This window comes from Hemibagrus wyckioides, linkage group LG01, assembly GCF_019097595.1.
Source record: "Hemibagrus wyckioides isolate EC202008001 linkage group LG01, SWU_Hwy_1.0, whole genome shotgun sequence".
NCBI classification, from domain to species: Eukaryota; Metazoa; Chordata; class Actinopteri; order Siluriformes; family Bagridae; genus Hemibagrus; species Hemibagrus wyckioides.
Window position 1 is genome coordinate 2,503,452 of NC_080710.1, and position 144,179 is coordinate 2,647,630.

The following is a 144,179-nucleotide window of genomic DNA, read 5'->3' on the forward strand; positions in this document are numbered from 1 at the left end:
TTTCAATTGAATGTTATTGTAATGTTCAAAGAGACCGTGTTTGAGTGCGCTGAGAGGAGGTAAAGGAATTGCGGGAGAACAAATGCACAGAACCCAATGCTGTATTCTGTTTATTCCGTACAACAATAAACTCTCCAGATCAGCAACAAACCCTGTTCCCAGTTCATTGAGGATAACACAACACAGATTGTAACAGCGCTCCAAGTTAAACCGGTTACACAGGCATGAGAATTGCGATGACCTTCTGTGTTTTAATTACAGCATGAAATACAAGCCTGGCTGAGACAATGTGACAGCTGATTGTTTGTCCAGACTTCCACTTCCAGTCACCGATTATAGCCAAGAGCAGGAACCTGAAATGGTTGCAGTACTGTCTCCTGAGTTTGCAGCTGTTACTATAGAGAAGCTTAAGTCTGCGTGCGATGCCTGTCCTGTTCTTCAACAGGTTAAGGCTTGCATCGAAAAGGGGTGGCCTTTTAGTGCTAAACGCTCAGCTATTGCTCCTTATCACCATCTTCAAAATGAGTCTGTACAGGATGGGTACGTAATTAGGGGCACACATCGAGTGATCATTCCAGAAACATTGCAATCAAAGTTCATATAACTGGCTCATGCTACTCATCAAGGAATGCTGCACACAGAGCAGAGACTGAGAGACTTGTATTGGTGGCCTGGCGTGGACTGTCAAGTGGAAAATGCCATCAAATCCTGTGCCACCTGCCTCCAAAAAAACTGCTACTACACACGTAGCTCCACTCTGTCTTGTGCCTACTCCAACGACTGGCTGGCAAAAAACTGGCTATTGATGTAGTTGGGCCTTTGAATAATGCTCCTCAAGAATGTTGCTTTGCGATAACACTCATTGATTACTACTGTAAGTGGCCAGAGATTGCGTTCGCAACTGATGTTACTTCTGCGACTGTTATAAAGTTCCTAACTGCTGCATTCAGTCGTGAGGGAAATCCACTTGAACTTGTGACTGACAATGGCTCACAATTCATTTCAGCTGAGTTTGAGACATTTCTTGCAAACAGAAATATTAAACACTACCGTAGCTCTCTCTATTACCCCCCAAGCGAACAGTGAGATCGAACGTTTTAATAGAGTGTTCAAAGACTGTTTACAGACTGCTAGCATTGAAGGTAAAGAGTGGAAAACAGAATTTTGGAGACAGAATATGCTTATAACAACATAAAATGTAAACAGTGTGCAAAGATGTAGTAAAATAACAGAACAATGTTACCTACCGTATTGTCGCTTTTTTCTGAGAAGGCAAAGAAATCCTGTCAGCAACAACCACGTAAAGCATCACACAACGTCCTCGGAGTTACACTGTTTTGCCAGTGCTGTGTGTAGTCTGGTTCGAACCGAACCGGTTATGTGCTGTGCTTCTCAGTGCCGCATGCACTCAGGTGGAGCGAGAGGTTTACTGCACACATCATGTTCACTTTCTTTGGAGAAAACAACAATTTGGGTCACTCAAATACAAATGAGAAGACATGTTTATGTGTGTAACGTTCAGAAAAAAGGATTAAGATTATAAAGACAATAGCTATCCAACATAGGATGCTGCAATGTAAAACTGAAAAACCCAAATTATTAAATTTACTTATCAGGAACAAAAACAAAGTAAATTAAAGCAAGTACAAGAGAATGTAGAAACATGAAATGCCATTTTTACTTAAAAAATAGTTTATTGATTTTCTGGTGATCAACTAATCAATTAATCAAAAATTGTAACTCCTGTATTAACAAAACTTGTAAGTGTAATTTATATGATTGACAAAATTTTAATGGGTCATTAAGACTTATTTTTATACATTTTTGTTCATTTTAGCAAAATATTGTTTATATCCTGAAATAAAAATGGACTTGCTATAAATTCAACTTAGAGAAATTAAGTGAATGCAACTAACAGGAATTATCAATTTACCGATACTGAAAATGTTCCAAAAATTTAAAGACACTCAAAACAACTGAGTGAACACCTTAACAATTAATTTTGAGTTAGGTTAATTTCAACTGAATTAGTGACTCCAAATTTTCTCAAAGATTAAGTTATGATAACTAACTTCCTTTACTAGGATCAACTGTTAGGTTTTACAGTAAAGGAAGTTGGGTGTGATCGGCATAGCAGTGGTATGAGAACCCATGTGAGGATATAACTTTGCTAAGAGAGTGAATATAGAGGGAGCAAAGGAGAGGACCAAGTACTGAGCCTTATGGGACACCATTGGAGTGTCTGTGGACTTCAATGGCTAGCAGTGGGAGAGTCTTTTAGATCATTTTCACACATATTAAGTATACATACACTATATTGCCAAAAGTTTTGGGACGTCTGCCTTTACATGCAGATGAACTTTAATGACATCCCAATCTGTAGAGTTTAATATGGAGTTGGTCCACCCTTTGCAGCTATAACATCTTCAATGCTTCTGGGAAGGCTTTCCATAAGGGTTAGGAGTGTGTTTATGGGAATTTTTGACCATTCCTCTAGAAGTGCATTCATGAGGTCAGGCATTGATGTTGGAAAAGAAAGCCTGGCTCACAGACATAATTTATCCCAAATGTGTTCTGTCGAGTTGAGGTCAGGACTCTGTGTAGGCCAGTCAGGTTCCTCAACATCAAACTTGCTCATCCATGAGGAACTCTTGCTCCTTTCACTTGAACCAAGGGGACAAGCCCAATCTCTGAAAAACAACCCCACACATCTCCAAACATTTGGTACAATGCAATCAGGCAAGTACCGTTCTCCTGGCAACCGCCAAACCCAAACTCGTCCATTGGATTGCCAGACAGAGACACATGATTGGTCACTCCAGAGAACATATCTCCACTGCTCTTGAGTCCATTGGTGGCATGCTTTACACTACTGCATCCAACACTTTTCATTGCACGTGGTGATGTAAGGCTTGGATGCAGCTGCTCACCCATGAAAACCCATTCCAGGAAGTTCTCTATGCCCTGTTCTTGAGATAATCTGAAGGCCACATGAAGTTTGGAGGTTTGTATCTATTAACTCTGCAGAAAGTTAGCAACTGCTGTGCACTGTGCTCCTCAGCATGCACTGACCCTGCTCTGTGATATTATGTTGCCTACCACTTTGTGCTTGAGTTGCACTTTCTCGTAATACCACTATGAGTTGACCATGCAATTTTTAGTGGTGAGGAAATTTAACGGATTTGGATCACTGGATCCCTGAAGGTGTTTTGTTATCTGGCACCAAGATATTAGCAGCAGATCCTTTAAGTCCTGTAAGTTGTGAGGTGAGATCTCCTTGGATCGGACTTGTTTATCCAGCACATCCCACGGATGCTCCATTGGATTGAGATCTGGGGAATTTGGAAGTCAACACCTCAAACTTGTTGTGGTCATCAAACCATTCCTGAACCATTTTTGCTTTGTGGCACAATGAATTGTCCTGCTGAGGGAGGCCATTAGGGAATACTGTTTCCATGAAAGGGTTTACTTGGTCTGCAACAATGCTTATGTAGGTGGTACATGTCAAAGCAACATCCACATGGATGACAGGATCCAATATTTCCCAGCAGAACATTGCCCAAAGCATGTCCGCCGACTTGCCTTCTTCCCATTGTGCATCCTGGTGCCATGTGTTCCCCAGGTTAAGCACCTGGCCATCCACGTGATGTAAAAGAAAATGTGATTTATCAGACCAGGCCTTCCATTGCTCTATTGTCCAGTTCTGATGCTCATGTGCCCATTGTCTGTTACAGTGGGGCACAGAGGGCACCCTGACTGGTCTGCGACTATATGCAGCAAACTGCGAGGCCCTGTGTATTCTGACACCTTTCTATCAGAACCAGCATTAATTTCTTCAGCAATTTGAGCAACAAACAGACATAGCTCATCTGTTGGATTGAACCACACAGGTCAGCCTTCATTCCCCACGTGCATCAATGAGCATTGGATGTCCATGGCCGGTTCACCACTGTTCCTTCCTTGGACCACTTTTGATAGATCCTGCCCATTGCAGACCGGGAACATCCCATAAGAGCTGCAGTTTTGGAGATGCTCTGATCCAGTGATCTAGCCATCACAATTTGGCCCTTCTGAAACTCAAATCCTTACGCTTGCCCATTTTTCCTGCTCCTTACACATCAACTTTGAGGACAAAATGTTCACTTGCTGCCTAATAAATCCCACCCACTAACAGGTGCGATGATGAGTGCTAGTCAGTGCTAGTCACTTCACCTGTCAGCGCTCAGAATGTTACGGTGTATGTACAGCACTCACCACAAATATTGGCACCCCTGGTTAAGATGTGTTCTTATGCTTCTAATAAATTCATTTTGTATTGCAGAAGAACATTCTCACACTGCAAATTGTAGAAAAATCTCACCTTTAACTCAAGTGAATTTAAAAAAATACAAAAAAACATTCCATGACTAAAAAATAATTGTTTTAAATAATAATTTTAAATAATAATTTTTTTTTTTTTTTTAAATCACCTGTTCCACAATTATTGGCACCCCTAACAATTCCTATAAAATAAATGTTATTGATGCATTGTAAAATGTAATTTTACTATGTTTTTTAGAGTTGATCAGAGTATCCAGAAATTTTTAATTAATAATTCATGACTTCCTGTTTCCCTGGGGTATAAATATGATGTGACAGAGGCCTATTACTCTTATCCACTCTTCAACATGGGAAAGACAAGAGTTTAAGTAAGGCAGATGTGTGTCAACCTTCACAATTCAGGCAATGGCTACAAAAAATAGCCACTCACCTAAATTTGCCCATATCTACAGTCAGAGGAATCATTAAGAAGTGTAACCCTTAGGAGTCTGCAGGTGTTTTGGGGCCCTGAAGAAGTTCTGACATGTCCTGACATTTGTGTATTTTTCAGTTACTTATAAACATATAAATGGCTAAAGTCTGATTACACTGTATTCAGCACAAACTGGGCTACAATAATATGTGAGCAGCATGTATGTACAAGTTTTTATATTGGAGAAAATGAGTTATGCGCGATTATTGAAAACAATAAAAAAAAAAATAAGTCATTGAAATAAGACCACAAAACACATTCATAACATTTGTGTACAAGCCTTTTGTCACCTGGATCTTGTAGCCTGGAGTTTTTTCTTCAAAATGATGTGACAATCATCCTGCTCACTTATTCACAGAAAACAATACATTCATTTAAATTTTCTAAGACACTTTTTGTTTAGAAAGGCCATATGAGAGGAGGTGTGAATGATCATGAATAATGCTGTAATTCACACCAGAGAAGACAAAGACCCGCATAATGAGCTGCATAATTACCCCTTTCAGTCAGGTATGTGACTGAGGAAAGTGTTACAAGAAAATAATTTGAGGACAAAAACATATTTCTTTGTTTGTAGTTTATTTAGAATAACTCAAGATTCACTTGCAAGAATCCCAGGAACAGTTCATGTTAAATAAAAAGTGTAAAAACAGACATTCAGTGTAAAATGGTGCAAACAAAAACAGTGTAGGATATATATACTGTATATATTAAAAAACTGTCCAAAAACATACATGCAGGGTAAAACTACAACAGAAACAGTGCAAAATAAATACTGAAAAAATAGACATTCAGGGTAAAACAGTGCAAGATAAAAAACTGTGCAAAAACATACATGCAGGGTAAAACTGCAACAGCAAGCTGGTGTCCGGGGGCGTGGTCTTGTATGTAGATTAGCCAGACTGTTTTCCCTGTGAATAGCGTGTGGGCGTGTCCTGCCTCAGGTAATTATCAGATAATGAAGTGCGACAGAAATTCTGTGCCTCTCCTTGGTTTCACACGGATTACATAAACTGAGAATGTTTATTTTCAGCTTTCTATAGATATATTTCTCATGTCTGTGTGTGCAGTATTCGCGAAGTTTCAGTTAATTTTAGTGACACGTTTCAAAAATATTTTCACAGAGACTGAGACGACTGAAAGCGCACCCTGTTTATTTTCTTTATTTTACAAAAGCACAATGTTTTGTGAATATTGTGAGGGTACATAAATAAAAGTAGACCCTTTACAGATTCAAATGATGTACTACACTTGTGTGTATGATCAAAAATGACGGAGCAGGCCTTGGTCACACTACAAGACTTTAACCGTCGGCAGATCGCTTTGCTGTTCAGACTACGCGACGCTTCGTAAATGATCCACAAGAGGGGGCCGCACACCAAATGATCTGACAACGACTCTTGTCACCCCAAACCACGTTTTGTCACGAAAACACATGCGACAGGTGGATCCGGAAATGACACGGAACTTTCGGTAGAGGTTTGTTTTGAAAATGGACGTCGGCAGGAGTCTCAATCTAAATAAATGTTAATTCATTAAAATAAATGTTGTGTCCACACTATTTTTGAAGCCATGTTGCTGCTGCTGCTTTTCTTCCGGTGACCTCAACCTGTTGACTTGCTCTCTCATTGGCTGGAGGTCATAGCTACAATTGACACCACGTGATGTCGAGTCGGCCGACCGTCCCAGATATTTAACATGTCAGATATCTGGACCGATCTGTTGGTGAGCTCGTTAATTTGCATATCGGGCTTAAATCAGGCTTAAAATCCTGTAGTGTGAACTAGTCTTAAGGCTTGCCCACGGGAGCACCACTCCTCTCCGATTCACATGCTCAAAGAGCTCTGGTTGTAGGAGACTCCATCTTAAGGGATGTGAAATTAGCTAGCATTTAGGGGCAAATTCCAGCAGCAAATTCAAATTTTATTTGTCACATACATAATGGTACACAGTATGATATGCAGTGACATGCTTACACAACTGTTTTGACCCTTGAAAAAGGAAAAGGAATATTTATTTTTATATTTAAAAAAGGAATATTTTTTTTTATATTTTATCCTTGTCTTTTGCTCTGTCCTTATAAGGACAGAACAAAAGACAAGGATAAAATATAAAAATACGAAATATAAAATATAAGAATACAATTTATACTTAAAATATGAAATATAAAAAATAAAAACAAGTTCACAGTATGTAAAAAATAAAATAGAATAAAAATAGAATAAAATATAAATAAAGTAAGCTATGGAATATATGTATGTAGAATATGTATATAAAATAGAATTTGTATATAGGAAGTGTAAAATACCACAACTCTGTTATGCAAAATTATATAAAGTGAATAGTGTGTAGTGCAATAGTGTCCAAGGTGCAGACAGCAGCAGTACAAAATTTTGCAAAATTATATAAAGTGAAGTGTGTAGTGTGCAATAGTGTCCAAGGTGTCCACGGTGCAGACAGCAGCAGTACGGGGTGGTCATGAAGTGGAATAAAGTGATGAGAACAATGGTATTGTCCATCTTTAAAGTGCAGATGTGCTTAAGTCCTCTTTGTATGTAAACAGGAGCAGACTGTGTGTTTGTATTGTGTGCACAATCTTGAAATGTGCAGATGTACATTTCTGTGTTTATTGTGTGCCACAGTCCTGTAATGTGCAAATGTCTGGTGTGGTTGGTTGGAGTTCCAACACACGTGTGTAGGAGCATAGTAGGTCTAATCAGTTGAGTCCTATGTGAGGTTCTGATTGAGAGACCGTATAGCCTGCGGGAAGAAGCTTCTCCTCAGTCTCTCAGTGCACAGGTTAGGTGTATTCCAGGAGCCAGGGCGCCGGACACTGCAGGTAATCTCAAGGTCCTAGGCAAGTACAGGTTCTCGAAGATAGTCTTCCATGTAGGAGCTAATAATATACCCCTTCATCAGTCTGAGGTTACTAAGAATAATATTGTAGAGCTGTGTAAATTAGCGAAGGCGATGTCTGATGCTGTAGTATGCTCTGGGTATTATGCGCAGTATTTCAGTTAGCATGGAAGGAAAGCCTTCTGAGATACAAAACTTCTCTTAGTACTGCTAGATCAGTGTATCTCTCTGCCTAAGTGAAGATAAAAATAATCCTAAATTTTTATTTAGTACTGTAGCAAAACTAACTAGGAGTAAATCCACTGTAGAAAAGAGCACACCATCTATATGTAGCAGCAATGACTTCATGAATTTTTTCAGTGAAAAAATTGACAATATCAGACAAAAAATTCAGACTGTTAATTCTGAAAACCAAATTATTTGATAGATAATTCTTTAGTTAATATAACTATTTCTGATCAGAGCTTAGAATGCTTAACTACACTTCAAGAGCCTGATCTACTTTTACTAATTTCCTCTTCAAAACTTTCAACTTGCATTCTAGATCCTTTACCCACGTCTTTCCTTAAACAGATATTACCAGTAGCTACCGAACCCCTTCTAAAAATCATTAATTCATAATTAATCCCTTAGCACTGGCTATGTGCGTAAATCTTTTAAGCTAGCAGTTATCAAACCCTTGATTAAAAAACGGACCTCGACCCCTGTCAGCTGTCTAACTATAGACCGATATCAAACCTGCCCTTTATCTCCAAGATCCTAGAAAAGGCAGTGGCACAGCAGTTATGTTCATACATACATAGAAATAACATTTATGAAATGTATCAGTCAGGATTCAGGCCTCATCAAAGCACAGAGACAGCACTGCTTAAAATGGTAAATGGCCTGTTACTGGCTTCTGATCAGGGTTGTGTCTCCTTACTGGTGTTACTCGATCTTAGTGCAGCTTTTGACACCATTGACCACACTGTTCTACTTGATAGGCTAGAACATGTTGTTGGTGTTAAAGGAACAGCCTTCTCCTGGCTCAGGTCTTATTTGACTGAGCGTTATCAGTTTGTAGATCTAGATGGTGACTTCTCTATGCATACCAAGGTTATGTTTGGTGTTCCACAAGGTTCTGTCTTAGGCCCACTGCTCTTCTCCCTATATATGCTACCCCTTGGTGCAATTATTCGTAAACATGGTATTAGCTTCCACTGTTATGCCGACAACACACAGCTATATGCTTCAGTTAAGTCAGATGAGAGACACCAGCTTATTAAGATAGAAGAATGTGTAAAGGACATTAGACATTGGATGGTCACTAACTTTCTCCTGCTTAACTCGGACAAGACAGAGGTGCTAGTACTAGGACCACAGGAAGTTAGAAGTAAGCTTTCTGATTACAAAGTAACTGTGGATGGTCTTTCGGTTTCATCTTGTCCAGCAGTAAAAGATCTTTGCGTGATTACTGACTCTGGTCTTTCATTTGTAGCTCATGTAGATAATATCACTCGGGTAGCCTTCTTCCATCTCAGAAATATTGCCAAGATAACAAATATGAGGTCACTTCATGATGCAGAGAAACTAGTTCATGCTTTTGTTACCTCTAGGTTGGATTATTGTAATGTCTTACTGTCTGGATGTTCCAGTAGGAGCATGAACAAGCTCCAGTTAGTCCAGAATGCAGCAGATAGAGCCCTAACTAGAACCAGAAGATATGAACACATCACTCCTATTTTAGTCACACTACATTGGCTCCCAGTCAAAATTTCACATTGATTATAAAATACTGTTACTGACCTATAAAGCACTAAATGGTCTCACGCCGCAGTACCTGAGTGAACTTTTAGTCTTTTATGATCTGCCACTCCTACTTCGATCACAAGGTGCAGGTTATTAGGTAGTACCTCAAGTAGCAAAGGCTACAGCAGGGGGCAGAGCTTTTTCTTTCAAAGACCCACAGTTACTCACAGCCTTCCAATTAGTGTTCAGATGTTTGGATGCTGTCTCCTTACCCCCCTTGCAAGTCACTCAGGTTTGCTGACTGTGAAGTGGTTGGACGCTTTATGTCCCAGGAAGCCTTCATGTCTGTCACCTTCTGGCTCTCCCTTTTAGTTATGCTGTCATAGCTAGTCTTGCCAGAGTCCCTGCCTGCACTTTACACATAATCTGCATTGTCCTCAAACAGCACATGATCAGAAGCATACTTAATATCTTTCTTTTTCTCTCACTGTTTTTCTCTGTTGAGCTATACACCCCATTCCTGAGCTCCCAGTATTTGCCAGTTTCCAGTGTGACCACTGCCCTACCCCTGGTTGGAGTCTCATGGTTTGGTGGTGCTCACTGATGCTGTGGATGGATCTGTGTGGACCAGGAGACAGCCATGGACGGAGCCACTTGGGGACTTTCACACCGTCACAGATCTGCCATTTCATCTGTCAGCTTGTGACAGCAAAGAATTAGTGTCTATAATGAACTCAGAAACTACACTGACCTAATAGATCCTCATGGGCCATTGATTGCTGTTGTAGAAAGGATGTTTATCAGTTACAGTTACATTATTTACTGTTTACTGTAACCCAAATGAGGATGGGTTCCCTTCTGAGCCTGGTTCCTCTCAAGGTTCTTCCTCATATCATCACAGGGAGTTTTTCCTTGCCACCATCACCACAGGCTTGCTCATTGGGGATAAAATAGTTTAATAATTTAATTTAATAATTTATTTTTATTTCTAGTTATTTAGTTATTTTCTATTTTCATTTTTCCCCATCCCCTTTCTCCATTTGTCTTCTTTTGTAAAGCTCCTTTGAGACAATGTTCATTGTAAAAGGCACTATACAAAATAAATTGAATTGAATTGAGTTGAACTGAATCATGAACTCTTTGAAACCACAGGACATTTTAAATCAAAACCTGATGGCCTCTGTCAATAAGCTGAAGATGGGTTGTCACTGGGTCTTTCAGCAGGATAATGACCCAAAACATGTGGGAAGATCTACACAAAAAGGGTTTAGCAGACACAAAATCAAGCTCCTCTCATGGCCATCTCAGCCCCCAGACCTCAACACAATTGAAAACCTGTGGGGTGAGCTAAAGAGGAGAATGCATAAGAGAGGACCCAAGAGTCTGAATGATCTAGAAAGATTGTGCAAAGAGGAATGATCAAAGATCCCTCTCTCTGTATTCTCCAATATTTTGAAATGTTATAGGATGACATTAAGTGCTGTCTTGTTGGCAAAAGGGGGTTGTATGAATTATTAACATCAGGGGTGCCAATAATTGTATAAAAAATATTTCTTAATGTGGGATATTTTTTTCCAATGAATAATTGTACTTCAATTAGTAATCCTAGGATGGATTTTCTCTTTTTTTGCATTGTGGTTCTATATTGTTTTAAAAAATGAATTTATTAGAAGCCTAAGAACACATCTTAACCAGGGGTGCTAATAATTCTGGTATATACATATGTTTATATGCCTATATATATATAAAAATAATATTTATATTCATGTTTATATATACGCTTATCACCTGACACTTCCTTGCCTGGAGCAGAGGGAAGTCCGTGTCCAAATGAAGATGTGTAACGTCTGGGACCCCCGCCCTATGCGGGGCTCGACCCCAGACGCCCGTGGTGTGTGTGCGCACGCCAGCACACGGTGTAATGAGACCCATGCGCAGGATTCAGCGAAGCACTGCTTTTATTACATTTAAGACGCGACATAGGGAAACAAACGTAACACTAGACATGGCGTGGTTAACAAAACAAAACAAAACCTAGACCTAGACCTTAGCTTGGACATGGAACCTAGCAAACAAAACCCCAACAGAAACCACAGTACAGATAACAATCATGGACAAGGACACAAACACAAGGATCCCTATTTATAGGGGTAAACATTAGGGCTAATGGGATACAGGTGACACAATCAGGATAGGAACAATAGGAAGGGCGTAACAAAAGACACACAAAGAAGCAAGCTTCCAAGGTTCACCTGCCAGCGCCCTCTCTGGGCCTGGCAGGGAACTGTCCAGCTGTTCCTGACAAGATGTCTCTGTGGTTTTGACTGGGTCTCTGGAACACAGCATTGTCCTCACACACAGGAAGATAAGTTGGGTGTCATCAGCATAGCAGTGGTATGAAAACCCATGTGAGGTATAGAGGGAGAAATGGAGAGGACCAAGAACTAAGCCTTGAGAGTCTGCGTAGAGCAGATGTCAATCCCTTCCATGTTACTTGATATGAGCATCCATCCAGGCAGGAAGCAAACCATTCCCATGCTGCTCCACAAATTTTAAGACTCTTGAGGGTGGAAAAGAGAGTGCTGTGGTTTACTGTGTCAAATGCTTCAGAAAGAAAATAGAAAATAGAATAGCAATAGCCTTTATTTGTCACATATACATTACAGCACAGTGAAATTCTTTATAATTAAAACATATAATCTTATCTTATAAAACATTGTTCTGTTTCATGAAAACACAGAACAACAGGTCATGAGTGGTAATACAACCAAAAAAAATATAAAGGCAAAAGGGAATACATATATAGGTGTGTTAGGCATGGGTCAGGTAGGGTTTTACTATTGTTTTATTGAAACTTGAATCAAGGAACTCTCCTTATGTGTCTGCGTGTGGGGGTCAGGATGAGCGTTTCCATACGCTTTGGGTGTGTGTGTGTGTGTGTGTGTGTGGTTGTGGGTGTGTGTGTGTGTGTGTGTGTGCGTCTTCAGTCAGAACTTTGGTCATCCACCAGTCAAGGCATTGATTTGGTTTAGATTAGGGGATTCTTGTTGACTTTCAACGGCAGTAAAACTGCTAGGCGCAGGGTGATTTGCCTGTTAAGGTCACAAGTTGATGGGGAGTTCCAGGGGTGTGAGGCTGGGCTATCAGTACTGATGGTCTGCAGAACTCCAACATTCATGGAGACAGGATTCCTCCTTTGTCTCCAGTCTCGTTGGGGGGGGTCATTGGTTATCCAGAGCCATCAGACATCCCGGAGCCTGGCTCCCATGATTTACAGCATGTCGGTTGAGGTATAATGAAACGACTATAGGTAGTGATAGCTCAGTTGTGAGCTGTGTAATAGTTAATTGAGTTTTTGAGAAGGATGCAACAGACCCCATGAGCAGGTGAGCCGACCTGGAGACGCTACACATGTTTCAGCTTGATTTATTTTGTTTCTGTGTTCTGGATGTTGCTTTTCTTTTTCTTTGGACATTAACATGGATTTATTTGCTATGGATATCAGACCAGCTTTGAACTTTGCTCTTCTGCACAAATAACAAACTGAATTGTATTTTATTTTTTCCCTGTTTTTAAAACTTGTACTGGTCCTGGTGCCTGAGACATTTATTGTTTCTACGTTTGTAGCACTCCATAATCTGATCTTAAAACTCAGGAAAGCCAAAATTCACTGCATAATAAGATGATACAGATAAATCAGGTAATTAAAAAATAAAATATATAATACTAATAATAACAATAGGGTGAGGAAATATACTTCCTTAACCTTTTAAGTTTGCAATACTCTTTCTCTCTCTTTGGATGGATTTGACACATTTTGTGATTTCCCAGGAATGTTTCAGGGTTGTTCTCTTACAAGTTAGTCAGTTAGTGAGTTATAATCCAAAATGAAATACTATAAATAAATGCAAAACTTAGGGGGAAAGCATGAAAAAGGAGAAAACGTGAAAAGAAAATATAGAGCAAGCCACTTCCTGTCCTCTATTTTCAGCCCATTGCTCTCACCTTCACAGATTTCCTCCAGTGTTGCATCTTTGTTATGGTTTTAGAATGTATTGTTGCAGTTTTGTTTTTGTATTTATTGTTTTTAGATTTGTATGACTGCATTTTTGTGTTTTTGCAGTTTTTAATTTGAATTTGTTGCGTTTGTGTATGGTTGCATTTTTCTTCAAGTTTTTTTTTTTTTTTTTTTTGCATTTTTGTTGCACAGTCACATTTCTGTATTTGCCATTACATTTTTGTAGCCAATCAAAAATAAATCAGATTCCTGATGAAAGTCTACGCTTCAGTGTGAGGCAGCATACAGATGACCCTCACCACTGCTGTGTCTGTGTGCAGTTTCCACTCTCACTGTAAGTGCTAATCACAGTAAAATAATGAATATTGTCGAAGACATTGCTACTGTTTTTTTTTCATCTTACTGAATGTTATGCAAGATGCTGGTTCTCATGCTGCTGTTCAATGTGATGGGTGAAACAGGGCTAAAAAGGGAACCCGTGTTTGCTGTTCTTACCTGGTGGATTTAAAAGGCAGGGCACACAGGTATCATTTACTGTATATTTTTATTGTCTGAACTCCTCTGATATACAAACAGGGATATGATTTGAAGTGAAGGCTTTAGAATTGTTCTTAAACCTTTCTGTTGTGTGTAAATAACAATCACCTTAACATTATTTTTTTTTCTAAATGTTTTTCATCGTGTCCATAATCCAGTTCAGGTAATTCTCCACTTTGGTATAATAACCTTTATCATCATCATTCCCACATTCTGGAGGACCTCACGACACAATCCCCTTGAGGCGGTAAGGGATTTGGGAAGGCCTTTGGTAAGGGCTTCCATAAAGTATTCGGTAAGGGTCCCCCAACTAGATACTTCTTGTATTGTGCTGCTCTGTGTGCTTTATGTATCTTTGGAGGATTACAAGCATCCTGTATGAGATGGCGTCAGAACTGAAATATTCTACTTTTTCACCCGTTTTTTTCACTATCCTGTCGTGATTGTTGTGAGCTGCGTCTTCATCTGAAAACGGACCTTTCGGTAGTTTTGAAGGCTGCATATGATTTCTTCTAAATTCAAATGCTAGCCGTAAACAGCTGGGGACTGGGATTCACACCCATTATGAGCGAAACCATAGAAGTGTTTCTTCTCCAGTACTGTTGAATCTGGATTCCCGTTGGTCAGAAGGCATTGATTGTTGCTTGTTCTAACCTGTTAGCATTTCTGAAGTAACAGCTGGGACATATACAGGGGATAGTCAACAAACTCCAGTGTCTTGGTAACATTTCAAGCTGTCTTTTCTTTTGTCTCACTTACTGTAAAACATAGCATATGGTGTTCTTTTGAATAAACAAATAATAGAACTGTCTGTGTTCTGTTGAATCAAATAGCCAACTGTTGGAATTTTTCCTGTGACAGTTTCATTTCACTCTCTATACTCACATCAGATAAATTGTATCCAGCCACACAGCTCACGCTGACCGACTCGCCCACACTGTACACATCTTTCTTGGGAAGCATAATGGGGTTGGCCGTCACTTGTCTAGAACATTCTGTACCTGCAAGATATAATTAATCACCAGCTGCAAGATAAGACAAATCACCAGCTGACTAGACGTCCAGCAGTGAGAGTAAACTGACCAGCTGGACATGCTACACATTTAAAGTGAATGAATTTGATTTGAAATGTCTTAGTGGGCATCTTAACCTGAGAGAAAGAAAGAGGAAACATTCGCTAGGATAGACGACAGAACTAAATTCTCAAGTGAGTGAAGATCAACTACATCACATTGTTTCACAATTAGTCATGACTTCATGAGAAATTAAATTTTTTTTAGCTGCTGCAACATTCTGACCAGATGCCTGTTAATGCCTTAAACTACTTTATCCATTTGTTTTGAATTATTCTGTAACATTCTGTTTATTATCACTACTTGCCACGTCCCAATTATTTTTCTTGCTACCCTTTTTTGGGACATTTTCCTTTTTTTTTTAATTTGTTTCCTATATACCTTTTTTCTTGTTTTTTTTTTAAACATAATTCATTTAGTTAATTTAATTGTCCTTAATAGTGTTTTAATATTCCTTTAGTTTATCCTTTCTGTGTTTCAAAATGTAAAAATGTTCTTAAATACTATTTTAGTACCTTCATATTTTTTTCCATTTAATATTTCCTCCTTTTTATGAATATTTTCTTACTGTATAATTTTTTTTAAACTTTTTTTAGGTTAATCTGTTAAACCAGTGACATGCACTTTTACAAAGTCGATGCATTTTCCATCTCTGCTTTCCATGTCAAACATGATGAATCTTAGCCTTAGTTGAAACCCACAGAGAGACGGAATAAGCATCTGGCGTTCTCGAAGTATGGCCCAGGAGTTCCAGGAAACGTTAGAAGTCCCATGCCATGACGTTGCACTGTGCAATCGACTGAAAGAAAAGAGAAATTAGGGCAGGCTTAAAACCCTTCAGTGTGAGGACTGAGACGGAGACAATGATGAAGCAGGTGGACATTGTGACTGCTGTGGCTTCTGCTGGTTTTTATTCTGGAAGGTTTTTGGAACATCTTGGTTTCATATTTATGGAAACATAAGAGAGCAATACAAATGAATTAATTGTCAGCTAAGCTCTCAAGTAAGTGAAGATCAGGGACTTCACATTACAAGGAGAGCCTTTAGTCATCATTTCACAAATACAGTCATTACTTCATACGATTTTTTTCAATGAATGCAACATACTGAACAGATCAGATCAGCTTGTTTTTAACTTCAGCTAACAGAAGAGTGTTTTGTAATCAAGTGCTCTACAGTGAACTGTATGTAACCATTTAAAATGAGTCGTTTGTGTGTTGGGTTATGTATTTCAAGAACAGATGTGTACAAAAAATAAAAATGAGAAGGAAAGAAGTGGAATAGAATGATGAGAAAGGTAAAGAAATTAGAAGGAAACAGAACTTTACTGCATGTGCATCTCCATACCGTGACATTCATGTTGGTCTTCACCAAGGTAATATCCTGGTTTGCAGCTGCAGCTGTATCCTCCTTTCTAATTAAGACAGAAATGTGAACATGTAGCAGCGTATGTGGAACCCGTACGCCAGAGGGAGCCCTAGTCTTAGTTTTAACATTGTGTGCTTATTTCCGGTGTTTCTAGGCTATTTAAACAGCATGCTGTCTTCGTTCTACGCGAAGTATCGTTTCCTCTTTAGAGTGCGTACCAAGCCTTTATTCTTTGTATTACAATTGCTCTGTGTATGATCCTTGCCATCCCTAGTTGACTATGAGTACTGGTTTTCGGTTTTGGTTTTCCCAGTGTGTTTGATTTTCCGGTTCTGATGTATTGCCTGTCCATTTTGTTACGTCTTTTGCCTGCTGTTTTCTAATAAAGATCTGCATTATGGATTCTGATCCTGCTGCCTCGAGTGCATCCTTACCGGATACTTTGCCGAACGAGAATCCAGCAGGTCTTCAGGCCATCATCGTCCGTATGGGACATATGATCCGTGAGTATCAGGATCAAGTGGCTGAGCTCCAACAGCGACCTCCCACAGTCGTCGCGACTCCCGTGTCGCCACAGCACTACGAACTACCCCGGTTTGTGCTGCCCGAAAAGTTCAATGGACCTGCCGACTGCTGCTGAGGCTTTCTTCGCCAATGCGACAACTTCTTCACGCAACAGCCAGAGGTCTACAGCAACGAAACCACCCGGTGAGCATTCCTGCTCTCACTTCTAACGGGAAAAGCTTTGGACTGGGCTTCTGCTGTTTGGGACTCAGATCCCCAAGTCAAGACTTCGGCGGATTATTTCGCCAACCTGCTCAAAGAAGTCTTCGAGTACCCGGCTGGGGGTAAGGACATTTCTGTTCAGTTATTGGAATTACGCCAGGGCTCGGACACTGCGGCGGATTTTGCTATTAAGTTCCTCACTCTCGCAGCGCAGTCGGGTTGGAATGAGCCCGTGCTCATCGTGGTATTTTGTGAAGGGCTCAATCATGACCTGAAAATGGAGATGGCATGCCGCGAGACGAACGTTGCGCTATCCCAGTACATCACTACGGCAATCCGTCTCGATAATCTCCGCCACCAGCATCAACCCTCAGCTGCGTCGCAACGTTTCAGACCTCGCTGCATGATGGAATATCCCGCGCACAGAGAAGACACTGTGGAGCCTGTGCAGATGGGACGATCCCGCGTCATGGAGGAGGAGCGCGAACGCCGTTCTCAGCTGCAGTTATGCTTCTACTGTGGAAAGCCGGGTCATCGTGTGTTTCACTGCCCCGAGAAGCCTACCACATCTCAGGTAGAAGCCATTAAGCTGGCATCCAAAGTTTCACTCCCTGCCTTTTTTTCCCATAATGACTCTCGCTTTTCTGTCATAGCGCTAATCGACTCTGGGTCTGCGCACAATATTCCCACCATCCCATGCATACCACCTTTACGAGTGACCACCATTAATGATCAACCTATTGGGGAGGGCCTTTTGACCGCACACCACCCCTGGACTTCCAGATTGGATTATTTCATCATGAAAAATTGAGCTTCTTCATTATCTCGTCACCTTCCAATCCGGTCGTCCTAGGCCTCCCCTGGCTCCAGCTTCATGATCCCAATATTTCTTGGAAGGAGGGGAAGTTAAGACAATGGTCGCTTTTTGCCTTAAGAACTGTTTTAAAGAATGTGTCACCCGCCCATGTTTTTCCACGTCCATAGAGAGCCCAGATTCACCATTCCAAGTTACTCTTCCCGACGAATACCATGAATTCCAAGAAGTTTTCAGCAAGGAGAAAGCTACTAAGCTACCCCCACATCAAACCTGGGACTGTGCTATTGAGCTTCTTCCCAACACAACTCCCCCTAAGAATCGTGTCTACCCCCTGTCACTCCCCGAAAAGCGGGCTATGGAGGAGTATATTAGAGAGGCTCTCGCAGCTGGATTTATCCGCCCGTCCACTCCACCAGCCGGCACCGGATTTTTCTTCCTGGAGAAGAAGGATGGGGGCCTTAATGCTATAACAGTCCCATATCCATATCCACTTCCTCTTGTTCCTGCCGGCCTTGAGAATTTACAGGGGACAGGATTTTCACTAAATTGGACTTATGCAATGCTTACAACCTCATCCGGATTCGAAAAGGCGATGAGTGGAAAACAGCCTTCCATCCTACGCATGGGCATTATGAGTACCTAGTCATGCCATATGGACTCACCAACACCCCCGCAGTTTTCCAGTGATTGATCAGTGAGGTTTTCAGAGACATGCTTAACCGGTTCGTCATAGCATACATTGATGATATTCTGATTTACTCTCCCAATCGTTCACATGTTTCTCACGTCCATGCTGTTCTCCAATGCCTTGCTAAATACAATTTGTATGCCAAGCTTGAAAAGTGTGAATACCATGGTCCCTCCATCACCTTCTTAGGGTATGTCATTTCCCATCATGGAGTGGAAATGGATCAAAGCAAAGTCTCAGCTATTATGTCCTGGCCAGAACCGGTCACTATCAAAGAATTGCAACGTTTTCTAGGATTTGCCAACTTTTACAGACACTTTATTCGGAATTACAGTTCCATAGCCAACCCCTTAACGTCCCTGCCGAAGGGTAAGCCCAAGAAACTCAAGTGGACTGAACAAGCTCAAAAGGCATTTAGAAAACTCAAAGCGAGTTTCTCCACTGCCCCTATTCTCTGTCACCCTAATCCTGAGCTGCCATTTGTATTAGAGGTGGATGCTTCAAACTGTGGCATAGGGGCAGTCCTTTCTCAGCGTCAACCAGAGACTGGGAAACTACATCCATGTGCCTTTTTTTCCCGAAAACTCACGCTGGCCAAAACAAATTATGATGTGGGTAACCGGGAATTACTCTCTATAAAGGCTACACTGGAGGAGTGGAGACATTGGCTGGAGGGGGCCCAGCACCCGTTCCTGGTACTAACAGACCATAGTAACTTGGCTTACCTTCGTGAAGCGAAACGTCTGAACCCTCATCCAGCCAGGTGGGCTCTCTTCTTCACCAGGTTCAAGTTTTCTGTCTCTTTTCATCCCAGATCTAAAAATGGCAAAGCTGATGCATTATCACGTATCCATGAGACTTTCGATCCACCACAATGTCCTGAACCCATCCTCCTGTCATGTGTCCAGATCGCTCCTATACAGTGGAGCTTAATGAAAGAGATAGAACAGGCTCATGCTACAGAAGCTCCTCCCTCAACCTGTCCGCCAAGTAGAGTGTATGTTCCTTCAAGCCTCCGACAGAGGGTGTTACACTGGACACACAAGAGTCCGAGTTCTGGACACCCAGGCATCCACAGAACTATCCAGGTCGTTTGTCAGAGATTCTGGTGGCCATCACTTAATCGTGATGTAGAGGAATATGTTCGCTCATGTTCTGCCTGCGCACAATCCAGGATGAGTCGTCAGCTGCCCGAAGGTCTAGTAGAGCCTCTACCGATACCCCGTCGACCCTGGTCACATATCTCTATGGATTTTCTGATGGACCTCCCAGTGACACAAGGTTTTACCACAATCCTGGTAATCATCGACCGGTTTTCTAAGGCCTGTAAGTTGATTCACCTCAAAGGTTTACCCACAGCCATGGAGACTGCCCAAGCTGTCTTTAATCATGTTTTCCATAATTATGGCCTTCCTGAAGACATAGTCTCAGATCGTGGTACTCAGTTTACTTCCCGAGTGTGGTCTGCTTTTTGTACACAACTAGGGATAAATGTCAGCCTTAGTTCAGGTTACCATCCCCAGTCAAATGGACAAGCTGAATGACTTAATCAAGAGCTGGGGAGATTTTTGAGGACATATTGTCACCAAGAACAGCACCGATGGAGTGAGTTCCTTCCCTGGGCCAAATATGCCCAGAACTCGTTGCGCCATTCCTCCACCGGCTTAACACCATTCCAATGTGTCCTGGGTTATCAACACCCGCTGGGTTCCCTGGTCAGGAGAACCCTCGGAGGTACCCGCCGTCGACTACTGGTCGAGGCGTAGCCAAGCTGTATGGGAACGGGCTCATGTGTGTCTCCAGAGAGCTATTCGACGTCAAGAACTACAAGCCAACCGTCACAGACGTCCCAATCCAGCCCACCAAGTGAGACAAAAGATGTGGCTCTCCACTCGTAACCTGAGACTATAACTTCCCTGCCAAAAGCTCAGCCCCAAGTACATCGGCCCATTTTGGATTATTCGTCAGGTAAACCCAGTGTCCTTCTGTCTCGAACTACCCGCATCATATCTCATCTCCCCCACTTTCCATGTATCTCTGCTCAAACCCTTCCACGAACCACAATCATCTAGCTCTGCTGCCAGTGCGCCACCCCCTCCGCTAGGCTCCCTCATCTATCGGGTGCAATCCATCCTCAACTCCCATCGGCAAGGTGGCCACCTCCAGTACCTGGTGGATTGGGAAGGATATGGCCCTGAGGAGCGCTGTTGGGTCAATGCTCAGGACATTCTTGATCCCTCGCTCATGGAGGAGTTTCACCTCAGATTCCCAAACCGGCCAGCTCCTCGCCCAAGGGGACACCCACAGCGTAGAACACCTGGAGGTGTTCCTAAAGGGGGGGGGTTCTGTAGCAGCATATGTGGAACCCATACCCCAGAGGGAGCCCTCACCTGAGTTTTAACATTGTGTGCTTATTATTCTTTTACCCTGTGTTGTGTAAAACAGTTTGAAGCCTGTGTGTGTCTCTGTGGTGGAGTTATCGGACCAGAAGTTGACGGAGAGGCAGCTACCAGTGGACGAGCGGAGTGATGGATTGACAGACTGCAGCTCCTCCAGCGTCTTTCTGCTCCACAACTTCACCAACTGAGAGCCACTCTCAGAAATCTGAGCGAGTGAAACAAAAATGTTTTTTCTTGTTATTAAAACAAGATTATTAAAACTAACAAAAAACAAGTATGAAAAAAATAATGAGAAGGAAAACAACAATGCAGGAAACAGACCATGCTGTGAAAAGGACAAAGTGAGTTACTTCCTGTTGTCTACCTTCAGAAAATCATTCTCACAGTTGAAACTTTACTGCAGATCCACGTGTAGCAGCATGCGAACAAGGACATGACCAGATGGAGCGCAGCGTATCCACGTTACAGACTCTTTGGGGCCGTATCCATGTGGATAACCGGGAGAATGGATCAGTCTGACCTGAGCAGACTGACCCATGCTCATCAACATCATACACACACTAACTGAGATACTGACACACACACAAACACACACACAGACGCATCAGATGAACAGACACCATGTTCACAGTGTTTTCTAACATCCAGAACACACTATTTAATTTAACATGTTTTTTTGCTGTCATTATTAAATAAACTCCACAGCTTGTGATTCCACTTACCAGAAACCCAGCATGGTGAAGCTATCTGTGTCTGCCTGTGTATGCTGCTGCTGCCAAGTTCCTTTATTTGTTTAATTATACCCCCCAAAACACACACACACAGGTTTGTAATGTCATCACTGTGGACTGAGAGTCACACTGAACACGTGACATGATCCTCAGCTCATCTTTAGCTCAATAAATGGAAAAAAATCAAGAATAAAATTTACAACAAAATAAACACAAAAAAGAACCAAAAGCTTTTTATCATGATTGGACAGTTATCTCCAACTTGTGTACTAGCATATAAAACTCATTAATCTTAAGATTCTGTTGACCATGTGACAAATATCTACTTTTACATTTACGTTTCTGGCATTTGGCAGGTGTTCTTATCCAGAGCGACATACAAAAGTGCTTTGAATTTTCTATCACTGAATACATTAACACTGGTTCAGTAGGTCACAGACACAGAACACCATACCTGAGAGATGGTGGGACCAGTCAAGCAGTGCTAGTAGATCTGAGGGAAAGCAGTGCAGTGCGAGGAGAAATAAGAACATTGAGGTAAGATGGTGCTGGTCCATTCTTGGCTTTGTAGGCAAGCGTCAGTGTTTTAAATTTGGTGTGTGCAGCTACCAGGAGCCAGTGGAGGGAACAAAGCAGTGGTGTGGTGTGGTGTGGCAGGTTGAACACAAGTTGTGCAGCTGCATTTTGGATCATTTGGAGTGGATGAATTATGTTCAGAGGTAGACCTGCCAGTAGAGTTGCAGTAGTCCAGTCTTGAAATGACCAGAGACTGACCAAGCATCTGAGTAGCCCGTGTGGATAGAGACAGTTGCAGTAGTCCAGTCTCGGAATGACCGAATCTTTCTGATGTTGCACCGAAGAAACCGACATGAGCTTGTAACATTACTGACATAAGAGGAAAAGGACATTTGATTGTCCATGGTTACCCCAAGGTTGCGAGCAATGGCCAAAGGGGAGATCATTGAGATGCAAGATCATTGAGATCCATTGAGATCCTGGGCTGGGGATGAATCACCTGGGAAGACCAGTAGTTCAGTTTGGCTGGGATTCAGTTTCAGCTGATGAGCTGTCATCCATGATGAAATGACTGCCAGACACACTGAGATCTGAGCAGAAGCCGTGATAAGGAGAAGATAAATTGGGTGTCATCAGCATAGCAGTAGTATGAGAACCCATGTGAGAATATAAATTTGCCAAGAGAGAGAGTATAGAGTGAAAAAAGGAGAGGAACATGTACTGAGCCTTGTGGGACACCACTGGAGAACCTGTGGACATTAGCGGATACCAGTGGGAGAGTTTTTTAGATAATTTTCACACATATACCATATATCATGTTTCAAGATGGCGGCATAGCAGCAGTAGCACGCAGCGGCCATTCCGGAACCAAAATGGTGCTTTCTTTTTGTTTTAGTGCGAATTTCAAGGTGCATGGACACCAAAGACAATGGTTTTCATGTATACGACCGCCGGACGATATTACGGTACAGATATCATGCAGTTACTAATTTGCATGATGATGTATTCTGCAAACTTTGCGACCTCGGCTTGCTGTGAAGACCAGGCCTTCAGTCCTCGGTGTCTCCTGATGCTGGTGGCCGGGAGAGAGGACATTGAAAGCGGTGTTCGAGGAAGCGGAAGCGCGGAAAATGGGCGGGTGTCCATGCTAGGCTAACTACAAACCCTAGCCAGCCGGCACTCCCCTCCAACATCTTGTCCAACGTCTGCTCAATGGACAATAAACTGGACTACATCCGACTCCAGGAAACTACACGGCGTGAGTACAGAGACTGCTGCGTCTTTGTTTTCACAGAGACATGGCTCAGTGACAGAGTTCCGGATGCCGCCATTCAGCTAGTCAGGCTAACCGTGTTTCATGCCGACAGGAATGCAGCTCTGTGCGCTAAGACTAGTGGCGTGTGTTTACATCAACACAGAATGGTGTAAGGACTCTAATTAATTATGTCTAATTACTGCTCATCGCTAGTGGAGTTTGTGACTGTCAGATGCAGACCTTTTTATTTATCCTGGGAATTCACTACTGCTTTCATTTTCGGAGTGTACATTCCACCCAGCTCTAATGCTAAGGAGGCTCTGTGTGACCTGTATGAAGCTATTAGCGAGCTGCAGAATGCTCACCCCGATGGACTGTTCATCATCGCTGGAGATTTCAATCATGCAAATCTCAAAACAGTGCCCCCTAAATTCCATCGACGTGGACTTTGCGGAGACTCCTGGCACATGTGGCAGGGCATTCAGGCGATCACCAACTACAGGACAACTTCACCTGCCTGTGACAGTGATGCCTCCCTTCCAGACGCGCTGAATGACTTCTACGCTCGGTTTGAGGCACAAAACAACACAACAGCGAGGAAGTCCATCCCTCCTCCTAACGACCTTGTGCTCTGTCTCACCACGGCTGATGTGAAGAGAACTCTATGCAGAGTTAACCCACGGAAGTCTGCTGGACCAGACATTCCTGGCAGAGTGCTCAGGGAGTGTGCAGAGTAGCTAGCAGATGTCTTTACTGACATCTTCAACATCTCGCTGAGAAGCTCCATCATCCTAACGTGCCTCAAGACAACAACCATCGTCCCTGTGCCTAAGAAGTCTACAGTTTCTTGCCTCAATGACTATCGTCCCATCGCCCTCACACCAATCGGGATGAAATGCTTCGAGAGGCTCGTCATGAGGCACATCAAGTCACTGCTACCACCCTCACTGGACCCCTTGCAGTTTGTGTATCATCCTAACCGCTCCACAGACGACACCATCACCACAACTCTCCATCTGGCCCTCACACACCTGGACTGTAAGGACTCCTACGTTCGAATGCTGTTCATAGATTTCAGTTCAGCATTCAACACAATCATCCCTCAGCAACTGATTGAGAAGCTGAGCCTCCTGGGCCTGAACACCTCTCTCTGGATCCTGGATTTCCTGACTGGGAGACCTCAGTCAGTCCGGATCGAGAACAGCATCTCCAGCACCACCACTCCGAGCACTGGAGCTCCTCAGGGCTGTGTGCTCAGTCCATTGCTGTTCACTCTGCTGACTCACGACTGTGCAGCAATGCACAGCTCTAACCACATCATCAAGTTCACCGATGACATGACTGTGGTGGGTCTCATCATTAAGAACGATGAGTCAGCATACAGAGAGGAGGTGCAACATCTAACAGCCTGGTGCAAAGCCAATAACCTCTCCCTGAACATCGACAAGACTAAAGAGATGGTTGTTGACTTCAGGAGAGCACAGAGTGACCATTCTTTGCTGTTCATCGACGGATCCTCAGTGAAGATCGTCAAGAGCACCAAATTCCTTGGTCTTCATCTGGCGGAGAACTTCACCTGGTAATTCAATACCAGCTCCATCACCAAGAAAGCCCAGCAGCGCCTCTACTTCCTGAGGAGGCTGAGGAAAGCCCATCTCCCTTCCCCCATCCTGACTGTGTTCTTCAGAGGGACCATCAAGAGCATCCTGAGCAGCTGCATCACTGCCTGGTTTGGGAACTGCACCGTCTCAGACTGCAAGACCCTTCAGCGGATAGTGAGGACAGCTGAGAAGATCATCGGAGTCTCTCTTCCCTCTACAGACATTTACACCGCACGCTGCATCTGCAAAGCTAACAGCATTGTGGATGACCCCACACACCCCTCACACACACTATTCACCCTCCTGCCATCTGGAAAGAGGTACCAGAGCATTCAGGCCCTCACAACCAGATTGTGTAAGAGTTTCTTTCCATCAGGCTCCTCAACACCCAGGACTGAACTGTTCAACACTCTCTCTCTCTCACACACACACTCTGGACTGAACAACTCTCTGTCTCTCACACACACATATACACACACACTCTCTCTCTCACCTGTGTACACACATAATTTATATTGTTCATTACTTATTGCACTACCTCAACCTGTCATCTGCTGCTATAGTTATGGTATATGTGGTTGGAATGACAATAAAGCTTCTTGAATCTTGAATATACACTACCAGTCAAAAGTTTGGACACACCTATTTCTTTCTACATTGTAAAACAATGCTGAAGGCAGCCGAAATACACAATAATGTCCTTTGAACAGTTGATATTGAGATATGTCTGCTACTGATGCTCTGTAAAGTCTTCATAATGGCTCTAATCTGAGGTGCTGTTAATTGGTGATTTCTGAGGCTGGTAACTCTAAATGAACTTCTCCTCTGCAGCAGAGGTAAGTTTTCATCTTGCTTTACTGGGATGGCCTTCATGTGAGCCAGTTTCATCATGGTGCTTGATGGGTTTTGCAAATGCACTTGACAATACTGTTCTTGCAAGAACTATTCCAGAACACCTGACCTTTGTGTCTTAAAATAACAACTGACCGTTGTTTTTTGTCATTACATATGGATTACTTAAGTCCATGTGTGTTATTTCATAGTTTTGAAATCTCCAGTATTGTTCTAGAATGTATAAAATAAATCCCTAAACAAAAAACATTGAATTAAAAGGTGTGTCCAAACTTTTGACTGGTAGTGTATACGTACACTATATTGCCAAAAGTTTTGGGACATCTGCCTTTACATGCAGATGAACTTTAATGACATCCCATTTTTAATCTGTAGGGTTTAATATGGAGTTGACCTGCCCTTTGCCGTTTCAGCTCTTCTGGGAAGGCTTTCCACAAGGTTAAGGAGTGTGTTTATGGGAAAGTTGGCAACTTGTGTGTGCTGTACTCCTGAGCATGCGCTTACCCTGCTCTGTGATTATACGTCGACTAACACTTCGTGGCTGAGTTGCTGTTGTTTCTAATTGCTTCCACTTACACCACTTACAGTTGACCATGGAATTTTTAGTAGTGAGGAAATTTAACAAATGGATCACAAGATCCCTGAAGGTGTGCTGTGTTATCTGGCACCAAGATGTTAGAAGCAGATCCTTTAAGTCCTGTAAGTTGCAAGGTGAGGTCCATGGATTGGACTTGTTTGTCCAGCACATCCCACAAATGCTCAATTGGTTTGAGATCTGGGGAATTTGGAGGCCAAGTCAACACCTCAATCTCATTGTTGTGCTCATCAAACCATTCCTGAACCATTTTTGCTTTGTGGCACTGCACATTATCCTGCTGAAAGAGGCCACAGCCATCAGGGAATACTGTTTCCATGAAAGGGTGTACATGATCTGCAACAATGCTTAGGTGGGCGGTACATGTCAAGGTAGCATCCACATGGATGGCAGGACCCAATGTTTCCCAGCAGAACATTGCCTAAAGCATGTCTTTGCCTCTGCTGCCTTGCCTTCTTCCCGTTGTGTATCCTGGTGCTATGTGTTCCCCAGTTAAGCATCCTGCCATCCACATGATGTAAAAGAAAATGTGATTCATCAGACGAGGCCTTCCATTGCTCTGTTGTCCAGTTCTGATGCTCATGTGCCCATTGTCTGTTTCAGCGGTGCACAGAGGTGAGCCTGGGCACTCTGACTGATCTGCAGCTATGCTGCCCCATAAGCAGCAAACTGCGATGCCCTGTGTATTCTGACACCTTTCTATCCGAATCAGCATTATCTTCTTCAGCAATTTGCGCAACAGACGCTCGTCTGTTGGATTGGACCACACCAGTCAGCCTTCACTCCCCACATGCACTGGCTGCCCATGACCCTCTCACCGGTTCAATACTGTTCCTTCCTTGGACCACTTTTGATGAATACTGACCACTGCAGACTGGGAACACCCCACAAGCGCTGAAGTTTTGGAGATGCTTTGATCCAGACACTTCTGGTCTTCGACACTTCCTCACCTGGAGCAGAGGGAAGTCCATATCCAAATGAAGGTGTCTTTGTGGATGATGACTGGGTCTCAGCAAACACAGCATCATTCTCATACACACGGAGAAGATAGGTTGGGTGTCATCGGCATAGTAGTGGTATGAAACCCATGTGAGGTATAGAGGGAGAAATGGAGTGGCCTATGTACTGAGCCTTGAGAGCTGTTGGGAGCAGATGTTAATTCCCTGCAAGTACAGTAGGTGGGAAGCAAATCATTCCCATGCTGTGCCATGATTTCCAAGACTCCTGAGGGTGGACAAGAGAGTCTTGTGCTTTGCTTTGTCAAATGCTGCAGAAAGGTCGAGAAGGATGTGGACAGATGACTACTTGATCTAGCAGCATGTAGTTTCTCAGTGACAGTCGAAAGGGTAGTCTCTGTGGAATGTGCTGTTTTGAAGCCAGACTGGTTGAGGTCTTGGAGATTATTCTGCAACAGACAGTCACACAGCTGATTATAAACAATGCGTTCAAGAATTTTAGAAAGAATCAAGAAAAGTGATAGCAGTCTGTAGTTGCTCATGTCTGAGGGATCCAGAGAAGGTTTCTTCAGTATGGGGATAACCCTTGCTTTGATAGTCATGCAGCTGATCAGATGTCCTGGATCCATTGATGACTGTGGTGATGAAGGGCAGGAGGTCAGGTGAGATGGTCTGAAGCATAGTGGAAGGGATTGGATCCAGTGGGCAGGTGGTAGGATTGCGAGACTAGACGATTTGCAAAACCTCTTCTGCTGCTACGGTTGAGAGATGCTTCAATGAAGGAGTAGCGGAGTTGTTACTGTGTAATGTCGATGAAGTTGGGGCAAAAGTAAAAGTCTGGCAGAACTTTTCAATCTTCTTGGTGTAAAAAGTGGCAAAAACTTCAGTGGTCAGGGAGGATGGAGGAGATGGAGCCAGAGGGTTGATTAATGAAGAGAGGATGATGAAGAGCTTTCAGGGATCTTGTGCAGAAGCTTTGAGCTTTTGTTTGTAGAAGAAAGTCTTGGCAGAAGTCATGTCCGAAGAGAATTTGGACAGGAGCGTATGGTAAGAGAGATTTGCATTAAGTTGAGATTTCTTCCACTTCCTTTCTGCTGATCATAGTTCTCTCTGATTGTTGTGCAGCACATCTGACAAGTCTTCCTGTGTTTAGTGGACAGATGCCAGAGAAGGTCCATGGTTGAGGAAAGAGAGGAGAGAAAAGTGTCTGTAACTGAGTCCAGGGGTAGGGAGGAAAAGGAGTCATGGTCAGTAAGAGATGAAAGAGTGCAGGAAGCTACAGAGGAAGGGAAGATGGTGAAGGTTTCGGTGGGTGAGAGAGAGATGCTGGGAGTTATGTTTAGGTAGGAGAGGGAGAATGATAGTGAAGGATACCAAGTGATTATCAGAGATGTGAAGTGGGGTAGCAGTCATATCTGTAGCTGGGGAAGGACAAGTAAAGACCAGGACTTTTTCCCCCTTGTGTGTGGGATGGCAGCTGTTGAATGACAAAGAGAATGAATCCAGAAGGTCAGAAGACTGAAGCTGGTCGGATGGGAGATTGATACTGTATATCCAAGGACTTTCAGGGGGTGCTGTCAGAGGGGAAGACACTGAGGAGTGTGTCCGTTTTTCAAATTTCCTGCCATGTTTCCGAATTTGCTGCTGTTTCCAAATTTGAATTTGCTGTGGTGTATTTGAATTACAATATTTTTAAACCTATGTTTTTGCTGTCTGTTTGAAGACTTGTTGACTTCCTGTTTCCTGAATTATTTGTGATGTTTTTAGTTGTTGCTACTGTTGTGTTTCTAAACTTAATGCCATGTTTCCATCAGTGTTTCTGAGATTTCTGTTTTTTTGGTGAATTTACTGTTGGGATTTTGGTCTGCTGATGTGTTTTTCACTTAAGGGCCATGGAGTATGTAAGACAAAGGAGGCTCTTACATGCAGCCTAGTGAAAGTTTCAGAAAAACAGTAATTATTAATGGCTGGAAGTTAAACACTGGAGATTTAAACCTTCTTTAAGTGTCTTATTTTATCTTCTTCTTCTTCTTTCGGCTTTTCCCTTCAGCCTTGATGTGCAATTTTATATGTAAAAGTGACAGTGCAAATGGTATTACTTGTTCAAATACCAAAGTAATTGTGTAAAGAGCAGCATGAAAGTGACAACGAAATGGAGTCTGTAATGGCAAGATATGCAATAGTGAGAGTAACTGAGTAGACCCTGAATCTAACAGATGAGAGAGTTATACATGTAACACCGTGATGTATATAGCAGACGAGCCTTAGTCTAGAACTCCCAGTCCCCATTACCATGTCCCTATAGAGAGGTGTTGAAGAGCCGAATGGCTCTGGGAACAAAGGATTTCCTAAGTCTGTCCGTTGAGCAGCTTTGCGACAGAAGTCTTCCACTGAACACACTCCTCTGTTTGCAGAAAACTATGTGCAGTGAGTGGTCAGAGTTGGCCATGATGGACAGCATTTTGTTCAGAGTCCTCCTCTCCACCACTTCCTTGAGAGAGTTTGTTTAGTTTCTAAAGAATTGCACCTTAAGTATAGTTTAGCTCTATGATTGTCCGCTTCACCTGTACTTTGTTTTTTTGTTGTTAGCTATATTTGGTTGAAGTGACAATAAAACTTTGATTTTGACTTTGAAAAGAAAATGAAATGCCATATGTAATAAATTAATTAAATGAAATTGGGGCAACAAAAGTTGAGTAAATTCTGTTCTAAAATTAAAATCAACTGCAAAATAAATACAGTTTAAATACAATAAAAGAAAAACTTAAAAATAGAATGTTTACTAACATAAAACATTTGATCAACTATAAATAAAATATAATAAACTAAAAAAATACTTTAAATATGCATTTTTATATACTTAAAATCAGTGTAAAAATCAACATGTATAAGACTTCTGGTCTTAGATGCAAATGGAGTAGACATGTCTAACTTCTTGTCCCTGTACAAGTCTCTTTTATTTACAGTTAACAATCTTCAACCAGTTTAAAACTTTCCAAGGTATTTGGTAAATACATTTAACATATAAAAAAAAAGTAGGAAATGGCATCTAAAGTAGTCAAACAAGTGAAAAAAGACACTGCTGCTAAAGATGATGAACCAGCCACTCACGGTGGGGTTAGCATGTCAGCCTTGACAAGTTTATTGGAAGAGCACAGGGCAGTTATCTACACTGAACTTAAAACCACTTTAACATCTGTAGGGACAAAAACAAGACCATGGTCCACGAACATCTGTGGAATCTAATGCAGACCTCGTCAGCGAGAGAATTCAATTGTTGGAATCGGTATGTGCCGAGCTAACTGAGCTTTACATTCTGGGATTTAAGCCATCTCTTCTTTTCCCCGCAAGGTTGAGGATTACGACCAAGGAAGGTGAACAGAAGATAACTGCATCGGTGGATGACGCTAAGACTTTCTTAACAGCTCATTGTAAGGACTCTTAGACGTGGCATCTTGGTAGATGTGACCGGTGGATTTCTATGAGATGTGTACTTTTTTTCATACTGTTTATATTACAAGATGACCCGTTGCATATTATTGGTGTAACACCGGACTCTTTTTGGCCCTTCGAAGTGTTAAGGTCTATTTACTTTTCACTTGTATAGTTTTGAGTCAAGCGGACATTTCTACGCTCTTATTGACTTGATCTGATCTGTCCCATTGAGGAAGATATGTTATACAGTACATTCTTTATCTTATGTATTTTTGCTCCTTCTTCGATGTTATAATTATTATTATAATAGTTTTTGAATACAGTTTTTGTTAATCTCAGGGAAGGTTCTTGTTTCTCTTTGTATTCACATCTATTATGGTTTTCCCTATGATTATTTTATCGCTAAAATGCATACAGTGAATTATGTACTGTTATACCATAGATCTGCTCACATGTCAAACCTACTACTGGGCATTTCATATTTCATGCTGAGGATATTATACCTTACGGGGCTGAGAGTATCTAAGGTAAGGAGAAATAAGGAAGTGGGTAATGTATTTAGCTGTTGTTTTGGGGGGTTTGGAGTACTTGCTCAATTCCAACAGTCTTTTTGCAAGAAACCCATTTATGTGGTGTAGACCAATGCCGCCTCAACCGTGGGTGGGACGGGCAGATCTTCCCCATTTCAGGCAAAGGCAAGAGGTGTAGCTATCTTGATTGATAAGAATCTACCCTTTGCGCCAAAGGTCAGGTGTTCTGGAATAGTTCTTGCAAGAACAGTATTGTCAAGTGCATTTGCAAAACCTATCAAGCACCATGATGAAACTGGCTCACATGAAGACCATCCCAGTAAAGCAAGACCAAAACTGACCTCTGCTGCAGAGGAGAAGTTCATTTAGAGTGACCAGCCTCAGAAATCACCAATTAACAGCACCTCAGATTAGAGGCGTTATGAAGGCTTTACAGAGCGTCAGTAGCAGACATATCTCAATATCAACTGTTCAAAGGACATTATTGTGGATTTCGGCCGCCTTCAGCATTGTTTTACAATGTAGAAAGAAATAAACATCAGGAATGACCATGGAATTAGAAGGTGTGTCCAAACTTTTGACTGGTAGTGTATATGAGCTCTGTGCACTACTTTGAAATGAGAGAGTGCTGAGCACACATAGACGATGAATGAACCTGCCTAAGAATATAGTTCTAAGTGTCATCCTAAAGTGATCCGTCAAGGTCCTCCTCCCAAGCTCTTTTAATGTTATCTATGGAGGAAGATGCCTGATTATTCATTAAATTGTAAATAATGAAAATTGAGCCCTTAACTAGTATATCACATGAAAGGTAACTATCCAAAGGATTTTCAGGAGGCATCCGAAAAATTCAGGAAAATCCGATAAAAGTCACAACATAATCTCTTACTTGCAAGACTCTAAAGAAATCAGATTTAATAAGACCAAAATGAGACCTTTACTTTACTTGCTACTTTAATCCATGTGTTCTGGACATGTCCAAAATTATTTGGAGTTGCTCCAAAGGAGAAATGTCTGTCAGTATCAATGCACAAAATCCTTGCCTTATCTTCTCTGTTGGCACGTAGAGCCATTCTATTAAAATGGAAGGATCCCCTCCCACCCAAACATATTCAATGGATCAGGGAAATGACGTCTTGTCTCTACCTTGCAAAGATTAGGTGCTCATTTAGAGGCTGGGGAAAAACTTTTTTAAGATGTGGTGCCCTTTCATTGATTTTCTTGGTTGTTTCAGATAATTATTATTGCCCCCCCCCTTTTTTTCTTTAATTAATTAATTTAATTTTATTTATTTGTTTTAATTTATTATATATTTAAATATTTTTAACCCATGTAATTCTTAGCGTATTTAATGGACACCATGAGCGCTACTCTAGGGTTTTGTTGGTGAGGGTTGGGGTTATTATATGTTTTGCATATGTATACTGAAAACTCAATAGAAATATTCAAACCAAAATCAACATTTATAAAAATGTATTTAACATTTAAACAGCCCTTAGTTTATTAATGGTCTGATAAATTAGTAAAAAGAGAAGGAAGTTTAGATTTAAAGTAAAATTGCAGTTTGAAGGCTGAAGGTTGTCCTGATTGTCTAGACAGATTTGTCCTCTAGAGGGAGACAGTGGTCCATATTTAGCCCCATACTAAAGAAAAAAAGTGGTGTGAAGGTTCCAGCAGCATTATTGTGTTCTCCTGCATTTAAAAAAATTATATTAAACAATTTTCTGAAAAAGTAATGGATTTAGATCGACTTTCTGTGGTATAAAAAGAATAAAACATAGCTGTGATAGGAAAGAGATAAATGTTGGGGTGCTAATATCTCTGCTTCCTGATGTAAATAAACAACAGAATGAATTTTATTCCATCACAAGGCAGATGTTGTTTCTCTGCTGCAGTGAAGTCGAGCTGTAACTAATGAAAACGTCACAAATATAGTAATGTAGCGCTCAGGCGTGTTTCAGCTTGATTTATTTTGTTTCTGTGTTCTGGATGTTGCTTTTCTTTTTCTTTGGACATTATCATGGATTTATTTGCTATGGATATCAGACCAGCTTTGAACTTTGCTCTTCTGCACAAATAACAAACTGAATTGTATTTTATTTTTTCCCCGTTTTTAAAACTTGTACTGGTCCTGGTGCCTGAGACATTTATTGTTTCTACGTTTGTAGCACTCCATAATCTGATCTTAAAACTCAGGAAAGCCAAAATTCACTGCATAATAAGATGATACAGATAAATCAGGTAATTAAAAAATAAAATATATAATACTAATAATAACAATAGGGTGAGGAAATATACTTCCTTAACCTTTTAAGTTTGCAATACTCTTTCTCTCTCTCTTTGGATGGATTTGACACATTTTGTGATTTCCCAGGAATGTTTCAGGATTGTTCTCTTACAGGTTAGTGAGTTAGTGAGTTATAATCCAAAATGAAATACTATAAATCAATGCACAAAAGGAGGAAAAAAGAGAAAACGTGAAAAGAAAATATAGAGCAAGCCACTTCCTGTCCTCTGTCTTCAGCCCATTACTCTCTCCATCACAGATTTCCTCCAGTGTTGCATCTTTGTTATGGTTTTAGAATGTATTGTTGCAGTTTTATTTTCTTATTTATTGTTTTTAGATTTGTATGACTGCATTTTTGTGTTGTTGCAGATTTGATTTTTGTAGCCAATCAAAAATAAACCAGATAAACCAGTGCAGTTTCCACTCTCACTGTAAGTGCTAATCACAGTAAAATAATGAATATTGTGTATCTTACAGAATGTTACCCAAGATGCCGTTTCTTGTGCTGCTGTTCCACGTGATGGGTGAAACAGGGCTAAAAAGGGAACCCGTGTTTGCTGTTCTAACCTGGTGGAAATAAAAAGGCAGGGCACAGAGGTATCGTTTATATTTTTATTGTCTGAACTCCTCTGATATACAAACAGGGATATGATTTGAAGTGAATTGTTCTTAAACCTTTCTGTCGTGTGTAAATAACAATCACCTTAACATATTTTTTTTTCTAATTGTTTTTCATCGTGTCCATAATCCAGTTCAGGTAATTCTCCACTTTGGTATAATAACCTTTATCATGGTCATCATTCCCATGTTCTGGAGGACCCCACGACACAATCCCCATGAGGCGGTAAGGGATTTGGTAAAACCTTTGGTAAAACCTTTGGTAAGGGCTTTGGTAATGGTCCCACAACATGGGAATGAAGAGCGGACCCCCGCCATCTCTTGTACAGCTGTACCTGTCTTTTGCTGTTTTACCAGCACAGAACATGTTCTCAGTGACCGTCAGGTTTGTGTCAAAGCAGACACCTGGATATTCCATCACGAGACAATGGTACAGAAATTGAATGTCCCATTTTCCTGTCACACCAAACCCCGAGACTGTACCCTTCATATTCTCCAATACTGGTCCATTAGTTTTTTCCTCTGGAAGGCACACTGGCAAGAGGTAACTACTGAGAGGAACCCGGGAAGACATCTTCACCAAGGCAATGTCATTATCATAGGTTCCTATTGTATAATTAGGGTGAATTATGATCTTCTCTGTTTCCATTTCGACCATGTTTTCATCTTCAATGTCGATCATCCCTCCTATGAAAGTCAGCGATGTCTGATTTTGCACAACGTGAGCAGCCGTGACAGCCCATTGGTCATTAATTAGAGACGCGGCTCCCAATCGAGCTTGTTTGACCAGGAGATGCCAGGGAATTTGCCCCAGTTTGGCTTTTTGTCCATGAAAACCCAACCCGTAAATAAAGCTTCTAGTTATGCCACACTCTAAAAAAGAAAAAAAAAATTCTAAATTGGAGAGCTTTTGATGGTGTACTGTACAAAATGTGGTAAAAACTGTGCATGCATAAATTTTTCAACTTTTACCACAATGGTGTCAGTTTAATGTAGATGTTGTCTCTTTCTCTGACTTGAACATCAACATAACTGCAAGCATTGCAAAATCTGCTCATGATTTTGAAGCAGATTTAAATGTTTAACTCTTTCTGATTTATTATTAAATGTTGGGTCATTTTGCAAATAAATTGTCCATTCCTTTACTATGAGGAAAAATGTATTTTTTCTTCCATGACAAAAAGACTGATTCACGTTAAACAAATCACTGGATACTTGAGTCTTTATACCTGGGACACACTGCGATGATGATTCTGCAAGAACCTCTCCATTGTCAGCCACCCATTCTCCAGTAGCTTCACAGGTGAAGTTGGCTGAAAATAGAGAAAAGGTGAAGAAAGGAATGAAGAGAATATGGCTCACAAGCTCTGATTATTTACATGATTGTAATTAATGCTACAATAGAAAGGATTTGCATTCCAGCAGACTGCAGTCATGATCTTCCATTATTCAGGTTTTATCTGAGTGGGTGTTTTATCAAAACTTTTAGTTGTGCTTGTCCCACAGCGCTGTTAGATTCAGGGTTCTGATTGGTCAAGAGGCTTTGCCCTGTTACACAGTTACAATGTTTAGTTTTGTTCCTTGTTTTAAACACAGATGTGGATTTGCTTTGGACATTAGAGCAGCATCTGCCTTTTGAGCTTTGCTCTCGTACCAAGATAGCGTTTCAGATTTTTGATTTTGACATTTTGGACTGCTCCTGGTCCTAGAGGCACACACAGATTTACCTTTTCCTTCCAGTTTGTAGAACTCTCGACACTTTATACTGATGTTGTGCTTGTATGTAGTCTCTGGGTCTTCTTCTGTCAGCTCCATCAGGTCTGGAAGTTCAGGAATTCCGCAATTCACCACTGAGATCAAACAGATACAGAAATGATGATACCAGTATTCTAATTTCGGGTGATTATATGTCCAGGAAACAGATTATTATTGGAGTTTTTCTCACATTGACAGCTGGATTTGGGACTCCACTCCCCGTTTAATTGACATCTGGACACAAATGTATCAGTGCCCTGTGTGCAGAAAAGAAGGAAGAAATTAGGGTAAATCTGGTTAAACTATCTACTCCTCCCCCTTTGACAGCTAGCAACTGTGATTTCTTTAAAATAAAAAGATTCTATTCAACGTCACTGAATCTCAGAGACTCTTCCCACACTCCACAATCGACACATGACTTCTTGTATTGTGCTGCTCTGTGTGCTTTATGTATCTCTGGAGGATTACAAGCATCCTGTATGAGATGGCATCAGAACTGAAATATTCTACTTTTTCACCCGTTCTTTTCACTATGCTGTCGTGATTGTTGTGAGCTATGTCTTCATCTGAAAACGGACCTTTCGGTAGTTTTGAAGGCTGCATGAGATTTCTTCTAAATTCAAATGCTAGCCGTAAACAGCTGGAGACTGGGATTCACACCCATGATGAGCGAAACCATAGACGTGTTTGTTCTCCACTGTTGAATTCTGGATTCCAGTTGGTTATAAGGCATTGATTGTTGCTTGTTCTAACCTGTTAGCATTTCTGAAGTAACAGCTGGGACATATACAAGGGATAGTCAACAAACTCCAGTGTCTCGGTAACATTTACTGTAAAACATAGCATATGGTGTTCTTTTTAACAAACAAATAATAGAACTGTCTGTATTTTGAATCAAGCAGCCAACTGTTGGAGTGTTTCCCCTAACAATTTTATTTCACTCTCTATACTCACATCAGATAAAGCATATCCGGTCACACAGCTCACACTAACCGACTCGCCCACACTATACCAATCTTTCTTGGGAAGCATAATGGAGTTGGCCGTCACTTGTGTAGGACATTCTGTACCTGCAAGATATAATTAATCACCAGCTGTAAGATAAGACAAATCACCAGTTGACTAGACGTCCAGCAGTGAGAGTAAACTAACCAGTGGACATGCTACACGTTTAAAGTGTCAGTAAACAATCCAGTTATTAAAGTGTTGTTGAAATCCTGCCTTTAGGTTTGTACTCGAGAATGAAGCCCTGATTCGTTCCCTCCAGGTTCGAGTGGAAGATGACTTCAGCATGCCGGGAATTGGTCAGGATGTTGGCAGGTTTGTCTTTGCCACAAAATGGCCCGAATGTCTTAGTGGGCGTCTTAACCTGAGGGAAAGAAAGAAGAAACCTTTGCTAGGAGAGACGACAGAACTAAATGCTCAAGTGGGTGAAGATCAACTATATCACACTGTTTCACAATTAGTCATGACTTCATAAGAAATTTTAATTTTTTTAGCTGCTGCAACAGCTGTTAATGATGCCTGTTAATGCCTTAAACTACTTTATCCATTTGTTTTGAATTATTCTGTAACATTCTGTTTATTATGCCACTTCCTAATAATTTTTCTTGCTACCCTTTTTTGGGACATATTCCTTATTTATTTTTTGTTTAATTTGTTTTCTTACTGTTTATAATTTTTTAAAAACTTTTAGGTCAGATTTAGGTTAATCTGTTAAACACTTGCATATGGGTCATATGACCTTCCAGTGACACATACTTTTACAAAGTCCACGCATTTTCCATCCCTGCTTTCCACGTCAAATACGATGAATCTTAGCCTTAGTTGAAAACCTTTGTCCACAGAGAGACGGAATGAGCATCTGGTGTTCTCGAAGTATGGCCCGGGAGTTCCAGCAGATGTTAGAAGTCCCATGCCATGATGTTGCTCTGTGCAATCAACTGAAAGAAAAGAGAAATTAGGGCAGGCTTAAAACCCTTCAATGTGAGGACTGGGATGGAGACAATGATGAAGCAGGTGGACATGGTAACTGCTGTGGCTTCTGCTGGTTTTTACTCTGGAAAGTTTTTGGAACATATTGGTTTCATATTTTTGGAAAAATAAGAGAGTGATTCAAATTGAATTAAGTGTCAACTAAGCTCGCAAGTAAGTGAAGATCAGGGACTTCACATTACAAGGAGAGCCTTTAGTCATCATTTCACAAATACAGTCAGTACTTCATACGATATTTTTAAACTAGTGCAACATACTGAACAGATCAGATCAGCTTGTTTTTAACTTCAGCTAACAGAAGAGTGTTTTGTAATCAAGTGCTCTACAGCAAACTGTATGTAACCATTTAAAATGAGTCGTTTGTGTGTTGTTATGTATTTTAAGAACAGATGTGTATAAAAACTAAAAATGAGAAGGAAAGAAGTGGAATAGAATGATGAGAAACGTAAAGAAATTAGAAGGAAACTGAACTTTACTGCGTGTGCATCTCCATACCGTGACATTCATGTTGGTCTTCACCAAGGTAGTATCCTGGTTTGCAGCTGCAGCTGTATCCTCCTTTGTAATTAAGACAGAAATGTGAACACTTCACAGTGTTCTCCACACATTCGTCAACATCTGGGGGCAGAAGTCAAAGGTCAGCACTCAACGCCAGCATTCAGACCTGTGGTGTTCTTAGGAAAACAGAAGATATTTTATAAATCCTGAGTCTTATTCTTTTACCCTGTGCTGTGTAAAACAGTTTGAAGCCTGTGTGAGTCTCTGTGGTGGAGTTATCAGACTGGAAGGTGATGGAGAGGCAGCTACCGGTGGATGAGCGGAACGTGTGATTGACAGACTGCAGCTCCTCCAATGTCTTTCTGCCGCACAACTTCACCAACTGAGAGCCACTGTGAAACAAGAATTTTTTAAAACTAACAAAAAACAAGTATGAAAAAAATAATGAGAAGGAAAACACCAATGCAGGAAACAGACCATGCTGTGAAGAGGACAAAGTGAGTTACTTCCTGTCATCTACCTTCAGAAAATCATTCTCACAGTTGAAACTTTCCTCCAGGTCCAGGTGCAGCAGCATGAGAATGAGGACATGACCAGATGGAGCACAGTGTATCCATGTTACAGACTCTTTGGGGCCGTAACCGTGTGGATAACCGGGAGAATGGATCAGTCCGACCTGAGCAGTCTGACCCACGCTCACCAACATCATACACACACTGACTGAGATACTGACACACACACAAACACACACACAGACGCATCAGATGAACAGACACCATGTTCACAGTGTTTTCCAACATCCAGAACACACTATTCGTGATTCCTCCAAAGAGGCTCACTGATGCCTCGCTGACACCTCGCAGACAAAATCCAGATATCTGGCATGTTAAATATTTGGGACGGTCGACCGACTCGACATCACGTGGTGTCAATTGTAGCTACGACCTCCAGCCAATGAGAGAGCAAGTCAACAGGTTGAGGTCACCAGAAGAAAAGCAGCAGCAGCAACATGGTTTCAAAAATAGTGTGGACACAACATTTATTTTAATAAATTAACAATTATTTAGAGCGAGACTCCTGCTGACGTCCATTTTCAAAACAAAACTCTACCGAAAGTCTTGCGTCATTTCCAGATACACCTGTTGCGTGTGTTTTCATGACAAAACGTGGTTTGGGGACGGCATTGAGGCGTTGAGTGACGAGTTGTTGTCAGATCGTGTGGTGTGCGACCCCCTCTTGTGGATCATTTACAAAGCGTCGCGTAGTGTGAACACCACAAGGACAAAAAGACATACAGTGAAGTCATGTAGTCTGAACAGCAAAGCGATCTGCCGACGGTTAAAGTCTTGTAGTGTGACCAGGCCTTAAATCGGGCTTAAAATCCTGTAGTGTGAACTAGGCTTTAGTAATCCTGAAGACCTTGATTAGCTTGTTCAGGTGTGTTTGATTAGGGTTGGAGCTGAATCTGCAGGATTGAGTCAAACATACCTGAACAAGCTAATCAAGGTCTTCAGGATTACTAAGGCTACAGTTTTTTTTTTCAGGACTGTGGCTCTCTAGGACCGAACTTGCCTACCCCTGGGTTAGTCTCTGTGGAATGTGCTGTGTTGAAGCCAGACTGGTTGGGTTTTGGAGGTTATTCTGCAATAGATAGTTACAGAGCTGATTATAAACAATGCGTTCAAGAATTTTAGAAAGAATCAAGAAAAGTGATAGCAGTCTGTAGTTGCTCATGTCTGAGGGATCCAGAGAAGGTTTCTTCAGTATGGGGATAACCCTTGCTTTGATAGTCATGCAGCTGATCAGATGTCCTGGATCCATTGATGACTGTGGTGATGAAGGGCAGGAGGTTAGGCGTGATGGTCTGGAGCATAGTGGAAGGGATTGGATCCAGATGGAAGGTGGTAGGATTGCAAGACTGGACGATTTGCAAAACCTCTTCTGCTGCTACGGTTGAGAGATGCTTCAATGAAGGAGTAGTGGAGTTGTTACTGTGTAATGTCGATGAAGTTGGGGCAAAAGTGAAGGTCTGGCAGAACTTTTCAATCTTCTTGGTGTAAAAAGTGGCAAAAACTTGGTCAGTGAGGATGGTGCAGATGAAGCCGGGGGGTTCAGTAATGAAGAGAAGATGATGTAGAGCTTTCAGGGATCTTGTGCAGAAACTTTGAGCTTTTGTTTGTAGAAGAAAGTCTTGGCAGAAGTCATGTCCGAAGAGTATTTGGACAGGAGCATATGGTAAGAGAGATTTGCGTCGAGTTGAGATTTCTTCCACTTCCTTTCTGCTGATCATAGTTCTCTCCGATTGCTGTGCAGCACATCTGATAAGTCTTCCTGTGTTTAGTGGACAGATGCCAGAGAAGGTCCATGGTTGAGGAAAGAGAGGAGAGAAAAGTGTCTGTAGCTGAGTCCAGGGGTAGGGAGGAAAAGGAGTCATGGTCAGTAAGAAATGAAAGAGTGCAGGAAGCTACAGAGGAAGGGAAGATGGTGAAGGTTTCGGTGGGTGCAAGAGAAATGCAGGGAGTTATGTTTAGGTACGAGAGGAAGAATGATAGTGAAGGATACCAAGTGATTATCAGAGATGTGAAGTGGGGTAGCAGTCATATCTGTAGCTGGGGAAGGACAAAGACCAGATCCAGGACATTTCCCCCCTTATGTGTGGGATGGCAGCTGTTGAATGACAAAGAGAATGAATCCAGAAAGTCAGAAGACTGAAGCTGGTCGGATGGGAGATTGAAATATCCAAGGACTTTCAGGGGGTGCTGTCAGAGGGGAAGACACTGAGGAGTGTGTCTGTTTTTCGAATTTGCTGCTGTGTTTCCGTATTTGCTGCTGTTTCCAAATTTGAATTTGCTGTGATGTATTTGAATTAGAATATTTTTAAACCTATGTTTTTGCTACATGTGTTTTAATTTGAGTTCACGTTTCCTAATTTGTGTTCATGTTTGCATTCTAGCAGCCTTGTCTGTTGGGTTTTACTGTCATGTACTGTACTGTTTCCTGAATTATCTGTGATGTTTTTGGTATTTGCCTTATGTTTTTAGTTGTTGCTACTGTTGTATTTCTGAACTTAATGCCATGTTTCTATCAGTGTCTCTGAGATTTCTGTTTTTTTGCTGAATTTACTGTTGGGACTTTGGTCTGCTGATGTGTTTTGCACTGAAGGGCCATGGAGTATGTAAGACAAAGGAGGCTCTCACATGCAGCCTAGTGAAGGTTAACAATAACAGAAAAACAATAATTATTGATGGTAGGAAGTTAAACACTGGAGATTTCAACCTTCTTTTAGTGTCTCATTTTATCTTCTTCTTCTTCTTCTTTTGGGTTTTCCCTTCAGGGGTCGCCACATTGAATCATCTCTCTCCACCTATCCCTATCTTCTGCATCCTCAACACTTGCACCCAGTAGCTTCATATCCTCATTTATTACATCCATATACCAAGTATCTCATTTTATATTTTAACAAATTGCCCTGGTATTTCACAGCTCACAACCGAACCTGAGTGAAACAATCCTGTCCTTGCTTCTCACCACATGAGCGAACATGTCGATTTACATCCAACTTGTTTTATTATTTTTGTCTTGAAATCCATGTTTGCATTCACTATGTCCTAATAGACATTTTCTCTTATTACTGCTTAATATCTGGAATGAATGACTGCTGTGTTTTTTTTTTTATGGAGATGTGGCTCACCGACAGAGTTCTGGACGATGCCCCTCAGCTAGCTGGGCTAACTGCATTTCATGCCAACAGAAATGCAGCTCTGTGCGGTAAGACTCGCAGTGGTAGTGTGTTTTCATCAACACAGAATGGTGCAAGAACTCTGTGCTAGTGTCTAATTACTGTTCATCGCTAGTGGAGTTAGATGCAGGCCATTTTATTTACCATGGGAATTCACCCCCGTATTCATTGTCAGAGTGTACATTCCCCCCAGCGTTAATGCTAAGGAGGGTCTGTGTGAACTCTACAGAGCTATTAGCGAGCTGCAGAATGCTCAACCCGACAGACTGTTTATTATTGCTGGAGATTTCAATCATGCAAAGACCACTCATCAGACGCACCAAACTGGCTCTGAGACAGGTTAAAACCTGGCCAGCAGGAGCCATCTCTGCTCTTCAGGACTGTTTCGAGTGCACTGACTGGGACATGTTCAGGGAGGTTGCAACCAATGGCAAAACCACTGACATGGAGGAATACAAATCATCAGTGACCAGCTACATCAGATAGTGCATCGATGACGTGACCGTCTCCAAGTCCATCACCACACAATCAAACCAATTCAATTCAATTCACTTTACTGTCATTGTTATAAATAACAGAGTATAAACAACAACGAGATATCATTAGAGCATCATCTTTCTAGGCATATTATAATAAAGTGCAACCATAGTGCAGAAGTGCAGTATTCTTAACAGTTATGTCAAAAAATAGAATATGGGGTGAAGGGTCAAACCAAGAAATTGTGTTATCATGTGTACTGCAGCAATGCAAAGTCACAGTTATTGTCATAGTGATGTGTGGTATATAATGATAGGTAGGGGCAGGGAGGGGGGTGATTGCTCATTCAGCAGCCTCACAGCCGTTTGAAAAAGGCTGTGGGACAGTCTGGTGGTTCTAGCTCGTATGGACCTGTACCTTCTACCCGAGGGCAGTAGCTGGAACAGGTGATGTGCAGGGTGATGCTGATCACGCAAGATGTTGTGCACTCGACGAAGGCATCGCGTGGTGTAGATGGTGCTAATCTCCAGGAGACTTGTCCCGATGATTTTCCCCGCTGCTTTCACCACCCGATGCAGTGCCTGCTGTTCCTCCTTAGTGCAGCTGGAAAACCACACCAAGAGTCCATATGTCAGCACACTCTCTATAGCACAACTGTAAAAGTTCACCAAAAGCTGCCAAGAAAGGTTGGTTCTTTTCAGTTTCCTCAAGTAGAAGAGGCGCTGCTGGACCTTTCCTATGGCAGAGGTGATATTATTACCCCACGTTAGATCCTCTGATACACTTAGGCCGAGAAATTTAAAACTGGTGACCCTCTCTACCATCCCATTGCCAGTAATGAGTGGTAAATAAATAGTCCTCTTATCTCTATGAAAATCCACAATCATCTCCTTGGTCTTCTTAACACTGAGGGCCAGATTGTGGGTATCACACCATGCTGCCAGATGTTCCACCTCTCTTCTGTATAAGGACTCATTGTTGTTAGTGAGGAGACCTACTACCGTAATGTCATCAGCGAATTTTATGATGTAGTTAGAAGGACTGGAGGCACAGCAGTCATGTGTGTAGAGTGTATAAAGTAGAGGACTTAGTACACATCCCTGGGGGACCCCGGTGTTAATACGCACTGAGGATGATGTGTATTTGTCTACTCACATACACTGTACGCGATTCATTAGAAAGTCCATAATCCAGTTACACAATACAGTGCTTAGTCCAAGCTTACAAAGCTTAGTTTGGAGCTTGTTTGGCAGGATGGTATTAAATGCTGATTTAAAATCAACAAAGAGAAGCCTAGCATATGTATTTTTGTGTTCCAGATGTTCTAAAATGGAATGGAGCACAATAGCCACTGCATCCTCTGTTGATCTATTTGCTCTGTATGCAAACTGGTAATGGTCCAGTGTGGGTGGTATGGAATCCTTAATACGCTTAATCACCAACCTGTCCAAACATTTTGCAGGTATGGGTGTGAGTGCAACCGGTGTGTAGTCATTTAAACAGGTAATGTTTGATCTTTTGGCGACGGGAACTATTGTAGTGTTTTTGAAGCATGCTGGAACCCATGATGTCAACAGTGACAGATTAAAGATGGTAGCGAAGACCTCTGCCAGTTCAGCTGCACAAGCCTTGAGCACCCAACCCAGCACTCCATCAGGTCCGGTAGCCTTCCTGGGATTAATGTTGCGAAAACACTGTCTTACTTCATGGCTGCTCAGGACTGGGGCAGTATCATCAGAGGGAGGGCAGGGCAGTAGTGGACCTCTGTTGCCCCTATCAAAGCAGGCATAAAAGATATTCAACTCCTCCTCTAGGGCGCCATAGTTATTAAAAGACAGAGGTGTTGTTCTCTTATAATCCATTAAGACCCTAATTCCCTCCCATACCTGCCGGGAGTTGGTGGAGCTGTTAAAATGAGCCTCAATCCGCAGTTTATATTGGGTTTTGGCCAATTTTATGCCCCTCCTAAGTGCAGTCCTGGCAGTACTATATGCTGTCCTGTTCCCCAATTTAAATGCTACATCCCTGGCTCTGATCAACAGTTGGACCTCGTCATCCAAGGTTTCTTATTGGGAGACACACGTATCTGCTTCCAGAATGTCACATTGTCCACACAGTAATTGATGTAATTTAAAACCATTGAGGTGTATTCATCAAAAGACTCACATGTGAGAGGTCCGTGCTTCATGAATACATCCCAGTCTGTGGAGGAGAAGCAGTCCTGGAGCCTGGGGATGGCATCATCAGGCCATGATCTTATAGTCTTTACAGTGAGCCCAGCAGTTTTATTCCTTGGGGTATACCTTGGATGTAGCAGTAGTGATAAATGGTCAGACAGGCCAAGGTAGGGATAAGCCTGTGCCTTGTATGCATCTGCTACATTCGTGTATACCTGGTCCAGAGTCTTATCTTCCCTGGTTGCGCATTTCACATTGCGATGGAATTTGTGAAGGACCGTCTTCAAGTCAGCATGATTGAAATCTCCCACTGCTATAAAGACACTGTCTTTATCATGTAGCTGTGTTAGCGTTAGCTTAGCATTAGCGTCTGGTGGTGTATATACACAGCACAGATGTAAACAGATGCAAATTCACGAGGAAGATAAAACGGTCTACACTTCAGCAGCATTAATTCCACATCCGGACAACAAAGCCTATCCATTTCCATGGTCTGTGTGCACCAAGAGTTGTTAATGTAGATGCACAGGCCCCCACCGGTCTTCTTACCCGAGTCTGCCGTCCTATCAGCTCGGTGCGCGGTGAAGCCTGTCAGCTCAATAGCCGCATCTGGGACAGTGCTATCCAGCCAGGTCTTGGTGAAAATCATGCTGCAACAGTTTGCCAAAATCCTCCACGTCGCCAGTCCCAGTCGTATTTCATCCATCTTGTAGCATATCGATCGGGCATTAGAGAGAAAGATGGATGGAATCAGTGGTTTAAAGGGGTTAGCCTTTAGCCAAATGTGGGGGGGGGCACAAATAAGAGAAATAAAATTAATTGCAGTGCAGCCTTGATGTGCAATTTTATATGTAAAAGTGACAGTGCAAATGGTATTACTTGTTCAAATACCAAAGTAACTGTGTAAAGAGCAGCATGAAAGTGACAACGAAATGGAGTCTGTAATGGCAAGATATGCAATAGTGAGAGTAACTGAGTAGACCCTGAATCTAACAGATGAGAGAGTTATACATGTAACACCGTGATGTATATAGCAGACGAGCCTTAGTCTAGAACTCCCAGTCCCTCCCATGTCCCTATAGAGAGGTGTTGAAGAGCCGAATGGCTCTGGGAACAAAGGATTTCCTAAGTCTGTCCGTTGAGCAGCTTTGCGATAGAGGTCTTCCACTGAACACACTCCTCTGTTTGCAGAAAACTATGTGCAGTGAGTGGTCAGAGTTGGCCATGATGGACAGCATTTTGTTCAGAGTCCTCCTCTCCACCACTTCCTCGAGAGAGTTTGTTTAGTTTCTAAAGAATTGCACCTTAAGTATAGTTTAGCTCTATGTTTGTCCGCGTCACCTGTACTTTGTTTTTGTTTTGTGTAGCACCTCTGGTCTAGGAGGAACATTGTTTCACTTCACTGTGTACTGCATCAGCTATATTTGGTTGAAGTGACAATAAAACTTTGATTTTGACTTTGAAAAGAAAATGAAATGCCATATGTAATAAATTAATTAAATGAAATTGGAGCAACAAAAGTTGAGTAAATTCTGTTCTAAAATTAAAATCAACTGCAAATAAAATCCAAAATAAATACAGTTTAAATACAATAAAAGAAAAACTTAAAAATAGAATGTTTACTAACATAAAACATTTGATCAACTATAAATAAAATATAATAAACTAAAAAAATACTTTAAATATGCATTTTTATATACTTAAAATCAACATGTATAAGACTTCTGGTCTTAGATGCAAATGGAGTAGACATGTCTAACTTCTTGTCCCTGTACAAGTCTCTTTTATTTACAGTTAACAATCTTCAACCAGTTTAAAACTTTCCAAGGTATTTGGTAAATACATTTAACATATAAAAAAGTAGGAAATGGCATCTAAAGCAGTCAAACAAGTGAAAAAAGACACTGCTGCTAAAAATGATGAACCAGCCACTCACGGTGGGGTTAGCATGTCAGCCTTGACAAGTTTATTGGAAGAGCACAGGGCAGCTATCTCTGCTGAACTTAAAACCACTAACATCTTTATGGACAAAAACAAGACCATGGTCCATGAACATCTCTGGAATCTAATGCAGACCTCGTCAGCGAGAGAATTCAATTGTTGGAAGTGGTATGTGCCGAGCTAACTGAGCTTTACATTCTGGGATTTAAGCCATCTCTTCTTTTCCCCCAAAATTGAGGATTATGACCAAGTAAGGTGAACAGAAGATAACTGCATCGGTGGATGAGGCTAAGACTTTCTTAACAGCTCATTGTAAGGACTCTTAGACGTGGCATCTTGGTAGATGTGACCGGTGGATTTCTATGAGATGTGTACTTTTTTTCATACTGTTTATATTACAAGATGACCCGTTGCATATTATTGGTGTAACACCGGACTCTTTTTGGCCCTTCGAAGTGTTAAGGTCTATTTACTTTTCACTTGTATAGTTTTGAGTCAAGCGGACATTTCTACGCTCTTATTGACTTGATCTGATCTGTCCCATTGAGGAAGATATGTTATACAGTACATTCTTTATCTTATGTATTTTTGCTCCTTCTTCGATGTTATAATTACTGTTTTTGATTACAGTTTTTGTTAATCTCAGGGAAGGTTCTTGTTTCTCTTTGTATTCACATCTATTATGGTTTTCCCTATGATTAATTTATCGCTAAAATGTGTACAGTGAATTATGAATTGTTATACCATAGATCTGCTCACATGTCAAATCTACTACTGGGCATTACATATTTCATGCTGAGGATATTATACCTTAGGGGGCTGAGAGTATCTAAGGTAAGGAGAAATAAGGAAGTGGGTAATGTATTTAGCTGTTGTTTTGGGGGGTTTGGAGTACTTGCTCAATTCCGACAGTTGAAAGCAAGAGGCTGTCTTTTTGCAAGAAACCCATTTACGTAGTGTAGACCAATCCCGCCTCAACCGTGGGTGGGACGGGCAGATCTTCCCCATTTCAGGCAAAGGCAAGAGGTGTAGCTATCTTGATTGATAAGAATCTACCCTTTGCAGCAAATGATATTACATCAGATGAGAGTGGTCATTATATAATTGTTTCGGGCACTTTATGCAATGAGAATATAACTTTAGTTAATGTTTATTCCGCTAATTTAGATGATGACAGTTTCTTCAAACTTGCACTCTCTACAAATTCGCACTCTCTTTTACTCAGCAGAGACTTCAGTTGCTGTCTTGACCCAGTGTTGGACCGTTCATCATCCAAGCAATGTGCCACAGGCAAATAATCTATTTACCTGAATAGTTTCTTTTCTGAATATGGCCAGATATATGGTGGTTTTTGAACCCCAAAAAAGTGAATTTTCCAATTTTCCATTTTTTCAAATGTTTATCATTCTTACTCTCGGATTGATTATTTCGTCTTGGATAAAGCTTTAATTCCTAGAGTTCAATCCTGCACATATCAAAGTATTATCATATCGGATCATGCCCCTCTTATCCTTGACTTGACCTTTTCAAACTTGCCTTCCCTTAGGAGACACTGGTGTTTGAATACTTCACTCTTGGCAGATGAGAATTTTATTTCCTTTGCTGCCGACCAGATTCCTTTCTTCTTAAGTGTCAATAAATCAGCGGATGTTTCAAACTCAGTAGTGTGGGAGGCTCTTAAGGCATATAAGAGAGGCCAAATTATTTCGTATGCCACTAATAAAAGAAAGCATTCCAAAGAAAAGCAAACATCTCTTGCTAATGAGATTTCTAGGTTGGATGCTAGATCTCCTATTCCGGACCTGTATTTACTGGATTTACTTTCGACCTACACTACCAGTCAAAAGTTTGGACACACCTTCTAATTCAATGTTTTTTGTTTAGTGACTTATTTTCTACATTTTAGAACAATACTGTAAATTTCAAAACTATGAAATAACACACATGGATTTATGTAATCCATATGTAATGACAACAAAAACACCAGTCAGTTGTTATTTTAAGACACGAAGGTCAGGTGTTCTGGAATAGTTCTTGCAAGAACAGTATTGTCAAGTGAATTTGCAAAACCCATCAAGCACCATGATGAAATTGGCTCACATGAAGACCATCCCAGTAAAGCAAGACCAAAACTTACCTCTGCTGCAGAGGAGAAGTTCATTTAGAGTTATCAGCCTCAGAAATCACCAATTAACAGCACCTCAGATTAGAGGCGTTATGAAGGCTTTACAGAGCATCAGTAGCAGACATATCTCAATATCAACTGTTCAAAGGACATTATTGTGTATTTCGGCCGCCTTCAGCATTGTTTTACAATGTAGAAAGAAATAAACATCAGGAATGGAATTAGAAGGTGTGTCCAAACTTTTGACTGGTAATGTATGAGATAGAGGTTGTTTTGAGAACCAGGAGTGTTTTTATGAAAGTGAGGAGAAATCAGTTGCGTGGGTTCCAGGCAAAAGAAATTATAAGTGGTCTTCGTTTAGACAATGGGGTGATCACAAATGATCAAAGTACTATTAATGATGAGTTCAGAGACTTTTATTCTACTTTGTATGCTTCTGACTCCCCTTCACGGAGGAATATTAAAGATTTTCTTGGTTGATCAAATGTCCCCATCTTATCATCTGATGTTCGTAACCTTTTAGAAGTTCCAATATCTCTGGAGGAAGTGAAAGCTGCTATTGCTTCCCTACAATCTGGGAAATCCCCAGGACTCAACGGTTTTCTGTCAGAGTTTTATAAAAAAAATAAAAAAAACAAAAACAAAACAGCTCAATCCTTTTTTGATGACTGTTTTTTTTAGAGGCCTTTGAGAAAGGAACTCTCCCCCCAACTTTAAATCAAGTATGTATCTCTTTATTGCTTAAAGATAAAGACCCTTTATCTGCCGTTTGCTTAATGTGGTATATTGTCAGCATCAGTCTATTCCAGAATGTGTTGTCTCTTTGGATGCTGAGAAGGCATTTGTGTGAGTATCTTTTTTAAGTTTTGGAAAAATTTGGATTTCTTTGTTGCTTTGCAGCGCTCCTTCTGCTGTAGTCCTGACCAATGGTCTGTATTCTCAACCCTTTAATTCGTATCGTGGAACCCGCCAGGGCTGTCTGTTAAGCCCATTATTATTTTCCCTAGCTATTGAAACTATAGCAATTGTTCTACTCGAGTGTCAGCAGATTACTGGAATTATTACGATTTACTACTTTTTATCTCTAATCCACAGACTTCTTTACCTGTAGCTTTAACCATGCTTGAGAATTTTGGTCAGTTTTCTGGCTACATAAGGTTCAATCAATAAGGTAGATATGCAATTACAGTACTCCAATATACCATTGAAGCCTGTAAAAAACAAATTTACTTACTTTGGTGTCACCTAAATTTCTTACTCTGTCAGTTTTCGTTTGCTAAATCTTTACTTGCATATCGCAGTTAATTGTTATTTTGTTTTCTATCGGGTGAAGCCCCCCCCCCCGTTTTTACAGATTCACTGAATGGTACGTGATCATTCAGTATGACTAACTTTCAGCTTGTACAGTGTGTGAGCTGCAGGATGTTCAGCAATTTTACCTGTGATAAGTGTACACTAGTTAGCTTTCTGACAGAGAAGATATTAGCTTTAGAGGTGCGCATCCAGACTCTAGAGAGGGTTAGTGATGGTGTGAGCAGTGTAGTGTCTGTAGGAGGAAGTCTGGACGCCTTAGGTGGAGTTTGAAACCCCCCAACTCCGGCATTAGAGCCCTCACAGCGGGGCGAATGGGTGACGACTCGGCGGCATAGTCGCGCAGCCAAGGCTAACGCTAAAGCTTGCCCATGGAAGCACCACCCCTCTCCGCTTCACATGACCAACAGGTTTGCTCTCCTCAGTGAAGCACCCGCTGAGAAACCTGAAAGAGCTCTGGTTATAGGAGACTCAATTTTAAGGCATCTGAAATTAGCTAGGCCTTTAGGGGCTCCAGCAGCACAGGTTAGGTGTATTCCGGGAGCCAGGGCACAGGACATTGCAGGTAATCTTAGGGTCCTAGGCATGCACAGGTTCTCCAAGATAGTTTTCCATGTAGGAGCTAATGATATACGCCTTCGTCAGTCTGAGGTTACTAAGAATAATGTTGTAGAGGTGTGTAAATTAGCGAAGGCGATGTCCGACGCCGTAGTATGCTCTGGCCCCATCCCAATGTGGTGTGGCGATGTAGCTTACAGCAGGTTATGGTCGCTGAACTGCTGGATGTCCAGGTGGTGCTCCAAAAGCAATGTGGGCTTCATAGACAATTGGAGCTCTTTTGAGGGCAAGGCTGGCCTGTTAGGACGGGATGGTGTCCATCCCACTCTGGAGGGTGCTGCTCTCATTTCTTGCAGCATAGCATATAGTCTTAGAGCAGATCTAGTTAATCGATGACAATCCAGGGCCATGGCCAGGGAACTAATCCGACCCTCTGCTGGCTGCCATGAGTCATCACTCAGGGTTCGTAACATTGAGACTGTGTCTATTCCCCGAACCAAATAAAAATGTTTTAACAATCAGAAAATTTGTTTTAGTAACCTGATTAACATAAAACTAGATGATAGTGAATGCACAGCCAGCACCTTTGATCTGAAGCTAGGACTGTTAAATATAAGATCTCTGTCAACTAAAACACTTATAATTAATGATTGGAGGTCTTAATTAATGGTGGATGGTCTTTTGGTTTCATCTTGTCCAGCAGTAAAAGATCTTGGTGTGATTATTGATTCTGGTCTTTCATTCGAAGCCCATGTAGATAATATCACTCGGGTAGCCTTCTTCCATCTTAGGAATATTGTTAAGATAAGAAATATGTTGTCGCTTCATGATGCAGAAAAACTAGTTCATGCTTATGTTACCTCTACGTTGGATTATTGTAATGCCTTACTGTCTGGATGTTCCAGTAGGAGCAGAAACAAGCTCCAGTTAGTCCAGAATGCAGCAGCTAGAGTCCTAACTAGAACCAGAAGATATGAACACATCACTCCTATTTTAGCCACACTACACTGGCTCCCAGTCAAATATCGCATGGATTATAAAATACTGTTACTAACCTATAAAGCACTAAATGGTCTCGCACCACAGTATTTGAGCAATCTTTTAGTCTTTTATGATCCGCCACACCTACTCCGATCAAAGGGTGCTGGTTACTTGGTAGTACCTCAAGTAGCAAAGGCTACAGCAGGGGGCAGAGCTTTCTCTTTCAAAGCCCCAAAGTTATGGAACAGACTTTCAATTAGTGTTCGGGATTCAGACACAGTCTCAATGTTTAAGTCTAGGCTGAAGACACATTTGTTTAGTCAAGCTTTTATTGTATAGTTTTCTTAGGTAAAGGAGCAGATCTGGAAGGTTCATGGTCATAGAGTGTTTGGTGTACTGGGATGTGTTGGATGCTGTCATCTTACCACCCTCGCAAGTCACTCAGGTTTGCTGACTGTGAAGTGGTTGGATGCTTTATGTCCCGGGAAGCCTTCATGTCTGTGACCTTCTGGCTCTCCCTTTTAGTTATGCTGTCATAGCTAGTCTTGCCGGAGTCCCTGCCTGCACTTTACACATAATTCTACATTGTCTTTTAGCATCACATGATCAGAATCATACTTAATATCTTTCTCTTTCTCTCTCTGTCTTTCTTTGTCGAGCTATACACCCCACTACTGAACTCCCAGTGTTTGCCAGTTTCCAGTGTGACCACTGCCCTACCCCTGGTCGGAGTCTCGCCACTTGATGGTGCCCACTGATGCTGTGGATGGATCTGTGTGACCCAGGAGACAGCCATGGACAGAGCCACTTGGGGACTTTCACACCATCACAGATCTGCCATTTCATCTGTCAGCCCGTGACAGCAAAGAACTAGTGTTTATAATGACCTTAGAAACTACACTGACCTAATAGTTCCTCATGGGTCATTGATTGCGGTTGTAGAAAGGACATTAATCAGCTACAGTTACATTATTTTCTGTTTAGTGTCACCCAAATGAGGATGGGTTCCCTTCTGAGCCTGGTTCCTCTCAAGGTTTCTTCCTTTCCATCCCAGGGAGTTTTTCCTTGCCACTGTTGCCACAGGCTTGCTCATTAGGGATAAAATAGGATAAAATAGTCTAATTATAGAATTTAATAATTTAATCTTATTTCTAGTTAATTAGTAGTTAATTAGTTATTTTTTATTATTATTTTTCATTTTCCCCTCCCCTTTCTCTGTTTTCTTCTTTTGTAAAGCTGCTTTGAGACAATGTTCATTGTAAAAGGCGCTATACAAAATAAATTGAATTGAATTGAATTGAATTGAATTGAATTGTATCACTCGCCATCATAAACATCTTTTTAAACATAATTTTGGTATGTTTCTGGAACAGATTAAGAAAGATATTTCTAAATGGTCCCTTCTAGCAACCAAATTGCAGTTAAATTCTTATAGTTCAGTGGTAAAACACTCGCTGAGGATATGGACGCAGTTTAGGAAATCATTTGGTTTTAAGGATTCTTCTCTTCTTAGCCCTGTTGTCCGTAATCACCTCTTCTTGCCTACAATGCAGGATGGGTTGTTTAGGAGTTGGTTTGACAAGGGGATAAAATGCTTCAAAGATTTATTTATTTATTTAATTTATTTGCTTCGTTCGAACAGTTGGGGTCTCATCTTCCTCCATAGATAACATTAAGAGAGCTTGGGAGGAGGACCTTGACGGATCACTTTAGGATGACACTTAGAACTATATTCTTAGGCAGGTTCATTCATCATCTATGTGTGCTCAGCACTCTCTCATTTCAAAGTAGTGCACAGAGCTCATATACACGACCAGTCAAAAGTCTGGACACACCTTCTAATTCCATGGTCTTTCCTGATGTTTATTTCTTTCTACATTGTAAAACAATGCTGAAGGCGGCCGAAATCCACAATAATGTCCTTTGAACAGTTGATATTGAGATATGTCTGCTACTGATGCTCTGTAAAGCCTTCATAACGCCTCTAATCTGAGGTGCTGTTAATTGGTGATTTCTGAGGCTGGTAACTCTAAATGAACTTCTCCTCTGCAGCAGAGGTCAGTTTTGGTCTTGCTTTACTGGGATGGTCTTCATGTGAGCCAGTTTCATCATGGTGCTTGATGGGTTTTGCAAATGCACTTGACAATACTGTTCTTGCAAGAACTATTCCAGAACACCTGACCTTCGTGTCTTAAAATAACAACTGACTGTTGTTTGTTGTTGTTACATATGGATTACTGAAGTCCCTGTGTGTTATTTCATAGTTTTGAAATCTCCAGTATTGTTCTAAAATGTAGAAAATAAGTAACTAAACAAAAAACACTGAATTAGAAGGTGTGTCCAAACTTTTGACTGGTAGTGTATCCAAAGTTAAATTAGTCCAAATGTTTCCTGATACTAGCTCCTTGTGCAATAGGTGTCAGTGTGCTGAGGGTACTTTAATCCATGTGTTCTGGACATGTCCAAAATTAGAGTGTTACTGCTCATTTAGAGGATGGGAAAAAAAACTTTTTTAAGATGTGGTGCCCTTTCATTGATTTTGTTGGTAGTTTCAGATAATTATTATTGCCCCCCCCCTTTTTTTCTTTAATTAATTAATTCAATTTAAGTTATTTATTTGTTTTAATTTATTATATATTTAAATATTTTTAACCCATGTAATTCTTAGCGTATTTAATGGACACCATGAGCGCTACTCTAGGGTTTTGTTGGTGAGGGTTGGGGTTATTATATGTTTTGCATATGTATACTGAAAACTCAATAGAAATATTCAAACCAAAATCAACATTTATAAAAATGTATTTAACATTTAAACAGCCCTTAGTTTATTAATGGTCTGATAAATTAGTAAAAAGAGAAGGAAGTTTAGATTTAAAGTAAAATTGCAGTTTGAAGGCTGAAGGTTGTCCTGATTGTCTAGACAGATTTGTCCTCTAGAGGGAGACAGTGGTCCATATTTAGCCCCATACTAAAGAAAAAAAGTGGTGTGAAGGTTCCAGCAGCATTATTGTGTTCTCCTGCATTTAAAAAAATTATATTAAACAATTTTCTGAAAAAGTAATGGATTTAGATCGACTTTCTGTGGTATAAAAAGAATAAAACATAGCTGTGATAGGAAAGAGATAAATGTTGGGGTGCTAATATCTCTGCTTCCTGATGTAAATAAACAACAGAATGAATTTTATTCCATCACAAGACAGATGTTGTTTCTCTGCTGCAGTGAAGTCGAGCTGTAACTAATGAAAACGTCACAAATATAGTAATGTAGCGCTCAGGCGTGTTTCAGCTTGATTTATTTTGTTTCTGTGTTCTGAATGTTGCTTTTCTTTTTCTTTGGACATTAACATGGATTTATTTGCTATGGATATCAGACCAGCTTTGAACTTTGCTCTTCTGCACAAATAACAAACTGAATTGTATTTTATTTTTTCCCCGTTTTTAAAACTTGTATTGGTCCTGGTGCCTGAGACATTTATTGTTTCTATGTTTGTAGCACTCCATAATCTGATCTTAAAACTCAGGAAAGCCAAAATTCACTGCTTAATAAGATGATACAGATAAATCAGATAATAAAAATTGATATATAATAATAATGATTGGGTGAGGAAATATACTTCCTTATCCTTTTAAGTTCTATCTGCAATACTCTCTCTCTTTCTCTCTGTTTTACACACACACATTTTTCCAGTAAACAAGATTTGGAATTGCGTTCAGGCTAGCATTTTAAACTTTTTTGTTTTTGTTTAAGTGTTCATATTTACTTAATCAAAAATTGACTCAGTAGGTCACTGAACCTGAGCCACATGCACCCCTTTCCTGTAAAAACACATGACCTGAGAATGAACTTCAGAGACTCCGTTTCTGACGTGAACAGATGACTTCTGGTAGGTTACAATCCAAATGAAATACTAGAAATCAATGCAAAATTTAGAGGAAAGCATGAAAAAGGAGAAAACAGAGTGGTGAAAAGAAAATATAGAGCAAGCCACTTCCTGTCCTCTACCTTCAGCCCATTGCTCTCTTCATCACAGATTTCCTCCAGGAAAATGTTGCATTTTTCTTAAGGTTTTAGAATGTATTGTTGCAGTTTCGTTTTTGTATTTGTTGCATTTGTGTATGGTTTGTTTTTGTTTGAGTTTGTTGTACAGTCAGATTTCTGTATTTGCCATTGCATTTTTGTAGCCAATCAAAAATAAATCAGATTCCTGATGAAAGTCAGTTGCCAGAGTATGAGGCGGCATATAGATGACATTGCAGTTAGTTAGTTACTAATCACAGTAAAATTATGAATATTGTCGCAGACATTGCTCCTGTTTTTTTTTAATCTTACAGAATGTTACCCAAGATGCCGGTTCTCATGCTGCTGTTCAATGTGATGGGTGAAACAGGGCTAAAAAGGGAACCCATGTTTGCTGTTCTAACCTGGTGGATTTAAAAGGCAGGGCACACAGGTATCATTTGATATGTTTTTATTGTCTGAACTCCTCTGATATACAAACAGGGATATGATTTCAAGTGAAGGCTGTAGAATTGCTCTTAAACCTTTCTGCTGTGTGTAAATAACAATCACATTAACATTACTTTTTTTCCTCTTTGTTTTTCATCGTGTCCCTAATCCAGTTCAGGTAATTCTCTACTTTGGTATAATAACCTTTATTAAATTTATTTCCACATTTTGGAGGACCCCACGACACAATCCCCTTGAGGCGGTAAGGTTTATCGGTGGATAACCCCAACATGGGAATGAAGAGCGGACCCCCGCTGTCTCCTTTACAGCTGTCCACACCTTGGTCTGGATCACCAGCACAGAACATGTTATCAGTGACCGTCCGTTTAGTGTTAAAACAGACACCTGGAAATTCTTTCACATGGCCATACTGCAGAATCTGAGATCGCATTTCTCCTCCTGTGGCACCAAACCCTGAGACTGTCCCCTGCATACCCTCCAACACTGGTCCATTAGTTTGTACCTCTGGAAGACACACCGGCAAGAGATTTCTACTGAGAGGAACCCGGGAAGACATCTTCACCAAGGCGATGTCATTGTCGTAGGTTTCTTTTACATAATTAGGGTGAATTATGATTAGCTCTGTTTCCATTTCGACCATGTTTTTATCCTGGCTGTCGATCATCCCTCCTACGAACGTCAGCGATCTCTGGTTTTCCACCACATGAGCAGCTGTGACGGCCCACCGGTCATTAATTAGAGATGCACCTCCCAATCGAGGGTATTTAACCAGGAGCTGCCAGGGAATTTCCCCCAGTTTGGCATCTTTTCCCCCAAATATCCTCCCGCCAGCAGAACTTTTAGTTATGCCACACACTAAAAAAATAAATAAAAAATAGATTGGATAGAATTTGAAGGTGATTGTTTTTATGAACAGTTTTTACCAGTATTCGTATAGAATTTCAGTATAATTTTCAACTTTTGATTTTCAAGCAGATTCCTTTCAGCAAGTTTATTAACTCTCTTTGATTTATTATTAAATTCTCTTTCATTTTGGGTCATTTTGCCAATAAATTGTCCAAAATGAATCAATTGCCCTGACCATGAAGAAAATCAGAAAAAAACTTTTAAATGAATGATAAATAAATTATTTTAAATGAATACATGAATTACAGGACACTTCGATATTTGAGTTTATACCTGGGACACACTGCGATGATGATTCTGAAAGAATCTCTCCGTTGTCAGCCACCCATTCTCCTGTAGCTTCACAGGTGAAGTTGGCTGAAACAAGAGAAGAGGAGAAATGAAGGGAATATAGCTCACAAGCTCTGATTATGTACATGATTGTAATTAATGCTACAATAGAATAGAATTATTAATAATTATATTATTTAGGTTTTATTAAGTTTAGTAGTTTTAGTTTTGCTCGTCCCACAGCGCTGTTAGATTCTGGGGTCTGGAGGCTTTGCCGTGTCACACAGTCACATTGTTGCGTCCCTTGTTTTAAACACTGAAGTGGATTTATTTGCTCTGGACATCAGAGCAGCATCTGCTTTTTGAGCTTTGCTCTCGTACCAAGATAACATTTCAGATCTTTGATTTTACTCTATAAACATTTTGGTCTGCTTCTGGGTCCTAGTGCCTGAGAAGAACACGCACAGATTTACCTTTTCCTTCCAGTTTGTAGAACTCTTGGCACTTAATACTGATGCTGTGCTTGTATGTAGTCTCTGAGTCTGCCTTTGTCAGCTCCATCAGCTCTGGAAGGTCAGGAAATCCACAGTCCACCACTGAGATCAAACAGATACAGATACAGATGATGATACCAGTATTCTAATTTTGTGTGATCTGTCCAGTAAACAGATTATTGTTGGATTCTGTCTCACATTCACAGCTGGATTTGGGACTCCAATCCCCATTTAAGTGACATCTGGACACAAATGCATCAGTGCCCTGTGTGCAGAAAAGAAGGAAGAAATGAGGGTAAATCAGGTTAATCTATCCTCTCTTGTGGCATTGTACAGGTGCTGCTGACAGACCCGTCTATTCTGAAGTATCAAGCAGCCAACTGTTTGAATTTTTCCCCTGACGATTTCTTTTCACTGTCTGTACTCACATCAGAAGTGTATCCGGTCACACAGCTCACCCTGACCAACTCGCCCACACTGTACAAATCTTTCTCAGGAAACATGACAGAGTTGGGTGTCACTTTTCCAGAACATTCCGTACCTGCAAGAGAAGATAATAAGTCACCGACCGACTAGACGTCCAGCATGAGACCAGCTGGACATGCTACACATTTAAAGTGTCAGTAAACAATCCAATGATTAAAGTGTTGTTGAAATCCTGCCTTTAAGTTTGTACTCGAGAGTGAAGCCCTGATTCGTTCCCTCCAGGTCTGAATGGAAGATGACTTCAGCGTGCTGGGAATTGGTCAGGATGTCGGCAGGTTTGTCTTTGCCACAAAATGGCCCAAACGTCTTAGTGGCCGTCTTAACCTGAGAGAAAAAAGAAGAAACGCTTGCTAGGATAGACAATAGATCTGCATGGATGAAGATCAGCTGAAATGATTCTGTTGTCAAATTTAGCTTTGTGCACAAACACAGAGTGGGTGAAGATCAACTACATCACATTGTTTCACAAATAGTCCTGACTTCATAAGAAATTTGTATTTATTATCTGCTGCAACATATTTTGTCTGTTTTAGCTTAAGCTACTTTATCAATTTGTTTTAAATTGATAGATTTTGTTTGTCACAACTTGTCACTTCCCAATTATTTTTCTAACTCTTGTTACCTTACCATTTCAAAATGTTATTAAACACCGATTTTAGTAGCTTTATATTTTTCCCTCCTTTTTCATTATTTTTATTTTTTTTTTACAGTCCAGGATAAACACTGTGGGTTGTATCTCCTTCCAGTGACACATACTTTTACAAAGTCGACACATTTTCCATCTCTGCTTTCCACATCAAACACTCCGATGAATCGTAGCGTTAGTTGAAACCCTTCATCCACAGAGAGATGGAAAGAGCATTTGGCGTTCTCGAAGTACGGCCCGGGACTTCCAGGAGACGTTAGAACTCCCGTGCCGTGCCGCTGCTCTGTGCAATCGGCTAAAAGAAAAGAGAGAGAAATGAAGGAAGGTTTAAAACCCTTCAGTGTGTGAGGACTGAGATGATGAGAAGCAGAGGAAAGGTAGACATGGTGACTGGTGTGGCTTCTGCTGGTTTTCACTCTGGGAAGTTGAGCTGTGTTTATATTTATGGAAACATAAGAGCGCGATGCAAACTTAATGTTAAAAAGACAAACTTTTGGGAAACAAGTCAACTAAACACTCGCATAGATGAAGATCAGGGACATCACATTACAGGAGAGCCTTTAGTCATTATTTCACAAATACTGTCATTACTTTATAAGATTTTTTTTTTTTTAGAGTAGTGCAACATTCTGATCAGATCAGCTTCATCTAGTCATTTTTGGAAACAAAACAGTAAGTTAGCTTAGCTAACTTAGCTTAAACACTTCCAACCTTTTCTTTAAGTATCAATTAATTGATTTATTTTGAAAGCTTCAGCTGAGGACTGAAGTGAAGTTACGTAGGTTCCTTCCCTTAGAATAAGAAGGCCAATTATAGTAGAAGAGAGTGGAAATGCAGTGGTAGGTAGGGTCACATCCTCCAGGAGGGGACCAGCATTCAGAGTAAATGGCAAGAGAAAAGTGAGCTGTCTTCCTGCATCGGACACCATGTCTCCTGGAGTTCAGCCACCAGCACAGAAGTAGCTACTGAAATATTCCTTATCACTTCTGCGAAGAGCGAACCATGAAACAGAGGAATTCCAGCAGCCAGAAGAAAACTGCAGTGCAGATGGTTTGTAATTATCATTTTTCTTTGTGCTGACTCAGTGAAATTGGTCTTCAGTGAGGATGTGAAACTATCCTCAGTCCTGATTTCACCCACAGGAGGAAGTAAAGAGAGAGCTGAAATGGGAACTTCCTGCTGTTCCAGGAAGGCCAGTCAAAACTTTCCTATATGAGCAAAAAGTTGGTTCTGATGACTTTTTGTGTGTGTGTGTGTGTTGGGTAAGGGTGGTTTTTTTTTAAAGCAAACATGTGCAAAAAATAAAAATGAGAAGGAAAGAAGAGGAAGAAAATGATGAGAAAGGGAAAGAAATTAGAAGGAAGCGAAACTTTACTGTGTGTGTGTCTGTACATCTCCATACCGTGACATTTATGTTTGTCTTCGCCGAGGTAGTATCCTGGTTTGCAGCTGCAGCTGTATCCTCCAATGTAGTTATGACAGAAATGTGAACACGTCACATCGTTCTCCCAACATTCATCAAAATCTGGGGGCAGAAGTCAAAGGTCAGCGCTCAACACCAGCATTCAACCTGTGTGGTGTTCTTAGGAAAACTAAATGCTTTATAAAATTTGAGCATTATTCTTTTACCTTGTGTTGTGTAAAACAGTTTAAAGCCTGTGTGTCTCTCCGTGTTGGAGTAATCGGACTGGAAGGTGATGGAGAGGCAGCCACCAGAGGATGAGCGGAGCGAGAGATCGTCAGCCTGTAGCTCCTCCAGCGTCTTTCTGCCGCACAACTGAGCCAACTTAGAGTCACCCTCAAAAATCTGAGAGAGAGAAACAAGAAATGTGAATTTCCAGTTTTACAAAAACAAACACCACAAAGCTGTGTGTAAAGCAAGAAAATAAAAAGAAACAATGATGGGGAAATAAATGACATTAAAATGGTAAGGAATACACAGAGAAGAAAGAATGAAATTGTGTGTGTGGGGGGGGGGGTACGAAAAGGAAAACAACAATGCAGGAAACACAAGCAAGACCATGCTGTGAAAAGGACAAAGTGAGTTACTTCCTGTCGTCTACCTTCAGGAAATCGTTCTCACAGTCAAAGCTTTCCTCCAGGTCGAGGTGCAACAGCGTGAGGACGAGGACGTGACCAGGTGGAGCACAGCGTCTCCATGTTTCAGAAACGTTGGAGCCGTAACCGTGTGGAAAACCGGGAGAATGGATCAGTCCGACCAAATGAACAGACTGACCCACGCTCACTAGCAACATATACACACTCACTGAGAGACTGACACACAGAAACACACACACATCAGAACACACCATTTAATCTGACATGTTTTTTTAGCTGTCATTATGAAATAAACTCAGTTTCTAATAAATATAAATGTTATATAATTTCATGATTGTGATTCCACTTACCAGAAACCCAGCATGGTGAAGCTATGTGTCTGTGCGTGTGCTGCCGCTAACTTCCTTTATTTGTTTAATTACACCCCCAAAACACACACACACACACAGATTTGTAATGTCATCACTGTGGACTGAGTGTCACACTGCAGCTTTATGCACACTGATCCTCAGCTCATCTTCAGCTTGAAAAGTGAAAATAAATTACGAAAATAAGACCAAAAAGAACCAAGAACTTTTCTTCATCATGATTGGACAGTTATCTCTAACTTGTGGATTAGCATACAAAACATTCTTTTAAGATCACACACACCCTTTATTACGATACACTCATGTTGGTTGTAATGGTACAGATACACACTCATTGTTTGCATTGAGACACACACAGGCTCATTCTCTTTATAGTGAGGCTTTTGAACTCTTCCCTTTTTAATACTGACACAGGATGACAGTCATGTTTACACACACATTCTTTCAGATTCACTTTATGACATTGTACCATACACATGTACACACATTTTAGAGACTATTGTTCATTTTAATCACGTTTCACTACACACAGATGTTAAGCACACATGAGATTTGAACCCTGATTGTCAGCACAGTAACCCAACACGCTCACCAGTACACTGCTCTGAGACTGTTTAATGTAAAACATGAAAATCTCTGTAATGTGCTGCAGGACATGTTGCTTGTTGGTGCAGGAGATAGAAACACAAGAAAGAAGCACTAGGTTAGCAGTTTGTCTGGTTCGCTGGGTTGAGTTTGTGCATGATGGTGTGTGTGGAAGTAGGGGTTCAAGCCCAGCTTCAGTGTAATGAGGTTTCTTTTATGTGGATATGTGTGACTTATTGTACAAGTAATGCAAGGTAAAACTTAAAGCCCCTATGGAAAGCTCAGAAGGCTGAGGATGAGCGCTGATCCTGTCTCTGTCCACAGTGCACAGGTTCAAAGCTCGGCTTGGGTTGGGACTGTGAATCTGGCACAGTAAGAGAGAGAAAAGCCAGCCTGTCCCACCTGGGGCTGAATAATTTTGTTCACATACACTATGTACTGCATATATATATATATATATACACTATATTGCCAAAAGTATTCGCTCACCTGCCTTGACTCGCATATGAACTTAAGTGACATCCCATTCCTAATCCATAGGGTTCAATATGACGTCGGTCCACCCTTTGCAGCTATAACAGCTTCAACTCTTCTGGGAAGGCTGTCCACAAGGTTTAGGAGTGTGTTTATGGGAATTTTTGACCATTCTTCCAGAAGCGCATTTGTGAGGTCAGACACTGATGTTGGACGAGAAGGCCTGGGTCTCAGTCTCCGCTCTAATTCATCCCAAAGGTGTTCTATCGGGTTGAGGTCAGGACTCTGTGCAGGCCAGTCAAGTTCCTCCACACCAGACTCTGTCATCCATGTCTTTATGGACCTTGCTTTGGTCACTGGTGCACAGTCATGTTGGAAGAGGAAGGGGCCAGCTCCAAACTGTTCCCACAAAGTTGGGAGGATGGAATTGTCCAAAATGTCTTGGTATGCTGAAGCATTCAGAGTTCCTTTCACTGGAACTAAGGGGCCAAGCCCAGCTCCTGAAAAACAACCCCACACCATAATCCCCCCTCCACCAAACTTTACACTTGGAACAATGCAGTCAGACAAGTACCGTTCTCCTGGCAACCGCCAAACCCAGACTCGTCCATCAGATTGCCAGATGGAGAAGCACGATTCTTCACTCCAGAGAACGCGTCTCCACTGCTCTAGAGTCCAGTGGCGGCGTGCTTTACACCACTGCATCCGACGCTTTGCATTGCACTTGGTGATGTATGGCTTGGATGCAGCTGCTCGGCCATGGAAACCCATTCCATGAAGCTCTCTGCGCACTGTTCTTGAGCTAATCTGAAGGCCACATGAAGTTTGGAGGTCTGTAGCGATTGACTCTGAAGAAAGGTGGTGACCTCTTCGCACTATGCGCCTCAGCATCCGCTGACCCCGCCCCGTCAGTTTACGTGGCCTACCACTTCGTGGCTGAGTTGCTGTCGTTCCCAAACACTTCCACGTTCTTATAATACAGCTGACAGTTGACTGTGGAATATTTAGGAGCTCCTGAGAGCGACCCATTCTTTCACAAATGTTTGTAAAAACAGTCTGCATGCCTAGGTGCTTGATTTTATACACCTGTGGTCATGGAAGTGATTGGAACACCTGATTCTGATTATTTGGATGGGTGAGCGAATACTTTTGGCAATATAGTGTATATATGTATACACACACACTACATACTGTCTACACTATCTACACTATCTATCTATCTATCTATCTATCTATCTATCTATAAAAATATACATATATACATACACACACGATACATATACATACATATACATACACACTCATAAGACTTAATACAAGATGATTGAGCAACAGGCAAACTTTACACTATACAAGTTTTACATATATATTCATGTATATTAATGTATATTTTAAGTGACTAAATAAATGTGAATAATCAAAGACCAAGACCAAACAATTACAGAAGGGGAGAACCCCCTCAGATTACAGTTTTACACTGTACAACACGTTGTGTCCAACTAACATTCATAACAGAACACAAGACTGATTACATGAATGAACACTGAACATGTCATGACACAGCAGCAGAAATGTCCTGGAGCATGATGACAAACCTACAGCATGTACAGCAGATAGAGGAGAAGAAAGGAAAAGCTAAACACCATTAAGTCCATAAAACTACCTGAAGCTTTCAGAACATTTAAACTATCCTGAACCAGTTAGCTTTTAGATCCATTCATTTTACATTTCTATAATTCTACAGAAGCTGATTTGAGACAATGTGCATTGATAAAGCACTATACAAAAAAATTGAATGAAAAATATGCAGTAAATGTAAATTGAAGTGTTGTGATTGTTTTGTGTTGTGATGGGCGGTCCCAGCTTTCCACCATGCTTTGCTTTCTTTGATCCTGGAGACCACCTGCTCTTCCTGATTTCACAAAAATCTTGATGCTGTTCATGTGCAGTAACCTACCTCCACAGAGAGAGAGAGAGAGAGAGAGAGAGAGAGAGAGAGAGAGAGAGAGCAGAGAGTGGTGGAAGAGAGAAGGAAGGAAGGAAAGAAAGAAAGAAAGAAAGAAAGAAAGAAAGAAAGAAAGAGAGTGGTGAGAGAGGGGGAAAGAAAAAGAAAGAAAGAAAGAAAGAAAGAAAGAAAGAAAGAGAAAGAGCAGAGAATGGTGAGAGAGGGAAAGAAAGAAAGAAAGAAAGAAGAGAAAGAAGAAGAGAGAAGAAGGAAGAAGAGAGAAAAAGAAGAAAAGAAAGAAAGAAAGAAAGAAAGAAAGAAAGAAAGAAAGAAAGAAAGAAAGAAAGAAAGAAGGAGAAAGAGCAGAGAGTGGTGAGAGAGGGAAAAGAGAAAAAGAAGAAGAAAGAAAGAAGAGAAAGAAAAAGAAAGAAAGAAAGAAAGAAAGAAAGAAAGAAAGAAAGAAAGAAAGAAAGAAAGAAAGAAAGAAAGAGCAGAGAGTGGTGAGAGGGGGAAAGAAAGAAAGAAAGAAAGAAAGAAAGAAAGAAAGAAAAAGAAAGAAAGAAAGAGAAGAGAAAGAAAGAGGGGAGAAAGAAAAAGAAAGAAGAGAAAGAAAAGAAAGAAAGAAAGAAGAGAAAGAGCAGAGAGTGGTGAGAGGGGGGAGAAAAAGAAAGAAAAGAAAGAAAGAAAGAAAGAAAGAAAGAAAGAAAGAAAGAAAGAAAGAAAGAAAGAAAGAAAGAGCAGAGAATGGTGAGAGAGGGAAAGAAAGAAAGAAAGAAAGAAAGAAAGAAAGAAAGAAAGAAAGAAAGAAAGAAAGAAAGAAAGAAAGAAAGAAAGAAAGAAAGAAAGAAGAAAGAAAGAAAGAAAGAAAGAAAGAAAGAGCAGAGAATGGTGAGAGAGGGAAAGAAAGAAAGAAAGAAAGAAAGAAAGAAAGAAAGAAAGAAAGAAAGAGAAAGAGCAGAGAGTGGTGAGAGGGGGAAAGAAAGAAAGAAAGAAAGAAAGAAAGAAAGAAAGAAAGAAAGAAAGAAAGAAAGAAAGAAAGAAAGAAAGAAAGAGAAAGAGCAGAGAGTGGTGAGAGGGGGAAAGAAAGAAAGAAAGAAAGAAAGAAAGAAAGAAAGAAAGAGAGAAAGAAAGAAAGAAAGAAAGAAAGAAAGAAAGAAAGAAAGAAAGAAAGAAAGCAGAGAAGTGGTGAGAGGGGAAAGAAAAGAAAGAAAGGAAGAAAGAAAGAAAGAAAGAAAGAAAGAAAGAAAGAAAGAAAGAAAGAAAGAAAGAAAGAAAGAAAGAAAAAGAGCACAGAGTGGTGAGGGGGAAAGAAAGAAAGAAAGAGAGAGAGAGAAAGAAAGAAAGAAAGAAAGAAAGAAAGAAAGAAAGAAAGAAAGAAAGAAAGAAAGAAAGAACGAGAGAGAGAGAGAGAGAGAGAAAGAGACAGACACAGAGAGAAAAAGAGAGAGCGAGAAAGAACAAACATTTAATTAATTTTTATTTTCATAATACAACTGTATTTATCTTCCTTTATTTATTTAGTGATCTATTATTTTCCTGATGGATTAAATACTGTCGCTCTGCAATTCCTCAGTTGTCCAACCCATGGGCGCACGCACAATCCATCATCCTCACTTTAAACACTGTTAGTCTGTGTGTAAATAAATAAATATTATACACACACACACACACACACACACACATATATATATATATATATAGCTTTATGGAAAACATATGTAACAGTGTGTAAAATATTTCAGATTTCTATTTACGTTTCCGTGTTCTGCCACAAGAGGGCAGTGACGAGAACCTCTCCCATAAACTTGGCTAAAACCCTCAAGCCTTTATTTTAATATTAATTTCAAATTATAAATTTTAAAGCATTAAAAAAAGGCTGATTAAAAGGGTTTTATTCCTACATTTTCACTTGTTTTTATAATAGCTTTTTAAAATCATTTAGGTTTTACATCAGTTTCTTTTCTGGACATATTTATTTGTGGTTTATTTATTTACTAGTAATTTATAATTAGCAGGTGAAGTGCAGTAGATTTGCCCCTGAGCAGTGAATCACTCGAGTTTTCCTCCAGCTCAGTCCACTGTTTATTAAAAATTATATTTAAACAAAACGAATTTTTTTAATTACTTAATTAAAAAACATTTTATTTAACTGTAATTATATTATGTATTATTTTTAAATGAACAAATCAGAAGTGTGTAGATGATGTAATTCTGACACGATGAGAAAAGCTTTCATGTGGCTGTGTTCTAAATGCAGCAGTAGGCTGAAGTGCGCCCCCACCTGCCACTTCCGGTCTTCTACACTTCCTCACCTGAAGCAGAGTGAAGTCCGTGTCCGAGTGATGTCGTCTCCGTGCATGCTGACTGGGTTGACCCCCTCGTCCTCTCTCTCTCTCACACACACACACACACACACACACACACACACACACACTTGCTCAACAGCAGATGGCGCCATCGATTTGATAAACAGGCTGCACTTTTTTTGTACGGCACGCGCTCACTGGCGAAATGTTTACTCGCGGTGTCGAAATAAATTCTGCTCCAAACCTTTTCTGTGAAAGGAACTTATCACATCATACATATACCCAAAAAAACCCGAAACGTTTTGGGTAAAACTCTAGTTCTAGAGCGAGTTCTCATGTTTATTAAACACTTAATTAATTCATCACTCACTCAGTCACGTGACCAGCTGATCAGCGCGGAGCCTCGTGCAGATGAACAGCTTCAGTTAATGAAAAAAGCATCTAGTGAGGCTGCTTGCTGAGAAGCTCCAGCATGCTTCAGGAGATAAACAGAGTCTCAATCCATCATTCTGTACATCCACGGTGAGCTGAAAAGCATCTCAGGATGCACAATACAACAGACACTGAGGCAGAAGGGCGTTTAACGTCAGAAAACTAGATCAGATAATGACACTGAACACGTATATACACACATTCACCAAGTCTCACACACACACACAATCCTTTATTTACAAACACAAACAGGTCTTCGTTGTGAATTTTCTTTTATTTAAGGTTTGGAATGATAAGTCGTTACATGGCAGTCAAAACAGGACACATGGAAACATTTCGTTTTTAAAAAATATATATAGAAAAAAATAAAATAAACCAAACTGCAGGAGCCATCAGAGAGACAGAGCGTGTCCCTCGTCTTCAGCTCTTCAGGACTGGACGGAAGTCACTGAGAACTCTGTGAGGAGTTCAAAATGGTGAGGATTTTAAAAACAAAAACATGACTGTGTCCCTCAGGGCTCCGGGCCCCTCATCAGCTCGTGTGGGAATTTGTTCGGTTTCTATGGCAATAATCTGTTCATCTGTCACGCAACGAAACTGGCAGTGAAGACGATTTAGCGACGTTTATTAAACATTCCTCAAATCTGTACAAAATCTCACCGGACGCTTCGCAGGGAGCCGTGTGAAGACGGAGGAGATTCCCCAAACACGGAGACAATCAACAAATTTTACTTTAATTCATCAAACTCAGCTGGTCTGTTTCTTAGTACTTTAGCATTTTGTTTGTTTTTCATTCGTCCGCAGGGAAAAATGGAGATTGGAAAAAAAAAAAACCCTGTAAAAATCACTTCATTTATGGAAGCGTTTGTCGAATCTGTTGAAAAAATTCTTCGGATAAAATTAAAAGTACAATCATTAAATATAATACGGTCATATTAAACACCACACAGAGGCTGGCAGTGGAATTGTGGGAAAATTCCAGACCTGGCCCCGATTCAGAAATCATTGGGTTCTATGGAAACACACTAGCTGAACTATAACTACTGTGTAACTTAAAAGTCTTGTATTGTTAGAGGAAGCCAAGTTAAAACGTTACGTATTATTACATGCTGCTGTGTTACTTCCAGCTGTTTATAACATGACCTCATGACTTTTCAGAAAAGCGTCTGAGGGGGGCCATTGGAAAGGTGTGGGAGGGGCATGGGAGGGCGTGGGTGAGGGGAATTAGAAGGGCATGGGAGGGGCAGGAGAGTTGTGGTGGAGAGGCAGGGGATTACCACCGTCTTCACACTGACAAATCATCATCATCACACCATCACACACGGAGGAACAAAGAGAATGAAAAAGAAAAAAATCTTTAAAAAGAGAGTCTAAAGTGCGCAGAGGAACGCCGAGTGTGGTTTTTTTTTCCCGCAGGCTGTGTCTCCGTCCTGTCATACGTTCAACAGCAAACACGTCGAGGACGGAGCGGCGTGACGGATTGTCTGTACATTCACCTTCTTACTGAGGGGAAAGAAACTCAGGCCTGGGTGAACCCCCATGTGATGAAAAAAGATCCATTAGCACAATCGTATAGCAATAATAATAATAATCATCTGCATTGTTAATAAATACAGTGTGATCTCCTTCAGCGCTACAATCTGATCACACGTCTCCATCATGGCAGTAGAAATGTCATAAAGGTGTCGCAATATTCACACCTGCACAGTATCGTCATGGTGGGGTGAAGCTGAGCGAAGGGAGAAAACCAGTAAATCATGCTGGGACAGGAAGCTCACATGAAGGAGAAGAAAAAGAAGAATTGTTAAAAAAAAAATGATTAAGAAATGTGTCAGTCAAATAAAATGAGCTCAAATATGTTGCCTACAGAGACAACCTCCTCCTCGTCCTCCTTCAAACTGAAATTTGAGCTTTGATGTGAAGGTCATCCTAAAATTCTCTCAATTATATTAAGCATTAAATTCATTAGAAAAAGAAATTGTATCAAGATTCTGTGTGAGTGAGGTCACACAACGGAAGCTGCGGAATTTCTTCACTCTGACTCGGAATTCTGTCCTTTCCAGAAGCGAAGGTTTTTTAAATCTGTCCCAAAATAAAAGTCGCCTATAAAACATCGGAGTCGGGAACTGCAGTATGTCCTACGATGGAAGATCAGCTCTTTAATTCATGCGCAACGTCAAATCCGTATAAAACCCGAGTCTCTTCAAAATATTCCAAAGAGTTTTACGTGGTCCCCCCCAAAAAAAAATAAAAAAATGAACGAATGAATGAAATCTTACTTTCAGGCGACGTGTAAAAGGAACATGGTCTCTTAAAATAAAATAAACACATGGACATGATGATTGCTAACATCGCTTGTATAAAAAAAAAGTACAGCTCTGTAATGCTCCCTTCAGGAAAAAAATAAAAAACAGCAACAGTGACAAGAAGAGGTGGTTCTGAAAAATAGATATATCAAGTTTTATCTTCCATCAACAGGAATGAAAATTCTAAATATCCCCCATTTCATTTCACATTGTGAGATAAACAGTTAAAAAAACAAACAAACAAACAAACAAACAAAAAAAAAACAAAACATGAGAATAAAATAAAATACAAAAAAATAAATAAATTGAGAAAGAAACTTGGGCAGAAAAAAACAAAACAAAAAAAAAAATTCAGCACACTGGTCCAGAAACAAAACAAAAAAACCCCAAAACAATAAAGAATAAAAAAAATAAATAAAAAAAAAACCCTGAGAAACAAAACAAAAAAAAAAAAACAAACCTGGAAAAAAAACCCAAACAAAACAAATCCACTAAAGATGAGAATTAAAAACAAACAAAACTGAAAACAAAACAAAACACATTTTCAGCAATTCTGGTCCAAAAAAGAAAAACAAAACGAAAAGCAGAAGAATTGAGCAGAAGTGGACAGACGGAGCGCGGTGGTGATATTTTTATGCTCAGGATTAAACTCGTGTTTGTTCGTCACTTCCTGATTTGTACCAGCACCAAGAATGAGGAGGAAAACAACCAACAGCGTAGCAGCGGTGTGTGAACCACGCCTGATTAAAGAGTCTGAACTGTGCGTGCGGCAGCTTTATGGATTCCTCGATGGAAAGATTAGTGTTCATTCTGATGAGTTGAAGAAGAGAGAATAAACCAGGACGAAGTCAGCTCTGAAAAATATCTAAAAATGGAGATGAAAGTTTTTTTGGTGTGTAATTTTAATGCAGAAAGGCTGAATATTGCACGCACACACAGCATTGTGAAGCCGTGCCAGGATTTTCGCTTCCTATCACAATAATTGATCCAATAATTGATCCTGGTTTTATAAAATGATTTTACATAGGAGAATTTTTTAAAAAATTAATTACTTACTAAATTTACGCAAGTTCTATTAAATATATTTTCTTTTAACTAAAATGTAAACTTTTTTTACGTTAAACTACAGCACAATCCTTTGTGAACTAAATGTCAGAATTTTCCTCATCAAATTTGTGTTTTGTTGATTGTCAGACGTTGTTTCTGTAGCAACACAAACCTGCCATAAACAGACGGTGTTAGTGCTAGCATTCACGGATCTTGCGAGCTAGTATTAGTTAGCTAACTTAGCCAAGTTTGGTTTGTTTTACATACAATGAAACAAATTTTTATAAATTACTGGTGAAAATTTGAATAGTTCAAACAAAAGAAAAAAAATAAAAAATAAATATGATTATTGGATTATCTGGAAATGATTAAGGCAGTGGACGTTTTAGCTGTGATGTTAGTGTTTCACTCCGCTATTTTTATAAAACGATGTTATCTGGATAGCTTTTTAGCATTTATTGTCGGTTCACTCGTTCTTTAGTATTCACTATGTGAGATCCAGATACATGACTGCGCAATAAATTAATCAACTAAGCAAACAAGGACGATTAAAACACGCGTCTGATAAACACACAGACATTATTGTGATATGAAATGAACACTGGCACCAGATCAGAGTGAAAGAAAAAAAAAAATAAAAATCGTCATTTGGCGACGTGCAAAAGCCACACCCACTAAATTTTAACCAAAACCCTGAGCTTCAAAAAAAAACCAGATCTAGAAACAAGAGTAAAAATCAGACCAGCTCTGCTGAGATCGTCCAGCACCTCAGACCTGATCGTCACTGGCGCTTTCGGACCCGAGAGTGAAATAATAGTGCGAGAGCAAGCATCGAACCCATGCACACTAAAGAAAGGCATCTACACTTTTATATAGAGTGAGAGAGATTTCAAAATTAATGATTGGACTTTTTTTTTTTTGTTCTATTCTCAGATCCAGCATTTCAAACGTGAAAACTAAACAAGTGCTCGGATTTCAAGTAAACTGTGATCGGAAATCAGCTTAGTTCGGCTCCCGGGAACGCCGTCCCTTTCGCAAAAAAAAAAAAAAAAAAAACCCCAACCTGAAAGAGAAGCTTGTGGAAGAGTTTGAATAAACAAACAAACAAAAAACAGCGAAGCCCTTCTCAAGGCAGATTTGTATTTGTAGCTGAAACTCTAGCTACAAAAGTTCTTGATACGTAACTGTGATGATTAAACATAAAAAACCTTTCAGTTTACTAGAAAAAAAAAACAATTTAGCTACGCGACTTAAACTAGCTACGGACTAAAAACTGAATATTCGTATTTTTATATATTTCTCTGTTCCAGATTTTTCTAAACATGTTTTAATTCTAGTAGAACTTAAACCCCGCCTCCTCCTTTTCATTGGTTGTCGGACGCAACAAATCAGAATCCTTCCATGGGGAAAGGTTTAGAGAAGTGAAAAAAGGGAGAATTTTTTTTGAAAAAAAAAAAAACAAAAAAAAAAAAACAAAGCAAGAAAAAAACAGCAAAAAGAATACAAGTGTCATGAGTAAACTGTGTTTTCACGCACTGGCTCTTCTTTTTCAGTTGACCTTCTGGTGCTCGCTGGGGGAGAAGTCGGCGCAGAAGCCATTGGAGGCGATGCCAGAAGACAGGAAGTTGCTGAAGAAGCCCGTGTTCTCGGCGTATAGAAACTCCTCGGCGAAATCGGGCTGCTGCTCGGCAAAACTCCCGAACATCTCTGAAATGGAGTTTCAATGGAAAAATGGTTAAATACTGCACTTTTAAATGTTCTGAAATAACCATTATAATGTTCCCGGCTTAATCAGTAAATGAGCGATTGGTTATGAGGGTAATAAAGAACAATCTGGCAACATGAAACGTTTAAGTTTACTGATTTCAGTTATGCTAGCATGCTTGAAATATGTTAATTCATCAGATCTCTAGCTAGCAAACCAGCACAAATCTGAACAAACAGGACGTTTTAGCTTGCAGATATATCTTTGCAACACACACACACACACACGTGAATACAGGCGGTTGACAGTTTAGCCTCGACGCTTCCTCTTTTCTTACCGAACGTCACTCTCCCGCGCTTCGCCACGTCAATGGCACTGAAGAGCCGAGACACTCTGAGCTTCGTCACTCCCAGAGCCGTGTGCAGGATACACTCCAGCTCGTCCTCCGTTACTCCTCCGTCCTGCCTCTTCTCATACATCTGAGGTCGAGACCAGAGAAAGGAAAACCGCTCGAGTCACTACATTTCATCTCTAGTGGGCGTGGCCTGGTAGCACTGGCATGTAGCAGGAAAAAAAAAAAACTTTAATACACACCGTGAAGGCGAGCTTAATGGTCTCCAGCGTTTTGGTGGGTCTGCACACTACAGAGAAGGCGATGATGAACTCGCGTACGTCCATCAGACCGTCATCTTGCTGTGAGACACAAACACGATGTTACACACACACACACACACACACAGTGTAGCTGTATAAGTAAATACAGAGCCTGGTTATTTTATCCAGTGACCTCACAATAACGTCTCTCTGAAAATACACCAACATGCCTGAAAACTCTTTTATATGCAAAGAGGCGAAAGCCGAAAACACGACTGCACTTCGCTTTGATCTTGCTCTAAGAGCCGAGGAGGAAATAAACAGCACTCGAGTGTCTTTAATGGATCCCAAGGAACTGGTTTAAACTGGTGAAGAGACTGAAACCCGTGAGCAGACACAAAACTCAAATCCTCGATCATTTGGTCAGACTTCAGTAAACTGGAGGACTGACAGGAAGCGCGTTTTCTTAACTTCTTAACAAAAAACTTTCTATAAACAGAGATGTGCGTTTGCATAAATAGAATTTTTGCGCGTTAAAAACGAAGAGCAGGCTTGTGTATATAATATTCATCTAATTTATAAATAAAAACCTACACACAATACAAATATATATCTGTAGGCAAAAAAATACAATTTAAAAAATGTAATTAATAAAAATGAGCATTTACAATTAAAGAATCATTATTTTTTGTAATAAAAATAGTTTTATAAATAATACAATTTAAGATTTGGATAAATCAGCTTGAATTTATATATAAAATAATTAGCGCATCATATTTGTCCAAGTCGCTCATGATATTTGTGTAAATAATAAAAATCAAGTATTTTGTGTTGAAACTCATCTGTACACAAACAACCAATTTTTTTTTTTAGGAAAAGTGTTTATACAACTTAAAAAGAACTGTTTTTATGTAACAAAAATTCAAAAGCTTGTTTTATTGAATATAAAGCGCAAGATTTTATTATGTAAATAAAAATAAACTGCAGGTTCGTAAAATAGTAATAATAACAATAATAAAATAAAATCAAAAATTCTCAGTATTTAAAACGCTATTTTGTCTCAAAAAAAAAATTTCTGAAGCAGATTTTTTTGTTCGTCCATGACATCAGATGCTGAAGCAAACGTTATTATTACACTCTGCTGACTAAGATACAGATTAAAAGCGTGAATAAATAAAGTTAAAAATATATAAATAATAAAGTTCCCACCTCATCGAACAGGGCGAACATGTCCTGCAGCACATCAGACAGCGGCTGCTCCAGGAAGCGAGAGAACTGCTCTACGTTCTGCTTCGCTCCCTTCAGCTCCCGCGCTCTCCGACTGTAACCCTCAATCTCACTGATCTCCCGCCTCAGCCTGCACACACACACACACACACACACTTAAAACACCACGTACCAAAACGCTAAATAAATAAACAAAAAAATGTGAATTAACATTTAAGTCTATGAGATTAGAAGCATGACATTACAGGTTTATATCAGTGTGCTTATTCTAATATTATTGTTTCTATAGCAACAGCTCATTTATAGAAACTCATACAGCAGATGATCCATGTAAACAAATTAAAAATGATGAAACTCCTGAAGGAGTCTCCAGTGTCAGCCGGCAACTCGGGTTCGGAAATACCGTTATAGCACATGTTTAGAACAGGAACTAACCTGTCACACAAACGTTCTGCTAGTGTAACGTAGTATCTAGTGTAACTACATGCAGATGACCTCATGTGTGCTGGGTGTCCAACATGATGGGGTGTAAGTGGAACAGAACAATTCAGAGCATGCTGTGGTTGGAAAATAATCAACTTCAAGTGTGTAAAATTAACTCAGCCGCACCACTCCACTCATACATTTACACAGCATGAGTGTTTTAATCCGCATAAAAAACATATCTGAATTCATGAGTAAGGAAGTGTGTGTGCACGCGTGTGTGTCTCACCCCAGTCTCCGGACGAGTCGGGCAAACTCCAGCAGACTCGTGTCCACTGGCAGTCTGAGCTGTCCCTCTGCCATGGCCAACTGACAATCCTCAAATGAGTAATCGGTCACGGGGACCTGCAGCGCCCTACACATCATGTCACAATTATTATATTTATGTATCTAAATAAAAGAAAAAACCTGAACAAATGCTGTTGCTAGGCAACACTGCCAGGAAATGACTAAGGTTAATGACTTAGCTATTAAAACTAATAAAATATAAAAGGCAGAAAAAAACAAAAACAAAAAGAACGTCAACATTTACCTCAGATGTGTTAGTAAAGTATGAAAAAAAAAGAACATATACCTCAGGGTTGGTGGTCAAACACTTCTATATAACTGCAATTATAACATAGCTAGTAGGGATGCAACAATACAGTTAACCCACGGTTCTATACGTACCACGGTTTTTACCCACAGTTTTCGGTTCGGATGGCTTGGCAAATTAAAGTTTTTTTTCCCCATTATTCTTTGCTTAGGTGACAGGAACAGTAAGATGTTAAGAAGAAGAAAAAAATAAAACTGGTTTTAGTTGTAGTTCTCTTTATTTTACTTAAATGCAAAAATCAAATTGTGAGAAAAATAAGCGCTTGTATGACTATTACAGGAGATGGGTTTGGACGGCGCTCTTTATTTCCCAATCCGCTCTGTAATGACTAGTAAGGGTGAGATAACTCTGTTACCCGCGAGGTCCAACTATCTGTTATTAGATTTTTTTGTGCGTTTTTTTCATAGAGGTCGGGAAAAAAGTCCCGGTTCGAGCACTCTTATAAGTTGCCGAAAGCCCACATCACTGATCACAAAAAACGGCTGCAAATCTTTAGCAGTTATTATATTATAATTACTTTTTGTGTTTCTCTGAACCAATTGTGTCTGAATGCTGGAAGGAATCAGATGGGGACTGTTGTTTTTTGGATGCCTGTGTTACCTGCTCTGCCATCCTGCTTCCACACAGTGATATCTCTGGGTGATGGAGCTGCAGATGTGTGCGTTGGAAGTATTTCCATGTCAGTAGGTAACTCGTGGGGAACACTGCTTAAACACAGTCATGTTTTTGTTTACCGTTTGTTTCATCGGCATCATAGTCCACAACAAATCCGAGATGTCCCCACACCACAGATCTGAGAGACGGAGCTGCTTCCTCGTGTTTGTCTCACTTCACCGCTCTCCAGGGTTAGAGTGAAATCTGACACCAGCATCGCTAACATGGTTACCGCCCCTAACTTTAGCGCTCACTGATTGGTTATTTACTCATACAGTAAACATACAGTACAGGCAAACACACACAGGTGGTTCAGAGAGTAATAAAACACATGGTTATTATTGTTTTAAGGAAAAACCGAAAAGGTCGTACCGAACGGTTCAATATTATATTGAGTATTATGGCATCCCTAATAGCTAGCTTGCACTTAGATGTACAGATAATCTGAAGGAACAGTAACACTATAAATACCACCAAACCATCCAGAACATCGACATTTACCTCAGATGAATTAGCAAAGTGAGAAGCAAGAACATTTACCTCAGGATTGCTGGTAAAACACTTCAATATATGTGTAAAATTATAACATAGCTAGCTTGCACGTCAATATGTAGATAAATAAGACCACAGTAACACTATAAACACCAAAGAACCATCGAGAACATTGACGTTTACCTCAGATGTGTTAATAAACTGAGACAAAAATTAATATTTACCTCAGGAGTGCTGGTTAAACACTTCAATGTAACTAAAATTATAACGTAGTTAGCTTGCTTAGATATACAAATAACTAAAGTGACAATAACACTATAAATACCACAAAACCATCCAGAACATCGACGTTTACCTTAGATGTGTTAGTAAACTGAGAAGAAAGAACATTTAGCATGAAAGCTAACCAGAACTGTGTCAAACATCGTCCACTGTAGCCAATTTATCTAGTTATACAGTTACAGTGGAATTGAGGCTCTCGAAAAGAGTCAACATTTACCTCAGATGTGTCGGTGAAACAGTGAGAAAAAAAGTGACTGATAAAATACTTATCACCACCTGCTATTTAAATTTCACGTGTTTTAGGTTCAGAGACATTATGAAACATGAGGAATAAAACAGTCTTAAGTGTGGAAAATTTCTGACACCCGGGAAAAAAGCTAGAGAATCTCTGAAGTGTTAGCTCTTTAGTTAGCTAGCATGCAATCATTAGAGCTTCTTTTTTATATGAAAGAGGAAATGCAAATAAGACAAAAGAATAAGAAATATAAAATCTAATACATTTCCCTCAAAGAGAGACAGAGAGATAGACTGGTGTGGAAACAACTACTGAATTCTAAGTAAGAACAGGAAGTAAGATGTTTCTAGACATCCATCAAAGAACTTCTATAGAACTTAAGTGTTAGCTTTGTGTTGTGTAAAAGTAAGAATTGTGTTGTGCTGCATTGGTACACACTCCACTGTGCTGCGCTGGTACAAACTACATTCTCCACACTGCTGGTACACACTCCACACTGCTGGTACACACTCCATTCTCCACACTGCTGGTACACACTCCATTCTCCACACTGCTGGTACACACTCCATTCTCCACACTGCTGGTACACACTCCATTCTCCACACTGCTGGTACACACTCCATTCTCCACACTGCTGGTACACACTCCACTCTCCACACTGCTGGTACACACTCCACTCTCCACACTGCTGGTACACACTACACTCTCCACACTGCTGGTACACACTACACTCTCCACACTGCTGGTACACACTACACTCTCCACACTGCTGGTACACACTACACTCTCCACACTGCTGGTACACACTACACTCTCCACACTGCTGGTACACACTACACTCTCCACACTGCTGGTACACACTACACTCTCCACACTGCTGGTACACACTACGCTGCGCTGGTACACACTACACACTCCACACTGCTGGTACACACTACGCTACGCTGGTACACACTACACTCTCCACACTGCTGGTACACACTACGCTACGCTGGTACACACTACACACTCCACACTGCTGGTACACACTACACTCTCCACACTGCTGGTACACACTCCACACTGCTGGTACACACTACACTCTCCACACTGCTGGTACACACTACGCTACGCTGGTACACACTACACTCTCCACACTGCTGGTACACACTACACTCTCCACACTGCTGGTACACACTACGCTACGCTGGTACACACTACACTCTCCACACTGCTGGTACACACTACACACCCCACACTGCTGGTACACACTACGCTGCGCTGGTACACACTCCACACTGCACTGTGCTGGTACACACTACACTCTCCACACTGCTGGTACACACTACGCTACGCTGGTACACACTACACACTCCACACTGCTGGTACACACTACACTCTCCACACTGCTGGTACACACTCCACACTGCTGGTACACACTACACTCTCCACACTGCTGGTACACACTACGCTACGCTGGTACACACTACACTCTCCACACTGCTGGTACACACTACACTCTCCACACTGCTGGTACACACTACGCTACGCTGGTACACACTACACTCTCCACACTGCTGGTACACACTACACACTCCACACTGCTGGTACACACTACGCTACGCTGGTACACACTACACTCTCCACACTGCTGGTACACACTCCACACTGCTGGTACACACTCCACTCTCCACACTGCTGGTACACTCTCCACACTGCTGGTACACACTCCACACTGCTGGTACACACTCCACACTGCTGGTACACACTCCACACTGCTGGTACACACTCCATTCTCCACACTGCTGGTACACACTCCATTCTCCACACTGCTGGTACACACTCCACACTGCTGGTACACACTCCATTCTCCACACTGCTGGTACACACTCCATTCTCCACACTGCTGGTACACACTCCATTCTCCACACTGCTGGTACACACTCCATTCTCCACACTGCTGGTACACACTCCATTCTCCACACTGCTGGTACACACTCCATTCTCCACACTGCTGGTACACACTCCATTCTCCACACTGCTGGTACACACTCCATTCTCCACACTGCTGGTACACACTCCATTCTCCACACTGCTGGTACACACTCCATTCTCCACACTGCTGGTACACACTCCATTCTCCACACTGCTGGTACACACTCCATTCTCCACACTGCTGGTACACACTCCATTCTCCACACTGCTGGTACACACTCCATTCTCCACACTGCTGGTACACACTCCATTCTCCACACTGCTGGTACACACTCCATTCTCCACACTGCTGGTACACACTCCATTCTCCACACTGCTGGTACACACTCCATTCTCCACACTGCTGGTACACACTCCATTCTCCACACTGCTGGTACACACTCCATTCTCCACACTGCTGGTACACACTCCATTCTCCACACTGCTGGTACACACTCCATTCTCCACACTGCTGGTACACACTCCATTCTCCACACTGCTGGTACACACTCCATTCTCCACACTGCTGGTACACACTCCATTCTCCACACTGCTGGTACACACTCCATTCTCCACACTGCTGGTACACACTCCATTCTCCACACTGCTGGTACACACTCCATTCTCCACACTGCTGGTACACACTCCATTCTCCACACTGCTGGTACACACTCCATTCTCCACACTGCTGGTACACACTCCATTCTCCACACTGCTGGTACACACTCCATTCTCCACACTGCTGGTACACACTCCATTCTCCACACTGCTGGTACACACTCCATTCTCCACACTGCTGGTACACACTCCATTCTCCACACTGCTGGTACACACTCCATTCTCCACACTGCTGGTACACACTCCATTCTCCACACTGCTGGTACACACTCCATCCTCCACACTGCTGGTACACACTCCATTCTCCACACTGCTGGTACACACTCCATTCTCCACACTGCTGGTACACACTCCATTCTCCACACTGCTGGTACACACTCCATTCTCCACACTGCTGGTACACACTCCATTCTCCACACTGCTGGTACACACTCCATTCTCCACACTGCTGGTACACACTCCATTCTCCACACTGCTGGTACACACTACACTCTCCACACTGCTGGTACACACTACACTCTCCACACTGCTGGTACACACTACACTCTCCACACTGCTGGTACACACTACACTCTCCACACTGCTGGTACACACTACACTCTCCACACTGCTGGTACACACTACGCTATGCTGGTACACACTACACACTCCACACTGCTGGTACACACTACACTCTCCACACTGCTGGTACACACTACGCTGCGCTGGTACACACTACACACCCCACACTGCTGGTACACACTACGCTGCGCTGGTACACACTCCACACTGCACTGTGCTGGTACACACTACACTCTCCACACTGCTGGTACACACTACGCTACGCTGGTACACACTACACACTCCACACTGCTGGTACACACTACACTCTCCACACTGCTGGTACACACTCCACACTGCTGGTACACACTACACTCTCCACACTGCTGGTACACACTACGCTACGCTGGTACACACTACACTCTCCACACTGCTGGTACACACTACACTCTCCACACTGCTGGTACACACTACGCTACGCTGGTACACACTACACTCTCCACACTGCTGGTACACACTACACACTCCACACTGCTGGTACACACTACGCTACGCTGGTACACACTACACTCTCCACACTGCTGGTACACACTACACACTCCACACTGCTGGTACACACTACACACTCCACACTGCTGGTACACACTACACACTCCACACTGCTGGTACACACTACACACTCCACACTGCTGGTACACACTACACACTCCACACTGCTGGTACACACTACACACTCCACACTGCTGGTACACACTCCACTCTCCACACTGCTGGTACACACTCCACTCTCCACACTGCTGGTACACACTCCACACTGCTGGTACACACTCCACACTGCTGGTACACACTCCACACTGCTGGTACACACTCCACACTGCTGGTACACACTCCACACTGCTGGTACACACTCCACACTGCTGGTACACACTACACACTGCTGGTACACACTACACACTGCTGGTACACACTACACACTCCACACTGCTGGTACACACTACGCTACGCTGGTACACACTACACTCTCCACACTGCTGGTACACACTACACACTCCACACTGCTGGTACACACTACACACTCCACACTGCTGGTACACACTACACTCTCCACACTGCTGGTACACACTACACTCTCCACACTGCTGGTACACACTACACTCTCCACACTGCTGGTACACACTACGCTACGCTGGTACACACTACACACTCCACACTGCTGGTACACACTACACTCTCCACACTGCTGGTACACACTACGCTACGCTGGTACACACTACACACTCCACACTGCTGGTACACACTACGCTGCGCTGGTACACACTACACACTCCACACTGCTGGTACACACTACACTCTCCACACTGCTGGTACACACTACGCTGCGCTGGTACACACTACACACTCCACACTGCTGGTACACACTACGCTACGCTGGTACACACTACACTCTCCACACTGCTGGTACACACTACACACTCCACACTGCTGGTACACACTACACACTCCACACTGCTGGTACACACTACGCTACGCTGGTACACACTACACACTCCACACTGCTGGTACACACTACACTCTCCACACTGCTGGTACACACTCCACACTGCTGGTACACACTACACTCTCCACACTGCTGGTACACACTACGCTACGCTGGTACACACTACACACTCCACACTGCTGGTACACACTACGCTACGCTGGTACACACTACACTCTCCACACTGCTGGTACACACTACACTCTCCACACTGCTGGTACACACTACACTCTCCACACTGCTGGTACACACTACACTACGCTGGTACACACTACACTCTCCACACTGCTGGTACACACTACACACTCCACACTGCTGGTACACACTACGCTACGCTGGTACACACTACACTACGCTGGTACACACTACACTACGCTGGTACACACTACACTCTCCACACTGCTGGTACACACTACACACTGCTAGTACACACTACGCTACGCTGGTACACACTACGCTACGCTGGTACACACTACGCTCTCCACACTGCTGGTACACACTACGCTGCGCTGGTACACACTACACACTCCACACTGCTGGTACACACTACGCTGGTACACACTACACACTCCACACTGCTGGTACACACTACGCTGCGCTGGTACACACTACACACTCCACACTGCTGGTACACACTACGCTGCGCTGGTACACACTACACACTCCACACTGCTGGTACACACTACGCTGCGCTGGTACACACTACACACTCCACGCTGCGCTGGTACACACTACACACTCCACACTGCTGGTACACACTACACTCTCCACACTGCTGGTACACACTACACTCTCCACACTGCTGGTACACACTACGCTGCGCTGGTACACACTCCACACTCCACACTGCTGGTACACACTCCACACTGCTGGTACACACTCCACACTGCTGGTACACACTCCACACTGCTGGTACACACTCCACACTGCTGGTACACACTCCACACTGCTGGTACACACTACACACTCCACACTGCTGGTACACACTACGCTACGCTGGTACACACTACACTACGCTGGTACACACTACACTCTCCACACTGCTGGTACACACTACACACTCCACACTGCTGGTACACACTACGCTACGCTGGTACACACTACGCTACGCTGGTACACACTACGCTACGCTGGTACACACTACGCTACGCTGGTACACACTACGCTCTCCACACTGCTGGTACACACTACGCTGCGCTGGTACACACTACACACTCCACACTGCTGGTACACACTACGCTGCGCTGGTACACACTACACACTCCACACTGCTGGTACACACTACGCTGCGCTGGTACACACTACACACTCCACGCTGCGCTGGTACACACTACACACTCCACACTGCTGGTACACACTCCACTCTCCACACTGCTGGTACACACTACGCTGCGCTGGTACACACTCCACTCTCCACACTGCTGGTACACACTACGCTGCGCTGGTACACACTCCACTCTCCACACTGCTGGTACACACTACGCTGCGCTGGTACACACTCCACACTGCTGGTACACACTCCACACTGCTGGTACACACTCCACACTGCTGGTACACACTCCACACTGCTGGTACACACTCCACACTGCTGGTACACACTCCACACTGCTGGTACACACTCCACACTGCTGGTACACACTCCACACTGCTGGTACACACTCCACACTGCTGGTACACACTCCACACTGCTGGTACACACTCCACACTGCTGGTACACACTCCACACTGCTGGTACACACTACGCTGCGCTGGTCCACACGCTGCGCTGGTCCACTCTCTACGCTGGTCCACTCTCTACGCTGGTCCACGCTCCACACTCCACTGCGCTGGTCCACGCTCCACACTCCACTGCGCTGGTCCACGCTCCACACTCCACTGCGCTGGTCCACGCTCCACACTCCACTGCGCTGGTCCACGCTCCACACTCCACTGCGCTGGTCCACGCTCCACACTCCACTGCGCTGGTCCACGCTCCACACTCCACTGCGCTGGTCCACGCTCCACACTCCACTGCGCTGGTCCACGCTCCACACTCCACTGCGCTGGTCCACGCTCCACACTCCACTGCGCTGGTCCACGCTCCACACTCCACTGCGCTGGTCCACGCTCCACACTCCACTGCGCTGGTCCACGCTCCACACTCCACTGCGCTGGTCCACGCTCCACACTGCGCTGGTCCACGCTCCACACTGCGCTGGTCCACGCTCCACACTGCGCTGGTCCACGCTCCACACTGCGCTGGTCCACGCTCCACACTGCGCTGGTCCACGCTCCACAGCGCTGGTACACACTCCACAGCGCTGGTACACACTCCACACTACACTGCGCTGGTACACACTCCAGGTACACACTACACACTCCACTGTGCTGGGCTGTGTTCCCACACAGGTTGCCAGATTGTGACTTTCAAGTCACGCGCAATTGCTTTTACAGTACACTGAATACACTTCTCTCTTACACACTGAGAAAGGGAAAAAGATTTACTAAACCTAAAAATACTAACAAGACCCTGACTGACACACACAGAACCATGTGAGCCTTGCACATGTGACTATGTTTAGAGGAACTGTTTACTCCTCTCTGTCTCTCTTTCACACACACAAGGTCTTACTTGGCCATGATGCGGCGCACATTCTGAGCAAACAGCTGTGGGTTCTTCGCCTCCTCGTCACTGGGGGTGTAGATCGGGAGGAACTGAAACACCACCACAATATGATCAGCGAGCTCACAGGCATCAAATAAAACATGCAAAAACCTGTGTGTGTGTGTGTGTGTGTGTGTGTGTTCACCTCAATCTCAAAATCATTATGGAATTGGCACAGGGTGAGCCACAGGATCTTAAACCTGATGTGAAACAAAATAATCACGACAAAATGATCAGTGTACAACGTGGAAAAACGTCAAAATCTCAGCTCCACCTCAAGAATAGCCACGCCCCCTGCATGACGTCTATATAATCATGCACCAACCAACAAGCCACGCCCCCTGCATGACATCTATATAATCATGCACCAATTAAAACAGTATGCTGTATAATACAGCAAAACCTCTATAAAGCAATTTTTATATATTGAACAAAGTCAGTCACTCACGCTCCGGGACCTTGCCACGTCCAAGTGATGGTGTCCTGAAGAACAAACAGACGTTAATTCATAAAATCACCCAAACGTGTGTCAAATATAAACAAATACTGATTACATAAATCACACAAATGCATGTAGTATATACAGTACACCTAATAATAATAATCTGATTTTTATAATCTTGGTGCTTGGACTCCTAAATGTCACAAGATACAAAATTCTCAGCAGAAGATTTTCTTTTCTTTTTTAAGAAAAAAACAAAAACATTTTTACCAGCTGATTGGGGTAGCGAATAACAACCGGCTGTACAGGCACTGCTGGAATAAAAGCACCTATGGAGGAAAAGGAAAACAACAAATACGTTAGTATATACACAAACACACACTCCAGAGTAAAGTAACAACACTTTTTATTTTACACGTTCATCTTGCTAGCTATTTAACCAATACTGTTACTAATAATACTGATATTACTTCATAATACACTTTACTGCCAAAGGTTTTGGGACACCCCTCCAAATCATTGAGTTCAGGTGTTGTTTTTCAGGGGTCAGGCTCGGCCCCTTAGCTCCAGTGAGACTGTGAGCCAGACCTTCTCGTCCAACATCAGTGCCTGAGCTCACAAATGTGCTTCCAGAGGAATAGTCAAAAAATTCCCATAAACACACTCCTAAACCTTGTGGAAAGCCTTCCCAGAAGAGCTGAAGCTCTCCATATTACATTCATGTTCGTGTAAAGGCAGACGTCCCAGTTTTGGCTTGAATCACAGTCTCCACTCTAATTCATCCCAAAGGTGTTCTATGGGGTTGAGGTCAGGACAGTGAAGTTCCTCCACACCAAACTCACTCATCTATGGAGCTTGCTTTGGTCACTGGTGTGCAGTCATGTTGGAACAGGAAGGGGTCATCCCTAAACTGTTCCCACAAAGAGCATGAAATTGTCCAAAATGTCTTGGTATGAAGCTGAAGCTTTAAGAGTTCCTTTCACTAGAACTAAGGGGCCGAGCCCAACCCCTGAATTTAATTATTTGGAGGGGGGGGGTCCCAAAACTTTTGGCAATATAGTGTAAATAGTTAACTACTGCCATCAAGCTAGCTAAACATTTAGCTACTTAACTATTTATTGTAATGATTTATTGGGGCAAAGCTATCCTACTGTTAATGAACTATCAGCTAGTTAGCTATTTGCTTTGTTAGCATTCTCTCTGAGCTCATCATTAAGACATGAATGAATTTCTTCGTCTTTTAAAGTGACACTTCTATTATACTGAGCTACACACCACACAATTATACCAACAAAGAAATGAACTTGACTGGTTAATGCTAGTGGCTAGTGTCTATTGGTCTGGTTTGTATGAAGGGTCGAATTTAAACTTCAGCTTTATAAATAAGTGAAACAAAACACCTCAGAAAAACCACTGAGCCTATGTTTGCGGCTCGGTTTACAAATCAATCGTGAGGTGACAGTTAAGGAGGAAGGAAGTGCGTAGCATACGTGTTGTATGTGAGCTGACATGCAAACACACTTTCTCTCACACTCACTCTCACACACACACCTGGTTTAAACGTGATCAGACAGGACCTGTTGGTGCACGTCCCCTCAGGAAAGATCATTATCTGTGAAAAATGAAGATTGTTTCTCTTTGTTTTTAAATTCACTGAACTTCATCACCTGCAGACAAACAAAAACACTTAAAGCTGTAAGTGGGTGGGGAAAAGGAGCAGTTACTCTACCTGAGGCCACACCCCTTGGGAATGAGCCCTGCGTCTGATCTCCTCTACGGTTTTCCGGCGCGAGTCCTGATCCGACCTCGACACGAACACTGGCCGGATGTATTTAATCAGAGCTGAAGGAGAAGACAAAAAGGAATAAGGAAAACACACACACACCCCTTAACACATCACATTTAACTTCTGAGGCAACTAAAAACAGCTCCACAGCATCAACTCCATTAAAATGTGCCTACATGAATAAACATGAATTATGCAAATCAGACATTTTCTCACTGATTTATTTACAACAGCCACTGAAGCTGCGGAAAATGTAATCATGCCAAGCGCCTGGTCATCGGGAACGTTAGCCGCGCTGCAGGTTCTGCGGCTGGATCTTACCGTCGTGCGCTCCTTCGTTCGTCCTCTAATTTGCAAATCAAATGTGATTGGATGGAATGTTTAACGACATCACAACAAACCTACATCAGGTTACTTCTCACTATAACCTCCGTGTGTGTGTGTATACTTACTCCCCCATAGCGGGATGTCCTTGCTCTCAGCTTTCATGACTATGGAGGCCATCGTCATGGTAACAGGCATGGCATCGAAGTAGGATGAGTGCGGTGCGAGGGTGATGATGGGCGCCTGGGCGGGCAGTGCACGCTGACCTTTGACCCTAATCCAGTGGAAGCCACCTGCAAACCACATGGCCCGCATGATGAGGCGCAGGACGACGTCCACCACCCTGAGGAGACAAAAACCGCGTCTCACACTGTGTGTGTGTGTGTGTGTGTGTGTGTGTGATGTGACCTGCCTGTAGATTAGACAACATGAATGAAGAAGATCTGGATTTAGACATGTGAGGGACTTTAATGCTAATGGACTTGCTCTCAGTGTGTGCGTGTGTGTGTGTGCAAAATGCAAATTCAGTGCAAGTTCAGCAGATCTACAGCTTTTAACCAACGAGCCAGCAGCACTTCTTAACGACTCTTCAAACAAATGGAGGAAGTGAGAACGTGTGCTCTAAAGTACAGCTCCAGGCTACAACTTTAACCTTCTTTATGCAAATGACTCTAAATATTCACTTTCATTCACTTCCCTCGCTCTATTTCTCTCACTCCCTCGCTCACCTTCACTCTTCTCCACGTTTCGTTAAAATATATATCAGTCCCCACAAAAAAGAAAGTTTTTATTTTTTTAAAAGAAGATAATGTTTGCAGAGAAAAAGACTTAATAAGCAACAGATAAAACTACAGAAAAAGGAAATAAAAAAGAAGAAAGGTTGGTGTGAGTAGCAACAGATAGAAGAGTGATGAAAAAAGAAAAAGTGAAAAAGGAGGAATGTGGGGGAAAAAAAAGGTGAAAAAAGCTTAAAATCAAGAAATAAAATAAATAAATGTCACACAGTCAAAACAATAAATATCCAGATAAAGAAGTAGTAGAAAATGGGGAAAAGAAAAAAGAAAGCAACAGAAAATGGAAGTGAAAAGTGAATAAAGAACAGAGAAAATTAGCGAGAGCAGTGGACGAGAATTCCAGAGAAGAATCGAGCGGAGAGATAAAAGAAAACTTTTGACATGTTGTGCTACATGGTGATGTCTGAGAAGTGATGTTATTATCGTGGAGTTATGACATCATACAGGCGCAGAAATCAACGTGTACATCTGTGTGAGAGAATGTGTGTGTGTGTGAGACAGTGTGCGCATGAGTGTGTGTATACATGTGATTGAGAATGTGTGTGTGTGATCACCTTCTCCAGAAGCACTGAGGCTCGACGCTGCTCTCACTGCGTCCTACGGTGGCGATGAAGGCGAAGGGCCACGCCAATAGCATCATGAACGCGGCGAAGAAGAGACGCACGGGGAACAGGGTCAGCGTCATCACGCCCAGCTGAACACACACACACACATACATTATAGCTGTACTCTTAAGCAGTCAGAAGTGTAATGAATGTGTGTAGGCTTTTTACATCATAACAACTCTTTAAAGCCACGCCCCCTCTTTAAAGCTTTTTGTTTTGTACGTAGTGAAAATATTTCCAGAAACTATGAAAGATCATCGAGAATTTTTTTTAATCGATTCAGCAAAAAACAGCTCCAAATCTCCCCAGAAAATCCCAAACAGACACACAAACACATCACAAACACAAACGAAAGACTGCTACTGGCTGTCTCCTTACACTGAGGCTCCGCCCCCCATTCCACAGAGCTTCAGAGAGAGAGAGTGACCAAAAAAAGAAAAATAAAACAAAAAGAACAGAAAACAAAAAGAACAGAAAACAAAAAAATCACTGGGGAAAAAATATACATAAAAATAATTATAATAAAATTAAGTAAACAAAAATATGGGGAAAACAGAAGAGATTAAAAAAAGCATGGAGAAAAAGAGAGACAAAAATAGTGAATAAATAATTAAGTAAAAATCTAGAAGCAAGAGAAAGGAAAGAGGAAACAAACAATAAATAATAAGAAAAAAGAGATTTTTTGTATATGTTTTTATTATTCATCATAAACTAGCATTAAGTGCTGTGAGCGGTGATCTGATCTAAATGCTGGTCTGCCTATCAGACGTGCTTATCACTAAAGCACCGTTAAAGTGACGCCGTTATCTTGAGTCAACATTTACCTCAGAGATAACAACGCTAGCCTCCTGTTAGTGGTCTGCTCCGGGCTAATCGCTAACTCGGAGAGACAGAGGCAGGCTGCAGCTCCGAACACACAACCACACAATATCAGTGCAACGTGTCGAGAAACGTAACGATTCTCACGTATGCAGAAACGCCTCAGGTGACGCTGAATGGATAAAAACTCCTCCCATTATCGTGGCGAGAAGTAATTTCTTATCATCTAGACTGTGACCTAAACGTATCTACAGCGCTACATGAAGTTGTGCGGAGACGCTAGCTGGTCATCACGTGTTTACACACGCAGTTCCACGTCCTTTAGAAATCCCCATTTTTTATGAATAGCTCGTCTTTCTTTCCCTCAACAGAAACATTAAAGGAACCTAGAAAGCTGATCCCCGGCTTTGTGTCTGCTTTTGTCTCGCTGTAACGAGACAGACAGGAAACGAAAGGTGTTTTGCGTAATTTGGCGGTTTGACACGTCGCCACATGCAACACGGCTTTACACGGCACGAAGGATGGAGAGAATAAAGAGCCGGGGGGAGAAAGGAGTGAAGAAAAGATGAAAAGATCTCTCACACGCTCTCACACTAACTATCCTCAAATTCACATCAGCTATCCATCCACCCAACCATCCATTCATCTCTCCATCCATCTTTCTCCCCATGCATCCATCCATCCATACTACCATCTCTCCATCCATCCGTCTCCCCATGCATCCATCCATCCATACTACCATCTCTCCATCCATCCATCTCCCCATGCATCCATCCATCCATACTACCATCTCTCCATCCATCTCTCCATCCATCCGTCTCCCCATGCATCCATCCATGCTACCATCTCTCCATCCATCCACCTATCCATTCATCTCTCCATCCATCCATACTATCATCTCCCCATCCATCCACTCATCGCTCCATCCATCCGTCTCCCCATGCATCCATCCATCCATACTACCATCTCTCCATCCATCCATCCGTCTCCCCATGCATCCATCCATCCATACTACCATCTCTCCATTCATCCATCCGTCTCCCCATGCATCCATCCATACTACCATCTCTCCATCCATCCATCCGTCTCCCCATGCATCCATCCATCCATACTACCATCTCTCCATTCATCCATCCGTCTCCCCATGCATCCATCCATACTACCATCTCTCCATCCATCCATCCGTCTCCCCATGCATCCATCCATCCATACTACCATCTCTCCATTCATCCATCCGTCTCCCCATGCATCCATCCATACTACCATCTCTCCATCCATCCATCCATACTACCATCTCTCCATCCATCCACCCAACCATCCATTCATCTCTCCAGCCATCCACCCAACCATCCATTCATCTCTCCAGCCATCCACCCAACCATCCCTCCACCTATCCATTCATCTCTCCATCCATCCATCTCCCCATGCATCCATCCTACCATCTCTCCATCCATCCACCCAACCATCCATTCATCTCTCCATCCACTCCCCCAACCATCCATTCATCTCTCCATCCATCTCCCCATCCACTCCCCCAACCATCCACCCAACCATCCATTCATCTCTCCATCCATCTCTCCATCCATCTCTCCATCCATCCATCCACCCACCCATTCATCTCTCCATCCATCCACCCAACCATCCATTCATCTCTCCATCCACTCCCCCAACCATCCATTCATCTCTCCAGCCATCCACCCAACCATCCCTCCACCTATCCATCCATACTACCATCTCTCCATCCACTCCCCCAACCATTCATCTCTCCATCCACTCCCCCAACCATCCATTCATCTCTCCATCCATCTCCCCATCCACTCCCCCAACCATCCATTCATCTGTCCATCCATCCATCCATCCATCCCAACCATCCACCCATCTCTCCATCCACCCACCCATTCATCTCTCCATCCATCTCTCCATCCATCCGTCTCCCCATGCATCCATCCATCGCTCCATCCCAACCATCCACCCACCTACCCATTCATCTCTCCATCCACACCCCCAACCATCCATTCATCTCTCCATCCACTCCCCCAACCATCCATTCATCTCTCCATCCATCCACCCAACCATCCATTCATCTCTCCATCCACTCCCCCAACCATCCATTCATCTCTCCAGCCATCCACCCAACCATCCCTCCACCTATCCATTCATCTCTCCATCCATCCATCCATACTACCATCTCTCCATCCACTCCCCCAACCATTCATCTCTCCATCCACTCCCCCAACCATCCATTCATCTCTCCATCCATCTCCCCATCCACTCCCCCAACCATCCATTCATCTGTCCATCCATCCATCCCAACCATCCACCCATCTCTCCATCCACCCACCCATTCATCTCTCCATCCATCCACCCAACCATCCATTCATCTCTCCATCCATCTCTCCATCCATCCGTCTCCCCATGCATCCATCCATCGCTCCATCCCAACCATCCACCCACCTACCCATTCATCTCTCCATCCACCCCCCCAACCATCCATTCATCTCTCCATCCACCCCCCCAACCATCCATTCATCTCTCCATCCACCCCCCAACCATCCATTCATCTCTCCATCCACCCCCCCAACCATCCATTCATCTCTCCATCCACCCCCCCAACCATCCATTCATCTCTCCATCCACCCCCCCAACCATCCATTCATCTCTCCATCCACCCATCTCCCCATGCATCCACCCATCTCTCCATCCATCCACCCACCCATCTCTCCATCCATCCACCCACCCATCTCTCCATCCATCCACCCATCTCTCCACCCATCCACAAATCTAACCATCCACCCATTTCACCTTCCATCCAACCACCCATCACTCTGACAAATCCCAACAGATCTATTCATCCAAAACCATTTAACTATCCACCTATTGATCCATCCATACACAAATCTATCCATCCATCCATTCCCCAGCTCTCCTTCTATAAATTTATCTATCCATCCACCATAAAATCCATCTATCCATACACAAAGTCTGTGTCCACCTCTCTCTCCATCATCAAATCCATCCATCTCTGCATCCTCAAGTCTCACCATCTGCCCATCCCTCCATCCTCAAAGCAACACATCAACCCATCTCTCTATCCGAACACCTCTTCATCTTCAGTCATCCCTCTGTACATCTCATCTTCAAAATCATGATCCATCTCAAACCTATCCATCCATTTCTCTATCCTCAATTCACTTCTACATTCTGAAAGTTTTCTATCTATCCATTTCTCCATCCATCCTAGTAATGTTTGCAGACCAACATCCACAGAGATGCTAGTTGTCTGAGTAAAGCTAACGGCATCCCCGCCTTCTCAAACAAATCAAAACCTCAACCAACGAAAAAAGAAACTCAAAGCAGAACAAACAACCGACTAAAATTTTATTTCCCGTTTCTTTAAGTTCCTGTTCGGGCAAGAAGTCGGAGTTTATTAATCAGTTAAATCCTCTAAAGAGCTTACACACACAGAGTCAAACGTTAGCAAGCAAAGCAGGAAGCTAGCCGAGGCGGCGCTAAAGGCCCCGAGTCGAACCGGTAACCAGAAATAAAAAGCCGGACTGTGTGGAAAACACACAATACATAACGAGTTAAAATTCCTACAACGACACTAAAGTAGGTTTGAACGACTAGAACAGTCGGAAATTGAGTAAAAATGGATTAAAACGAAGAGCTCGAGCGCCCTAGCTAACTTCATTTAGCCTACCATTAGCTTTAGGCGTTGGTATCGAGTCTAAAGCGCTGAAATGCAATAAAAATAAAACCTGGTTGCGTTTAAAGCTTATTTAAAATATTGACGTGATAATTATAATAATATGATTTTATAGAATCGCTTTAAAAACAAACAAGCGCACAAGGAACTTTTAAAGAACAACACCTGTGTACTCGTGCCTGTTGCACTCAGGTAGATATTTCGTTAGATTTTTTAGTTAGATTTCTTCTCTTTTTTTTATTATGAACACTTATTTAATCTAAAAATCTTTTTTTGCACCTAGTAAAGTAAACGCCTTGAATGCAAACTGCAAGCCAAGGGCATTACATATGGAGTAGAAAACATGCTTCAACGCAAAATATGAGCAAACAATGCACTTTTTCCCCAAAGCATTTATTTATAATGTGTGATTATTGTTTTTATCTAGACAGAAAAGAAAAAGAAAGAGAAAGGGAGAGGGAGAGGTGTTGCAGTGCGCACGTGCACACGGCAGTACAGGCGTACATAGATGTGATGAAGCAGCATGCGCGGCTTTTTTCTTTTTTTCTTTGCATGATAATGCATCGCTAAATCGGCTCAACAAACTTCTCGAAAGGCTCACCTTGAGTTTCTGGAGAGGTGTAAACCTTAACTCGTGTACAAAAGGGTTTTTTAAAGGGAGAGCCAGCTCCTTTTCTCCATCCTCTCCATCCATCCCGCATCGCTTTCTGCAGTCCGGCAGCTTCATCCTCACCCCAGCAAGAGACAGAAATACAGCACGAATTCCACTCGGTTTTTTGGTGAAATCAGCGTCTTGTCCGCGCCGTGTGTTTATCTGATTGTCCTTGCAGGTGATAGTAATCGGATCATGTGTTTCTCGTGCGCAACAGTCGCTAAAATCCCGCTGGATTATCAGACACACAGAAGCGCACAGGCTCTGGCCTGGGGTTTGGAAGGAACACGACTGCGCATGCGCCGAGCCATTGGGTGCGTCTCAAAGCGAAGCCATTTTGTGGTGCTGTTTTTTAACGCACCCTTGTGGACTAGCCCTTACTTTTTTCTTTTTCTTTTTTTGCTCCGACACCATCTTAAGGTCCCCAATGAAAATTTTAAGTCTCGGATGAAAACTGTTTTAGTTTCACCAGGATGGGAGCAGAAGATAAAGATGGATCATCATGTTCTAGCACCATGTAGTACTTTACATCCAAAATTAATGTGCTCTAAAATCTACATGTCCCTCCCTTTAGGCATGATCTTGCTCACACAATTCCCATTTTCAAAGGGTGCTTAGTTGGGAATTAAAATTTTTAGTGATTTGGAAGAAGGTGGAAAAAATATTACTTTTGGCTGAGTTGAGATGGGATCTGTGCTCGACTGCTTTTGCTTGAAAGTTACTCAGCTGTTATTTTGCAATCGAACCTCGGTATGAATTTTCAAAGTTTCAGTCTCACGCAATTTAGCGAGTTTCGGATTTTTTTCTAATTGGAAAAATAACATTCCAACTCAGGTTCTTGTGTTCTAACTCCACAGGTATGTAACACAACCTGGCTGTTTCTGGTACTGTCACAAGAAACAGACAGACAGGATAGGCTCTTAAAGTAAATAATATTTTAATGCTGAAATTATATGTGTAGAAGTAGTGGGTCTTTCATCTCATGTCGTGTTTCCATTATCTAGTTATTTATACATTTTAATAAATACAGTTCATTAAGGTAGAGTAGTGTGAGAGTGTGTCTTTGCTGCCATCTGGTGGCGGATAAACGCTATTACAAGTCAGTATTAGGAGAAAAATTAAATATATAGTTTTGCTGCCCTCTAGTGGCGAAATGCGGAACTGGCATCTAATGATGAGTCAAATTATTTGACTCAGTTCACCAAAGAGAGCCGACTCTTTAGGGATATCATTGCGGACAAGTTTAAGCATTTTCTTTGTTTTTCTATTTAAAACAGATATTAGGAATAGATAATGATATAATAAGATGGGTCACGTGACTTAGAGAAAGGGTCCGAAAGGGACACAAAAATATTTTTTTTGTATTCATTTAAACATTAAATACATAGCAAGAGTAACAACATTAGCCAAATCTAACGAAATATATACAAGAATCGACTCTCAAGGTTGAGCTAAGAACAAATATCACCTGGTGAAGTAGCAGTGTTGTTATATACAGCACATAAACACTCATTCTGGATGTGTCCCAAATCACAGGCCACATAAAGACCATTAGTATGTGGCCTTATGAAGTGAATCAAGTATCTTCTTTGGGACACGTCCACAGTAGACTGAGAATTTTCTGTGGTCTATATAGTGAATTGGCCTCGCCCACATGGACAGATGAAGGTGTTTAAGTGACCAGGGTGTGTGGTTTGGGACACGTCCATGTAAAAAGATGTAGACATCAATGTGGCCAATATAATCAACAGAGATTTGGGACATGATGGGACCGATGTTGGTGTTGAAGTGGCCTATAGAGTGAACAAGGTGTGTGGTTTGGGACACGCCCACAGTGGACAGTCCTTTGTGTTGAAGTGGCCTATAGAGTGAACAGGGTGTGTGGTTTGGGACACGCCCACAATGGACAGTCCTTGGTGTTGAAGTGGCCTATAGAGTGAACAGGGTGTGTGGTTTGGGACACGCCCACAGTGGACAGTCCTTTGTGTTTAAGTGGCCTATAGAGTGAACAGGGTGTGTGGTTTGGGACACGTCCACGATGCCCTCACAGTAAACCACTCGTCTTTTCCACACTGGTCTTTTCGTCTCTGTAGGGAAACGGTGTGTGTATATAAAGCGCCACGTCTCATTCTCGCCAAATGTCATGGGGATTGATTTTTACAGCTGAATTACAATTCTAATCATCGGTGTAGAACGGCGTGTAAAGCCGCCGCCGGCCCCCAGGCTACGCTCCCAAATTGAACACGGCCTGAGAAATTGTATCGGCGGCGAGAACACGTTGTTTACTTCATGTCTTTAAATTGCATTTCTTCCGCTTTAATTTCCACACAATCCCGTTTTTTTCTTTCCTCCCTCTGTTTTTTCCCAGCAGCCTCGGTGTATGCAAATGGCACGACCCGGGGCGCACTCGGGGAACTCGGCGAGCGACGTGATCAAAATGGCGTCCAATCAGGCGGAGGCACACAGTGTGACCGGTGTGCTGTACGAGAGGATGTATAATATTACAACTCGATACAGCCGCATGTTTTTCCACGTCAATAAACCAGAGCGAGAGTTTAGAGCAAGTGTACACACACACACACACACACAGACAGGAAGTACACACAGGAAGTACTGTGTCCATTTTGATGCAGCGTTTTAATACACTGAAAACACATTTTTCTTCAAAATGAACACGTCTAAAAAACGTTAATGTTAGCATAAAAAGAAAAATGCTAGCTTGAAAGTAAACATTAGCCTTTAAAATTTCTAAAATAAAATAAAAAAGTAACATCTAGTAAACATTTTAACACCTTTACCTCATTAAAAATGCATTTACATACACGAATATTCAATTTTTCAATTAAATTTTTTTTGTATAGCACTTTTAACAAAGAACATTGTCTCAAAGCAGCTTTACATAAGAAACAACATAAGAAAACAACAAACATATAAACAGACAGACAGACAGACAGTCCTAGATGTTATCCCAAGTGAGCAAGCCTGAGGCGACTGTGGCAAGGAAAAACTCCCTTAGATGGTAAGAGGAAGAAACCTTGAGAGGAACCAGACTCAAAAGGGAACCCATCCTCATTTGGGTGACAATTGTGTGATGCCAATACAGCATGTGTAGAATGTTATGTAACTCAATAAAAATGAATATGCAAATTAGGACCCGCCCCCACACCCTCCTGTTCTCCCTAACAAGCTAACATTAGCTCACTCACCTAGCCTATTCGCTGACATCTGCTAAACTAGCCCAAAATGGTATAATACGCCAGCCAAAGGGTGCTGTTACCATGACAACCAGAACTGTATGATATGAATACTGTGTATCGATATTAATAATTCATATTTGTGTTTTTACTAAACGTAGTGCGAATGGAACCCGCTGTAACTGCTGCTCTGGAGAGACATGCTAGATGATGTCATCAAAGAGCACCGGAATGCAGAGTGATGATGTGAATGAACCTGTATATATTTTATTTACACAGCTATGGGCTGCGTCCCAAACCGCAGTTCTTAGTTCCCATATCACCCAACATCCCAGAATACCGTGTGTGTGTGTTTGTGTGTGTGTGTGAGTGTGTGTGTGTGTGGGCCTCATTCCCAACACTGAAGCTGAGATTTTTATTTATATGTTCACGTATTTTTATCTGGCAGCTCGTGAGTGTGGAATGCGAGTGGAGGACATGGAGAGAAAGGGAAGTGTGTATGGAGAGAGCGAGTGTGAGCTGAGTTTCTCCTGAGAGAGAGAGTTGAGATAAAACCCACGCTGCTGTTGACCTCTGCCTCCTTTCTTATTTTAAGGTCATCTGACTCAAGCAGGGATGAAAACTGCAGCGTGGTCATCTACTTTCGGCTGGGTCTCAAATACTAGCTAGCTAACAAGCATTTGAAATTTATTGTTTACTAAAATTAGTTTAAAAAATAACAATCATGTTGCAAAAATGCACATAATATGCACATAATATGCACATAATGCACAAAATAAATAAATGTTCCCTTTATATACACTATATTGCCAAAAGTATTCGCTCACCTGCCTTGACTCGCATATGAACTTAAGTGACATCCCATTCCTAATCCATAGGGTTCAATATGACGCCGCCACTGGACTCTAGAGCAGTGGAGACGCGTTCTCTGGAGGGACGAATCGCGCTTCTCCATCTGGCAATCTGATGGACGAGTCTGGGTTTGGTGGTTGCCAGGAGAACGGTACTTGTCTGACTGCATTGTGCCAAGTGTAAAGTTTGGTGGAGGGGGGATTATGGTGTGGGGTTGTTTTTCAGGAGCTGGGCTTGGCCCCTTAGTTCCAGTGAAAGGAACTCTGAATGCTTCAGCATACCAAGACATTTTGGACAATTCCATGCTCCCAACTTTGTGGGAACAGTTTGGAGCTGGCCCCTTCCTCTTCCAACATGACTGTGCACCAGTGACCAAAGCAAGGTCCATAAAGACATGGATGACAGAGTCTGGTGTGGAGGAACTTGACTGGCCTGCATAGAGTCCTGACCTCAACCCGATAGAACACCTTTGGGATGAATTAGAGCGGAGACTGAGAGCCAGGCCTTCTCGTCCAACATCAGTGTGTGACCTCACAAATGCGCTTCTGGAAGAATGGTCAAAAATTCCCATAAACACACTCCTAAACCTTGTGGACAGCCTTCCCAGAAGAGTTGAAGCTGTTATAGCTGTAAAGGGTGGACCGACGTCATATTGAACTATGGATTAGGAATGGGATGTCACTTAAGCTCATATGCGAGTCAAGGCAGGTGAGCGAATACTTTTGGCAATATAGTGTGTGTATATATATATATATATATATATATATATATATATATATATATATATATATATATATATATATATATATTTTACAATTTTATATTATATAAATATTTTTGTGATCTACGTGTTCTAAAAAAATTATAAAATATCTTACATTATATATTTGTATTTATATTTTATTTTTTAAAATATCCATATATATATATATATATATATATATATAATGTATATATATATTTTTTAATTCCTTATATTTATTTGTATTTTCTTCTTTCTTTTCTTTTTTTTATTTTTATTTTGCATTTTAATTCCGACTTTACTTCCTTATTTCCAGACACTGGAGCAGTGTGTAGAACAACGTGACCTTCACCTCGTCCTCGAGCCTGGCGTGTCTTTCAGCGGCGTGACAAACGGACAGCAGCACGTGGAGGCACTCGGAGTGGGACGGGATTTGGCCGAGCATCTGTGCTGATGATGGCTGAATCAAAGCGAGGAGGAAAAAAAGAAACATCGGCTCGGGTTTCTCCTCCTGACGAGAAGAACAAAAACGCTGCTGTTATCCAGAGCTCAAGTGTGAACAAGTGTCTTTCGAGCCTGAAAAGCATCGGGGCAAAATGTCACAAACACACACACACTACGCTAACGCCAGCTGGCTAGCTGTTAGAACCTGATCAGATGTTAAGCTAACTCTGTGGCCTCATGTTCAGTGACTATTAAAATAAACTTTATCTAAAGTTACAACCTGCTTATAATTAATCCTTTAATCCTTAAGGACTTTATCTAACGATCGCTTTCGGCTATTTAGGTTCATCTGCTACGATGCTAACATGATGCATTAGCTACAGCAACATTCACCTCACGTTAGCACACAGACGTTAGTGCACACGTTTAGCTGATGGTCCAGTGGCAGCCGCTCACTAGTCTAGCTCTGAGTTTTATTTAATTTTATTTTTTATCCCAGGTGTATGATGTCACAGTGGGCGTTTCCCATCGCTACCACAACTTAATAACACGCCTCAAACATCTACACAAGGTAAATACAGAAAAACAGGGGAAAAAACATATTGTTTATGGATATTGTTTATATGTTTTTATTATTGTATTTTAATACTATATGAAAAAAAATCAGCTTCTCAATTTGTTTATTATTTATTATTATTCTAATTGAGTATTGAGAATCTGAGGCTGATTCAGTTCCGCCAACATCCAGCTGGGGGAGCTCTAGTGATGTTCATTCAGCTGGAGAGAGAGAGAGAGAGAGAGAGAGAGAGAAGGAATAAGAGATAGAGTGAGTGAGAGAAAGAAAGAGAGAAAAGGAATAAGAGATAGAGTGTGAGTGAGACAGAGAGAGAGAGAAAGACAATAAAAGATTGAGTAATAGAGAGAGAGAGAGAGCAGTCTTTTTTCAGTCTGATCTCAGAGTCTGATCTATTTTCGGTAGGTGTGTATTTTCTGGGGGTTTAATTGTGACATGTCTCAGTTTCACTCATCCGTTTTAATTCACCCTCATGAACCTCAGCTGGAGAAGTTTCTAGAAGCCTTGTCACTCTTTACAGTGTTATGTGTTAAAGGAAGGAAGGAGTCTCCAGTGTCAGCGCAGTAATCTTCAGTGTAATGTTCAATGTCTTTTACCTTCTTGCCTCGGCGCTGCCCTTGAATCCTCGAATTCCCTTCCAACATGGCCACCGCATCGGCAAAGCTAGCGAGGGTGGCTGATCGCGGCTTATGTTGCGTATCTGTGTTGGACGCCACCTGGTCCTGCTTATCACACAGGGCTTCAGGTTGCAGCTCCACTCAACCCTGAACACCTGCTTGTCCCTCCTCAGAGCCTTGCCGCGCTCATGAAAGGAACGTTTTGAGCAAACGGACGCTTTTATACCTGATATCCGGGCCAATATTCCATATCTGCCTCTTTGATTTGCAGCCAAGCCGAGCACACCGGAGTTTCAGAGACGCGGAAGAATGAAGTCTTTTGAGTGAATGGATAGAGACTCTCTCTCTTTTTTCCCTCTGAACCTCTGTGGCTTCCTGTGCTGAGAGAAAGACAGCTAGCTAAGATAAAAGACGCCAGATGGATGTCGCTTCAAAAACCTGAGTTTTATGTAAACATGCTAGTTATACTCTAGCTACACTATCAAACAATCATGTCACAAGAATTTATATGATGCTAATAAGCAACAATTTACACTTTAATAGCTAACACAATGAAAATTGTTTCTTAGGAGTACCTGCTAACATGCTAACAGATTCAAATTAGTTTTTTAAACAAAATCTCTCACAGGAAAGTTAGCGTCTATTTGTTCCTGAAAGAAACGGCTGCTTTTTTTTTAAGAGACAGACGACAAATTACGAGTCCGAGCCAGCGGCAGGGTTCAGCGTCTAAATCTAAAGCTTTATCACTTCAGTATTGATTTTCATTTAAACGCTATTTTTTTTTTTTTTTGGCCATTGTTCATCTTTGTGCCTTAGGGGATTTTTTCTAGAATCTGGATGACTGGAAAAAACACAAAAAGAAACTGTTTTATTTGTATATACTGTACAGTGAACACAAATCTGAGGTGTTTGAGTTTAAAATGGAGGTTTGGCTGAAGGGGGGATGGGTGGGATGATGAATATGGGGGCATGGTTTAACATGGTGGGAGGAGCTAAGTTCTGCAACAGATGCTGTCTAAAAACCATTAATCAAAATGAATTAAAAATAATAAAATTAAATTAAAAATAAAAAAACCCTGTTTTGTCATTTTTGAAAGTATGAAATTCCAGATAATTTTTAATCATACGTTTCATATTAAATCGTGAAAATATTCAATTGTTTGATTTTCTCTAGCTGAATCAAACTGAATAAAAAGAACTTTTTTGTCCTTTTATCATTTGTAAGCAATATAAATATTAATATGATAAAAATATAAATATTTTTAATATTTAAAAATTTTTAAAAAGTATTTTTAATAATTTGAGCATTTCTAATAAATATTTTAAAAAAGATTCTTATAATTAATTATACTATTTAATGTTTGAATATCATTATAACATTTAATTAATTTTAACGAAACCTCTCAATAATTAGAGATCTGATCTTGATCCAAACTCTTCACTTGTTGGAAGGTTCTTTAATGGTTCTTGGGTTAATTCAGAATTCTTCACTTCCAAACATGTCTAACATGGGCTCTAGAACCTTCCAGGTTTTCCACATTAGATTTTCTCACAGCGCTGGAAAACAATAAACACTCGCACCTGATTTGATGACATCACAAAGCTCGCATGAAGCCAGCACACGTGAGGCGCGAACCTCTCGGGAAATTTGGATGTGCTTGTGTCCGGCACGGTGACACGCTACAGGCTCAGTCTGCGTATCTCTGCTCAGGGTCACGCGCGAGGGAAAAGTGAGACGCTACACCCTGTTCGGTGTACGATACACAGCACCGATATTCATTTTTCTAGGCTTTGGCATTGATGCATGTGTACGAAACGATCCGGAATGCAGATGTAACCTAAAGGGCCTTTAAATAAACATTTAGCTCCTTATCTGCATTCGCAGGTTGGTAAGATCCATCAATGTTCTCCAAGCAGGACCTTGTAGAACACACACACACACACACTCAAGGAGGGTGAATATCATCACCACTTCACACTGTACTGATATCATCTTGAATTATTTTCATGGAATTTCCTTTTTTTTTTTTTTTAAAAAGATGAGTAGGATAAGAAGAAGAAGAGCCGGGGCTTCCCTCATCTCTGGACTGAAGATAACTAGGGGTTTATTAATGACCTGCCACGGGACGAGGTGTAATTAACGTCTTCCTCCTGCTTTCTTGGACAAATTCTGTTGATTGTTTGATAAGCATGGGACACGGGCGAGCGAAACCGGGAAGAAAGAGAAGATGGCTATCGTGCCCTGCTATTGGATTCGTTGGGGACGAGCATCGGTATCAGCGCCTCTCACCTGTGCATGCTTAATTAGCATACGCAATGCAGATGGGGATAAAAAACCCTCATCTATTACATTTCACTATTGGATTTGAACTCGGTTTTGCATAAAGCTGTGAAGCTCGTTAGCTACAAGCGCCGTTTACTGGATAGCCGTTATTCCAGACGCTAGGCTAAGCCCAGTCTAGATTTAAAACGTGTCTTATTCAATCGTATCCATGGAGACGATAAATAACGTTGTCTGGGAGCGCAAACTGTTCTTAGCACAGCGTTGCTGAATTCCGGATTCTGATTTATGATTCATTCAGGTGTTGATTCATTTTCTAGAACAGAAGCTCTGACATCAGCAAAAGCTTCAAATCACAGATTTACGTAAACGCACTTGCTCTAATACATTATGTATTAGATAATACAATGTTTCCATAGTAACATTTTTTCGTTCCTCTAAATCACTGGTATGGTGAGGTTTTCTGTAAGAACATGTTTATTTAACTTTTACAGAAGGAGTCTCCAGTGTCAGAGATTTGAAGAAAAAGTTCAAACTTTTTTCCTGCTCAGAGGAATTTTTTTTATAACAACTTATAACATGACCAGTGGCTTAACAAATTAGATATTTAAAATAAATAATAATAATAATAATAATAATAATAATAATAATAAAATAAAGTTAATTCTTTAGTGAATCATTTGAAACTTTCTGCGATTTATATTTAGCAAAATTATGACTTTTATTGTATTTAAATTATTAAATAAATAAATAAATAAATCAATAAATCAATAAATAAAAAAATAAGTAAGTAAGTAAAGTTGATTCTTTAATGAATAATTAGAAATTTTATGCAATTTATATTTACCAAATTACCAGGCTTTTATTGTGTTTAAAGTTAAATAAATAAATAACTTTAAAAAACAATTATAAAAACATGGTAATTTATAAACAATTATTAACAACACTAATAATAATAATAGTAATACGAAGAAGAAGAATTAAAAAATTATTGTCATTATTTCACAATCAGTTTGGAATCCGCACCGTACAGGGGCCTCGTTTTTCCGGCCTCTCCGTGATCTCCGTGCGTGTGCGGGAACTTCAGCTCCCTCAGCGAAGCCACTATCAGGCGATTAACTCATCAAACACGATTAAAGCTCGACGGAGCGGACTGGAGTGGAGCGTCACGGCGGGTGTGTAAAGTGATTAAGTCTCTCTCGTTGATGAGTGCGTTATGAAGAGATCGCCATCGCTGCAGTATAATATTCCCTCTCAGTCGCATTAACCTTTCACTGGTGTCACTTCCGCCGAGGCTCCGCGCCCATTAGCGGCACATCCGCCTTTAAGTGAACGTGGCAGCGTCCCTCGCACGCTTCTCCTCAGTGGGGCTAACGTTTCAGAATATCACAGCAGGACAAATCAACCGGAAAGAAAGACCTAATTCACATCATTAATAATGTACAATTGGTAAAATAAAGCAGATGATAATATTTCAGTAAAATAAAGAGATCAGTCATACAAAAAACAAACAAATAAACAAATAATCCTCGTTTACACCTAACATAAAAAAGATGCTAATACAGCTAACACATCAAGTCTAGCATCCGGTTTAGCATGCTGCACTTGGACTCTGTCCCAAATCATATACTGCATGGATGTTGGACATTGGAATGGGACAATATCCAACATCTCTGCCTTTGTTGCCATGACAACTGTAGCTACGTCCCAAATGCATATAACATACAGAACCGCTCATAAGACACTTCACTGGTTACTTTATTAGGAACACTGCTGCTCAGGTATGCAGTCAGACAGTCACGTCAGAACAAGAGCTCAACAGCTTCCGTTCAAAACGAAGAAAAAGTCTGATCTCTCTGACTTCAGAGGGTGGAGCCTGATTGGCTGGCTGGAGTATTTTCTCTAGAGTTTACACAGAATGATGTGAAAAACCAAACCCACTCAGTTCTGTGTGCTTATGAGAGAAATCCAAGACACAACAGGTCTGAGCTGACAGGAAGACAACAGTAACTCATCAATAATCAGTCAGTATAGCTGTGAGGAGCAGAAAAGCATCTCAACATGAAGTAAACATCCAACCCTGAGGTGCCTGAGCCCCAAAATAAAGAAGGTTCCTCTCCTGACAGCCGAGAATATCAACCAGGGGTTCAAGTCTCACCAAGCTGGACATCGGGCCTGTTTCCATTGTTTTTAAAAAACAAAAATCATCTAAAAACTTTCCATTTGAACTATAAAATAAATATTTCAACAGGCCTCCATTTGTAACTAGCGCCGAAGACTTCAGCATGTATGAAATATGAATCGGTGTTTGTAATGGGCCTTTGTGTCGTGCTCTGCTGGGACGCGATTGTTCTTCGGCGGAGAAAGTAAACCCAACCGCAGAGGACAGAGAAAATACATTTCATCCGACGCTGTCAGTGTAATTATCTTCCTCCCTTATGATATTTTATTCAACAGCAATGTGATGCTCAGCGAGGCGGCGACGTCGTGTACACCATCTTTTAAAAGTGTGTGTGTGTGTGTGTGTGTGTGTGAGGCATCAATTTTACAAGATAAAAAAAGAAAAAAAGGTAACAGATGTCTTTGTACGAAACAAACTAAAGAGATCAATCTGAAACATCTATGCTACCTCAGTCACATGACCTGTCAGCTGACCTCTGATCTGATCAGAAGATTGAGGTTGAGTTGCTTTCTGACAAATCCTTGCTCTAATATGTTTCCATAGCAACAGCTCATCATCTACTATCATGTTAGTGTCAATGGTAAGTTATGTAAAGCTAGCAACTATAAAGAAAATCCAGTTAGTGTGATACTGCCTGAGTGCTGCTAACTAACTAGCCCTCAATATTACCACATTAGCATCGAAAGCACAAACAGAACAAAAACTGACACGCTAACTATTTATTTATTTCAATCTCTCAGTGAAAACAGAAAAAGTTTTCTAGTTCAGTCCAGAAAAATGCTAGCTTGAATTGTTTAGGTATAAAAACATACATTTTTTACCTCAGGAAAGATTTTATGCGCTGAGAGACTGACCCCATTATAAAGAGGCCAAGCACTGTGTGTGTGTGTGTGTGTGTGTGTTCAAATACTGTAGGTGCTGTCAGTCACACACTTCACACACACACGCACCCTCCAGTTTAAACACAACTCGACCCTGACCCTGACAGACAGCAGTGAAAGCAGGTGATGCTACAGCTAACGTTTATCACGTTGCTCCTCTGCTGTAGCACACGTTCAGTCTCTCTCACACACACACACACACTCACACACACGCTGTCAGGACCTCTTACAGCCTCTTTCATCATTTGACAAGGATCAGATTGGACCCAGGCTGGAGAATGCTGCTCGTTCCTGAGCGAGGCCGTGCCGGAGGTTATCAGCGCAAAACCGCTGCACAAATCTGCTTTTATCACAAACCGCTTTGATTCTCGGGCCGTCGCTGAGCTCGACAATCCGGCACGACTCGAGTGCGCCAGTGAAAACGGCTTTTCAACCACCGCTTTGATGATGGCTTTAAAACCGGATGATAAAAAGCAGATAACTAGCTTACTAACATTCATTCAGTAGTACAATATTGGCTATAATGCTAGCAACTTTCAATACAGTTCAATACTGTTATACAGCATTACCATTAGCATATCTGATAGCATGGTAACTGAGATTTTAACTTTAACAAAAATTAAAACTAGCTTGCTAACATTGATTCACCAGCACAAACATTAGCCACATTTCATTATCATAATGCTAACAGGATGCTGATAGCTGTTGCTTTGTTTTACTGTTAGCATTTTTAAAATGCTAACTCACTCACAGAGAAAACTTTGTGAGAGAAGTGGAATCATTTGTTTGTTGTTTTTTTCCGCTTCACCATTTACCCGTAAAAGCTAAACATTTTAATGCTAGTAAGAAACATTAATTCAATCAATATCCGCCATATTATTTAACACTAGCTAAGCTAGCTAAGCTTTTTATCTGCTAGGAAGTTAAGCATGTGTTCTTTGAGAAACCGTTTCTTTCATTTCACAGAAATGTGTTTTCTACATCAAGATTAGCTATACAATATTTGACGAGCTAGCTAGCAGAACTAGCGGCTGATCTTCTCCGCCTTTCTTGTTCTCTTCTGTGAGGAGGTCGGAACAAGTAAAAGTCACAGAAAGTGTGGAGAAAAGTCATGATTAATAGCTACAAAGCGACTCTCTGTTAGCAGAGCTTGTTCATCTCCGTACAGACACAGGCGTAGAAAGAACTTCTCGGAATAAAAACAATCAAAGTTTTAGCACGCTGTAATCACTACACGCTGGAACATAAGTTCAAAGTCTTACAGAATTTATACAACAGCATGATTCTGGACGCATTTGCATATGCGCATGAATAAATGATTAAAGACGATACCGATCAGAGTTAATTATTTCCATTGTTAATTTTTCATCGCTTTTATCCGAGACGAAGAAAACGCATTAGCCGCTCGGCGTCTGCTAAATCTTTCATGGCAAGCTGTTAGGCAGGAAAACAAAACAGGCATCTGGAAGAAAACAACGTGGAAAGATGTTGAAGGTGCTTCTCAACTACTGGGTCATGTGCAAAAGAACGCAGAACCTCCTACATTTCCACACTAAGTTTCTGCTTTTACTTGTAGATTTAGTAGAACCCTGAAAGTTTCGATGTTGAAGCCTACAACAGCATGTTTCCCTATCAGACTGGATTCCACAGAACCATAAACAACCTGTCAAGGACCATGTTCTAAGATGGTTTAACTAACTGTTAAAGGATCATGGTATTATTCCAGTTTAGTCATCCTCCATTGTGACTAAGGCCACACCTCCTCTACTGTGACTAAGACACAAAGGCCTCACTTCCTCCCTTGTGAGTAAGACACAAAGGCCACACCTCCTCCATTGTGACTAAGACACAAAGGCCACACCTCCTTCATTGTGACTAAGACACAAAGGCCACACCTCCTTCACTGTGACTAAGACACAAAGGCCACACCTCCTTCACTGTGACTAAGACAAAGGCCACGCCTCCTTCAATGTGACTAAGACACAAAGGCCACACCTCCTTCACTGTGACTAAGACAAAAAGGCCACGCCTCCTTCAATGTGACTAAGACACAAAGGCCATGCCTCCTTTACTGTGACTAAGACACAAAGGCTACGCCTCCTTCATTGTGACTAAGACACAAAGGCCACACCTCCTTCACTGTGACTAAGACATAAAGGCCACACCTCCTTTAATGTGACTAATACACAAAGCCCACACCTCCTTCAATGTGATTAAAAAACAAAGGCCACACCAACTTTAATGTGACTAAGGCATAAAAGCCACACCCCTTCTAATGATTAAGACACAAAGGCCATGCCCCTTAATGATTAAGACACAAAGGCCATGCCCTCTCTAATGATTAAGACACAAAGGCCACTCCCCCTTTAATGTGACTAAGACACAAAGGCCACACCCCCTCTAATGATTAAGACACTATGTCCCCTTTAATGTAACTCGGACACAAAAGCCACACTCCCTTCATTAAAAACAGAACTTTTGAATATTTTTCATTTTTAATTAATCATCATAATTTTTCCTTTAAGTGTTTTTTTTCCATTAATAAGTCAGCATTGTAATTCTTTAAGTTCTGTGACCCTCCTCTCCAAAACCGACTCTCTCCTGAAACTCTCCTGGCTCCGTCTCGCCTGTTGTATTTTGCATGACCTTTCATATTGAAACATCGTGGAGCATTAATCAGGCCAGACAAGTGTTCTGCATATTAATGTTATTCATTTGAGCTTCAGCCTGCGGTGCTGATTGGTTGAAAAGCTGCTCGTTTAGCAGCACCAACATGTCACTGTCCTACATGTAATTAGCTTTTTTTCTGAAGAGGGTTTTAGCGATGAGGTTTCCCGCGATCAACAATAAAGCTCTTAATGAAGCGTGCCGACTCGCTGTGTGACGCTTTCATCCAAAATTCATTTATTTCTTGTTTTATTCATCCTGAGAAGTTGGAAACAGTGGGATGCTGGAACCTGTGGATTTTTGGCGAGATCTGCCTCGGGTTTGTGAGAGTGATAAACAGGAAGTGGGCTAACTTCAGTAATGTAATGCTGGCTAATAACAAGCAAGACCTAATGCTAAATAAGACATTAAGACATATCCTTTACTGTGATGGACAGATACAATGACCACGCCTCTTAAATGATCCACAGAAGCCACACCCCCTTCACTTACACTAAAGTAAATTTAGTATCTGAAGTTCAAAGACCACTCCCCCTTGAGTAAGACAGGCACAAAGGCCACACCTCCATCTCTGTGTCTAAGAAACAAAAACCACACCTCCCTCCCTGAGTGTCAAAGGAGCAAAGGCCAAGCCTTCCCCAGTGTGACTGGCAAGAAAGCCACACCTCCTTCACTGTGAAAGCATAAAGGCCACACCTCCTTCACTGTGGCAGCACAAAGGCCACACCTCCTTCACTGTGACAGCACACAGGTCATGCCTCCTTTACTGTGGCAGCACAAAGGCCATACCTCCTTTAATGTGGCAGCACAAAGGCCACACCTCCTTCACTGGGACAGCACAAAGGCCATGCCTCCTTCACTGGGACAGCACAAAGGCCATGCCTCCTTCACTGTGACAGTACATAGTCCACGCCTCCTTCACTGTGACAGTACACAGGCCACGCCTCCTTCACTCTGACAGCACACACAGGCCATACCTCCATCAATGTGACAGCACATAGGCCATGCCTCTTTCGCTGTGACAGCACACAGGCCACGCCTCCTTCACTGTTACAGGCACAAAGGACATGCCTACTTCACTGTGACAAGCAAAAAGGCCACTCCTCCCTCACTATGACAGCACAAAGGCCACGCCTCCTTCACTGTGACAGGCACAAAAGCTACGCCTCACTCAGTGTGACAGAACAAAGGCCACACCTCCTTCTCTGTGACAGCACACAGATCACGCTTCTCTCAGTGTGACAGGCACAAAGGCCTTGCCTCCATCCCTTAGTGTCTAAGGAGAGCAAAGGCCACGCCTCTTTCACTGTTACAGCACACAGGCCACACCTCCTTCTCTGTGACAGGCACAAAGGACATGCCTACTTCACTGTTACAGGCAAAAAGGCCACTCCTCCCTCACTGTGACAGAACAAGGGCCACACCTCCTTCTCTGTGACAGCACACAGACCACGCCTCCCTCAGTGTGACAGAACAAAGGTCACGCCTCCTTTATTAAAACCTCTTTTGAATCACTTGAATCTGTTCATTTAAATGATTCATTTTGATTCTTTCACTGATTATTTCAGTCAGAGGAGAAAAAAAGACTGAACATCATTTTTTTTTATTCATCCAGTTATAAAAATCTAAAATCCCGTCCCCAGATCAGCGCTCTGCTTCAGCTGCTCTCATGAACCGTGCCGTTTTTGATAATAAAGCGAAAGCAGCGAGTGAACATCACGCCGTCACGCCCCGGCACGTCCCCTCGTGACCTATTACCCTCTCTCTCTGCGATTAAAGACCGGATCCTTTTTAAATACCATTTGAATAATTCATTGATTTTTTTTTTTAAAGTAGATCAGGCGAGGATGAAATATATTCGCTATATAAAAAAAAAAACCCTCCAAACACAAGCCGGCGTGGCATGTTTCCACTTTCCACTTCTCGGATATTAACTCTTACTGAAAATGAATATTTCATTCAGGAAGGGCCAAGGCTTCACAGGAGAATGACTCCGTGTACATTTACATTAATTTTTTTTTTTTTTTTTTTTACAGGGGGGAATTTCCACGACTAGGCCCCCGGAGGTCACGTCGCGCCTCGTGTCGGACTGACAGGTCTTTTTAAAGTGGTTGTCAGTCGAAAACGGCCGAGCGGAAATTTCTCAGTTTTTTTCCCCCCTCTTTCTTTCTTGATTGGTTGCCTTGATGTGTGTTAGTGTAACCTGTAAGGTTAGGGAGGGTGTCACTCAGCCCGGGACTGTCTTACTGTAAAATGTTGCGTGTCTGTCCACGGTGGGCGAACGCACTCAGGGTTTGTGGCTGTCAAGTTGATTTTATCCTCCTTTAGTTACCCAACACGCTGACAAGCAGTCTGTCAGGTGTTTGTCTTCGGTCCGCACCGTCGCTGTGTCTGAAAAGTGAGAATTATTCGCATTAGCGCCAACTTTTTCCCCCTCTCTCGCTCTCTCCGGATCCGTGGCCGTCTAATTTGCCGGCGCTCTCCTGTCTCTGTGACAGCGGCTTGTCACAAGAGCTGCAGGTTTTTTCGCCGAGTTTTGAACGAAGACAGCGAGAGAGAGACAGAGAGAGTCTACTTTTCCCTTTTCCTCACCTCGCCTACTCCATTTGCATTCGGTTTCATCACCTCGTCGTGTTTCTTTTTTTTCCCCCCCTCTGAGGGGAATTTTTTTTTTTCCCGAAATCTGACTTTTATTGTCAAAGTCATGGACATGCTTCAGGAATCTCGACTCAGTCTGAGGAAAAAGTAAAGATTCTCCGAAAATAATTGATGGTTTTGTTTCACTCCGAATTTGAGAAACTCGTGCTGGAAACCCGTCGTTTGTTACTTCCTGGATATTTTTTTTTTAACTTTTATTTTAAATGATGTTACCTGGAGTTGTTTTGGACTTTCAGATTATTTTAAATCACCAATCAGCTGTTTAAAAAAAATGTGTGGAGACGGCATTCGGCTAGCTCTCACGAACGAATATGATGTAATTCCAGTCCCAGTAAAAAAAAAATAAATAAAAAAAAAAAATAAATATTATTATTTCTTATAAAACATCGGCTATTTGTTTTATATTGTGCCGAGCAAATCAGGGGGCGCCAATACTAATGCAAACTAATTAGCTAAAGTAATAAAACTCCATAAAACTCATTTTGAAGAACTGTTCTGTTAAAAGGAGAGGAATTATTCGACAGAAGATTTGCGAATCGTTGTTTTTTTTTCATGTCAATTTGTAAACTAGCCACACTGCTAGCAGTCTCCGTTTGACCAGATTTATTAAAAAATAAATAACTAAAAATAAATGTGTTTATTTGTCAGGTTTATTATATAAGCAAAAAAAAAAAAAAAAAGACAAATATTTCATGCAAATTAAAGAAATTTACATTTACGACGTAACAATAACAAAGACATCGCCTGAAGCAGCGCTAGGCATTCGGTCGCTAGCATGCGCCTCCGCTGGCTAGCCCTGGTCTATCTGAAGGAGTTCTTGAAGCACGGCAGCTTTATCTCCACTAGAACACTGCAGAGAGTTCCCCATCACACCTAGGCATCTCACGGTTCAACAGCTACGGCGCGGCTCGTCATACACACCTGACAAGAGGAGCGCGGCTAATCTCGCCTTTCTTACAGACAGCAACCTTTAGGCTTCTCCAGCACGCAGATATCACAGGCAGGGGAAAAAATGTCAACGTGTCAAAGCGTGAAGTCTTTGAGAAGGTGAATCTGCTTTTATGAGCTTGAGAGTGAAAACTCGCTTCTCAGCCATGATGGATTAATTGGAGGAAAATCAATGTGAAGATAACTGAAAGGCCCGTGTTAGCCGCTAGCGCTCATGGAAAACGCCGGAATCCTCCGCAGCTAAGGATGCTAGCAACGTGTATTTGAATGCATTGCAATATTAATTATGTATAAAATTTGTAAGGAATTTATATTTCTGTCACAATCGCTCGTGTCTACAAACACAGGAAGTGACAGCAGCTTCCAGTCAGTTTCTGAATCGTTTTTCAATCAGGACTCAAGAGAAATAACACAAGTTGCACTTCCAGAGTCTAGTCAACGAAGCCGTCGGAACCTGCTTCTGGAAAAAAAAAATCTTCTTCCTGAGTCTTGAAAATTGAACTTGCTTAAAACAAACTTTCTGCTCAATTTATTTACAATAAAATCCACTTCCTGTAAGAATTCTCTTCCTAAAAAATCTAATTCAATTAAAATCCACTTTCTAAAAAAATCTACTTAAAAAAAAGAAAATTCCAGTTCCTTTCCAGTTCATTTACTGTAAAATCTACTTCCTGTAAAAAGAAATTACTGCCCACAAAATTGATTTCATTAAAATCCACATCCTGTAAAAGCAAACAAAAAAGCCTGCTTTTTCTAAAAATTCACTTCCTGCCACTTTCATTAAAATCTACTTAATTCATTTTTTTCATTAAAATCTTCCATTCAATTTCAGTTCCTTTACAATCTACTTCCTGTAAAAACTAACTTTACTTCCTGCTAATCTACTTCCTTTTTTTACTTACTGATTGATTTTCATCTAAATCCACATTGTGTAAAATCTACAAAATCTCACTTCTATTTAATTCCGGTTTCTTTATAGTTAGTTTTATGTAAAATCTATTTCCTGTAAAAAAAAAATAAAAATAAAAAAAAATTCTTCCTGTAAAAATCCACTTCCATTAAAATCTACTTACAAAAATTCACTTTCAAAAAAACCCTCACTTTTTTTATTCAATTCCAGTTCCTTTGCAATTTATTTCCTGTAAAAATCTACTTCCTGTAAAAACTGACTATCATTAAAATCCACTTCCTGCTAAATCTACTTCCATTCCATGGTTAATATGCTAGCTGGATGTGTCTGATGAACAGAAAGTTCCGGAAAACCCTGCTGCATATTTAAAGCAGATTGCTGAGCTGCTCTTTAATTGGTTTGGACATTGGCGGTTTAAAATTTTTTAAAAATCGCAAAAGCTTCCTCTTTTCTCTTTCATCCTTCTTTCAGGCCTTTAATAGCATCGGTACCCTTTTCTCCGAGTCGAGGCCTGCCAAAACCGACAAGCGGCAGGTCGCGACCTTTGGCATTCGCACCACGAGTGTAACGAGAGTGAGAGAGAAGGAGGAATAAGGAGACTGCTCATGAATATTGTAATGGCCTTTCTCCACGCGTTCAGGGATACGACGACATGACATAAGCATACGGAGCGTCCCGGCCCCCAGGATCCGAGGACGATGAAGCTGAAGGCTCCAGGAGGAGGAGGAGGAGGGAGAGAAAATGGCCTGAGCAGGCTCTCATTAACCCTGCTGAATGTTTAGGAAGTGACAGGAAGTGAAGGAGACGGACGTTTAATTGCCCCATCGCGATATTCAAAAGGAAGGGAACAGCTGTTAGGCGTGACATAATGAGGCTGGATGTGAATGTCAGGAGCCGCAGCTGGGTGCTGAAGGGTTAAGCGAGGGGAGGAACAGCTCAAAATTCACTTCAGCTGGTCGAGTGAGAGCTCAGTCCTGAGGAAATAAAGAGCTGTGAAAGCTAACAGGAAATAAATAGAACACACACACACACACTTTTCTGAAAAAGAAACCATCTTCTGTATTCGGATTCCTCCAAGCTAATCCAAATCAACTTCCGGAAAAATCTCACTTCATCAACACCAGTCACTTCCTGCCAACTGAACTCTGAAAATCCACTGCAAGGGTTACATCCATTCATATCCACTTCCTGCAAAGTCAAATCCTGTTCAAATCCATATCCTGCAAAATCTAACTCTCTCTGAATCTTTCATTTCATTTCATTGTCTGTACCGCTTATCCAATCTATCCTCGGGTCACGGGGAGCCTGTGCCTATCTCAGGAGTCATCAGGTATCAAGGCAGGATCCACCCTGGACGGAGTGCCAACCCATCACAGGACACACACACATTCACACACACTACGGGCAATTTAGAGACTCCAATCAGCCTAGAAGCATGTCTTTGGACTGTGGGAGGAAACCCACCAAGCACAGGGAGAACATGCAAACTCCACACACACAGTGAGCGGGAGCGAGACTCAAACCCAGGACGCTTTAAGGCGAACGTGCTAACCACTAAGCCACCTCTCTGAATCTACTTCCTGCTAATCTGCTCTTGATCAGAATTCACTTCCTGCTAAACTTATTTCAATCACATTCCACCTCAAGCAAAATCGACTTCAATCGGAAGTCACCTCCTGCTAATTAAACCTCAGATAGAATCTGTTTTCCTAATCGGAATTCACTTCCTGTAAATTTTACCTCAGACAAAATCTGTTTCATTAATTGGAATTAACTTCCTGTAAACTTTAACGTCAGCCAAATTCCGTTTCGTTAATCGGAATTCACTTCCTGTAAATTTTACCTCAGACAAAATCTGTTTCATTAATTGGAATTAACTTCCTGTAAACTTTAACGTCAGCCAAATTCCGTTTCGTTAATCGGAATTCACTTCCTGTAAATTTTACCTCAGACAAAATCTGTTTCCGTAATCAGAATTCACTTACTGTCAATTTCATCTCAGACGAAATCTTTGCCTTAAATGGAATTCACTTCCTGTAAATGTTACCTCAGACAAAATTGTTTCCGCAATCCAAATTCACTTACTGTCAGTTTTACCTCAGACAAAATTTGTTTCCTTAATTCGAATTAACTTCCTGTAAACTTTTACCTCAGCCAAAATCTGTTTCCTTAATCGGAAATCACTTCCTCAGACATCCAGTTTCAAAGCTCTTCATCCCCTCTTTCCTCGTCTGTCTCCTCCACCAGAAACAAGTTTATCATCAAACGTCTGTTGTGTGTTTAATCAGGAAGTAAAGTCTACTTTTATTCAAATCCACTGCCGAACAAAATTCTACATCTAGCCTTAATCTGCTATTCGGAAAGTTTCTCTTCCAGCCGAGGGAGTCGTTTTATCCCATCAGAGTGAAATCGCAGTGATCACGTGACCTTAACGGGCTGCGTTCCTCTGATCCTCTGTTCGTCTGTGCCAGGCTCAGGAAGTCACTCCACGGCAAACACACAGCCAGAGCGTTATCGCTCGCCGCCACACTCTCTGAGCAAAGTTTAAGCCGATGCTGTGATAATCTGTACAGAGAGCGAGCGCTAATTCACCAGCGCAATTAAAAAGCGGCTGCTGTGTTTACACGCTGGATGTGGAACATAAACAGCTTAACACGCTGACGTGAGCCATGTGGAAGTGTGTGTGTGTGTTACACAACACGTTCCCACTGATGGAATTCAGAAAACTGGCTCTATTATCCGAGCACAAAGCTAGCTGGAACAATACAAAACAATCAGAGGACACTGAGCTAACAAAGGTGGCCATGCTAGCTGACTTTCCCTCGCTGTTGTATCCACATCCAGGAGATTTTTCCAAAAGCCACAATAACCGGGCCGCAAATCCACACACTTTTTGACGTCGTGAATCAGAATTCTCCAGACACTCATAGGTCGACTTTGCGTACAGCTGATCTCTGAGACACACGCTGAATTAGCGTGATGAATTAGCATGACGATGTGATTTTGTCCTCCAAACTTTGATGATAAATTTTTTCTATTTAGAAGAGTCCAGGAATCCGGATCCGAGGAGAAGCTGTGCTTTAGATTTCTGATCAGACTTTTTTTCGGCACTGTTACAAAGATAATGAGATTTATTTTTGTTGTCGTTTGTTTTAGTCACGGCTAACGCTACTTCATCACAATATTTCAGTTTGTATTGTATCTAGCTAGCTGTAGCTACCTATTTCTTTTAAAGTAGCACAAAAGTTCGTACTAAGCAGAATTTTAGTCTTGAAGGTGCTCCGCTACTCCGGAATTTGCGCTACTTGCCTATTCCGTGTGTTAAATCAACACCTTTGTTAATTTGGCGTTAATATAACAAAGCTAAATCTTTTTGATTTTTTTCTCCAAATTATGCTGCTTCATTCTATTAGCATCAGTAGTAAAACTTTGTTTAGCTTTACTATAGTTTACTATAGTATAACTAAATTTTTTGTTGCTAGTTTTTAAATGAATTAAACAACCTGATATGGAGAAACATACATTACAATTTGTTAAACTTCATAACATTTAACCTTTTTATAAGAACACACTATAAATTATTTTTGCTTTTTGTCGACTGTTCAGAAACAAAAGTGTCAGAAAACGCTAAGCGACCACAACCCTGCAATCTTAAAAATAAAGCCTGGTGAATTCACAGGTTAAAGTTCACTTAGACAAAAGAAAACATGTTTTAGCTGAACAGCATCGTTTTTTAGGTGTCTTCCAGTCAAAAATTGTAAAAGCTATCATTAAAGCGTAAACTCTGCTGACACTGTGAGTGAAATAGTTTAACGACGTTTTGATTTGGATTTTTTTTTTTTATTAGCAAAAGGAGTATCAAGAAAACCTGAATGGAGCTAGCTAACTTTAGCTATGTATATTAGTTAAGTATTCTTCTTAGCATTGCACTGGGTATGAAATATTGCTTAAGATATCCATATAATTAATAATAAGTTTTATTTTTTATCTGTAACTTCTGTGTCCAGGAGTAGCCCAGCTACTCCAAGACTTGCGGTAGCGATAAATGTCGCTACTATGATGTTTCTTAGCCAAACTATTGCTTCGTGAAGCAAATGATATATTGTTGCACAGTGTGTACGTGTGTGTGTGTGTGTGTGAGAGAGACTTTACAGACAGGGCTATCTAATGTTACGTGACGTGTTGTGAAGCGCAGCACTGCTTTTCGTCTCCGTTTTTTCCTCATCGCTGCTTTTATCCTGATTCTTAAACGGCGGAAAACGCAGCTGTCTTTGCTTTGCTCTGTTTTTTCATGTCCAAGATCCCCGACACTGGTTTCCTGACGTAGCTCCTGATTTTTTCAGGAGGACGAAAGAAAAAAAACAACCTACCAACAACAAGAGCAACAAATATAAACACGTATCGCGGTGCCATGTAACTGGAGTCCGTGACACGCTGTCAGGAGCTCGTTCTCTCGCAGCCCCGAAAACTTTTTCCCCCTGAGTGGGGAGTGAGATGATGAATGCTGACAGGAAGCCAGTCGCTCCGTCCCGCCTTTCGTTTCCATGCCAGGCCGAGCCGAGCTGAGCCGAGCCGTCATGCCAGGGTGCTCGCGCTCTACAACACGCTCGCTTGTAGCTTGTAGCTCGGGTCCCATCAGGAGGCTTCAGTCGTTCACTCGGCCGGACCGGTCACACTCGGCAGAGTGAGGGTGCAGGACGCTCCTCTGGGTAACGAGCAAGAACACACTTCTTCATTCCACCTTCCTCGGACGCATAATGTCGGAATGAAAAACTGTAGCACTGGCCACTTACATACTGTATATCATATCCATATCATGACAAATCTTTTTTTTATTTGTTAAACATGACTTTCTTTTGTGTAATTAAAACTAGAAGCAGTTCATTTTGTCATTTTTTTCTTCAGTTTTTACAGATTTTTTTTCATTTAGTGTCATTTTTTTTTCCTGTATAAAAATGTTTTAAACACACATCAAATTTTATATATTTTTTTTACTTTTTAATAAGAACATATCATTTTTTTTAACTAAATTAAATACAAGCGCATTATTTTTTTAAATATTTTTTTAAAGTAATAAAATTTTTCTCCATTTCTCCAAATTTTTTACATTAAGTAGAAGCATCACTGGACTGTTTTTACTGTGACGCTACAGTTCTGCTAGCACTTCTGCTATCAAACCTTAACTCATATGAGGTGATACATGTTTGTAGAAACGTTGACCTTGAGAAATCGAACATCGCTACAAGACTGCAAGTTATTTTTTTTAGAGGCGACAAAAAGTTTAGTGTGAAGCTACTGAATAATTAGCAGTGTCGCTGTTTTAGTTTCAGTCAGTGAAGCTACAGATGTCCTACACATGCCCTTTTTACCCCACTGAATCGCATTTTCATTCCATTTTATCTCCTTCAGCTCCAGTAGCCTCATAGTGAGGGGTCAGAAATCAGAATGTTATGGCTAAACTGCAGGCACTAATACCTTTCTGGCATCTAAGAACCTAAATCTCAAGTTATTTAGATTAGCAAAAGACGCAACATTAAAAATGTAGCTTTAGTATTGATTATGGACGTTTTGCTAGACTCTTAGCATGAATACGCTAACACTTCATTCTGCCTTCTTGTACTACTGGATCGCATGAGGAAAAACTAGTACTATAAACTACACATGAAAATAAAAACTTCAGCTTTTAATTACACAATATAATAGCCAAAGCTAGCCATGTAGCTTCATGTTATTCAGCAAATATTAATATTTTCTAGCTAATGTGAGATAAACATGAAACACACATCAGTAAGATAAAATAAATAAATAAAAAACAAGAGAGGGTGAAGTGGTTCGAACTTTAATCTTAACATTCATCCTCATATTTTAGCTGTAGGAAGCTAGCTAGCATTACATTCGCCATTATCTTGCTTCTTAGCTGAATATTTAATGGTGCTAGTTTTTAAAGCCAGTTTCTTTATGCTAAGAAGTTTAAGAAGAGAATCTCATGTAACTCTCTAATAAACTAGCTCATTAACAAGTTTTACCAAGGAACTAAAGGTAAATATTTATTGTGTGATTTAAACTAACAATTTATGCTAAACGTTGATGCCGATTTTGTTAACTCAAGTCATCTAGCTAATGCAACACATTGTATTTTTTATACAATGTTTTACTGTTACTTAAGATGTTATACTGTTTACTTAAGAACTCATTAAAAGCTAGATGAAGTTCACTAGCTAGCTAGTCTAAAGCAAATCCTTTCATTGTCAAATATTAGCGGTGTAACTGTGCTAGCTAACGATTGATAATAAAGCTAATCGTGATAAATGAGCATGGTACAATTATGTAAACTAATTTAGCGTGCAAATGAGCTAGCTAACATTTGGTAATTGAACAATATGGTCATTTATTGAGCTAATGAGGAAGGTACTTTGAAGAAAACTTGATTTTAAGTCATTGTATTTAGACAAAGATGTGCTAATCATGTCATTTAACATTGTTGTTTACGAAATGTGACATTTATATAAATATAAAAAAAGAAAACATTTCCACATTTATTCCTAGCTCGTGTTTTGACGTCGTTTCCTGCTCAAAAATCTTTCATGCAACTCAAGAATACTGTACAAGATTTTTTTTTCTTTGAGCTTTTTATCACTCTTATCCTGTTTTGTTGGCATTTTGTCACATTCCAGCATCATGCTGTGGTATTTTCGCCATATTAGTCCCGTTGCATCATTCTTGCCTGTTGCAGTGCAGCGTGCAACATTACATTAGGACAACATGCAGATTTATTTATTTATTTATTTCTCTTCTTGAGAGCACCAGGAATGTTCTGTGTGGGATTTTGATTCGACAGAGAGCTGCTGTTCTGTTTATTAAGAAAGAGACATTACTACGAGTTAATAGTCTTTCAGTGTCGTTTATGAGTGAGTCGACTCTTTGAATTGACTCTGCGTTGAATGCTGACTCACATATATGAAACATTTATTTATTTATGTAGATATGAATGATTGCACTATTCTGGCATTTTGAAAATGAAAGTATTTCCATATTTCAAAACTTGTTTATTGAATGAATGAATCCTGAGACTTGCTTCAAAACAACACTTGAAATATATATATTTTTAAATACAACTCAATGCAATTCTATTTATTTATTTATTCATTTCATGAAACAGCTACAGCCACGACTGATCAACAAACGCTTTCTGAACGCAAACGGTAGTGAATCATTTGAGTCAACTCCTAGTGGTGAGCTGAGTCAAATGATTTGACTCACTGAAAAGAGTCACTGCTGCTGTTCTTATGTTTAAAGATAGAGGTCGCTGTTGATTTAGTAAAGAAAAAAAGGTGCAGCATTCTGGAGCTGCCTCAGTGTCTATATCTTTTTAAAATGAAAAAATATATATATAAGCCCTTTTTCTTTTTTTTAAAAAAAGGAATCATTTTTATTCGGACACATTTGTACTTAGTGTTTGTGTTTATTGTGTTGTGTGCAGTCTGTTCTGTACTTTAGTGTAAAGAACTAGTTGGTATCCGGTGGCAGTGTTTAATAGATGACTGTTTAAACCCAATACAGTTTAAATTGAAAATTAATCTACAGTGTCTAGGATCACTAACCATGAAATTAGGCGGTGTTCTGGGTTCGAGAAAAAAAAAATGAAAGAAAAAAAAAGGTTGGGTGCGCAGTATCATACTCAATTCACCCAAAAATATACACTGAGAAGCAGAAGTAACTTTTTAATTAACTTTTTATTATTATTATTATTATTATTATTATTATTATTATTATTATTATTATTCATTAATCAACTCTGGAGTGGTAACAACAGCTAGTGTAGTACAGTAAGAGCACCACACACACACACACACCTATATATACATATATATATTTAAATATTTCATGATAGTCATATAATGGTAGTTGTTTACTAACAACACATTTATGAAGCTTACTCAAACAGCTATGAAGTTCTCACAAAGTCGGCTAGTTTTTCCCCCATAGCTAACATACAACCTGGAGAGTGGAAGCATTTCAAAAGACAATATATAATATAGAAGAAAATGATTTAAAATTTGCTCACCTCATACAAAAAAAGTGATCTATTCATGTCCTGTGTTTCAACAAGCACTTTGCCAACGTTTTCCTGACACTAATTAAGCGTAAATGAGTGCTAATCTCAGTGCCTTACCTCCAGGGGGCGCTGCAGTTCACATATCAGCTTTATAACGCTCAAAGTAGGCTTTTAAAATGTCAGAATATAAATCAAAAGTATTGTAGAAACGAAATAAAGTGTTTTATTCTTCTTGTTCCACAGCAATTTGCTAACTGACACACAATATTTTATCATATTTTAATCTGTTTACATTTAGTGATGTGGAACGTTAAAGGAAAAAGTAAGTTCCTGTTCCAAATTTAGCAGCTTGTTGTTTTTGATGCCAAAATAATTGACATTTGGTTTGTATTTATGATTTATTCCACTAGTCGATTAAAATTTTTATGTATAAATCACATTACTGAGGTAAACTATGACTTTTGAGGTGTTTGGGAGTGTTTTTTTCCTCAACACCTGATGTTTCTTAAACGATCCGAACGATCGTTTGCACTCTGTAATCAAACCAAAGCCAAATAATAAACACTTAAAGTCTTATTTTTACTAACAAGGCCATTTTCCAAAACTCTTAAACTCAACAAACACAAACAGCATGGAAGTTGTTGTGAATGTAGCCTCTTACTAGCTCTAAAGCAAATTATCGTCAGAGTCGATGGCGGAGGAATGTTCTTTCTCCTTCTCTCATTCTTGCGTGAAAAGTTGTTTGGTTCGAAATAAAAGGAGTTGAGGTGGAGGTGTGTGTGTGTGTGTGTGTATGGGGGAGATGTCGAGGTTTATGAGAGGTTGTAATTAGTTGCTACAGGACGTGTGGAACTCCTGGAGGTGAAAGTGGCGTGTCATTAAAGCTCCTGCGCCGGCGTGTAGCGCGCGCCGAGGGTTTTAACTCATTTTGGCGTGTAATTACTAAAAGAACACGGCTTGATAGATGGGAGAGTGAAGTACTCGAGTCGCGCTCGCTCACTTTGTCACCCACACACAGAGCTCATGTCATTATTAAGAAAAATCCCTGACTCTCCAGATCACACCTCAGACTGAATCACGACTTTTTTTCTGTTATGTTACTAAACTATTAGCTCCTGCGTGTGTTTGGGAGTTTGGGACTCAGGAGTTCAGGAGTTTTTGGGGGCTGGACGGTTAGGCAAGGGAATTGTAGATTGGAGCTGAAGATATCAGGAGCTGTATGTGGAAGTTATTGGTGCATTTATTGGTATTACAGTTTGAAAGTTTTTGGGGATTGTATACAAAGTGCAGTTTGATAGCATATTGACGTGTTTAGTCATAAAGATTCGTCTCACACTGTCAACTTAACACAGATTACTTACCTTCAGATCGTCTCGTGCTAGCCTTCGCCATGTTGCACATATAAAAGCATCGATCTCACTGTTAAAGCTCATTTTATAGATCTATCTACTTTGGCCTTTAACTAGCTCTTACTTTTATTCTATTTCTACTTTTACTTAATTAATTATTACATTTTAAAAGATTTATATATTTTTTTCTGCTATTATTTATTGCATTTGTATCATTTGGCTATTTATTTATTTATTTATTTATTTATTTCAAGATTCAATATACTGAAGATATGATTCACTGAGTCGACTCTTTTGAAGTGTCTGATTGAATGAATCGATTCAGTCATATTTCATTCATTCATTCATTTACTGAGCATCAGTAAGGGCTTTCTCCTGGTCAGTGTGGCAGGGGATCTGGAGACTGTCCTGGGGGTATTGTGGAATGAAGGCTCTTTAAGGGTTGGTTAGATAATAACAAATAAGGGTTACATTACGGTTCCTAAAACCTGTGAACTTGAGCATTACTACTCCATCTTTAACAATAACATGAACACTGGTATTAGTTGAAGTTTTTGAAGTTAAGAAGACTAATTAAGGAGTACACTGACATTGAATGTTGTTCATTTATGTGAACTTATATCTATTTGTGGATCGAATAAACAGACAACACAAATATATTTTCTTTCAACAAATGCAAAGTTAGTCTTAATGCAAGTGTTAACTTCTTGGCTGTCATTCTGTTGGCATTACGTAACACTTTATTAATGCTAAATTTATTTGCATTTTCATCATGTAGCTATTTATTTATTTCATTTTTTTCCTTTCATTATTTATCATGTTTTGAAACTCAATATTCTCAAGATTCAATTCACTTTTGAAGTGTCCCATTCAATGAATCGATTCAGTTAAATTTCATTCATTTATTCATTCACTGAGACAAGTAAGTCTAAAACAAGCGTTAACTTTTTGGTTACACAAGTTTGGTAAAACTTTACTAATGCTGAATTTAAGACTGAGTTAATGTTAATTGATGTGATAGAGTCAGAAGCAAATAAATAAATAATCCAGCTATGAACTGATTCACTTCATCACAATTCTTTAAACACGTTTAAGAAATAAAACTCTCAAATTTAAATAATGGTACATTGTATCCTTGTATATACATCTTCGTATTAAAAATCATGACTATGAGTTGCTGTCAATTCTACTGTAAATTCAATTCAATTATATTTGTTTTTTTTACACTAATAATGGAATGTTCCTCTGAGAGCAGCTCACAGTGAGGATTAAAACCACAGCCAGTGCTGTTCAGTGTTTTTTTCCTGAACTGCTGAACACAGAGAGAGTGCGAGAGCAAAAAAAAAAAAGACAAATTCACTCGGACGCCAGCATTAAAATCTTTTCGGTCAATATGAGAGTCATTTCTGTGGCGAGGATGAACAAACAGAGCTGTGGACACAAGCCACGGACAGCGTGGACACTGATACAGATGCTGTTATGTTATGAACTTTCCAAAACGTTGGCTGTCTCAGTTTGGTTACACAGAAATGTTAAGAGGTTTGATCATATTTCAGATAGTTCATGCTTCATATTTACAAGCAGTATTGAATTCGTTCATTTGTGGTTCGAGCGAGACTGTCTACGGACTAGGCTTAACCTCCTGGCAGAGGCAACCTGGTTTTGTGTGAAATAGAATCAGAATTCCACATGACTTCAAGTCCTAAGAGCCTAAAAATATGACCCACTAATTTAAAAAAAATTAATTATTTTCTATTTAAGTTATTGAAAAAATAGATTTATTTATTTATTTATTATTTTATTTATTTATTTATCTATCAAAGTTTCTTAAGCACAGCTATGAAGGTCTGATATTTCTTTTTCTTTTTTTCTGTTTTAATCAAATTATTATATTTAGTGAGTTTGTTCTATTTACCTGTCTGACCTAAATTTAATGCCAAACTGAATATAATTCAAAGCTCAAAATCAAGTCTATAAATAATATCAACTTAGGCCTGTTTTTTTTGTCAGTGGAAAGTTTAGAAAAATAAATAAATAAATAAATAAAAATAATTATTTATTATTTTTATCAGTTGGATAGTATCTATAAAATACATCTTTACAAAGGTATATAAATTATAAATTTAGTATACCCTTTAAAATTTCTCTCTGCTTCCAAAATATGTGTTGATAATAATAATAATAATAATAATAATAATAATAAGAAGAAGAAGAAGAAGAAGAAGAACCCACTGTAATTATTTATAAATATCTGAAGGGTGCCAATAAGGTTTTTTTTTCTTTTTTTACCACAAATTACAGATATGTTTAGAATAAAATGCACATTGCGTCATGTTTGTTCACTTAAGCCACTATATATATACTGTATATATATATATATATATATATATATATATATATATATATATATATATATATATATAAAGGGATAAATGTTATTTAAAATTGATGTAACTTATTTATGTTTCTATATTCCTGTAAAAGCAAATGTCCATTGTTTAAAAAAAGCTATATAAATAAATTGAATTGGATTGAATAAAAATGTAAATTCTGGCTCTATGGGGATCCTGATCCTGTTAAATAATACTCGTCCTGGTCTCTAGTGTACATCTGTGCGTTTTGGTTCTACTGCCAATAAATCTAGTGCAAACTGAAGGTTTTCAAAGCTCCTCTCTCGCACCTTTTTTTTTTTATTTAAGCAGTGGTGCGCTCCACAGTAACGGAGTCGTCCAAGCAGGAACAGAGCCGGGCCTCCGGTTCTCCAAAGTAATTCTAATGGTTCCACATGGAGGTTTTCAGGAAAGAGTCCCATCGGCCTGACATAATTGCTAGCGGTGACACAACAAAGAGCCACTCTAATGACTACAAACACTCGTGTGCTTGACTTCACCGCCTGTAATTGAAAGGAGGGAAGAAAAGATCAATAGCATTCACCGAAAGCAAATTGTATCGGAGCGGGGGATTGTTGGCTTTAAGGGGTCCGAGCCAGCTGCTGAACCTGGCGCTTGTTGCGGCTCCATTTTTTTGTGAAACTGAGCGTGAAAAGAAAAAAAAATGGCTGCATAGAACAGACCTCTTCTATTATTAATGTAAGAACCGAAGGGGAACAATGGAGGACATGGAGGGCTGAAAGTGAAAATATATATATATCAAACACTTTCTGATTTCTGATTTATCGGTAAAGATCGATCAAAAAACTCGCCATTTGGAGCAGAGAAGAAATGATTTCTACACGTTGACGTGACTACGAAGGTTAAACGTGATCCGGGTCGAAGGAATGAAGGCGAAGGTGTGTTGCGTGTTTAATCGGAAAATCACCCATTTTTGACTGACTTCCTGGTGCCAGGTGACAAAGCAGCCAATAGCGTTACGAAGTGGGCGGGAACAAAGTTGAGCAAAGTGAATATTCCGACCAGCAATGGACAACAAGAAGAATGTTCGCATATTTGTTCCTACTCGCATCATACAACATTGTTTACACTCACACACTTTATTTACACACATGAAGTTTATTTTTAATCTGACTTTTGGAACAATAGTGTGGTTTCATCTCAATTCCGTAGCTAGCTCCTATCTCCTACAGCCTAGATAGGACACGCCCACAAGTGAAGGGAAGTGAAAACATTTTGTGTGAACAATTCCATTTTGCTGAATTCTGATAAACACTGCAATGCAACTTTTTGTGGCTTTGTTTCATGTTAGCTATTTTAGCTTAGCAGGGGAAAGTGTTTAAGGTGCTAACAAACGATTTGGAGCTTTAAAGAAAACCCTTTGCTATGAGAGAGCTTGTGTGAGGATTTAGAAGAAGCTCTTTGTGCAGCGTTACAGGTTTGACATTGAATGAGCTAGCGTGGTTCGGATGCGGTGAAGGAAACACTGACGTGCTTTAATTAGCATCTCATCTCAGCGAACAGGAAAATCCTGAAGAAAAAGCCAAACAAGCACGACTTTGATGAAAAGCGTTTTGATTCGGCCGGCCTTTTTTTTTCCCCCTCCTCCAGATCGGATAATAAGGTGGCGGCTGTCAGGTCAGCGTGTGCCAACTTTCTCAGACCTTGGAAATGTTTAATTGCCCTCCAAAAACGCTCCACATCCATCACGGTATCACGCCGAAAGGTATTAGAGCCAATTACCTGCGTTTTTCCTCCTGTACAGTCACCTGCATTGCAAATGTGACCTTTCGCTCGGGCGCTGATTGCATGTTCTGGAGAATAGTGAGGGCAAGATGGGGAAGACAGGGTGTGTGTGTAAAGAGGCATGGGTTCAGCTGTTGATACGTGTGTGTGTGTGTGTGTGTGTGTATGTGTGTGTGTGTGTGAAGTTGACACCCCTGTGACAGGCCCCGTTCATGTTAATTTGCTTTGATATCCCTGACACACATCTGACACCATTCAAAGGGGAAAATTGTGTTTGTGTTAGAGATGTGAGGTGGGAGGAGACCATCTCCATCTCAATGTTCTCAGTATTTTCAATGTTGTCCATGTTCTTAGGGGAACACAGCGTTCTCAATGTTCTCAATCATGTCAGTGTTCAGTGTACTCAATGTTCTCAATCATGTCAGTGTTCAGTGTACTCAATGTTCTCCATTTTCTCCATGTTGATGCATGATCAATAATCTGATGTTTACAAGATGCATTTTAAGCAAACTTTTAGAGGACACGCCCACTTCAGTGAACACTCACAGAAGCCAGCCTTCTTCTCTTAGAGGTAGAGAAGTCATGCCATGTTTATCTGACACTGAGGACACATCTACTTCATTGAGACCAACTGACACAGAGGCCACACCTACTTAACAGACAGACACAGGGGCCACACCTTCTTTACTTGACAGACACCATAGCCACACTCACTTTACTTAACAGACAGACATTGAGCCCACACCTCCTTCAATTAACAGACACAGAAGCCACGCCTCCTTCACTATAAAAGATATATAGACTGGCCAGCCCTCATTGACTGTAAACTAATACAAGCAGACCACACCTCCTTCACTGTAAACTGATACAAGCCTGCCTTGCCTCCTCTACTATAAACTGACACAAGCAGGCCACACCTCCTTCACTGTAAACTGATACAAGCTTGCCACGCCTCCTTCACTGTAAACTGATACAAGCCTGCCACGCCTCCTTCATTGTAAACTGATACAAGTCTGCCACGCCTCCTTCATTGTAAACTGATACAAGTCTGCCACGCCTCCTTCACTGTAAACTGATACAAGCCTGCCACGCCTCCTTCACTGTAATGTATATCTGCACAGACCATGTCTTCTTCGCTGAACAAGTACTGTGACCACGCCCCTTTTCTCTCTGAGTGTATTGTTGGTGCACTCAGGAGGGTGAAATGTGGCTCTGTCTCATTTCTCTCACACTCACTTCTATGCTCTTGACCCATTTATAGCTTGGTGCTGACATCTTAAGCTTTTTGACACCCTACCATGATCTTAGACCACTGTAAAGTATGTTTGAAGTGCACTCTTGTATCTCATATCAGTCCCTCATTCCTCTGGAGTGGGCCGATGATGTCACACTGACCTCGCTGCTTTGCATTACGCTCGCAGATCCGCTGAACTTTAATGGCATTTAAATGCAATTTTGCAGCCGTCGCCGGAACACGAGTGGCTTTTTGCATGTCATTTGCTTTGTGATTATTATTATCGAACCGGCGCTGCGGCGGCGCCTCGACATAAACACATCATTTACTTTGCTCTTATGTATATATGTGTTACTGAAAGTGCTGTGCTACTGAAGGGAACAGGGTCACACTCTGGGTTTCATATAGATGCATTAGCATGTTAGCAACTTATTTACATTCTGACCTACTGAAAATGTCACAGGGGGAATTATTTTAACGGCAGCTGGTATCACAACGCGTGTGGACGGTGTGCATCGATATTAAAGTTTTATATCACGATAACGATCCATACGTCCATGATATCACAAACACAGCTAGCAAATATCCTGACTGGTGTGTAAATCACTAAATAACTAGTTAAATGTCTAAGCTAACAAGCTAAATACACAATATTCTAGTACTTGTTTACTTTTAGAAAATAGAACGAGCTAACTGACTTCACTAACTCTGTAAAGGTCTGTAGCTAGCTAACCAAACAACATTCTAGCTCACATAGCATGTAATAAATTCCGTACATGTTTACTCTTAGTCAAACACAGCTAGCTTCTTGACTAGCTAAATATCTAAACTAATGATGTGAGTATTAGTCAAAGTGTGTGTATGTGTGTGCGTGTGTGTTGTGATGTCATTAACAGTGACGATGGAGGAAATTGCCGAGTCATCGTTTCTCCCTCTGAGGTAATTACTTTTAATGAATGAGTTTTTGTTTTAGCAGATTAATTACAGATCGGTGTGTCAGAGTGTGACCACACACACACACACACACACACACACAAAGAATTATAGAAATTGATATATTAAGGTTCTTTAAAATTCTAAAATTACTCAAATTTTAAACTTTTATATTTTATAATCCAGAAAACAATGAAAACAAATTGGCCAGCAATGCTAACACTTGCACAATTATATTATATAAAAATTAAGATATTAATTTGTAATAAATGAAGGCGCTTGTTCCACGCCGTGATTTTTTAAGGTGTTAAACCGATACATTTATGAAGGATCAGTATTTCAGTTGTTGTTTTTTTATCAGCTAATAATAAACATTGGAGCATTATATTATTTACATAATGTTGATTTTAAACGGAAATCGGTGCATTAAATTCCTTTTTATAGACAATGAGGCATTTTATCGATCTTGCCTTATATGCTCCTGTGGTAAAATTAATAATAGAAATATATTTTAAGGTGTATACATTTAAAAAAAATAATGGCACTTAAAGCTTTAAATCTTCACTCTTCCTCTCAGCCTCTTGCTGAGAGAAAAGAAATAATAATAATGATAAAAAAGAAACCCTCAGGTCGATAAAGCTCTTAGATTTGGTGTTTTTTTTCCCACAGAGCCCATTTCCTGCAGGCTAAGCGTCATTAATGGAGCTTTAGGAATTATCTGGTGGACCCGCGCCGACCCGCTTTTTATTTTCTCTCGGGTTTTATTTTTCGTCCAGGCCGAATATGCTGCTGTCAGAGCGGCTTAATGAAAAGTAACGCGCCGCTGATTACACTTTTATTTGCTCTCTGTGTAAAAAAGCGCCGCTGTTAATTTCGCATCCGCGTGTTTGAATTTGCCACGGCTGAATGATTTAGTCAGACAGGGGGGAAAAAAAGGAGCCCATCTCTCTAACACACACACACACACACACACACTCCTGTATATATCTGCCTTATGGGGACCAAAAGTCCCTTTAATCCAGAATTTAACCTCATACAAACCTCATTCATCTTTACTGCACTGTATAATTAACATCATAACATTTTTTTTTCCAGAAAAAACATTCAAACTCTGATTCTGATTTTTTTTTGTCAGCTGTTTTCCTCACTGGGTCTTTAAAGGACCTTGAAAATGAGGTAAAAGTATAAAATACTGTGCAAAACAAATCATTTCAATTATTGTGTGTAAATTAATAAGACTGAAAAGCAGGTATTAAAACTTACACTACTTATACTACAGACACCGTACAACTGAATGTTTATTGTTATAAAATATGTTTAATATGGCTAGTCAGCTAGCTCTATTTGCTATTGAAAGGTTTTTTTTTATTTACGTTGACTTCAGAAATGATCTCAAATTCACATCTACACTCTCATTTCAGATTCTTATCATACTTATCAATGTTCTTCAATGAATTTTATCACATTTAATTTTACTCTTTCGATTCTGATTGGTCTAAAGATGTTGATTAATTTTCTCTGACTGTATCAATGAACTCATTCTAATACGTTTTCTTTTCATAGTAACAGCTCGTTCACATGGACGTGTACAGCAGACATGTGAACGGATTTTAAAAAATTGTTGTCATGGTGACGTTTTCTGAGAAATTTTATACTGACGTAAGGAGTCTCCAGTGTTAAACTTTTAATTTAACTTAGTTTTCCGGCATCTTCAAGCCAGACTAGTTTATGCTTTTTTTTCTGGAAACATGACAAGCTACATATTTATTTATTTATTTATTTATTCATTCATTCATTCATTCATTCATTCATTCATTCATTCATTCATTCATTTATTTATTTATTTATTTATTTATTTATGCGTTTTATTAACTTAGCAAAAACGTGTAATTGTTATCAACAAACACACAAACCTGTTGTAGATTTTTTTAAACACACATGAGGTAAAAAACCCGACTCATGCTTTATGCACACTTTCAGCAGATGCCCACTCGTTATTTTGGACTTAGTTCACCAGATCCACACATTTTCCACATTTCAGCGTGAACATCTCTGAGGATAATCAGAGCTCCAGAGTGAAATAACGATCCAAAGCTCAGATTTGGAGATCTCTGAGTGAGTATTTCAGTATTTACTGTATCGTTTTCATTTCTCTGCTTTTTTTCACACTTAAAAGTATAAGATAGCGTCTGGCCCGGACTAGAAAAACGGCTCTATCTCGATCCGATCTACAATGTTTCACCAATGAGTATCTTTTCTATCAAACAGGACACATCTTTTGTCCGCGGGGATCACGCGTGAGAAGGTCTCAATCGTTTTGGGGCTTTTTGGCATTAAAATTCATTACGCCGGCGTCTCTCCGCAGACCTGTTCCCCGGGGAAGCACACTTTTCCCATCGCTGTCAAGTCCTGCACTGCCTTTTCTGCCCTTTTTATCTTGAAAGAACTAATTCCCCTCCTCTTGCCCTTTTCAGTTGGCAACGTGGCCCGGTGAAGCCCCTAGAAATGAAGGGTTTAGTGTCAGCAAAGGAAAGAAAAAACACTGGGAATGATCACTGTAGGCAGTATATTAAGGGGTTGATGGGGAAAACGAGGGCCCTTTGACTTTGACAGCAAGGAGGATTTGATGCTTCGATAATATTATCAGGTGAAGCCGAGCAATCGATAGGAGAGATGACGGGCTGCGTCCCAATTACCCCGCGGTTATGGGGCGGGTTAATGAGGCTCGTCCTCATCGTCTCTTCAAAACACACACACACACATACACACAGTGTGATTGACTGCTATTGTAAAGCACACAGAGGGGCGTCTGAAGTTCACCGTGTTGAATTAACACACTTACAGAACTCAGGATATTCTTTCGCTAATAAAAATCCGAAACGCTAATCGATGCGAGCCGAAATGCTACGCTTCTCACATTTCCAATCCTGAAGAACACAAGGCTCGAGAGGAAATAAAAAGAGTTTAATCAAATTCTGAAAAAAAAGTACAAGACAAAAAAGGTTCGACTTTTATCAGGAAGTTTTGTTTCGCTAACTTCCTGTGGTAACTTTTGCTAGCTGAGTTAGCGAAGGTTTGATACTTGAAGGCTTCTTTCACACTTGTTTTGTTGTTTTTTTTTTTTGTCTAAAAAAGCTTCTGCTGTGAAAAAAGTGCAGCCATGACAACACTCCTAGCTAGAAATCAAAATATCTAGCGTAGCTTTTTTGCTCATGAGTAGATTATGCTAGTGAGAAAGGCAGATTTAGTAAAGATTGGTGATGAGGAGGTTGTTTGTCATCGCTGAAGCTTTATTAAAGGCAGAAACTGGAGAGAATTTGAGCTGCTTGTGTGAAAGCTCATTTTAAACTAAGTAAAATTCACTCTCATTTTTAAATGCATCAAATTTAAAGTCGACTAATGTCTCTTTTTTCACCAGAACAGTTTATGTTTTGTTTTGTTTTTTGATTACTGTATTTTCAAATTTGGAAGAAAATTTCAAATTGTGTACAAAATGTAAGAGAAAGTTGAAAACAAAAAAACAAACAAAAAAACCAGCTAATATGAAAGCAATTACGCATTTAAGATCTCAGGAAACGTTGTAATCGATAACAAACACTATTTCAAACACCAGAAAAACCACCAGAATACACTGCACATGCAGATACGTGAATCCGAAATCGACTATTTATTACAGTGAACAGATTCTGACAATCCTTAAACAAACGGAAAAAAACTTTTGTCTTTTTTTTGCAAGTTTTTTTTTTTTTTAACTTTTCATTTTTCAACAGTGACATCATTAATGAGATTTGCAAAAAAAATCAGATAAAACGGATGCATGCTGAACAAAATTAAAAAAAAACAAACGCAACTGTAAACGTCTTTTTTTTTTACCGAAATGTAAACTTTCTGTCGTTTATTTACAGAATTGTAATGTGCGTTAAACATATATATGAATATATTTATAGATATTTATATTACTTCCCACAGCCGATCTGTTTTTATGTGTTAATGTATATAGAAGACATGTGCCAATAATTCATCAAATTTTCCTTAATTCATCCTTGTATAGGTTTAAAATTTGTGTTAAAATTGTTGAAATTTTAAAATTTGTCAAAAATTACGTTAAAATTTGTGATCATTTTAATACGTTTTTCAATTTATCGTTTAGAAAATACAAACATTTGCTAGTGTGAAAAGTAGTGTGTGAAAAGATTCGAAACAATAAAATGAAGCTGTTTTTATTTATTTATTTATTTATTTAGCGTGATACTATCGCAAAAATGTTTAAATTGTTATCTTGACACTTTTGTTTTATTTTAAATCTTGGCACATGCCTAATATATATAATATAATAAATAAAGCAAACAAATCCCATTTTGGGAAATCTGAATCGAGGTGTCGATAGAACAGTTAATACGTACGATTCCACATAATCAGTCGAGCAAAATAGTTTTTAAAAAAAAAGGAAAAGTCTGACATGACAGAGCAAACATAGACCTTAAAAATGTCCGAAGTCTTTCGTCCAAACACAGTCACGGAAATTGTCCCAGCAGCGTATTCCACAAATATTTCTTTACAAACGGTTTTCTGTTCACGTCTTTTTATTTCAGTCGAAGTCATGTGAGCGGGTTTTTTTTTTTTTAATCGCGTTGCACTCCGCTCTCCAGGATGGAGCTTTTGGCAGTGCTCCAGGAAACGCCCGTGTTGCTGTTATGCGCTTGGTCCAAAGTGCTGTGTTTGAATAAAGGATCATGGAAAACACCATCCATCCAGTGTCTCAAGGTGGTGACCGGCGAGTCCTGCTGCTTCTCCGGGACTTTTCCAGGCGGCGAGGACGAGCCGGGGATCGGCGGCTGACATCGAAGCATGCAGGAAGAAAACTCGGTGGGATTCAGCGAGGTGGCGGTTTGGGCCAATGACCAAATCCGCGGCTTGCTGTCGAGAGTTTGGTGTTCTTGCTGGAAACAGAGTTTGGTATTCCCGCTGGGATTGTGCTCGCAGTCTCGGCTCGGAATTTTCAGGCAGCTTTTGGGCAAATCGCCATCTCTTTCCAACGAGGTTCGGATGGATGGTAACTTTAAAGCATCCCCTTCAAGCGAGGGTAACTTCAGGGAAGTCTCTTTGAGGTGCTCAGGCAGCGAGCTCATGTGCGAGTTTACGTGGAACTGATGCTTCATGTCGCACTCTGAGCTTTCTGACTCGATGGCGTCAAAGTCGTCCAGGTCGCTCAGCTGAAGCTCCTTATCGTCTCGACTTCGGCTTTCTGATAAGAGAATAAGAAATAGAACGATTTGCATCACAAAGTCATGATTTTTTTCTTTGAGAACTTCCCGAAGGTCCTCACTTTTCTTTCCATGACTTTTAGTCACTTTTATCTTTAGTGTAAATTTTCGACAAAAAATAACAGTCTTTGGATTCCCAACAGTTACGATTTAAAAAAAAGTTTGTAACACAAACACAAGCCAATTTTTAAGTCAAAGCACGTTAACGATTTATCGCAATTAACTGCGATGGAACAGAACTACATCAAATCTGTCCAGACGAGACTTAAAATTTCTCATTCTGCCTTAGCAAATTAGACGCACTATAATTTAGGAGCTTCGTAAAAGGCGTCAATACTGTAAATTATTCCTCGTTAAGACAGCTAGCTTATAGCTAGGCCTCAATGTTATTTTTAACCGATGTTCCCGTTTATCATGCAATATTTGTCAAGATGTAATATGCTAATGTTACACTGCCCAAAATCTTTCTGAGGAAAAGAGAGAGCCGGGAGAGGTATGACCATTTACGGCTGCGAAAATGCAAATAACGTAACGTTAAACGTAACTCTAAATGGATAAAACAGTGTTTTTGTTTCAGTTTTGTAATTGTCAACGAATTCAAGATCGTCTACTGTACAAAAAAACAAATGAATTAATCACCTGCTGGTGTAGGAGGAGAAATTACTGAATTAAACATCGATTATTTTCCGATAACCGCTTCACGTACACATACTTTAATTACGTTTATGCTGGTTAAGTCTGGTTTAGTCTGGAACATCTTGTGAGGTGAACCAAGCAGCCATATTGGAATGAAGTAAACTAACTTGGAAGCCATTTTAAATGCAAATTTACAAACAATTTTTACAAAATTTACAAGTTCAAATTTTTCACACAAACTTTTATGACCAGAGTTTGTTTCAAACTGAAATTTTGCTCAAAATTTGTATTTAGTACAGGAAAAAAAGAGGAATTACAAAATCTGTAATTTGCAATGCTACAGAAAACAAACTGATTCAACTATTTTTAAAAATGATGATGTTAAATGGATTAGCGAAATGTCACAGGTTTAGCTACTGCTGTATAGCTTAGCACCAAAAAGAAACAATGGAAGTAAATTAATAATAATCATTTATTGCTGACTGGAATTTCTAAAAGACTTTCTTAAGGCTAAGTCTAGATACTTTTTAGATAATATTTAACACAGCTAAATCTCAAGCTAGCCGAGAACGCAGAAAGCTAACCGTCATCGTTGGCATCGCTTTTGATCGGCTCCTCCTGCGAGCCATCATCGTCGTCGCACCTCTTCTCGTCCGAGCCCTTGTTCCTCGGCGCCCACGTCATCTTGTTCTCCTTCTTGAGTCTCCGCCTGGCGTTGGCGAACCACGTGGACACCTGCGTGAGCGTCATCTTGGTGATGATGGCCAGCATGATCTTCTCGCCCTTGGTGGGATACGGGTTCTTCCGGTGTTCCTGCAGCCAGGCCTTCAGCGTGCTGGTGGTCTCACGTGTGGCGTTCTTCCTCCTCGTCCCTCCGTCCATCGAGCCATATCTACAGAGCACAGGAAATGCTGCCTTATTTATTTATTTATTTATTTATTTATTTATTTATTTATTTATTTATGTTTCCTTCTCAATGCAATTCATGTTTAAAAAAAAGGCCCTCAGGGGAACAGCATAAAATAAACATGGCCTTGCGTTTTCTCCAGTCGCGCACGCACTTTTATGTGGGTTAAAAGCTCTGGGACGGTGTTTAGGCTTCGATATGAAGATAAAGCGAGTGTAAAAATTGTTTTATTGAGCGCAGAGAGCTTTTGAGCCGGGCGGCATTTCTAAACAAAACACAGCCATGTTGCTAACAACCTCGCAGGTTACAAGCTCAGCGTTTTCTCCGCATATCTCTCATCCTGTCCGTTTTAATGATACTGATGTCACTGAACGTTTCCTTTCCCACAGATTCAGACTTTAATCACTGACTTCCTTCCTTCCTTCCTTCTGTTCATCCGTCCGTCCGTCCTTGGCTAACATTCCAGCATGAAAAAGCGATTAGCGTCTCTGAAATGTCACAGGCAGCTAATCGCTCCTGAAATCTGATAGGCCGCTAATTATCTGATCGATGCACAACAAGGCTTCTGATGGTGTTTGATTAGAGTGTTAGCGGAGTTAGCAAAGCGCTAATGGAGTGGCAGGGGGTAAATATTCAGCACCTGTCGTACTGGTACTGCCCCAGAGTGGGATCGTAGGGGTAGTAAGCAGCAGCCGCAGCCTGGGTGATGCTCGCTGAAGCCGCACTGTCTTTGGCATCGAAGGCACCCTGTCGATCACACACACACACAAACACACACACACACACACACAAACACACACACAAAAATCTTTTTAAATAGAGTTTTCAAAATAAATATGAAAAATATTTCTACTCTTATTTTATTATCTCTAGATATTTCCTTTGTGATGACCAGAACTGTTAACAGTGTCCAAATTAATAGAAACAGACCTCGCTCTATACTCCATTCTAAATACTCTACTATTTCCTCTATTCTATTATATACTCTATACTTTATACTCTATTCTGTTTACTCTACTCTCTCCTCTATTCTATATACTCTATACTCTCTTCTCCACACTCTATACTGTCTAATCTATCCTCTACTTTCTATACTATATACTATACTCTCTCCTCTGTTCTATACACTCTATTCTATATACTCTGCACTCTCTCCTCTATATTCCTCATAGTCTATACTCTATTTTCTACACTCTATTTTCTCTCCTACATACTCTATCTTCTTTACTCTATTATAGAGATTTTGTACTTTCTTTACACTCTATACACTAATTCAATTCAATCCCATTTATTTGTACAGCACTTTTAATACCAGACATTTTCTCAAAGCAGCTTAACAGAAGTATAGAAGAAAAAAAATGATAGTGTAATCGATCCTCTAAATTATATACTCTCTCCTCTCTTCTATATTCCTCATAGTCTCTCCTCTATACTCTCTACTCTACAGTCTCTCCTACATACTCTATACGCTACTCTGTATACTCTCTCCTCTATACTCTATTCTACATACTCTCTTCTCTGTCTCTATTCTACACGCTCTATACTCTCTCCTCTAAACTCTATTCTCCATACTCTCTTCTCTGTCTCTATTCTACACGCACTATATTCTCTCCTCTACACTCTATTCTACATAATCTATACTCTCTCTTAAACTCTATTTTACACACTCTACACTCTCTTCTCTGTCTCTATTCTACACGCTCTATACTCTCTCCTCTACACTCTATTCTACATACTCTATACTCTCTTTTATAAACTCTATTCAACGTACTCTATACTCTTTACTCTATAGTCTCTCCTACATACTCTATACTCTCTCCTCTACATTCTATTCTACATACTCTATACTCTTTCATCTAAAGTCTATTCCATATATTCTATACACTCTACTCCAAACTCTATTCTACATACTCTATAGTCTCTCCTACATACTCTATACTCTACTATACATACTCTCTCTCTCCTCTCCTCTCCACTCTATTCTATACTGTCTATTTCATTCTCTAAATTCTATACTACATACACTCCATATACTCTTTCCTCTAAACTCTATTCTACACACTCTATACTCTCTCCTCTCCTCCTCTGACCTCTCGCAGTGATAGTATTTGATTTGTTTAAATGGCCGAGTCGTCTGATGTGAGTGCAGTTTATTTGCTGTATCAGTGCACGGTGTTGACACTGAGTTCACCTTAAGTGTTTATTTGACACAGCAATCCTTAATGTCTGACAACATTCATAGAAAAAAATATTTTAGATCCTTCTAAAAGTCCAGTGCTGCTCTTCTCTGTATGAGGTGTTTTTGATATACAGTGTTATCAGAGGGAACACCTCAAGCGGCTCTGCTGCAATCTGACTGATAAAATATATCATGTAAATTTATACCTATTCTATTCTGTTCTAATCTATAATAAACAGTACACGGTATAGAAATGATTACTCTTTACACTTTTACACACAGACTCGTACGTCGTTCTTATGATTTTAAACGTATGTATTTATAGACATGTATCGATGTATAGACATGTAAGAACTGCAGAGATAAAAGTAAAAGCATCTTCAGTGCTAGTTTTTGTTGACACTCTAATTTGAATTTATTTAATCTTAATTTAATCGCAGTGAAAAAAAAGGACTGTATGAAACACGTCTTTATGTTCCATTAATATTTGAAGAATCAGGAGGGAAAATAGAACTGCATGTCACTTTTACTTTGCTCGTGTGACGTCACGTTACGCTGACGTTTAAAGACAATTTCACAGAATTGATAACATGACCATAAAAAAAAACATGAGAATATTTTTTTTTCTCCCTCACCAGAGAGTAGAACGCTGAGGCCTCGGTGCCGTAAGTGACGTAATTCCCGTAGCTCTGACTGCCGGCATACGGGTTGCTGTAGACTCCGAGCTCGTGGCGCGCGGTGGCCAGCAGCCTGCTCTCATACACGGGGCAGTAAACCGGAGCCTGGGGTGGGGGAGGTGGAGGAGGAGGAGGAGGGGGCGGCGGGGCCGGGGCGCAAGAGCCAGACTCGGACACGGAGCGAGCACGCGACTCGCAGCACGACGTCAGAGAGTTGGTTGGCATGAGGAACTGGAGGAAGGACAGAAAAATCATCATCATCATCATCACTCACACAGACAGGAAAGAAATTAATATGTAAAATCAGACAGAAAAAAGTTTTCTGAGGAAGAAAGATCGAGGATGTTCCCATAAAGTTCTTATATTGGTTCCTAACCAGGAGTTCTTATTTATTTATTTATTTATTTATTTATTTATTTATTTATTTATTTATTTATAATTAAAATTATAACCAGGTTTGAGGAAATATTCATGATTTCAGAACATTTGCATGGAAACAAAATTCTGGAAAAAAAACCCTAAAGAAAACACAATTTAAAAAAATTAAAAGAATTGGTTATGAATCTAATAATTATTTAACTTAATTCTTTATGCAAAAAAAAAAAAAAAAAAACACACAAACCAGCTATTTAGTGGAGCTAGAAAAAATAGATTTTTTTTAAAGAATTATTTTTCTTATTATCATTATTTTGCATTGTTCATCAAAACAAAAAGTTCCTGCGTGAAATTTTCTTGCGCTTCTTCTAGTTATTCAGCTTTTCAGAAATGTGACCTGAGAAATTTTTCCTAATCAATAATAAAGATATAAAAAGGTACAGAAAAAAAAAACAGAACCACAAAATTTGTGGACTAAACATACAGCTGATTTTCTCTCATGTGTTTTCAGGTGTGTGTGTGTGTGTGTGTGTGTGTGTGTTTCTTTAAATACATGTATAAATATATTTCTTGAAATTTTTTATCAGTTCTGTACAATTTCCTAAATTTTTTAATTTAAAATGGTTTTTATTATTAAAGGTAAGGTTTAGGAAATATTCAGGTATTCAGGATTTAAGAACACTGTGTGAAAGATGATTTCCAGAAGCACACACACACACACACACACACACACACACACACAATACCAGAAAACTTTTTTTTTGCATTTATAAAATCTCTTTGAGAGAGAGAGAGAGAGAGAGAGAGAGAGAGGGAGAGAGTGAGAGAAGGTAAATAATTTCTGTTGTTCTTTAAATACACAAAGGTTCCCTCTAGTACTAGTGGAACCTTTAGTGTTTTTTGTCCTGTTCTATGTTACTTGAAAATAATTTAAGAACATAAAAGGTTCCTGGAAGATCGTTTTCCCCCCGACTTTTACTGAAAAAGGTAAACCGCCATGTGATTCACAGACCCACAAACACAAAAACACTTTAAACACACGATTTCGTTCTTCTTCTTGTTTTTGCTCAATGTTCCTGCTCAGTTCCTCACTTCCCAAAGACACACGATGCCAAAAAAACAACAACCCGAAAACACACACACACAGTTCGTCCAGTGCAGATGTGCAAAAGCGATAAGCACGCGCGTGTCGGGGGATATCCGGTTACTCCAGGCACGTGCAAAACCCTGCTTCTCTCTCTCATACACACACACACACACACACACACACACACAACACGTGTGTGTCTGAACAATTTATCAATATCAGTATGAGAGATATACGCAGATCGCGTGCGCGTGTTTACGCCAATAATCTGGAATGAATCGGAAAGTCGCACGTGTGTGTGTGAAGTGTGTGTGTGTGTAGTGCGCGTGAGGTGTGTGAATGCCGGGTCTCTTACCTGTGGAGCAGAGGAGTAGGGATATCCGAGCTGTGGGTAGGACATCGCAGATGATCCCCTGGATGCAGGAATGAGTGGAGAGCGGTGCAGCTCTGCACCAGCATGCACGCGCTAGTGGACCACTGGACGCTTATAGGGCGAAGAAGAAGAGGAAGGAGAGGAGGAAGAAGAAGAAGAGCGACAGCATGTTGCATTGGCTTTCCTCTCCTAGTTATTTCTCTTAGTTTTTTTTTCTTTCCCCCAACGCAGTAAACAAAACAATTAGCAACAAGAATTAAAAAATCTGCACCATGCTAATCAAGTCATAATTAGCACCAATTAAAAACCACTCCGTTCCATCGTTATTAAGGAGCGCGTGCCAAAACTACATTACATTATTTCTCTTTTCTGTCCTTGTGTGTGTGTGTTTATCTAAGTAATACAATTACTACTGCTATTAATAATAATAATAATAATAATAATAATAATAATAATAATAATAATAATAATAAACAGTAGCATAAAACACGTCAAGCTTTGCTGCGGGTTTGTTTTAAACGCCAGCGGACTCTGACGTCAGAAGCCGAAAAGGGGCGCTCAAGAAAAAAAAAGGAACAGACTGTAACTTTAATATGCAATTTCTTCCTGAAGATAAAAAAAAACACCAGAGAGAGAGAGAGAGAGAGAGAGAGAGAGAGAGAGAGAGAGAGAAGGAGGAGTGAAATGTTAAATGTCGGCCGCTTGTAATTGCGCTTATCCTTTCTTTTTTTTTCTCTTCTCAAATATTAATTGTACCTGGCACCAATGATATCTCTGGCGAAATTAGAAACTGGGAATTAATTAAAGGATTAGAGAAAAGTCTGGAAATATTCTCCACTAAAGGGGATGAATGATGATATGATGCCCAAATACCGCATTTCAATACGCTTTTTATGCACGAGCCACACTTTATTTATTTATTTATTTATTTATTTAACCCATTCTAATTATACATCACACCACATATAGGCTACATCCCGCCGTTTGCATTGCACGTGTGTACGCGCGCGTGAATCCAGGGGGGCCCCCGGGGGTCCCAGTCAAATTAATGATGATGTACTCGTCACTCACACACACACACACACACACACACACACTACTAACACCCCCCCCCCAGCTGGTGAGATGGATGTGCCCTGCAGTGACAGCTCGATGGAGGGTGATGGATGACTATCTTGAGACCATCACACACACACACACACACACCTCTTTCCGTAATTGCTTTCATTTACAGTTGCGCGTTGCGTTACGAGCGCGCGTCCTCAAATTGACTTCGACTTTTATCAGGTGTGTGTGTGTGCGTGTGTGTGAGAGAGAGAGAGAGAGAGAGAGAGTGTCAGTGCGCACTTTAAAATCCTCATGGATCTAAATTAAATTAGCAGCGTGACCCGGTAATAGGCGCGAGGGCAAATGCGTTTAATTGGCGCGCGCGTTGAGGGGAGTCACGTGGTTTCCGTGTTGCAACCTTTTCCTTAGAAGAAGTTTTTTTCCCTTCTTCTTCTTTTACACGTTTACATGATCGGACAGAAGCAAACAGATTAGATTATCAGATGATAGAAGTGAAATAAAAATATTTAGGAGGCTCTGCACTGGTGCACGTGCTTGTTTAGAGAATTTCTGCTTATATCTCTAAATGTACAGATGTTCTATTTATTTTTTTATATACAGTATGTCCAGGAACTGTGTGCTGAATAACTGACTAATATTTCTATATTATTATTATTATTATTATTATTATTATTATTATTATTATTATTATTATTATTATTATACACACTCTCAGGACTAAATTGTACCTGTTCATATGGAACCCATTTCATCAAGCATCCCGTTAGTGTGTGTGTGTGTGTGTGTGTGTTTGTTACCTGAAAGGCAGCAGACTCTGAGGACGAAGCTGATTTAGAAACATAAATTCCAGATTAAAACCAGATTCAGTTTTTAATTTTTATAATAAATTGTTTTAAACAGAAAGCTTTGTTAAGTACATGAAAGAAGACAAGTACCTCTTCACTGATTTTTACTACCTTTTCTGTCTTCTTCCATGTGTACAGACATATATTGTTATTGCTTTGATATAAAAAATATGTTAAAAAATAATATTTCATACATGTTTACACACACACAGGTCTAAAGACGAGCACAAGGGGAATGTTCGTGGGTTTCTTTCTCTCAGACGTCTACATCACACCAGTCAGAGAAATGATTGATTCCCCTCACTCACTCACAGACACACACACACACACACACACACACACATGTCTCAAAATGTTCAGTTGATATAATCTTCAACATAATATCTAGTTAAAACCAGACATGAATCAAACCCTCAACCAGAAACAAACATCTTTTTTAAAGAATTAATTTTTTTTTTTTGTAATTGAAGCTGTATTTATTTATTTATTTTTTCATTAGGGACCATCTGAATGTCCCCACAAGGTCAAAGCTGGGACATGTTTCTGTCCTTGTGGGGATATTGTGCTAATATTTAAATATATATATAAACACACACACACCTTCAGCGGTGATGGACAAGTCAGGAAAAACGATCCGGTCCATCCCGGAATGGATTTTGCTGAGGTTATTCAGGTCCCCATGAAATATTCAAATATACGAGTCGAAGCTTTTAGAGAGGAAAATGAAAAAGCCGTGCTTGTTTTTCCTTTTTTTTTCTTCTCGTCCCTTTTTTAAAGATTAAAAGAAAGGCGTGCGTCTCAGACAGATGTGAGGGCGACGTTAGGAGAGAATGCGGGCTATAATGTGACATTTAGAGAGCAGGAGGGTCGCACTCGCATAAATAACAAATAAAGTGTGGTGTGTGTCGAGCAGGAAGGAAATGAGGCGTCCGTTAGAGCCGCCATCAGGAAGTAAACCTCAATTCACAGACTTCCTCATTCCAGTGAACCCCCAAAAAAAAAAACCAAACAAACAAAACAAAAAAATATTTAAAAAAGTACAGGATCAATAAATGTGCAAAAAGTTAACACTTAAAAAAAATAAAAATAAAAAATAATAAGAATTTGGTTGATTTTAAAACAAAATCTTATTGAAGAAGTGAAAAAAAAATAAGAAGGTTTTGAGAACTGGCTTTTAAAAGAAATAGGCAAAAAATTCTGTGTCTGCATATGCACAAGCCAAAACAAACAAACAAACAAAAGAAACATGGTGGTGGTGGCTTTTTCTACAACGTCTGTTAAAAAAAACGAGAGAAAATAGTGAAAAAAGTTTTAAAGGTAAAAAATTTTACACCATATTCAAAATGTAAATGTAATGTAAATTGGAAATGAATCAAATAATTAAATTAAAGTCTGTAGAGATATGAGGCAGCAAAAATAAATAATAAAAATAAAATAAATAATAGTCATTTCAAATATTTTAAATTGTAATTATAAATGTTTTTAAAAAAATTTGTTTAATTAAAAATAAAAATAATCTAAGAAAGGGTAAAAGATTTAATCATATTTAAAATAGTATTTTTTTTATAGCAGAGACATGAAACAAATCTTAAATTTTGGCAGTAAAAATTTAACAGTTGATTCTCCTATAAAGTGACTGATGTGAAAAAGAAGAAGAAGAAAAAGAAGAAGAATTCTTAAAACTGTTTCAAAAATAAGAATAATAATTAAAAAAAATAGTGCAAATAACAAGAATTTAATATAATTATAAATAATAATAATAATAATAATAATAATAATAATAATAATAATCATGTACAATAACAAAAGTTGTGTAAAAAAGAAATGATTCATTTTTACAAAATTATAATTACTATTATTAACATTAGTAGTAGTATTATTAAATTGGATAAGAAGAATAATTGTTGTGTAAAAGTAGATAAAAATCACACAGTTAAAGTCTGCACACACACACACACAGTGTTGTAATGAGCTCCAGGTAATTAGCTAATGAGTGACACCCCTGCCTGCTTTAATAATAATAATAAAAAAAACCTAAAAAAAAAAAAAAAAAAGATAATCTCTCATCAACCAACATGGCCTCCAGGTACGGGTCAAAGGTCATGGGGTCATGTAACCCGAGCTGAAGTTAAAGGTTAAAGCGAAGGGTAAATGCCAATTGCACAAACGTCAACCTTCCAACCCCAGCTGTCAGATTCGTCTGCATCTTACCTTCAGCACTGGAGGCAATGCGCCGGCCGCGTCCTGATCCAACACGAGGGTACTGACTTCACAAAATGTCCCAAATGCTAACGATCTAATTATTCCTGAATATTTCTGTCTTTCACTAATCTGTTTTTAAACAACAAAACATTCCATTGCTGAGGATCATTAAGAAGTAGTGATTTTGAAGGGAATGGCAACCATCTTGGTTCTGTCCCAAATGATAAAACTAATAAATATTCAGCACTAGCACAAACAGCAGAACCTCTTCAGAACCTCTTTAAGAACCTAAGCTTACTGAAACTTTTTACAAAACATCCCGAGGATTTGTCCTGAACATTAAATCTAGCAACCTACAGGGTTCTGTCCTGAATCCTTACGCAGGTAGAGAAGGTTCTTACCACAACGTCGGCCATTTTGGCTCTGTCTCGAATATTATTTCAAGCAGTTTCCTCGGATGGGTAACAGTTCTATTTCTCCAGAGCTATCTGTTTT

At 40.6% G+C, this 144,179-nt stretch overlaps 4 protein-coding genes across 4 annotated transcripts; all 4 read right to left on the minus strand.

The window, feature by feature from the left end:
- Positions 1-34,481: 34,481 nt before the first annotated feature.
- LOC131361695 (mannan-binding lectin serine protease 2-like) lies at positions 34,482-45,668 on the minus strand. The gene is made up of 14 exons (XM_058403163.1): positions 45,569-45,668; positions 45,146-45,389; positions 43,260-43,445; positions 39,133-39,348; positions 38,852-39,018; positions 38,624-38,746; positions 37,895-38,076; positions 37,355-37,502; positions 37,088-37,203; positions 36,324-36,390; positions 36,106-36,228; positions 35,608-35,691; positions 34,666-35,251; positions 34,482-34,623 (listed from the first exon to the last, which is right to left on the minus strand). The coding sequence occupies exons 1-14, from the start codon at positions 45,666-45,668 to the stop codon at positions 34,482-34,484; spliced, it is 2,484 nt and encodes an 827-aa protein (XP_058259146.1).
- Positions 45,669-56,389: 10,721 nt separating this feature from the next.
- LOC131355038 (mannan-binding lectin serine protease 2-like) lies at positions 56,390-61,766 on the minus strand. Its single transcript, XM_058393223.1, has 11 exons — positions 61,614-61,766; positions 61,269-61,479; positions 60,835-61,012; positions 60,608-60,730; positions 59,316-59,500; positions 58,736-58,883; positions 58,502-58,614; positions 58,272-58,338; positions 58,053-58,175; positions 57,583-57,666; positions 56,390-57,258 (listed from the first exon to the last, which is right to left on the minus strand). The coding sequence occupies exons 1-11, from the start codon at positions 61,625-61,627 to the stop codon at positions 56,513-56,515; spliced, it is 1,992 nt and encodes a 663-aa protein (XP_058249206.1). The 5' UTR covers positions 61,628-61,766; the 3' UTR covers positions 56,390-56,512.
- Positions 61,767-67,628: 5,862 nt separating this feature from the next.
- Positions 67,629-93,688, minus strand: LOC131355045 (lysophosphatidylcholine acyltransferase 1). Its single transcript, XM_058393237.1, has 14 exons — positions 93,363-93,688; positions 88,186-88,325; positions 86,966-87,180; positions 86,457-86,569; positions 86,279-86,339; positions 84,998-85,056; positions 84,734-84,768; positions 84,431-84,485; positions 84,253-84,335; positions 74,965-75,090; positions 74,235-74,382; positions 73,026-73,124; positions 72,769-72,910; positions 67,629-72,433 (listed from the first exon to the last, which is right to left on the minus strand). The coding sequence occupies exons 1-14, from the start codon at positions 93,486-93,488 to the stop codon at positions 72,276-72,278; spliced, it is 1,560 nt and encodes a 519-aa protein (XP_058249220.1). The 5' UTR covers positions 93,489-93,688; the 3' UTR covers positions 67,629-72,275.
- A 38,109-nt stretch (positions 93,689-131,797) lies between these two features.
- Positions 131,798-139,933, minus strand: irx4a (iroquois homeobox 4a). Its single transcript, XM_058397200.1, has 5 exons — positions 139,552-139,933; positions 137,693-137,965; positions 135,519-135,625; positions 134,556-134,863; positions 131,798-133,316 (listed from the first exon to the last, which is right to left on the minus strand). The coding sequence occupies exons 1-5, from the start codon at positions 139,594-139,596 to the stop codon at positions 132,694-132,696; spliced, it is 1,356 nt and encodes a 451-aa protein (XP_058253183.1). The 5' UTR covers positions 139,597-139,933; the 3' UTR covers positions 131,798-132,693.
- Between the last annotated feature and the right edge of the window lie 4,246 nt (positions 139,934-144,179).

Excerpts from the sequence above, each read along its gene's own strand:
- LOC131361695 (XM_058403163.1), bottom strand. The coding sequence starts at position 45,668 with ATGATTTTCACCAAGACCTGGCTGGATAGCACTGTCCCAGATGCGGCT. Across the intron at positions 39,019-39,132 it reads CTGAAGGTAGATGACAGGAA|TGGCTCTCAGTTGGTGAAGT; the intron begins GTAACTCACTTT and ends CTTGTTTCACAG. Across the intron at positions 36,229-36,323 it reads TCCCAAATCCAGCTGTCAAT|TGGTGAATTGCGGAATTCCT; the intron begins GTGAGAAAAACT and ends GTTTGATCTCAG.
- LOC131355038 (XM_058393223.1), bottom strand. Across the intron at positions 58,339-58,501 it reads TGACCGGATACACTTCTGAT|GGCACTGATGCATTTGTGTC; the intron begins GTGAGTACAGAC and ends TTCTGCACACAG. Across the intron at positions 57,667-58,052 it reads CTACAAACTGGAAGGAAAAG|CCAACTTCACCTGTGAAGCT; the intron begins GTAAATCTGTGC and ends CTCTTGTTTCAG.
- LOC131355045 (XM_058393237.1), bottom strand. The coding sequence starts at position 93,488 with ATGAAGCTGCCGGACTGCAGAAAGCGATGCGGGATGGATGGAGAGGAT. Across the intron at positions 88,326-93,362 it reads CACCTCTCCAGAAACTCAAG|CTGGGCGTGATGACGCTGAC; the intron begins GTGAGCCTTTCG and ends GTGTGTGTTCAG. Across the intron at positions 86,340-86,456 it reads CCCAAGGGGTGTGGCCTCAG|ATAATGATCTTTCCTGAGGG; the intron begins GTAGAGTAACTG and ends CATTTTTCACAG.
- irx4a (XM_058397200.1), bottom strand. The coding sequence starts at position 139,596 with ATGTCCTACCCACAGCTCGGATATCCCTACTCCTCTGCTCCACAG. Across the intron at positions 135,626-137,692 it reads CCTCAGCGTTCTACTCTCTG|GGTGCCTTCGATGCCAAAGA; the intron begins GTGAGGGAGAAA and ends TGTGATCGACAG. Across the intron at positions 133,317-134,555 it reads AAGCGATGCCAACGATGACG|AAAGCCGAAGTCGAGACGAT; the intron begins GTTAGCTTTCTG and ends TTCTCTTATCAG.